The 144,179-nt window shown below is 43.0% G+C and overlaps 1 protein-coding gene across 2 annotated transcripts; it reads right to left on the minus strand.

Annotated features, from left to right (window-relative positions):
* Window positions 1-6,959: 6,959 nt before the first annotated feature.
* HPCAL1 (hippocalcin like 1) lies at window positions 6,960-87,099 on the minus strand. Of its 2 annotated transcripts, none has more exons than XM_008932699.3 (5): window positions 87,027-87,099; window positions 56,748-56,794; window positions 12,284-12,686; window positions 11,016-11,121; window positions 6,960-8,162 (listed from the first exon to the last, which is right to left on the minus strand). In XM_008932699.3, the coding sequence occupies exons 3-5, from the start codon at window positions 12,659-12,661 to the stop codon at window positions 8,065-8,067; spliced, it is 582 nt and encodes a 193-aa protein (XP_008930947.1). In that variant the 5' UTR covers window positions 12,662-12,686; window positions 56,748-56,794; window positions 87,027-87,099; the 3' UTR covers window positions 6,960-8,064. The 2 variants fall into 2 exon arrangements, with proteins under 2 accessions (XP_008930947.1, XP_029821689.1); XM_029965829.1 differs by lacking the exon at window positions 87,027-87,099 and adding an exon at window positions 71,642-71,686.
* Between the last annotated feature and the right edge of the window lie 57,080 nt (window positions 87,100-144,179).

Here is a 144,179-nt window from a genome sequence, read left to right on the forward strand (position 1 = left end):
TCACCCCTCCCTTGTTTCTAAATGCTGCTGCTGAACTTCGCATTTGTGCGAAAGGTTCTGGTTGCAAAATCTTCTTCAGGAAACCCAGGAGCAGGAGATCTTTCTGGAAAAACATGTGGCTGCCACCAGTTCCTGCTGCTTGCCCACAGGTTCAGCTGTGAGAAGACTTGCTGAGATTTGTGGGACACCCAAACCAAGCAAGCATGGGCTGCTGGAGGAGTCACCGTCAATTGGTGCTGGCTCAAGCGTGAAAAGGAAGTTTAAAAACACATACCACATAAAAGCACTGAAACTTGTAGCTGGGTGGAAGAAGTTTAACAAAAGCAGCTGGCACAGAAGAAATTAAAACTAGAAGAACGATGGTGAAAATGCAAGAAACAGCACACACCTTGCTGGCTGATGGAAGAATAATGGTCTGTGAGCCTTGAGAATCAGCTACCAGAATATGAAAATCCATTATAATTGTCCTTCACAGTCCCTTTTGTCCCTTTCCCTGTATTCTCAGTCAAACTCCACCAAAATTGCAGGGCAGTGCAAAGCACAAGTGCCTTGAGAAAAACTTATTGCTAGAACAGAGCAGAGAAAAAGAGGACTTTGGTCCCTTCCATTGCCTCCTCACTGGGCCATCCCATGTATGGTTTCACTCGTGCTGCTGGCAGGGATATTTTGTCCCATTCAAGCATCCTGTCCATCATGAATGCTGTGAACTGTGCAGAGAAGGTGAACATGGGGGGGCTGCAAAGTCACCCAAAATAGAAAGTGTTTTTCTTCAAGCAAGTTGCTTTGCTTTGAAAGAAAAAAAAAATTAAACTCCTGGCTCCTTTTTGTGTGTTGTCACAGTAACTGAGGTGTCCCTGACCTCTGCTGTCTGGAAAGCATCACCTTGAGTACCATGAGGTGGGCACAGGAAGGGCCACATGGAGGTGCAGTCAGGGTGGCCAGCATCTCCCTTCACAGGCATCACAGCAAAGCATCACACTGAAGGAAAAAAAGGAAAAAAAAAATCTCTTTTCCCTATTCTTTTTTTTTTTAAATAGTTTCCAGCAGCAGTGGTGGCAGTTATTAAAGGTCTGGGCAGATTTGGAGTTGGCAAGCTGTCCTCCAGGTTTCACCAATGTGGCCCTTGATGTCTTGGTCCCAAAGGACTTTGAGATCCTCACGGGAGAGCTTGAACCTCACAGGGGCCTGCCTGAATAGCTATGCTATTCAATGCAGCTGTCAGCAGGTCCCACAGAGGACTATTGGTGGCATGTCTGAAGGGTGGCTGATAGCACCAGCAGCTCAGTGAGAAGTGGATGTGGAATCCCCTGCCAAGTAGCTCAGAAGGGTTCAACAGCTGCTTTTAAGCTGACTTAAGCCATTCCTGCTTAAAAATGAAGTTCTTTTCTTACACATGATTATCTTTAGCCCACAAGGCTCCCCAGGTGGGGCACAGGGGGCTACCAAAGCCGGTTTCCCCAAAGACCACATTTCCCCAGTGTGGCCAGGGTGTCTGGCAGCAGGAGATCACTTGGGTGTCACCGCACATGATGCTGGTGAGATGGAGGATGGTACAGTGTGGGGGGACTCTGGCACCTGCAACCCATTTCTAGGCCATCAGTACTATCCACAACGTGCAGGCAGCCTTGCTCCTCGGTGTCACCAGACTCACACAGTGGTGACACCATCTCCTCCAGCAGACATCGAGCCTGCTTATCATGGACCTTCCAAGTATTAATAATTCATCAGGAAAGCAGCAAAGGAATAACAATGGTTGTGCAACACTAACATTGAAATTAGCTGACTTTATTTTATTTTCACCAAGGAAAAGTGTGTGCAATGTTCATGTTTTGTTCCTCATCATCAATGGCATATTAAGGCAGTCGTTGCACTCACCTCTTCCCTGAGGAACCAGCTGCCAGCATTGCACCTGCTGCCCATGGCATCTGCTCAGCAGTGAAATTTGCCCTGAAAATGGTCCAGAAAAATATTGAAAAAAAGAATAAAGAGGAAAAATATATGTGTTCAGTCATTGCTGCAGCCCCAGGAGTAGGGTGTTTACTCACACCAGCTGGGTCTGGTGGGAGGAGAGGGAATCTCTTCTCCTACCACTATTTTGCCACTGCACTTTTGCACTAGAGGGGAGAGCAATGGTCCCCACAGCAATCCTGGGGGAGCTGGAGATGGGAACCCTGCTGCTCCTGCTGGCTGCAGCAAATGAGGGCTCACAGTGTCCCTGAGAGGATGACACTCCCCAGCTCCATGCTGTGATGCTCAGAACATGGCATTTTCCCTCGCTGCTCCCAAAACACTTTAAAAACTCCTCAAAAAGACATCTTGTTCATGAAGAAACAGCCCAAATGGAAGACAAATTCCAACTTTGGGCAGAGGATTGTCTGTACCATTTTTGTTTCTCCATAAGAGGGGATGGGCCAATATCCTAATGATATGAGGTAGCTGACACTCTCCTCTGAGCCTGGGCACCTCAGCGTTTCTACAAACAAGCTCAACTTCTCTTGTTGGATGCTTGCCCGTTATTCAAATGTTTGGTTTAAGACCTGGGTGAGGAACATCCCAGCCCTGCTCCACAGATCCACAGCAGGGGATCTCATGGTCACATAGGGTGGCTGTCCCTGCAGGCATTGCCAAAGCAAAGATGCAGTAGAAAAGTTCTCGGAAGCAATGAGGGTCCTGCAGACATGACAAGGAGAGACTGCCTGCCAGATACCTCTTCTGGAGTTCTCAACCACGGGTGCAGGCTCAGCACAGGACTGGCTATAACCCAAACCCCACACAGGAAGAAGGTGTTTCTTCTTGCATGAACCCAAAATGAAGATACCAGAGAGACACGGCAGTTTGCATCTTTTTTGGCAAACAAGTCAAGGAAGGCATTAGAGGTACTTTAGTACCTAGAAAAAATACATGGCTGCTCTTGTCAGTGAGGACAGGCTAGAGCAGAACCATGCAAGGCCACAGGGCTGGGATTTCAGACTCACAGTATATCATGCAATCATCAGGTTAGAAAAGACTTCTAGGATCACAGAGTCCAACAATTAGCCCAACACTGCAAAGGCCACTATCTACACACCTTCTAAATATCTTACACCTCAATACCTGCAGAATGGCCTGGTGACAGGAGCAGGAATGCAGAGGCAAACAACCCGGGATGTAATTTGTCATATTTGCTATAATATATCTGAGATCGACTGTGTCAAGTTATGACTTGCCTTCTGCACCAAGTTCCATACTGCTGCTTGGAACATTTTAGGCAGAAGAAAAAAAAGTTAAGGCAAAAGAAGCTGCCAAGGTCCCAGGCAAAACAGTTGCACTGGTTGGAAAAGTAAAAATGTGATGGGGTGGGAGCCCTGGGAGCACAGCTGTGAGCTGACAGTGCCCAAAGATTTAGTGATGCAGCTCCCAGTGCCAGGTACAAGGCAGAGAAGACACCAAAGATGAGTTCAGAGCTACAGCCTTACAGGTAGGGTGGGTTTGAAGGAGCTGAGGATGATCCATGGTGTCAGTCTTGACCCACCCAAGCCCCAGCAGCAACAAACACCAAGGTGTAGGAAAGCGTGTGGAGAGGAGCAAGGAGGGGACCTTGCTTCTCACCTTCAGGTGAGGGGCAATTCCCTCTAGTGACAGCCCAACCAGTAAAGATCTTGTTTGGGATAAATTGTTCCTCCATCAGGAAGAGCCAGCCTGCTGTTTACCTCTTAAAATAACCTGCCCAACTGGTGGTTATGGCCTTGCCCCCCCATCCCTGAAGACACCAGGCTGCTACTGGGACAGCTCCATGCCACCTTCGGGCCAGTGGTTTCTGACTTGTGTGACATGGGATTAACACGACCCTCTGGTGACACAGTGGGTGCCCTTTAACCACAGTGATCATGGAAGAGTGTTCAGAAGTGTGTCTGCATCCAAACCATCACACTTGATACAGGTGGGCAACAGGTAAGGTCTGCTTGCAAGGGACACTGCTCCCAGTGACGGCAGTGTCTCCAAAGCTTCTACACAGAGAGACGCTCTGCTGTCTTTCTCCCACTCTATTCCTACTTTTCAATAAAGCATCTCTCCTCCCAAAAGAGATAACAGCAATTATCGGGTTCATCAGCAATGTATTTGCCACGGTGCAACCAAGGGAGCTCAAAATGCCAGTCTGCCCACTGGACCATTAAAGTCGATGGCTGTTCTTAACCTTCGAATATGAATAAAGGGTGCCCTGCATAATGGATCGGGGACTATCCATGGAGACCATCTGCCCTGTGGCTCCAGAAATGCTCACGTTGTTCTTCACAGGAAGAACAGGAGTTTATTACTCAGAGGCTTATGCTAAAAATACATTGCAAAGGGCCTTATTTAAAAACAAAGGGCCAATGAAAATTTGGCAAGGGAGAAACACAAGACAGAACCAAAGCACCTCCGTCACCCAGAGTTAGGGTGCAACCAGACACAGGATTTAACTTAATTTGAAAGGCAATGACATAATTCTGAATTAGCTTAACAAGACCTGCAATTCATACAGAAAAGCCTGAATTTATGTAGTAATTAGCCAGGGCTTTCAGAGTGCTAGATATCTCCATGGCAAGAAAATAATTACATAGCTTAATAAAGCAAGGTAAAAATGGACCCACTGGTGACGGTTTTTTGTGCCAAACTCTACTTATGCTAAGTTGACTCTATTTTTGATTAATCATACAATTTGCCAAAACACCAGAGTCTCTTAACAAGTTGAAGTTTTCTATTAATCACTTGGACTTTATTTCCCAAGTGATTAACCCCTCTACACACCAATCCCTCCACGAAAGACACCCCTGGGAGCTCAAGGAGCAGTAAAGCTCTCTTAGCTTTTCATTGATGTCTTTATTGGTTTTGAACCCTGCCTGTATCAACACTCAAACGACATCCTGGAGAAGGAGTCTGGAAATTGCTTTCCCCTCTGAGTCCTTGTTACCAGACAGGAACGCAGAGACATCCTCCAAGGACTGTTCAAGCACAGTCAAGATGATCAAAGTTACCCACTGACTGTGGATGCACAACTTCAGCCTCTGAAGCAGGTCTGAATTTAAGAGAGCTGCTTGGCAGCAGCAGATAAACCCCTTTCCAGTACTTGGCTAGTCTGCAATCAAAAGGTTCCCTATATCAGAAGCCACCTTTGAACGGCTCAGCCTGGTTAGGCTTCAGAGCATCACCCCAGGATGCCATGCATGACCACCTTTCCTGAGCATCTTCCCTTCACTTGCTTCCAGAAAGGCCAGCTGGGAGCACCTTACATGCTTTCTCTGTGTCTGAAATGGGGTTGACCCATTGCACTCTGAAAAGAAGAAACTCCTTAAAACCTGTGAAAGCAGTGAGGGACAACCAAAAAAAAAAAAAACAAACTTGGGACTGGAAAGTTTAAAGAGGCAAAGAGAAAGGCAGAAGAAATTGGGTCAGGTGAAGCAGGACAAAATCCCAGTGTCTGCATGCAACTGCACAGGGGCTTGTCAGACCACAGCCTGCAGAAAACTCCACTGTGGATATCTCGGCCCGTTTCAGAGCAAAAATTGTAACATCAAAGAAATGGGAAATTTTTGACCTCTAAAATTCAGACTCATTCACTTTCTCTCTGCAAAAACAAGGTCAAAATGAGCTACTGCAAGGAGATAATTTTTTTTTTCAAATGAGAAGAGTTTGGGCTTTGTTAAACAGCTGCTTAAACTTGCTATTCGCTACAGACAGCAGTGGAAACCAGAAGAGGTGAGATGTCAGGAAAATGTGGAAAAGGCAACAAAAGTCCCACTGCAAAACAGTTTTTACATCTTTGGTACCCAAGAAAAGGATATTGTGCAATGCCTGACTGAAAATATGCCTGATTCATTTTAAGATGGTACAAACAAGATTCAAATGCTGCAGTCCCTCTCAGAGGCACCACCCTGGGACAAGGGCAGAGATGTTTTTCCACTCTCTCCTGAATGCAGAGATGATAAAGTCCATGGTGGCAAACTCACATCTAAACAATTGCTACCCAGCCCATGCAAGAAGAGCCATTAGAATAAGAACATCTGCAGCATCTCTAACACCCCAGCACCTTCTAGCAAACAGCCAGCATGAACACAAAAAGGTTAGAGACAGACTATCGGCAACCATGGAATTACTTTTTTTCAATAGTTTCCTTTTTTTTTGCTGGGCTCACCCAGGGAAAGCAGGTAGGTTTCTGATTAACCTCCTTTTCAGGGTTGCCTCATCAGCAGACTGTTGTGGTTGAAAGCACTGTCAGTTTAACAGCTCAAATTTGAATTTCCAGTGAAGAAAATGAACACACTCTTCTGCTTGGCAGCACCGACACAAGTCTTTGTTCTAGACCAAGTCTGATTTAACAGTGTATTTCCATTTGGATATTGCAACCATTTCTCTCTCCTTCTTTTAATGTTAAAGTATTATCATCTAACTACTACTAGAACATTATACTCAGTAAAAATCCCTTAATTGCATACTCAACATTAAGCTCAGGCCAAATAATTTGTTGATCCTTTACTTTGCAGAGAGGACAGGCTTATGCAGCTAACTGCAGACCTGATGAACGTGGGGAAAACTGTCTTCCATGCTACCAGTGTCAAAAATTACTCCAACAGTACATACCTGGTATCTGAACAGAGTTTTATTTTGTAAAACCATGGTCACAGTAGCCCAGCCAGCAAGGTCAGCAGCTTTTCCTTCACTGACGTGAGCAGCTATGCATCCAGCAGAAATTGAGCTGTCACCTTCCTGCAGTCTTCACAGGGATTCAGCTGGAATGGAGCAGGATCCCACAGGCAGCACCTACAGGCACTAACACCACTGCATTAACCCAGCGACAACAGTTGGCTCCCCAAACCCCTATGTACTTACAAAGCAACGTGTCCCAGATAAGATGGGGACATGTCGGGCAGGGAACCAGCCTCGTCCTTCCCCAAATACCTAACTTTAGGAACTTGTTGCATGGGTTAGACCAAGACAGGCAGTGACAAGAAAAGTAGTCTTTTATTTCAATTAATATTTCTTGGCATTAGGCAGATATTAAATAACACTGGAATGCACAAGACTATTAACATATCAACAGCAAAAGGGAGGAGGTGTAGCCAAGTCGAGAACAGCAGTGCCAGTCACATCACCTCGGGGCACTCAAAAGCCATTTAACGCAGCAACCACCAGAAAGTAGGACTCCACTGAGAAATACAAAATGAGGATGAACTCCTTTCAGGTCTTTTGTTAATACAGTAACATTGGAATGACTGACAGTAAAAATGAACAAATAATTGCATTCAGGAATTAAACAGAGTGAAATATCCACAAACTGCTAGTCATGCATTTCTTTTGGAACAGCAATTTGCTAATGCATAAATATCACAAAAAAACAATCTCCAAGATTTGAATAAATCACAGACAACTAGAAGAAACAAAGCTCGAATTCTATTTTATGCCTTAAATAGATGACCTAAATATTTAAAATTTTACTTCACCATATATATATAATTTATATATATATTAAAAGAAAGTAAAGACCATTAGATAAGTGCAAGCAATTTTCCTCAAAAAGAAAATTGGAACCATGCCCAGGAAAGCTGCTTTTTTTTTCCTTTTTTCTTTTTCTTTTTTTTTTTTTTTAAACTTTCTACTCCATTTCAGTCCGCTGTCTTTTTTTTTTTTTTAAACATAGTAATTTCTGAAGCAAAATAAATTATCTACCATCTGCTATGTTGGGTAAAAGTCCTACCTAGCATCTTCTCGGGAACTACTAGAACATCACCTTTCTTACAGACTAAGTGAAATGGTATCTCACCAGTGATTGAACTCTCTCGTAGCTGCATGTAAACATACCTTTCGATTAATGTTTAAAATGTGTAGAGTGAATTGTAACATTACAGGGAAGCAGAAACGGAGCTGCCGAAGGAGAACTGCACTGGTGTTATTGGGGGGAGCGAGGGCTGGTTCGCTCGGACACACACACACGATCTGGCAACGGGATCTTATCCGCGAAGTGTGGAGGAATGGTTGAGAAGGCATCCGTTTGCGAGCAAAGCTTGAAGGACACAAGCCGAGGTTCTCTGAGCACACTGTCCGCTTTAATCAGAATTGACTCGCGCTACTGGGGTCACACTGTAACAACCGCACGATGGAGGGATCGCTCTTGGCACCTTTGATGAACTCTTCCAGGGACAGTTTACCTGAAAGGGAGAAAAACCCAAATGGAAATAATTCTTAAAACTTCAGTTGTTGCCACCACCATTACTGCAGCTTAATAGAATCCCTCCTCACCAGAGCAACATACATCTATCTAATCTATCACAAAGGCATCTAAGGGAATTTAGCGTAATGCACAGCAGCTAAATCCTACTCAAGCCTTTAAGTCCAAATACATTTTTCTTCTGCAAAACAATCCACAATAATAATTGTTATTTTTTTATTTAAAAAGACAGTCCCAAATAAAAAAACCAACTGTTCTAATATCATTTGGCAGCTTTTTGCTCAGAACCAGACCATACAAATAACATGACACATGAACCCAAGGTATGGTACCTGAACACATGTACCCTTCGAAATGATGCTTGTGTTACTACAACATTTTAAACCTAAATATTCCAAATATTCACACTTTGCCCCCTTGTTTGATGTGACATGTAGGGCTGAGCAGTGATGGCATCTCCAGAACCTACAAGGTCAGGTGGGGCAGGGCTCTGAGCAACCTGATCCAGCTGACGATGTCCCTGCTCATTGGAGTGGGGTTGGGCCAGGTGACTTTTAAAGGTTCCTTTCAACTCAAACTATTCTATGATTCTGTAAGCCACTTGCCGTGCCCTGCTGGGTGTACAGGAACAGGATGGGTTTCATGGGGCAGCAAGAAAAGCCAACCTTGAGGGAGCCACCTACTGCTATGTGTTGCTCCTGAGCACTTCTGGTTTATATATCTTCAGTTTAGGCCAGAGGCACTGAAGTGGATGGACCCTGTAACAATCTGAGGGTCTGAAAAGGTGATCTCTGGAGGAGCAATCATGAGAAGCAACTACAAGAAACAACCACCCTGACATCCCCTGGCTCCAACAATCCCATGCTATGGCACAGCACAGTATGGTACACCAAGGAGTAAAGATCTGGTTTTTCAGACCTCATCCTGGGGTTTTTCCTGATCTCAGGACTACTCCCCTGCACAGATACCATAAGGAGCCTGTGAGCAGCCTCTGCCTTGATTGTTATCACCAATACTCTCCTGCTTCAGCACTCTGAAAAGTGGCAGAAATAAGATGTAGCAATATTAATGAGAAATGAAACTAGGTTCCCTATGAACTGGAGGAGACAAGCATTTGTTGCATTCCTAACACCATGTCCAGTGATCTCTCATTTATCGCACGCACTCAGCACAATCTACCCCTACCCTCACACAACATCCCAGGGCCATCCTTACTTAACCCAAACTGCTAAGCTCAAGACAGGACCCACGCACAAACATCTTGTACTTGACAGTTGTCTGCTGTCACTTTTGGCCAAATGCACCCAAAGGGAGGGATGCACCAGCTCATTGTGCCAGTTTTCACCAGTCCCAGGATGCTGCCAGCCTGCCATGGGGATGGAAGAGGAATGACCTTGGTGGTCAGCACTCAAATCAGGCTGAATAGGGAGGAACTCTTCTCCCAAGTAACAAGCAATAGGACAAGAGGAAATGGCCTCAAGTTGCACCAGGGAAGGTTTCGATTGGATATTAGGAAAGTTTCTTCACCAAAAGGGTTGTCAACAATTGGAACAGACTGCGCAGGGATGTGGTAGAGTTACCATCCCTGAAGGTATTTAAAAGACATGTAGATGTGGCACTTAGAGACATGGTTCAATGGTGGGCTTGGTCCTTTTGGGTTAGTGATTGGACTTGACGATTTTAGAGGTCTTTTCCAACCTAAATGATCTTACGATTCCATTAATGAGCAAGCCTTCCTCTTGCAAAAATTACAAAAGTTCAAAAATCTGTGGCACACTTCTGTCCTAATTTCTGGCTAATGTTCCCAAACCAAGTGTTTTTATCAGCTTGAAAAAGAGTACTCCTAACTATTAAGACATTTATTAGTTTGCCCCTCTCCTTGTATTTCTTAAGTGAAGCACAAATCAAAACCTATTTGCAATGCCCAACAGTCAGAAGGGGAAAAAGAAACATTTCCAGCCACCAGAGCACACATGTGCAGATGTTATTGCTTGGCACTGCATGGCTTGCAGGGCTGGTATTTTACTGAGAATAGTATGATTTTATTTCAGCAACAACATGCAACAGATGGAGGATGTTTATATATAGCAGGTTTTGTGACCACTACTCTGTTGCACATCTGCACGCACTGCTACTTTCCACAGAATGAAAAGACTTTAATCATGTTATTTTAGGGCCCCCTGAATATCAAGTCAGGGGATGAAGTGCTAGTTTTGATGAAGTCAAAGGTAAAATACTTGAGGACTTCAGCAAGGCCATAAATTTGCCTTGGGGCTGCAGCAGCAGACACCAAAGTGCAGCCACAAAATTCTCTTAAATAAAAACCTCTCTACAAATAAGATGGTATTTTTTCACGTGTATACAGATGTATACATGCCATGAATATGCACAGAAAATAAATACTATAGACCCAGGGAATTTCTGATTTGAGGACATACATTACAGATTACAAGCCCTGGAGTGCAAACCTATCAAGGGCAACGGGAGCAAACGCTCATGCCTAGTTTGTGCTACACCCACAGAAAATAATCCAAAGACAACGGACTTGGGAATTTCAGAGGAGCCTTTACAGAAGGGGATTCAACCATGAAATATCAGGGAAGGACTGCTCTCTTCTCAGCCCCCCAGCAGGGAAAGTCTCTCACCTGCTTCTCACTGCCCACTTATTCGTCCTATTTGTCATGGACAGATAGGCTCACTGAGGCCAGTCAGAGAGCTGGCCAGAGACATCCCTGTCCTCTACCCCCTCTCCCCAAATACCATAATCTACCAAGGCTGGGCTAGAAAACCTCTATTTCTAGAGCCAAGGAACAGGTGCCAGTGGCGATCCTACCATCATTGTTTGTGTCCATTTGTCTGAAGATCTTGTCTGTTCGCTTCTCAGGAGTGGATTCATCCTCTGGCATTTTCATTACTGATGAAACCATTTTGTAAATTGCCTGAGTATTTAAAAGAAAAAAAAAGATATAGGAAAAACACGACCCAAATGATAAAACACCAGGATAGAGAAAAAGAATTTAAGCCTGTAGCAATAAAAAAAGGCAGCTGACCCTGGCAGGCAGCTGCAGGACTTTACTTTATAAACCAAAACAAATGGGAATATCTGACTGAAGCTTTTTTATTTTTCTTTCCTGTATTCATTAGCACTTCAAAAGAAACGCCGGATCAGTTTAACTGAAAGTCAGGGTCTAGATTAATGTGTGAGCAGAACTGAGCTAAAATACAGGAGGCAATGGTGTATAATTCTCTCTTCTGCAGCTGGGCTAAGCCATCATCTCTTTGGCTGGCCTCATCACACACTCAGTTACATGTATGCATGAGGGGTGCTATATGGATTATGGTGAATATGTATGTATCTATGGGAATAGGGGCTGTTTTTCTTTGTGGATGGGTAAGGAAATGCATTTTCAGACTTACAAGAATGTGAATAAAGATAGATAAAGATAAGACCTCTTTAGAGTGTCTGCAGTCCTAGCCTTCCACCTAAATTATCCCACCTCAGCCATGAGGACCAAATGTCACAGCACTTCCTGACGCATTACCTCCTTGCAGTACACAAGAAACACATTTCAGCTGCAGAGCAGATGCCAAGCAGCCCACTGCTGAGGCTGAGCCCTGGCAGGCACGTGGGGTAGGGCCACAGGGTGTTCTGCCTTGCACACCCCCCGCTAGAGCCTGTGGTCTACGTGTCCTCTGCCTTCTGGAGACAAAGACATGCCACAGCCTTTCATCCAGAGTTCACATTGACTCAGATTTGAAGTTTCAAAGTAATAATTTTGAGATTTATCAGGTCAGTAGAATTTGAATTTAGGTTTTTTTGATCCCATTAACACCCCACTAAGAAATCCCCAGGGAGAGCTACAGGATTTTGGTTGCGGGCCAGCTTCACAAGTGCCCTGTTCATGTCTCAAGCCCCTTCTCATCTGCATGTCATAGGTCCCTCCATGGACACCAGTGTCCCTTTGGGGACCACAGGCTCAGGAACCTCCTTGAGGCAGGACTGACCCAGCTCAGCACGTTCCTCGTCTCCGGGTCCAGATGTCTCAGGGTGAAGAGGTTACAGCAACACAAATAAGACACACAACAGCGATCGTGCCTCACCTGCACTATTTCTAGCATTTCCCCACGGCTGATGTACCCGTTGCCATCCAGGTCGTACATACTAAACGCCCACTTCAGTTTCTGTTCCAGCTTGCCCCGAGAGGTGACGCTCAGGGCAATGATGAATTCCCTAAAGTCAATCGTCCCGTCACCGTTGGTGTCAAAGGTGCGGAAGACATGTTCCGCAAACTTCGACGCGTCACCATAGGGAAAAAAATTTGCATATATTTTTTTGAACTCTTCTACAGTCAAATGTCCCGTTGGGCAATCTTTTAGGAAGCCCTTGTACCACTCCTGCAGCTCATGGTCCGTGAACTCGGTGTTCTCACGCAGGTCCTGGAGCACCTCAGGGCGCAGCTTGCTGTTCTGCTTCCCCATCCTCTTCTGGGTCTGGGTTCAGCAGCTGCAAAGCAAGAGAATATCTGCCTGAGGTCCAGCCCCACCAGGCAGAGAGGGGCCAGGGGCTGGTAGAACCCTGTGAGAAACAGACCCTGCCTGAGGCAAGAGGGAAAGAAGAGAAAAAGGGTACTATAAATCACCAGGAAAAGATCTCATTTCATTTAGCCTCCTTTCTTCTCTAGGGTCTCCCAGTTATTAATATGCTGTGGAAAAGAAGATAGTTTGGGAGCAAATATTTGGGAAATATCAGTCCTTATTATTACTCCTAATTATCTGGGAAATAATAATCCTCACTATTTTATTTCTCTGCTTCAATCCCACTCCTCCATCATATGGTTTGTGATGCCCAGCTCCAGATTCCTACACTTGACCCACTCCAATAGGCTGATCTCCTGCGATGATCGAGCGGGAGTGTACAGGGACAGCAGCAGTGATGAAAAGTAAAATCTGTCTATTCAAAAGTGAAAGTAAGTGGGGCTGAACAAGGAGAGGAAGGGCAGGTGGCTCTGTGCCAGTCATGTTTGCATTGTCCAGATGCTCTTTAAAAGCCCTTGGCTTACAGAGCCTCTTCTCCCTCCCTGCATCACTCACCCCACAGCAGCCCCCCAGTGCAGTGGTGCTTTGTTGGTGCTCCTTGTGGCACCCCGGGGGTCAGAGGAGGGTGCAGCAAGGATAACCTCAGCACAGCCTATACTCAACAGCAACACACTAGAAGCTTCCTCCCTCTTTCAACCGTGGAGGCAGCACGAGCAGATGGGTTGCTGTGACAGCATCACTGCCACAAAGGACTTCATCCTTTCCAGCCCTACCAGACAATCAGAGAAAAGGGCTTTTTAAAGCCTAATGTTTGGCAAAGCAACTCTTTTCAGGTTTACTAGGGTTTATACTTTTACATAACCTTATTCATTAGGTTCAATATTCCCCAACAGGGGCCAAAGCGCATTTAAATTCAGGATTTCATCAGGATGTCAGGAAAGGGCTGGGTCTGTCCTCTCCCTTGACAATGGCCATGTTTTGCCACACAGGTGAGACTCCCCAGCAACAGGAAAGCTCCTTCGGCAAAATGAAAGATGGTCAATCTGCACTTAAACAACAACAGGAAAAAAACAAAACCTTGTTAATTTTTTTGCTTTTATCCCTTGCAGCTTTTCATGGCTTCCCAGCAATATGAAACTGTATTGGCAGGTTAGAGATTGAGCAGCATCTCCTTCCCCAAACTCAAAAAGTTTATTCACAAGTTTGCACAAAGTCACACCCAAACCCTTGTGACTGGTCCCACATAAATGACAATTCTCTGTACAGTCTGTTATGCCTGTTAGGCTTGCTCACAGCCAATGCAGAAGACAGGTTAGTAACAGGCCAACATCGCATGACTACTTGGAAACCACAAGAGCTGAGCAGCAAAGCATACAGAGACCATGAAAAACAGGGGCTAAGCACTTCCCAGAGAATAAAAATCCCAGGCATACATAAGAACCCTAAAAAAATTAAAATATTAAAGGTCAGTAAAAAATAAGTTGCTCTACAGTACAGAGATTTTCAACAGGTGAATTTAAGCTTGTATTATCTGTATTCCATTTAGTCTCTGCATTGCCTCAGATATGTAAAAAATCCACATCCCACTCTGTGGCTTAAAGCTCAGAGACAAAACCCAGCCAGCCACTCATTAGTTCAATGCATCAGACTTAACCGAAAATGTGTTATCATTAGCACTTCTGTTTTCTAGAAAATCTGCCAATGTTTCAATGCCAAAGCTTTATTTTTGTCCATTATATTGCAGTTTTCTCAACACACCTGACATACCTCTGCTTTCCCCACATGCAGGGATGCTACAGCTCCCAGTCCCTACCCCTAGGCTGCCCTCCAGTTAAACTACTAGCTCTCAGCTGCTGCCACTGCCTTTCCATCTTTGAATCTCCAATGCTCCAGCTATTCATCCTTGTAGTGCCGAAAGCAGAAAACACAATATTCTACTCTGCTGCAGTCAATTTGCAGAAAACAGCGGCTTGGAGCAAATAATGGATCAGATGTGGTCCTTTTTCTTTAGGAGCAGAAATTGTAACATTATGTTCCTGTCCTTGGGTGAGGAGGTGCCTTCAGTTTCCACCCTTCAGCAAAGCTTCACTTAATGATTCCCAGATACTTTGTAAGAACTAGTATCCAGGTCAAAAAGCAGTACCTGCCTCACCAGCCACTGCCTTGGAATTTCCTGGGAGAGGGGCAGAAGGAACAGCAGAGCCCACTTAATGCAGGAGCTGGGCTTTAAGCAGAAATATCCACAGCTTTAATGACACACAGGGTTAAGGGCTGTAAAACTTCCAACTGGTAGCTACAAGAGGTTTGAAAAGGTTTAATGCCATTTCCCCCGGTTCCTATAATACCTTTATTATTCCTGTTCCCTTAAAAATAAAGACCCTCTAGACAAAAAAAGAGGTAAGATGATAATTCCATTTATTAGATTTCACTATTTCTACTAGTGGTAAGATATATCCCGTTATCTGAAGAGATGATAATTTAATATCAGCTTCAAAAGCTTTATATGCAAGCCATCTTTGCATTCAAAAGATTATAGGCTATTTCAACCATTCCTTGTCTTTTATATCATTTTATATCAGAAAATGTGCAATGCTCTGAACACAACCCTTTTTGCATACGAGCTTTCTGAAAGGCTTCGTAATGTGTTCATCCCAAATGCAACCCTGCAGTTGTAATGAATTTGTTGTGAATAATCAAATAACCAACATTAACATTAATTTATTAAAGCCTATCTGAAAAAAACAGCTTTGATGTAAATTGTGTTGCAGGTAGCTCCTTCAAAACGAAATGCCTAAATATCTCATTAATCATGACAGCAAACCCTGCTGCTGGCATCCAACTGACATTTCATTCGATTGCTATAAAATGCTTTCATTAAATCACTTTCCAGAGGCTCAGCAGCTGATTTAGCCACGAGACCACTCAGAGGATGGCTGCTAATGGAAATCACAGGGAGTGAGACTGGGATGCTCATGTCAGTCCTGTGATTAGGGCTATGGGGTTTTTTTGTTTGTTTGGTTTGTTTTGTTGGTTTTTTTGTTTTGGTTTGGTTTTTTGGGTTTTTTTAACAAGCCTTACCAGTGAAATCACTTTCTGCAGTGGGTGTAGAAGGTGAGACGGGAGAGACATCCTTTTACTCAATGTTGCCCTGGGCAGTCAGCAGAGATCTAACTCCAGCACAGCCTGCCCTTCCCTTATTTCCCATCACACCAGGGTGAAATCCAGGAAAGTGATGCCATGTATACTGCAGCAAAGTCTGTTTCTGCTTACCTTGATTAGCAAAAGCCCTCAGAGCATCTGGCACTATCATGGCAGTAAGAAAAACAATCACAAGAATGCCCTTGACATGATCAGACAAGGAAAAGCTTGGTAGTATAAATACAGACCAGAGGACTTCACGAGTCTATCACTAATCATGAAAGCAACGCTCAGCCGTATAAGGCTCAAACAGGAGGAAATGCAGAGGCCCTTTTGCTCCAGTTTCACACAAAAAGTTTTGTTAAAAATATGTGGTGCTGCTGCCTGGCTGCAATTCTAACCAGGCTCAAAACTGAGCTGCCAGAGAACTCCTACCTGAAGAATGTAATCTCTGTCCTTCCAGGGTCAGCAATAATCAAGTAATAATCTCATTGCAAAAGCCTAGCAATGAGTAAAGAGGTCTTTTACTGAGGCCGAGACACAATTGGTGTTGTGGTTTCAGCTGAGACAGTAGCTGGCACAGTGCTTTGTTTTGGATTTAATGAGAATAATATTGATAACACACTCAAGTTTTAGTTGTTGCTAGGTAGCGTTTACCCCAAGTCAAGGACTCTTCATTTTCTGATGCTCTGCCAGTGAGGAGGTGCACAAGAAGCTGGGAGAGAGCACAGCCAAAAGAGGTGACCCAAACTGACCAAAGTGATATTCCATGCCACAGAACATCATCATGGTCAGCATATAAACCTGGGGGAGTTGGCTGGGGAGGGGGGCTGATCACTGCTAAGTATGGGCTGGGTACTGGTCATTGGGTAGTGAGCAGTTGTACTGTGCATCACTTGTTTCTCTTGGGTGTTATTGCACTCTCTCTTTTTATCATCTCCCTTTTCATTACAATTATTGTAATCATTATTATAACAATATTTTACTTTATTTCAGTTATTAAACTTTTCTTATCTCAACCCACGGGTTTTACCTTTTTTTTCCCAATTCTCCTCCCTATCCCACTGGGGGCACACAGTGAGTGAGCAGCTGTGGGTACTCAGCTGTTGGCTGGGATTAAACCATGACACCCAGTTATGATGCACTACGGTAACTGTAGCAAACTATGAAACAGCTAAAGTAGCAATTCTGGGTTTTTACCAACAGGTGGACTGACTGTCAGCATCCAGGCACTGAAGTATTTGAAATACTCGTATTGGAAAGCTCAGTGCATCTCACTTTCACACAAACTCTCTGTCAACCACCAGTTACCACAGGTAGAATTGTGTTTAGAAAATGTAACCCAGAAAGCTGGAGACCAACACAGCTTTTTACGGCAAACCTTCTGAAGACAAAACCCCCTTGAACTGAGCCCCTGATGGGTTCCTCTTAGTGAATCAGTTATGGCTGCAAAAGCAGGAATGACTCCTTAGAGATGTATTTCCTTGTGCAAACCCCCTTGGATACTAATCTAGTGTTAATAAAAAGAGGAAAAATGATGAAATGCCTGTCTGTAGGATAGAGGTGCTCTCCAGCTGAGAAAGACAGTGTACAGAAAACAGAGCTATCTGCTTTGTGGGGGAAAGTGTGGCACCATTTCTCTCACAGTGCTCACTTATAAAGCAGAACAAGCATGTCAGATCTGTTACAATCAAGAGGCTGTAGCACAGTGCCTCCAGGACTGTAGGAGCACAAAGAAAACGAACAGCATAAGCTGGGCAGCAAACACAGCTCTGGGTTGGTCTGAAATGCTAGAACCATTTCAACAGGGGTGGAAGATTTTTTAATTAAAAGACCTAAAGCATTGGATCCATCACTGATGCCTTCTTCATTGGGGTGCAGAAGAAAAGACAAAAGGATTTAGCCCACAGTGACCCTCTGATTATCATGTTAAGAAAGGCTTTCCATGGAAGAACTATTTTACAGCAATGGTGGTCAAACACTGGTGTAGATTGCCCAGAGAAACTGTGAAGTCCCCACCCTTGGAGACACTGAAAACCCAACTGGACATGGTCCTGGGCAACCTGGGCCTGCTTGAGCAGGGAGGGCTGGACTGGATGATTTCAAGAGGTCCCTGCCAACCTCAATCATGCTGTGAAATAGCCCCAATATCCTTTTTCTATGGCCAGGTGAAGATGAGAGCCATAAGGAGGTCCTGCAATTCAGAAACCATGGTACTTTGTTCTGAGGCTCTATTTTTAAAAGCTTGATCCTTGTATTAAGAAATCCCCACAAAATAAAACAAACAAAAAAACCCCCACAACACTCCACCCTCTCCCCCTATCCCCCAAAAAAGGCCCCAAAAGGCCAAAAAAACCTCCGCAGGTAGCCCAAATGAAAGCCTCACTCACTAAAGATCTGTGCTGCCACACTTGAGGAACACACCCTCTGGGAAAATGTTTCATGCTCTGGTAGCACCAGAGCTCAACAACTCAGCTAATGCACAGATGTGTTTAAGAAGCCTCCAGTTCCTGTGGTCCAAGCTGCAAGAGGGAGACAGGTTCTTGGGCACCTCAGCTAGTGAAAATGTTTAGTGGTAAAAAAAGATCATGTAGCAACAGGACGCAAAACAGGATTATAATGACATCCTCTGGACCATGCTTTGCCCAGAGCTAGTCAGTGGTTCTGATCTGAACTGGGAGGGGAAATGCGCAGTTACATGGGCTGGGACAGATAATGAACTCCGGAGTAAAGAGCAGATTTTGTTACATGTTTTAATGCCAGTATCCTAAGCAACGAGCGTTGCAACAGAGAAGGCACAGGATATACAAATACGTTGCTATAGATATCTGGTCCTGCCTGGTAAACCCATGTGAACTTCTTTCCTGCCCTGCAGCAAATGCTGACACCCACATACCAGCCACTGCAGCACCTGTTTCGTCTTCCCAGGCTGCAGATGCGGGGCCAAAAGTAACACTTTTCGATAAAGTCTGAAGTGTGAAAAGGAGGATCTTCGCCCGTTGAAAAGCTAAATAATAGAAGCAGCAAGATGAAAGAGAAACCACAATCAGTAATGCCGCAAAAAAATTAAACCCTGCAGAAACACTGCAGGTTTGAGATGTGAAAGGCTAGTGTCAAGAGGGGCTGAAGCTGCTTCCGCTGCTGCCTTTGGGGAAACAGAAAAAGAAACAAAACCCATCAAGCAAAGAAGAGACCATACTAAATAAATAAATGGGCTTTTAAAATTTTTCACTTTCAATGACTTATCGTGCTTTTATTTGAATAAAGAACGTTGCTTATTTGCAAATTATTTTCAAGTTCAATCCTTTTCAGAAGTATAGTAAAAAGAGTGGTTGAAGAGGAAGGACCACACTGTGTATCACCCACATTTCAGTTCCAGAAAACTCAGTAACAGTTCAGGCATGTACACGGAATGTCCTTCCAAAAGGTGGAGTGAACTGGTAAGAGGCCTTGAGCCACCTTACAGGGTAAGTTTATCCATAAAACATATCCAGGAACTGTATGGTCTTGAAAACCTGATTCCATGTCTGGGATGAAAACTCATTATAAATAACCACCTACTACCCCCAGTTTGCCAAAGAAAGACAGAATTACGAAGACTCCAGCCCTCAGAATAGCTATGTGAGGGAACTATTTCCAGGCTGGCATGTTCATTTCACAGAGTCAGCTGCAAGGGCTGAGATACTCACTCACAGGTCTCTGGATTGCTCCCATCTACTGAAGTCACTTTATTCAGGATTATATTCGAGCATCAGTGCATTAACCTGAGAACCATTTTACATTCGAATCATCAGGGTGTGGTGAAGAGGCAGTTGCAGATCATAGTGGCAGGAGCTTCCCAGTTGCTGGAGTCACAGCAAGGTGCTGGGGCACACTGAAACCTGCACCTGCCAATACTGACCTCCATCACCAGGAGATGAGAGCTTGCCATTGAGGGCATGGTTACAAACTCACTGAAAAGAAACAAAAGAAAGACAAAGCACCCCCAAACATTAATGAATTGCTGCTAATGGGGAAAAAATGAGACCTGTACCGGGACCAGAAAAGTGGCAGTTCCTCGGGGAGCTCTCCATAAAGTTCTCCAGCTCAGGGAGGAGAGTTTATTACTATAAAGGGCAAATATTCCCAATGCAGTAAGAAAAGTACAGAAATATTTTGAGTAAATTAGGAAATTGGGTTAATTTGGGTGGGAGCAGATTGGGCAGCAATGCAGCTTGTGATTGCAGACAGGAAAAGAAAATCATGAGTGGATTTTCCTCATCTCCTCCCTTTGTCCTTTTTTTTTTAAACAAAACCAAGGGAGAAGCAGCCAGTCCTATTTTTTCAGACACTGTGCAAAGCTGGCAAGGCTCAAAAGAAAATTAGTTTGTTTACACAATATTGCAGTGCAAGGTAATAAACATGTCAGCTCAATGTCTTTCTTAGTGCACAAGGTCTTTTTCTGAGAAGGCTGGGTTGCATGAGGAAAAACCCACGTCATGTTCGCTGAATATACTATTGTGATACATAATTTTAAATAAAGCTCTGTGAATACTGGCCTGCAGGATAGGAGAAGGTGCCTGATGGAAACTAGGAAATAAGAGAGAACATTTTTAGAAAAAGGGAAGAAAAGTGACAAAAATTAGCACAGAGCACTATATTTTTAATATAATTAAAACCACAGAAGTAGTATGGTTGGGCTGTTTTTTCAATTTTAAAAATTTCATACGGTGAATTTATTTAATTGATGAAGGTAAATCACAGAAAAATTTTCTACAGAATAATCACAGCCCTGGGAGAAAAGAACCTGGATTAAATTTCATAAGAATTAGCAGCCAAACTCTGGCAAGTAACAAGAGCCAGCCTATGGCATCTGAGCAAATCCTGCAGCATCAGAGACATTCATGTGGAAAAGATGGAGAGTTTGGGACAATGACACTAGCTAACGAGACAGTGACAGATGATAACCAGCCCTCAGAGGGCAGGTCTGTGAGACCATCCTCACTGATAATGATGCCTAAATGAAAAACAAGAGATCTGAGAGCCTTCCCTTCCCCAGCTGCAGATACTGTGCTGATACAGGTCTTGGAGGAATCAAGGGCATTTCAGGGTAGCTAATCTGAAACAGAGCAGGTAAGAGGGTTGGGTTTGCTTTCAAAGAGTAAAAAGAAACCTTTTTTTTATAATTAAAAAAAGCATTATTTAGCAGGGGTATGCTTAGTGAAAAGACGCTCCAAAATGTGGCTTTGGAGATATGCCAGCTAGCTACCATCTTTAACAAAAATTCAACCAACACTTATTAACTGAAAGTACTGAAACACTGAGCAGAAAAAATATCAACCAAAAGAGAAAGATTCTTTGTCACTAACATTTTCAACCACCAAATGCACAGCTATTGCTAACAATTTCTACTACTACCTGGGGCTTTTTGTTCCAAAAATATTAAATATAAGATAAATGCATCCATTTATTTTGTTAATCTAGCTTTCTAAAGTACCTTTTTTTTTTTTTAACATCAGTTATCACTTTAAAATAGTACAAAAGTCACTGGTTGAATTCCTTGTAAAAACGCACTCCACTAAACCAAAATTCTTCTCAAAACAGTATTCTCTTTCCCCTTCAGTAGTAACCACTAATAACAGTAATCAAATTGTTTCACACCTTTATTTTCCTGTTTGCTGAATAAAAAAAAACCACTGACGTTTAAAATCTAATAGGAAACCTAGAGTTTAACTTTTTTGGTTTGGGTTTTTTTTTTCCTTGCAGAGATATAAACAGCCTGTGAAATAGAATCTCTGTAAAATAACTACATAAGAACATTATCCCACCTGAAAGGAAGGAACCTGGTTCTCCTGGCTGCAGCAGTTCAAGCAGAAGACCAAATCTTCTGGTCCAAGCTCTACATTACTCAAGTTGGTGCAGGTAACTGTACCAACCTCCCAGGGATTTTTTAAAATTCATTTTTAAAATCAAGGAGCCAAAAGTGCAGCAACTACTATCCTGAGCAGGAAAGCCATGTCCCCAGTACATATCCTGGACCAGAGCACCACATCAGGAACATAATGCAAGGTTTGTATGTAGGTTAGTCTCGGGAACCATAAGCCTTCGTGCCTTGAGAATACAACGGCAATCACCTTGCACTGAACTCCAGAAATATTTATGCTGGGATGTGGACACCCATCTGGGCAACGTCCTGCTGTCCTCCCCGGGTGGCAAGGTCTGCCCATGCCAAGGCACATCCAGGCTGGTGGCTCCCCACAGGCAACGTGTGTGAGGGCACACGTAGGTGTTTGCCCAAGGCAGTGCCTTGATGGTACGAACTCCAGCCCAGATGTTCATAGGGATGAGCAGAGTGTTGGTGTTCCTGTTAGGTGGACCCTCAACACAATGTGCCCTTCTGACCAGTAGCAATATGACAGACCATCTCTCTGGCCCTGCATGATGCTCAGTGACACAAGTAATACCTTCTCTCACCTCTTCAGTTTCCATCCTTAAAAATGGGAGAGTAGCTCTAGAAAACAGCAAACGGTATCATTTTGTGACTAGTTCTTAAAAAATCCATAAAAAATGGGCACCACCCCTTCACTGAGCTGTCAAGAGACTGTGTTGACTGGACTCTCCCAGCAGTCAAGACCAAGGCAAGAGGAGGCTGGTGCAGCAGCACAGCAGGACACCTCCAGTCCCAGCCCACACATTAAGTAGTTGCAACTTCCATTAATCCTGAACACTCAACAGTATGATTTCCTCTTAAGTGCGTTCACTATAAATTATGCAGAAGAGCAATATAACTGTCTCCAAGAAAGGGAGTGCTCCATTTCAGAGGAGACAGAGTAGACTGGTATTTTTAGGGGCACCAAGAGCAGCCCTATGAAAATACTTTCTCTCTTCTGGCATTTCTGTGTAGCATTTAACACTCCAATGAAAATCATCTTGGAAGCAAACCATGCAATCTGCACTCAAGACATCACTTTTCTCATTAACCTCCACCACAGGGCTCCATCCCCAGCAATATCCACACCAAATGTGCTTTTCCGAGCGCTGCGGGTGAAGGCTGCCTGGAGCTGAGCCTCTGTTACCAGGCTGGGTAAGACAGCAAATGGAAAATCAAATCATGTTGAATTTCATATTTATATCTAAGTGATGCCAACAGTGGCCGAATGGGTGTATTTTCTTCTCTAACTGGGTCCAGTAACAGGAAGAAGATCTGATGGTTTTGAAGCAGGAAGCATCCCAATAGGTGTGGGATGAGAAGAGCTGACCTCCACCTGAGACCACATATGGGGCACATCCTGTCCCATCACCTTGGTGCCGCATCAGTGAAGGTCCTGACTGGAAAAACAGGAAATGTGCCTTCTCTCAGTAGCAATGTCGAAGATGGACATTCATGTTCATGTGAGGAGAAGGAGATGAGGGAGAAAATCTACTCGTGATACCCCCTTAAGGTCTCTCTCTCAGATGGCACAATCTTCATGAACTTCATTTTAGCAAAGACAAAAAAAAAAGCACCTAATCCGTAAGGTTTTAACATATCAGGCCACGGACAGATAAGCCCTCCTGGGTATGGTCACACCAGGATACTGACCTCAGCCACTTTGTGACCTTTTAATTTATAACTCTGTCTCCAACAAGACACTAAGCTACAACTGTTATCAACTATTAGTCTGCTTGATTTCTAACAGTGCTAAAGAAAATCCTACTAAACCAAACACCTTGACCAAATTCTACATCTTTTGCTAACCAAGACCCACACTAGATCCAAAACATACTGGGTTTTGGAGAGGTTTTTGTCTTTTTTTTTTTTCAATTTCCCTTCCCCAAGGATGACATTAATCTATTTTCCTGGAATTTTTCAGCAACTTTTCTGCAGGAGCAGAAGGTATCCTGTGTGAGAAACCATGTCAACAAGACCTTTCCGTAAATGCAACATCTGTGTAAGATCAACACAATAATTTATCATTTATTTTTTCCTCTTGAAAGGAACAGGAAAAAAGTGTTTAAAGGCCACGGCAGTGGTTAAAAGGAGGGCTCCGATGTGGAGGATGGTGCACTAATTGAAAGTTTCTGAAGTGATGCCTTCTCCTGGGGTGTGCACACATCACATTGCAGCACACAACAGCGAGGTCACTTCCCTTTGCCTTGAAGCCTGCTAACAGCTTTGTGTTGGCAGTATGTATGTTGAAAAAGGAAGGCCTGCAAAGGTACCACCTTTAGGGTCAAAGGAGTCAATTCCACAACCGATACAGACATTTGGAGTCACATGGACATTGGAGAAGAGGTTCCTGCCAGAAGGTGAAGCTTTGTCTGCTCAGCTGAAGGCAGTTTGGACCATGGAAGCACTAGGTAGGTCCTCCAGCTGACACTGCTCTGACTGAGACTGTCATTCAGTCTCTTCTTTCTCCCCTCTGCAAACACAGGCATGATCCTGTTGCTGGACTTTCCTAAACCCAGCACAACAGAAATAATCCCGCATTTCCCCACCCCTGAAGAGTGTAGGCAGTACCTTAAAAGCATTAAAAGCATTAAAGCAGTACCTTAAAAGCATTTCAGACCCTTGCGTTCTTGTGGTTAGCACTATTTTTTTAGCTTCTTGACCCTCTATTGCAGAGATGACTTATCAGACCTACTGTGAGACCTCCTTCAAGCTTTACAACTAAAACTCAGCAGCAAGCATCAAATAGACTCCCAAAGAAAGGTTGACTCCTGTATTTTCTCTGCAACACCAACATTTCCAACTGCAGGAAGGATGGTGGGGCAGGGTGGACAGACAGGCATCTATACATCCCATAGCCCAGGGCAGAGCTCTTCTGTGTTTTGGTGCCAAAACTTTCCGTTTTGGAAAAGAAGAGGAGCTGCAGTTAAGGATGACCCTGTTGAACAATACTGCACAGCCCTGGCGTGCTGGTTTTTGGAGTGACTCCAAGCAGGGTGGGACTGTAAAAAAGTGGACAAAAGCTTTGGATAGTGATCTACGGGGAGGAAGCGCTTCCTACTTCCTATACTCCACAGAAAGGACCAGGGCTTTAAATAAACCTCCTCCCAAGCTCTGCTGAAGACCAAAAGGATTGCTGCTGAAACAAAGTCCTATCTGGCTGGGACCTGGCTGAAGGCTGATGGAGCTCTCCCAGGGAATGTGGCCACCCTGCTGCAGTTCCCAACATGGGAAGGGGAAGGCTGGGCTGCCCACAGTCCCATTTTGACTGGCACCATCTACACAAAAAAAGCCTGTAAAAGCCCAGGACAGGGCCCTCAGCTCTGCCACCAAAGGTGCAGAGCCAGATTTTGCTGAAAAAGGAAAATCAAAATGTACATGTAGACTTTGCAATATCACACTATTTCTCAGACCTATCTACCTTTTAGCCCTTTCTTCTATGGCCTATAGGGCTGCAACAGTGCCTTTATTTTGATGGACTGAGACATTCAACCTGATTCACCCATCCCTCCCATCTCCCTTCCTCCCTCCCCACCTCTGCAGCCACACCGGACCTTCCCCTCTTGCCTCCCTCCAGCCTCTTGCACAGTCCCACATGTAGACCATGAACACTGCAGCCAGGGTAACCCATAGGTTGGGCAACTGATAAGCAAGTAACTGGCACTGACAAAAAAACCCACCTCACTCCTAATGAATACCAACAGAATATTTACTTTGCTTGGTTGTAACAGAATCAGACCCTAAACACAGTAATATATATTTGCAAAACACGCAGATCTTACCTCTCTACATTACCATATCAATTACCTTATCTGTCCATTTTAGTGTACATATTCAGTTATAACAACCCTCACCTGGTCCGTTATCCACCCTGAGCATCAGCCCACAGCAGGAAGCCTGTTTGTCATTTTTCAACACATCCTTAGCCTGCTAGAGCACCCACTGCTTATTAACCCAATAGAAGAGGACTTGTTCTGTGTCAAAATTTCTTAAATCTACATCTCAGATATTTTTCATGGGCTGGAAGATTTAGTAAGAGAAAATAAGGGAGAGAATGAAAGAAACCACAGGTTTGGGAAATATAAGGCTAGACAGATTAGGAAGCAATGTGGAAAAAATATATTCCAAATTATATTCGCAAAACAAAAACAGAGCTATAGGCAAGTCAGAAAGAAATGAGTTGTGCACATATTTCTGCTACAGCAAGAAATGGCACTGCTCTGAAACGGGATTGAATAAACAAACTTCACATTCGTGGGGGAAAAATTATTTCATGATTGGCTTTGCACAAAGCAATTACCCACCAGTTTGGAACAGACATCTGTGATTTCGACCTGTTGAGACAGCCATCAAAACTGTACTTGGTCCAAATTTGGGAGAGAAAGTTATCAACTCCTGCCCCATTTTACAAAGGACTGAAAGAGTCAAAACTATTTCTTGTAGAAATTATCTGCCACATCACTGGACCCTGAGATTAGTTCTGCTGGCTAAAGCATGGTGCTAATAAAGCCAAGGTTGGGGGTTCAATTCCCAGATGGGTCATTCATTTAAGAGCTGGACTCAGTGATCCTTGTGGGTCCCTTCCAACTCAGACTATTCTGTGAACTCTTGTGACAGCAAACTGCCTTCAGTAAATGTACAGTTCTTATAAAACTCCTGGATTTTCTCTAGTAATTCACACCACGGCAATATGGTGAGCACTCAGCTGAGGAGGTGACTCTGTTGGTTTGAAATAAGGCAAAGCACAGTAAGAAACAGCCCATGACAACACTAAATTCATGGTCAAGAGTGAGGGGGCAGACCTGCTTGAGTGCCAGCCCTGGAGAGGTGGCATATCCACCGCAGGCATGCAGGAAGCAAAGACGCTGAGTGCCATTGTGCCTGCAAATTCAACTTAGCTATTACAGTTTATTTCCCTGTTTCTTGTTTCCAAGCTGTCTTAATGCCCTATAAGCTTCCGTTACTCAGCTTTGTCTTAATAGCTTTAGTGCAGAAGTGAATATGTCTCAATACACTTGTACTTTAATGCAGTCAATACTCATTATTTTCAATATTCCCAAAGATGAGTTGCTCCTCTTGGAAATATCATGTTCAGGCCTTGATGTGGCAGATGTACCATCCCTCATATTCCTGAGCTTTACCCCAAATGCTGGACAGGCTTTGCTCCCACCACCCCAATCATGGCCTCTCTCCTACCAGCTCAAAATCATCTTCTAACTTCCAGTCCAAATGTATTCAGTGCTGGGGACTGTACTTGCTCTGGTCCTAACATCAACTTCCCTAGAACTTCCCCTCTTCTACACACACCAATAGAGAGCCATCACTCCCACATCAGTCTTGGCTTTCCTGGTTTAACTAACCAGGCTCTTCTTACCTCCTCTCACACACTCATTTTCCTTTCCCCCGTCACAGAAATCCTCCCCAGCACTTGGTGCAGTGACAGCCTCCCAACTCCTGGCCACTGGCAGCACACGCACCATCTTGGACAAGGTCTCACCTCTACATCAAGTTTCCTTATGTGCACTGGGAACTCATCCAAGAAGGGGATTTGCCTTTTGACCTTAGTGTCTTGGGTCAATCTGTGTTCAGCTCTGCCTGGGCTCTTCTCTGTGCTTCCAGATGAGCAGCTTCTCTCCTGTTCAGAGATGGACTCCCCCTGCATTTCATGCCTTTTCTGTGCCTGCCATCCTCAGGGGTACCCTGCTCTCTCAGAATGATGTCCTGATCTTCTTTCATTTTGATGGCAAATGGCAGTGTCATGGCACCAGATACCTGGTCTGTGCACCCCCAAATGTGGAGCTTCAAAACCCATCTGCTGAGAAGGTCTAATGGAAAACACATAAAGCTCAGTGGGAAAATAATGTCAAGAAATAAGTGATCTGACATGTTTCTGGAACATCCCCACATGTAAAACCTAGTGGTGCAAGTCACACAAGGATATTCCAGTTTCTCCTCCAGCTCTTAATGTCTGGTGACCAAGAAGGACTGCTTCTACCACTCATCCAGTGCATGAACAGAGAATAACAGTGTAAACAGTGTATTTCTTTTATAAACAAAACAGGAAGGTTGTACAAAACCAACCAACCAATTCTAACTACACCCTCAACTAGGGGAAACCACAATAACTCTCTATTTGCTACTCAATAGGATCTGTGTACTAGAAAACATTTTCAGCAAGTGAAGCTTCTCACACACATATTTCTATTTATTCAAAATAAAGTTGGGGGTTTTTTCCTCCTAAAGGATGAGATTCAGATCTGACACATCAGAGGAACAGCTGTAACAAACAGAAAGGCCATCAGGTAGTTTGCTCTGAAAATACAATAAAAAAATCCCCCTTTCCTAGAGCAGTGAAAAAGGTGACTGAAAATACCTCTGAATGCTACAAGCAGGTTGTAGCCCCCTTGGTATGTGAGGAACCTCAGGATCCACCGCAGGGGCAGGGGAAGCAGTTCAGCAAATGTGTTCATGCACACTTATAGACACATTGTGCCTGTAGTCAATGAGAGATTTGCCACTGAGAAAAGCACTTTTTTCCCACTTTTTTAAAAATTTTACATCAAGAGAAGCGCATCCTTTGCTGCTCTAATCCATCAGTGGGACCACAGGGGTCTGACACAACTTCTCCCATAGCTCCAAGCAGCACTCGCACCAGAGCAACACAACATGACCTTCTGCAAACCAGAAAGGCTCTCTGGATTGGGTCGCTGTGCAACCAAACAGATGGGGAGAAACTGCGCAAAAATACCACAAGTCTTCCAAAACTTTGGGTTGGGCCATAGTGGCATTTGGATGTACACTGGGACATGCAGGTAGCTTTGGTCAGGCACAAGTCTGCTCAGTCAGGCGCTCGCTTCGATGGCCCATCACTGCTGACATGCGAGTCATGAAAAAGTGTCAAACCCCTACATGTGTTGGCACGCCACTGAATAAAATTTGTGTATGCATAAAACTCCCAAATCGACTTTTCCTAAGTGAAGTGACTGCTTCTCCATAGAAACTGCTCTTTCCAGCAGGGAGGGGAGCTGTGGCAGCACGTTCCTCCAGGCTGCACCACGAAGCTGCAGAGGCTGCTGGGAGCACCTGAGGCAGAGCTTACAGAGCTCCTCAAAAACAGAGCACCACTCTCTACCCACAAATAACCCCACTAAAACACATTTGATTTCTTGATGCTGCTGTTGCTGGCAGCATTTCCAAGCCTGCTGCTTTCCTGGAGAAATCCATGGCATGCCCACATTCCAGCCCATGCTACGTTTGATACGAGTAGCCTGGTTTCAAGCAGTTGGAGTTCCTATTTCTTTGCTAAGAGCACATCTTAGGCTGGTACAGGTTAAAGTTAACCAGTGGCAAAACCTGCTGCTCTGGCTCTGCAAGGGGGATCACACCTGCTGGTGGCTGCCCCAACACAAAAGCAGGATGCTGGAGCGCTCCTGCTGCGATGCAGAGAGGTAGCAGCCGAGATCTGGCTTCTGCTGTGCCAGGCACCATGCACCGGGCCAAAAAGAGCCTGTTGTTGTGCCAAAAAGAGGATAATTTAAGCTGTAAGGCAGCTGATGGGACTTCCCTGCTTTGCCAGGCAGCTGTCAGCAGAAACACATCTAGCAGCAGCAAACATCACCCTGCACTGATGAGGTGGAAAGTCCTTTTAAATCAGTCCTGAGTAGGTCCAAGGACAGGGGCTAGGGATAAAGAGAAGCTGCCTGATAAATGGTAACACTTGGCAAGCCTAAAAAAAAAATACATGCTTACTTTCCTTCAAAAGGTAACTCCCTTGCCTCCCAGTCCATAAAATATCATTAAATTTACCCTGACTGAACATACTAGAGGTCTCATGACTTAAACTTGAAGAACATTTTTTCCACTCAGACAGAGGAATTTTGCTTACCTTCACCAAGCAGTAGTGCCAACAGCTGTTAAAGTACAATATAAATATTAACCTTTGCCAGTAAACAAACGCAGATTTTGGTACCAGATCTCACTGGAATAATCACATAATCACAGAATGGTTGGAGCCAGAAGAGACCCTTTAAAGATCATCCAGTTCAATCCCCCTTCCATGGGCAGGGACACCTTACACCAGACCAGGTTGCTCAAAGATCCATCTAACCTGGCCTTGAACACTTCCAGGAATGGGGTATCCACAACTTCTTTGGGCAACCTATTCCTGGTTCTCATCACCCTCACAGTAAATTTCTTCCTTATGTCCAACCTAAACTTACCCTCTTTCAGTCTAAAATCATTGCCCATTGTCCTATCACTTCCAGCCCCCCAAAAAAGCCTTTCTCCACCTTTTTTATAAGCCCCTTTTATAATGAAAGGCTGCAATGAGGTCTCCTTGGAGCCTTCTCCAGGCTGACAAATCCATATCTCTCAGCCTGTCTTCACAGGAGAAGTGCTCCATCCCTCTGGTTGTCTTCATGGCCTGCTCTGGACTCACTTCAACAGGTCCATGTCCTTCCTGCGCTGAGGACCCCAGGGCTGGATGCCATACTCCCGGCGGGGCCTCACAAGAGCAGAGGGACAGGATCATTTCCTTCATACATGACAACACCTTGCAAGGAAAAGCCCAGTTGGGGAATACCAGCATGGATTGAGGAATCCTGCCTGTGGGACTGAAGAATGTATGCACAGATACGCTGGACCACAATAGCTAGAAACTCCACTTCCATGGTTTATTTATTTGTATTTAACAAACTAAAACCTTAAGTGCCAAACTGAAGGCTCAATGACAACTCATACTAAACAAATTAGCTTCTCAGATCATTAAAACACTTGAGAGCTGCTTTGTTTCCTTCTGTTTATGCTCTACTAATCTCTACACTTCTCTCAGTCTGACAAAGCAATTAAAAAAAAATTCATTCCACTTTCAGTTTCTGACCAGAGAAAGCACCGTGGGTTCACGAGCTACCAGAATTTTTTTTAATCAGAAATATTATTTTTCATATACTTTCAGTAAATAATCCCAGTGAGTTTAGGTATGAAACAGATCTGCAAAATTAAACAGGCAAGAATGTAAACTTGGTGCCTCTGCTTGGAAATACTTCCAGCCTCACCCAAGGAGTGACTTGGCTGAAAAGTTATTTATTGAAACAAAGAGGCCAAGTGATGCAGGAGTGCTGAAGGCAGGCAAGGAGAGCAGGGAGGATAATGCCTAAGTCACTTATGTAAGTGGGGAAGCACAGGGTGAAAGGACAGGAGGACTCTGTGGGATGCATGGCAGCCAGCCGCGGAAAGCTCATAAAGAGCTTTGGCAGGAACCGGCTGCCCTGCCGGTGACAGTGAATCCAGGTGACAGTGAATCCAGGCTCGGCACTATCGGCTGCAGGACCCCATGCCCGGCACCCTGAGCTGCAGCACAAAGCTCCCGGTGGTTTGCTGCCGAGCTTTGTGCTCGGGGGCACAAGCATGGAGCCTGCAGGATGCCAAGGAAAACAATAAAAGGGCTTTGGTGCTTTCTCTGCCATCTATTTGGGGGTTTAATAGTGGTTTGGTTTTTTTTTCCCCGGGTTTGCTGCTGAAGTGCCTAAAGACAATGAGACTATTGAGAATTTACTACAGCATGAGATTAGTTTGGGTTTCAGTTTCTGCTGAACCAGCTCATTTCCTTCCACATTCTTGCAGGAACAGATGCTAAAATATAAATGGGCAGTCAGCATCATAAAGGCAGAAAAAGGAAAATCCTTCATACAAACAGCATGCAGTTAAAAATACTTCTTCACAGCTTTAGCCAAAGCCATTCAATAGCTTGCTCCCCTGTCTAATTACATTACATTAAAGAGGCAAGGAGCTATTATTTTTTCTTTTCTTTAATAACAAAAAAGCCCCAAACACATACACATGTCAAATATCAAAACCCCAACCAACCAACCAAACTGGTTAAACTAGCCAGATTAAATGAAGTCTTCAAAGGAGTTAAATAGAAAAATTACTTTTGTCCCCTCCCATCATGCATGATTGCAGTGCTGTCTTCAGACACCAAATTCAACTGCTGCAAGTAAATTAGTCACAAAATTCAAGGTGAGTTGAAACTGTCAGATACACCAAAGGGAATCCCCATGCTATAACCAGTTCTTACCCCACAGAGGCAAACCAAGGAGATGAATGATCTGCAGTTAATAAAAAGCATCCCTTAGATATCCCTGGGCTGCAACAGCAGCAAGGACAAGATGACGGCAGCCCTCGTTAAACAAACACCCAGCCCTCGTGCCACCACTCCAGTCAGTGCAGGAGCATCTCTTCCCTGGATGCTTTGGTACTGAGTGGCCACAGCTCAGGGCATCCCCACAGGGCCATGCAGCAGAGACAAAGCCTCCAGGGCTGGGACTTTCTTTAGGGAAAAAATAGGTGGAAAGAAACCCAGATTGCCCTGTTCTACCACACCGGCCATGCTTCTCCTTCCACCCATGGTCACTCCCTTCACCATTACTCACACAAAACTAACTACAGTCTTCCAGAAACTAAATTGTATCCGCCAGCTTTATCCTTGCTCAGAAAAGTCCCAAGTATGGCAAGATGCTTCACCATGCAGCTCTGCCATTGAGATGCTTTGCCAGCTAGAAGTGCATCCTGAAACTCCTTCGGGCACTTTTTGAAGTACTTTTTACATACAGGTATAATATCCATCATCCTCTAATGCTTTTAAAATGTCAGATGTTTCTTACCAGCCACCCCAGATGTGCAACCCACTGCTTGGCAAGCCTGTACCTCCATGGTGCCATTCCAGCAGCCCACTGCTGAACCTGCAAGAACCATCTCCATCTGGCCGGGGGAAAAATACACTAATACAGGCCAGAAAGCTGAGATCACAATGGACCAAAGCCACTGAGTCCTCCATCAGGCTGCTTCAGTGCTCAGTGCAAATTTTTCCAGGAGGTTTCTAAACCTCTGAGAACTACCAAGCTATGAAGTATAAATATGCAATGTAAATACACAGATGATACATATGTCTGTGGGACTAATGACACAAAATCACTGAAAAAATTCAGGAGAATTTTCAGACAAATCTTTCCAAATCATCAGCTTCTGGATTTAAGACAAGGGAGGTGGGTTCATGGAGGTTCAAATAAAGTTCAAATTTAGCTCACATGGAGAACATAAAGATCCCTGTTGGCAGTTTGGGCCAGAACCAGCTCTGCAATGACTTACTGACACAAGCTGGAGGAGTTTCAATCCTGCCTGTAAAGAGCAGAGAAAACGATGCAACTTCCTATTGCTTTTGTCAACTTATTAATCAACACTTTAGTATTATGAACCTTTTAATCACCTGCACATTGCCTACACAGTATCGTTAGACGTTCTTAAAAAACAAACAAACAAAAAATGTTGTAGCATCCTTCATGAAAAAATAAACTCCAAGGGCAACTCTTGGTGAACACAGCTGCCCTGTCACTTCAGCATTTCTCGCTTCCCACCTGCAGCTCTCCCAGCAAACCACCCGAGCATCCTCTGCTCCTCTCGACCTGCAGAGCAAATCCCTCTGTGAGCCAGCATGGCTGCTGTCAGATGGTGTCCTGATGGCTCTCAGGCCAAGTTTTGGTGCCAGATACACCACCCTAACACTACACTGCTGCATCAGAACGAGAGGCTGAAATTAAAGGTTTTTGATGGCTTCACTCAATTTCACCCAGAGCTCTAAGCTACTTAAACTACTCTCTGGGATTTAGGGTTTAAAGCCAACCCCTTCCCTCACTACCAAAACATATACTCGGAGGACCTAAACGTTTACCCACAACAAGTATTTATGGGCATAGAGGGACTTCACGCAGCCACCCCACGCAGGACAGACACCCACAGGGTGCCTCCATACCAACTGACGCCAGCGTCTCCCCCGTGCCACCAGCCCCACTCCCCACTGGCTGCCTAAGAGGATGCTGGCTGCCCCCACTTTCCCCCTCACCTTGTCCCTCCAGATGCCCTGGGCTCAGACAGGAGGGTCTCTGGTCTGGGTTGGCCACCACATCCCTTCGGCTACTCCTCTGCAGCCCTGTGTGAACCAGGAAGTGGAGGCGAGCCAGCAGTTTATTTTTAGCTTTTTTCCCCCCCTTAAATAAAAAGCAAAACCACATGCATAAACCACACGCTCATTCTCACTCCACCCAGTGATGGTTTTTACATTTTACATCCTTCTAACAGTCAAACATTCCTGGACAATGATGGAGAGCAGATGTCACTGCATCACCCCACACATTTCCATTATGTCCCTCAGTGTCCCCCTTCCTACACTGGCAAAATAAGAGTCTCTGAAACACTGAATTGAGTCTCTCCACAAAGCAAGCAAAGCCTGAAGAGAGAGAAAGTGGCTCTGTTCTCAGCTTGTCTCCCCCTTTCCCTCCTCCCCAAAAACCATCCAGGACATCCAGGAGCACTGGCAAAAGTTGCAGTTCACACCTCCAAAGCTTTGTTGCAGACATTTCAGAGAAAGAAGAGCTAGTGTGGAATTATGTATCCCTCCCCATAAATTCAACCACAGGTTTGAATCTCTACTAACCAGGAGCTGGCTGTTGCTTTTCTTCTACACCTCCTCAGATGTCGTTACTTGCAATATCTTTGAGTGTTCACATAAGTTACAGGATCTCAAGCGACACTCCAAACTTCAGTTTCAGAGGTGCAGGCAGGTAGAAAGAGTTGAAGGGTTTCTGAGCAGCTGAGTTTTGCAGTCTACAGCTCCTCAGGTTGAATTTTTGGAGCTAGGAGGAGACCACCTGGCTGGTTGTCCATTCACCACAGCAACTTTTGGTACAGAACTCAGACTCCTCAAAAGTGAAAGTTGAAAAATCCTGCTTTTTCCAAAATGTGTCTATTGAAACTTCACAGTAGTTCTTTAAATAGAAGGGGAGTACTGGGTCAGCATACACATATCTATGGCTTGAGCAGCAAGGCTTTTGCATCAAAGAGACAAAAACTTTCAAGGAGCAAATACATTAACCAAGACCCAGTTTGTGCCCACAGCCTGATGTGGCTACACATTCAGTCTTTAATGGCAAAATTACCTGTTTTCAACTTCTGTTCAAAGAGAAACCTCATGCCAGCAGAGTGCCACTTAGACATGAACATTGTTAATATAGAAATGACTGCTTCAGAGCTCTGAAAACACTAATTAATCACAGCACTGGTTTTATAAGTGATCATTTGCAAACGCCACGCCAGCTCCACACCACCCTGACAATGCTGGCAATGCCTCATCCCAGGCAGAAAAATGCCTCGCTACTTGCTGGATACTATACTGCTTGGACAGCAAGTGTAAGCCATCATTTTGATGAAAGCAAACTTGAGAGACAAAACTTGAAATCATAAGAGGGCACCTGCCTCAACTTTAGTATCTCACCACTGACTTTTACCTCCAAGACAAGAAAAATTTGGTGGGTATACCTTTGCACAACAGCTCAAGGATGGACTGGACAGCTTCAAGCATTACAAGACTTGAAGACACAAGCTTTGTTCCACAACCTCAACAATAATAAGATGTTTGTGAATATGAAAAAGTGGAAGCTAAGACAGCTGAGTCACTCCAACCACTAAGTGTTCTTCTAAGCTAGGATAAAAACTAGATTCAATGTAGCCTTGCAGATAATTAATTCAAAAATCTTTTGGAAAAGCTGGCAAATATTTCTGTGCATTTTAGGAAGCAGAGCTGAAGTGGAACATCTTTTCCCAGTCCAACCCAACAAACACACGGTAAGCTACTGGTTTTAGGACAGCAGATTACATTAGCTAACTATCACCACTTGCTTCAGTCTCATTCAGCCTTCTTGGCCCACCTCAACCAGCCAAACTGGGTTTTCAAAACAGGTCAGTGTATTAGGACTCCCAGAAGGGACCAGGAGGCTACAGGCTGATACACCATTCAGACATAATGAAGCCCAGATTCACCTTGACCAAGCAGCTGAACTTGCCCTGTCAAAACAGTGTTAAAAATATATCTTTATCCTGTCCTGGATAAAGGCTTGGCCTTCTTCATGGATGCCAGGATGGAGATTTGAGCAGCACTGCTCTGTTGCTCCAAACCACCTCACCCTGTGTGATGCTGGTAGCCTCACCCTGAATGCCTCGCCACAGAGAGCAAAGCTTTCCACAGGCTCTGCTTCTCTTATTGCCAAAAGTTTTTCCTACACTGTTAACTAAAAATTAAGTCTTTTGTTGCAACTAAGATAAAAGAAGAGGATATTGCTGAGAAGAGCCCTAGGCTTTTGCTTCACTGGAGACATTTCACCAAAATACTGCAGCAAGGTTGCAGGTGTCATTAGCCACCTTGTCCATGCTTTATCCAATTGTGTACAGTGCCCATCCAACACCCTCCAGCAACGTCACAAGGTGCCTGGTGCCAAGTTTAAGTATCCTCTTGCTTAAGAACTGCAAGTTATTTTATGAAGAGCGATGGAGAGGTGTATTTGAAGTGTATTTACTGGGTGAAAGGAAAGCCTTATACTGTGTCCCAAATCCTGAAGGAGACTTGAATTTAAACCTACTTAACTAATGAAGACCATGCTCTGCAAGGAGCAGCATGCTTACTGCGAGGAGGCATTGCAGAAGCACCAGTCAGCTAAAATTTCCTATTGCCTTGCTCTGCAGAAGCAGCATCTTCCCTCTCCCACTGCCTGAGGCTTTGTCTCACCCCTTTGCCAACAGGGTGGATTTGAAACTGCAGTGACACCAGCCTCCTGCTCCCTTCCCACACAAGACCACCCATAACAAGAGGGGTTTGTTATGCTCCCTCTTGTCTCACCACAGGGGTGGACACAGACACCCTGCAGAGCAGCACACTGGGCTGAAACAGGCTGCCAGCCCCTCAAGGGACACTGGCACAGAACCCCTGTGGCAAACACCATCAAGTTCCCAAAAGAAAGGCATTTATGTGTCAAGACCTCTCCTTCATAATCTCTAAAGAAACCTACAGACTTCTCCAGCAGCCCAACTGACTGTGTTTATTGCTGCACCATTCGCTTTACAGGCCAACATATACCAGAAAGCCAGCAACTCTCAGCTAATCAGATTTTCATGTAGACTGACAAATGGCTCCCAATAAGAATACAAAAACCCAGTAAAATCAACAGTCTCTATAATCAACTTGCTTGATGCACTGCAGTAAGAACGCAGAAATCTCATGCTTTGTTAACACATTTGATCACACTTTGTGGCAGGATCTGGAGGGGCTGTCAGAGGTGGGGGGACCCCAGCCTGGACCAGCTGCTGGAAGGACCATGTCTTTGCTCTTTGTGTTCCACTAATGCTATGTTATTTTGAAACTAAATTCGTGGCAATTCCTTGACATATCATTAGTGTGCCTGCCAAAAGCCAAAGCTTAAAATCAGATCGTGAACACACACACAAAGGAGGTCCTCGCTCTGCCACTGGATTATCCCAGGATGGAGACTTCTTATAGGTGAGTCCTACCTATCTCCTCAGCCAGACCTGAAAAAAACATTAACTGACGTTGCTGATGGGGTGAGTAGATCTTTCCCACAAACACCAAGCACTTCATCTTGTTACCCTGACCCTGCGGCTCTGCCACACTCTGTCCCTCCAAACTCCAGATCCTATGCACTTTACCCCAAAAAGCTCACTCATCACTAAGAAGAGCTTCAGAAGTTTAATGACATCTCTGACATATACATGGTGTCCCTCCTCCTTCCCACAGCAAGGGTCATGGTGACAGCAGGGCACTGCATGCCCCAGGAGCCAAACAGCTGAACCCAGTGAGTCAGGAGAGGAGGAAATGATGTGCAGAGATGCAGGTGGGAAAATCATGACTTCCTTCTCCACAATGGTCCTCAGATGGCTTTAGAAGATGACCAGGATTTCCAACTAAAACACTGGTGCTCTCAGAGGTCTGGCACCTGAGCTGCTGAGCAGGTAAAGGGGACGGCGAATCTGTCAAGGTCCCTGATTAGGTGTGAAAGAAAAGTCCTGTGCACACAATACTCTTACTGCAGCTATAAATAGCCACCACTGCACCAAAGTTGTGCACACTGTATTGACACCCCTGACTTAATAGGATTTCCTAGGTAGCCCAAACCAGCTCGGGCTGCTGCAGGGCAGCCTTGCTGAGCTGTTCTCACAACACACGCACACCGGATGGTGCTGTGGCTGGGGGGAGCATAGGTATAATCCCATGTTTTCAGTGCCCTGGTCGCCCTAAGGCAGGAGGAGACTGTGAGAAACTCCTAAAGGGTTGTAATGAGTTTGCATGCACAGCATAACAGGGAGAAAACTTCCAGGCTGACCTTTTCAACACAACAAGCTTATCTCTTATTTCAGAAGCTTCTGTTCTTATTACAAATGCAGTTCCTTTCTCCTTTATATTCATCCTATTTCATAGTGGTAGAGTAAGATAAAAAACAATAATAAAAAATATATTATAATACCATTTTTACGTCAAATAATATAAAATATTATTTTCCTACTCACATTTATCATGTCATTTCACTTCCTGTAAGTTAATAAACCCTCCCAGTAATAACTTTTCTTTGTATTCAAACAAATATGTAAGATAAGAATTTACACATCTCTTATATTACTATATTTCTCCTAAAGAAATCCCACCCTGTTTGGGTTACTGTCTGTTAACCTGAGATGCTGACCTGAGAACTGTTAACCAAATAATCTTTTACTGTATCATTTCCATCACATCACCTTTGCCTTTGTGGTGCTTCACAGCCTGCCAGTGGTGCTAGGAATGTGCAAGTTTTGCCTTGACCCTTTGAGCACGTATCCCCTGCCCTCGCTCCTGAGGATGGGCTGCACTGCTGAGCCTGTGCCTGTCTTCCCAGACACAACCACAGTACCACTTCACCTGGCCCTGCCACATCACTTTCACCACCTGATAAAATACTCTAAAGCCTGTTCACCCATCTTCTAAGGATAAAACCAATATTGACACTTTCATGCCCAAAATGTGCAAGTAGCAAGGGCTGTTTACACCAGAAGGGAACAGCCAGTCTCCTGACTACTACCACACTAGCCAACTGCCCCACTTGGCCCCAGTGTTGCAAGGGTTGAGCACCACCTGGCTGAAAGCATCACCCCAGCACCTTGGGGCCAGAGCCCCAGATGAGGAGGCAACAAGACTTTATGTTGTACAGACGAAGAACAAAAAGATGTCTTCTGGTACCTTATCATGTCATTCCCATCATCACTGCCTCACAGGCACAATCCTGAGCAAGGAATGATGCAGGACAGTTTCCTATTGCACGTTCCTTACCAGCCCCAGTTTCTTCAACTGCTACATCACCACAAGCAACACAGGAACCATGCAAGGCACTTGTACACTGCCACCCATGGGCTCCGTATTTCTGGTGGCCGACCTGACTTGCCCAAGACGAGCTCTCAATTGTGCCTGTCACTCTGGGCATGCTCTGTCTCCAGGGCTTAGGGATGCAAATTCCCTGCGCAGCACTTCTGTGTTTTTCTGGAATGACGTCTGGTTATTTGGAGCACTGGGAACTCGTAACACAAGAAGTAGAAATAATAAAGTTGACCTCAAGCTGGTTCAATACACTCATTCTGAATATAAAGTAGCTAAAACACAGTGCATCATTTTTTCCTACCACAGTCTTAGCTGTTATGTAAACTGCAGCAATGAAGAAAAGAGCTGGCTCACGAGCTAACCTTACCTGTCTGCACCTCATCGGCTTCTTAAGTATGCACTGTACACCACAGCACGGATATACATAGTGTTTGCATGGCTATTTAAGAACCCCAGGCAGAAGCGATTGCAGAGAGATACGTAGTTTAAAATTTCATTAAAGAAATGGCTATAACACAATCACAAGCCACTCAATGCACTGGAGGCAGAATGTTGCCAAGGAAAATTATGAACCTCCTCCTGTAAATATCCTTATCTACCCACAACAGAGAAAGAGCCAACAGTTTAACAACATCTATATTCAGCACATGCACTAGACCAGAATAAGGTGATCATTAAATAGTTTAAAACAAAGAAGCTAGCAAAATGTAATGAGCCTCAACAAACCAAGTGAAACAGGGCTAAGAGGCTCTACCAGTTATGCCTTGAATTTAGTAATCTCTTAGGAAACGTTCTGTAGGAGATGGAAGGACAATCAGCTCCCCAAGAGCTTCCACACAAGATAGATGATGGACAGGTGGCTCCTTTTGCAAAACCCATTTTCTTTATTCTGCACAGTGGATAATTCAGCTCAAGGGTAAAGAAAAAAAAGAGCAGAAGGAGGTAAGGAAAATGCTTGAATGTCAGAATAGGCAAACTACTGAGCTAGAAAATCTAGATTAAATTAAGCATTCCTGCAAATTTGTAATAAAGAAATGAACGGTTCCCATCTGGAAGCTCAGCAAATTAACTTGGATCCTGGTTAAGATGACAGCACCAGAGCCTGTTTCCAGAAATGTAAATATCCAGTGTACATTTGCAATCCAATCACAGGCTAAAAATATAAGACAACTTGGAGTGGAAATCTGATTTTGTGTCTACTCTCTTAATGGGGAATAAAACAATAATTCTGTAGACACAGCAATCTGGACTGATTCTTCCTGCTTGCAGAGATGCTGCAAGTTGTCTTTGCACCAGGAAAGTCCTTCAGCTGTTTCTGATTGCAAGGCCACAGCTCACATGTTGGAGGCCTGACTCTTCTCCACTGTACTCTGCTTCCTTATCTCCTTCTCCATCCTGTGTCCCCAGCTGCTCCACTGTACTGTCCTCAGCTCCCTGTTTATTTACACCACTTTATTTGATTCTTATTACTAAGAGTATTCTAATTCCTTTTTCCCCCAGAGGTTTATCTCTGGCCTTTCAGTAAGAGATGAAGTGCTCTTGCTCTCAGTGTGCAGATGGAGAACTCAACCACAGGCATGAACAAGGCTCAGGACTAAATTTAGCCCAGAAGAGGACAGTCTCTCTGCTGGTAGACTAGGAAGGCAATTTGGAGCAGGAACCTATTTTAGATGCTCCCTGGTGGTGCCTACCTCCCTCTAGGCTACAGAGAGAGCCTGAGGAGACCAGGCTTAGACTCGGAGCCTCATCCCTGAGGACTTTCTTTCAATGCTATAAAAGGAAGGAAAAGCTATTACAAGTTAATGTCATCCATATGGCTTAAGAGCTGACACTGAAAGGAGAGTTTTAGGATGTTCCACCACCAGAAGGCATTCATGGAAAAAGGATTCTTCTCTGTGGATGAGAGATGTCCTTCTGTGATCACAGCAGGCACGAGTTTTAAACTAGAGAAAAAAACACCTCTAGAGACAGCATAATCAGGAAGATAAGTTAATTCCCACATCTGGTTTTAATAAACAGACGGGGGGATTGGTAAGCATGGACAAAAAAGCACAGAATATCCAAACATAGGAGAACAAAGACTATATTAACATCAACAGCAGCAGTCACATAGGACGGTAGACAATCAATCAGAAATTCACAGATGATGAGTAAGAAACAAGATCAAGGATTATCATACTGATACCGGGAGTAAGAGCAATGCAACAGAAAAGTCAGGTAGCAGAAAAAGAAATTCCAGAGGACTGCAGTGGTATGGGGTCAACACTGCCTGGGAGAAGGAGGGACAACAGCACAGATTATCCTACATCCTACAGAGTTTGCATGGCAGTGCAGTGTAGTTTGCAAAGTCCACAGCAAGATAAAAGTGCTAACAGGGTTTATCTTACTCTGGGACTGTAACTTCCCAAAATACTCAACTGAAGAACCCACTAGTAACGTAACGAGCTGACCACATATATTCCTGGAAGCAGCAGACAGCAATTGTAATCCTCCAGATGCTGAACTGGAAAAGGGCAATTCTAATTTAGACACTGTAAGTAGCTGTAAGTGCTCAATGAAAGTAACTCTGGAGGCGACCGTAATCATGGAGAGATGATTTAGGTAGAAGAATACTATAAAGGGAAGCACAAAAATTAATCTTTTCAATTTCCCATAAGCTTTGAGGAATCAAAGGAACTCAGAATGGAAGTCAACTGGACAATAGTATTCAAGAACACATTGTAAAAAGCTTAGAATATCTGTATAGTAGAAATGAAAAAAAAAAAAAAAAGGTGGTACTGATCAACCCCAAACAAAGTGGAGTTGAGAATCATCTAGGGAATGATTCTGAATCAAGTAGAGAAAAAAAAAATATCACCAAAAAAGGGATTTTTAGGACTAAGCAGAGTGAATGTGAGGAATGGAAAGGAAGGGCTGCTCAGCAAAGACAGCTGTGTCAGAGGTCAGGAAGCAAAAGGGTAAAGAGAAATTGCCAAAGTCAAGTTGAATTAGATCACGCAAATAAAAATAAAAAGCAAAGACCAAAATGTTCTTCAGTGATACAAATTAAAAACAAACAAAAAAAAGAGTAAGGAAAGTGGCAGACTAGCAGCACTTGACTTTGTATCTTAAAACAAAACATGAAGGGAGAGGAGCTTTTGCTGTAACCGCATCAGGATGGTGAACAGAAGATGGAAAAAAATAAACCCACAGCACTGGTAAAAAACCCATTCAAACTATTAAACAGCCCATTAGCAAGTTAAAACTGAAAACAGGGCAATTTCTAGTCAGGAAGGGAGGTGAACAGCCTGTCCACAGGGCAAGCACCTGAGAGGGGACCAATTTACTCAGGTTGGAAGCCTATTCCCTCCTTGCTGCAACAACCTGAGATTGGGCTTTGTAATCAACACGGCCTCGTGAAATCTGCTGTTTTGAAATATGCTCACCACAACCAGCTCACAGAGTAACCTCAAAAACAGGATGATGAGAGAGTCTCACGATGTGTGTAGAAAAATATTTTAAAAATAAGATTAAATGGGATTAATTGCCACCTGTATCCTCATCCCACAGCACCCAGAGGCAAGGATGCTCTTGGTGCTCTCCTCCAGCATCTTCACATCCCTTTTCTGACGTTAGCAAAGGTCTTCCACACTTGGAGGTTTACAGGAGGGGAAGGTGGTTATTTAGAAGCACTGGTCATTTGAGTCTTTTTTGAAGAGGAACCAAAGATACATCACCAAAACAATAATAATCTGTTGCTGGATGAAAGCAGTCTGTCTCATGTTTACCTATTAAAATTTGGTAGCAAATACATTGAGACAAAAACCAAGCTTTGCTCTGAATAACCTTAACATAACAGAGATATCCCTGGAGTTCACTCCCAAACTTCAGCATCCTGAGCAAATGCAAATTACATCATTCATAAGCACTGCAGGACTGTTTCTTCCACCACATGTAATTAAGAAAAGCTGAGAAAGCTGGGACTATAAAAGTGGGCAGTATGAGCTAGTGTTTAAGTTTTCTCATCCTCCAATAAAGCATTGCTGTCAGAGCACACAGTTGCCTTTAAGGGATGAGAAAATATTCCCAAGTGCAGAGAAAATAAGCTGTAGCTCCATCGAGTCATATTCAATCATGCACACAGCAGCTGGTTTTGTTCCTGCCGTTTATTGAGAGTTAAACTCAAAACCTCTGCCACAACAGAATTGTCATCACACAAGCCAGGGAAGCAAACCTATTATTGTCCAGAATTATTATTATGTTGTACTATTAACCAAGACAACCTAAGGAAAAAGTAAGAAGCTATGAGTAACTCCATGATTTATGCCCAGCTCCAGGGCTGGTCATCATCTCCAAGCCAACTCAACTGGATGTACAACCAAACATATCATTGCTATTCAGGGCAATGAGGAACAGCTTAGCCTCTAACCTCAGGTCAGATTTGAAGACATCACAGAAAGACAATTAAAACCAGAACTAGCACATAGGCAGGCCCATGGCGTCAACAGGTGTTGGAGGATTCTGAGTCAGTTGTCTTGATGCAACGTGGTACACAGTGTTATAACTTGTAGCTGTAGAAGTATAAAAATGTACAAGTTTACAGAATGAATGAGGAATCAAAGCAGAATCTTCTCTCCAGTCTTCCCTTTTCTCTCACATCATTGCATTTTACAGTGTTTAGTCACCTCCCCAAATTCAGCTGCAGGATCAGCTCCTTAACTAAGCACTGGGAAGTTCTCCCACTGCATAACATAGCAAAGGCAGAGATCTTCTGAGAAGAAAACCAGGATATAAGTAGGTATTCCCACTACAAGGACTGCTCCAGACAATGAGATGACCAATGAATATTTTCTCATGCTCTGTACCTGATGCCACCAACACAAAGAAAAATACTTGTAATCTCCCATCATCAAAATCTTTCAAGCATTGTTATACACCCAGATTAAGAATGCATCTAAGCCCATGAACAAATTCAGTGAGCCTCATGATAATTTAAGCATATGGCTCAAATGAAATACAAGACTGAATGTTCTGAATGAGGGCAGACTTTAAACCCTTTCATTACACACTTTTCAGTGCAAGACAGAAGCCCAACGCTCAAGCAGAGGAGACTGAAAGAGAACCAGGCTACATATCACAATTTATTTTATGGTCAGTGTCTTATCTTTCAACCAGGCTTGCAGGGAAAGAACAGCAGGGAAGAGGCTTAAAAATTCTTTCAAAGGCACTACTGCACCGGCTGTCTGCTAGTAGATTAATCATTTAGTGTCAATCTAGCAATAACTGTAATTGTTTTGGAAGACATCCATATTGCAAAATTGTAATAGCATATAGTAACAGTGAATTAAGTAGAATCCAACCTTTCTTCATTTAACATTTGCTTTAGATGTATTTTCTCCAACAAAGAACGAACGAACTTCAAGGAAAAAACCCATCATGTAGATTAAAATTTATTGATTACCCAGACACTAATTCCAGGCCAGCTATTTGAGATCTCTCCAAAGGGAAAGGAAGAGATAGTATTTACAGAAACTGCTTCTAATGAGAAAACTTTAAGGAAAGAAAGTGAACCAGAGAGCAATGAGCAGCAATTTTATAGAATATAAACAACTGTTTTCTCTTTTGCTCTTGTAATTGCATTTCCCTTTCTAACTACAGTCCCTATTCTTCTTCAGAAACATCCACTGCTAGGCAAGGGTGATCAAAGCTCGGTTACATCACTGTAACTACAGGTAAAGCATGTTACGCCTTGCTTAAGCTACTTTTTCTCAGAGACAGCCTTAAATGTATCAGTTTAAGAAAAACATGACAACAACCAGTGTCATGGAGGGACTGTTCCTTTTCCCCCAGTGATTTAAAAAGCATAGTTTTGCACAGAGTTCCATAATGAAGAACTACTTTATTTCTAAAACAAATTCCAATATCCCAAGCAGAAAAGTTCACTTCAGAGAGGGCACCAAGCCCAAGTTACTGTTCTTAAAAAAAAAAAACAAAACAAAAAGACCCCAAACCAAACCAAAAAAAAAAAGAAAAAAAGCTACTTTTTCCAAGTCTCCTCTTGACAAGTCAGTTTTGTTGAAGGTAATGATGAAGAAGTCACCCTTGTTGGCTAAGGACTTGGGGAATCAACATGGGTCTCCGCTCCTTCATGGAGCTTCACATGGTTTTCTGCAGGCAGAAGACACTGCTGCAAAGCTAATCCTCGATACACTCCCTGTGTTACAGCTACGGGATGCCAAGGGTGCTGAAGCTCCAACACTCGGGGTAAGTAAGGAAACCTGACCACACGGCTGTCGCAGCTCCTAACAGCCCTTGGCTCTGCAGGTACTGGATTTACCTTCATCAGATATGAAGTACATCAATATGTTCCCCCATCATCAGAGAAAGGGAGTCAAAAAAAGCTAAGAAGAGCAGAAAGCAACTATGGTTTAAAGAATGCTCTGAACTGAGCTACAGCTGAGCTTGCACGCAAAGAGATCTGGGTTTCACAGACAAGCAGCAAATGACAGGAGAGGAATTAAGTCAACAGCCATTTGCCAAATATAACTTTCAAAAACATTTTGTCAGAAAACCGCAGCTTTGGTGGAGTGAAGCAATAGGATGGAATGGACATTCTCACAGCATCATGTTTTTATTTAGAGAAGACAACCAAGAAAAAAATTAAATACAACTTGCAGATGGTCTGTCTCTGAGTGGCCTCCATAGAACCCTCTGTGCCCTGACTCCAGGTCAGCAATATTCCATCTTCTGCATAGCCTGCAGAAGTATTAGCAGTAATTAAGAAAAGCTAACTGTAGTGATAAGCCAGATCTCTATAAAAGACATACATGCAATACTGATATATATTTTTTTTCTTTCACTTTTTGGTGGACTAACATGGCACACTCCTTATAAAGACATTTTTCAAGCGCTTCACAGTTGTTCCTCCACCTCACTGAATCCCAGATGGGACACTTGGCAACACTCATCCCACTAGGTCTCCAGGACAGCACCAAAGACTTCACGTGTGGTCACCACGAAGATATTGCTCTTTCAAATCATAATGCAAATGTGTGAAGCACAGTTCCTGGGAATTTGCTGTGATCTCACTAAAAGCATTGAGAACCACTGACCTAGTCCAATACCTCTTTGCTCAAATAATTTCTCCAAGAATTTTGGCATCCAACCACCACCCATTTGGCCTATATCACCTGTTTTCAAGTGATGCACCCCCGACCTAAAAGCCTCCAAGAGGATGAGAACCCACCATAGCCAGTAAAAATTTACTTCAAACAGTGATGTTCTTCCACCATTAAGCAGGCAAACAGTGCACAGCTTTTTGCTGTGGTAGAGGTAGGAAAAGGGAAATTGATCACTTTTTGTGGTCTCTCTCTTTGTACCACATATAGCTCAGTGCTCACTTGTGCGGCTCACTGAAAGATTAGTTGGCTCGTTCAGACAGGCAAGGGTAGACTCTTAAGACGTTTAAGTGATTTGGGGCAGGATGATCATCTGTCTCCTCCCTGCCCATAATTAACTGTTCCATGGCCCTGGTCTGTGCAAAGGCTGAGCATGCTGGGGAAGCTACTGAAGCAGAGGAGCTGAGCTCCTTCCAGCATGATCAGCAGCATCCCTTCTCCCTCAGCTTTCAGTGGTTGAAAGGAAGTTGGCACAAAGGGAGCCGATCCCATTGATACTCCAGGATCCCACTTATTCCATCTAAAGCTCAGTGTTTCAAACAGCAGGAAAATTAAACAAAGCTTTGCAGTAAGTCAATAAATTGTGCTGTATATCTATGCTCGGATGGTTCTAAGGAGCATGACAAACCTGAAACAGCCTGCAAATTTCTAAAATTAAACAGTTCTTGGTGTTACAGAGGTCAGCCATCTGTTCAAGTTCATGTTATAGTTATAATTTAACCCTTCTTCTTCCACTCTTCTCTCCTGACTCAAGCATACTCCCTAGGAAGAAGAGAATATGGCTGAAGTCACCACAACTAGACAGCCTTCCTCTTCCACAAAGAACTGCCCACAAAAAACACGTTTATGGTTAGGACAGACTACGGAAGCAAACAAGAAAAGTGGTGGCAAGGTATGTTATCCAGGTCTCGCAGGATAGCCAAAGCCTGCAGAGAGCCAGGACTGCAGGTGACATTCAGAAGAGAATTTATCAGGTTCTGAAAGCTGCACTCAACACCTCCGACTTGGCAGGAGACCTCTGGACCTCCATCCCATCATTCCCAAACTCTGCTCAGTCTTGCAGGGCTCCTAGAAACACTACACAGTATTGCAACATCCAGCTTTAAACTGTCATGTCATGACATGGAGAAAGTGAAATATGGCTGCTCTCAACTGATTTCACATACATTTCTAATGTTGCTTGCTTTATAAAAAAAATCAGAGTTATCTGGAGTTATTCAGCAAGCAAGGCCAGCCCCAGGCTAAAACTGAGTTTATAGGGAGAGAAGTGGGCTTTAAGTTGTGTATGGTATGAAGAGAGATGATGCAAAACCACCGAATTCTGCTGTTTGGCATCTTTTCACAGTCTGGGTTGCCCTGTCCTCTCCTCTATTCCTGGCAACAAGAGACAGAACAAAATCCCTGATGAGTTCGGATAAAGATGAAGAATGAGGGGGACAGGGAGACAGAAACAAAACAAGCTATTTTCAGAAGAAATCAAGCCTGGGCAGGGGAAAAGTAAAAGTTAAAAAGATGTGAAAGTGGTTGACTGAGAATGGGGTGGTTTTTTGCAACCGTCAACCCTCTTGAAACATGTCTTCAAGGAAACCAACCAACACATTTTAAATCATTGTCCGCCAGGACCTCTGGCACAAGGGAAAAGGCAAAACATGCATCTTTACATCTTCAGCTTTAGGCTGGCAATAATGATTTCAAAGGAAACAAGGAAATACGTTGCTTTATTGTGTATCATTTTAAACGACCAGGAGTTGGAACAGGTTTTGATGAAGAACTTTGGATAAAATTCTGTATAACAGCGACATTGTACAGAACTACCTACTCAGTTAAACACAGCTGAGTTTACATGGAGAAAAGTGTCCCCATACTAACTTGGAAACCCATCTTGGAACACGTGTGAATCCTTGGTGTTGCACGTGGGTTATTTCAGGGGAATAACAGTGCATGAATTACTGGAAACATTGCCATTCATTATTTTCTAACACTTCCGGCTTAAAGCCTAGCAAACGCTTAGCAGCCTGACCTTTGGGAAGAATGTAAAGCAGTGCTACAGCACCAAAACAAAATATTTTCCTGGTTTTTCAAAGTTAATAGGACCTGTTTTATTTGAAGAATGGTAGCCTAAGGGAATCTGTTTCACTGCAAAACCATTTAGGCAGCTGTCATTAGTTTAAAAGCCCATTTTTGTTTAATGACTGCAGTTTCACATACTCCCAAAGCCATGCATCATAACTGTCATCCCTAAACCTCAGATTTATGAAAGCATACAGCAGCAGCATTGTACTCAGGGGTCTGCTGATATTCCCATTATTAAACCACTTCTTACAAATTTTGACTTGAATTTAAGCGCAACAAATCCTGTATTCTGCATGGGTGTTGTCATGGGAGGTGGATGCTGCTCCATTCCCCCAGGATGCCAGGATGTCCAGGCAGAGACATCATCACCTCAACCAGAGCATCCTGCAGAGCTGGAGGGATAAAGATGCTTGAGATGCAATGAGAAATAAAAAATAAGATTTACATTTGTTTAGGTGGACAACTCCCTTACCATCATGGGAAGGATTTGGGAGGGATGGAAAGCATGACAGGGCCCACTCTCCTACTAAGTCACACTTTATTCAGGGTGCAGAGAAAACATATGGCTGGAGGTGAACACTACCACAGAGTTGTTAAACATCTGGAAACAACCAAACAACCAGATAACCTGCAAAACCAAACCTCTTTCCTTAGACACCCAGCCTATGATCTTTAAAAGGTCACTAATTGAAGAGGACAACCTGAAGTAATTTCCCAGGTACTCCAAAAAATACGTCATTTAGTATCTGACTGCTCTGAAATGCCTTTTGCACGTGCTATCTTCTATCAGTCCTCCATTCAGCTGCCACTTTGCTGGTAAATTCATCTTTCACTATCTTTATAGTGATGAACAGGGATCATTCAATCCTCTTACCTCACTCTGTAACTGAGGAGTAGAGTCTGTCAAATATACTTGGTCAAACTCAAAACAAAAAAAACAACTAAAACCCAAGCAAAACAAAAGAAAAAAAAGCTCTTTTCTTCAGATTCAAAACATTTAGAAGACAAAGGAAAACTCAAGGAAGGTACTCCTAGTATATTCTGAAACCAATCAGCACAAGGTTTTACATCCCAAAGTTTCTATTTTGAGACACTCAAATTAACATATCTATTGTGCTCCTTGTTACAGTGTTAAAATATTTAATTATAATTCAGAGAGAAGGTACTTTAACCTAGAAAAAAAACTAAACAAAAAAATACTTAAAAACAACCTGCCTTAGTGATTTCAATACAAATGATCAGAACTAGATAACTAACCATCCTAACATATAGGTAGTAATGGTACATAACAAACAATGAGACACGATATATACCCATAAGGACACATGCCTTAATACTGACAGGCCACAAAATAATTTTTTGATGGTAAATCCTTAAAATGAAGTTTCCTCCCTAAATTACAAAAGACTAATATTTTTCCTAAATTATTTTTCCACTGGCATTTCATTGAATAAAATGTTAAATTACATTCCCTTTTAAATTCAATGAAGACCAAACATCATATTTTGTGGAATGAAAAATTCTGTAGCTGAGTCCATTTCATTTTTACTGTAGCAGATTTACTACATTTTGTGACCACACTCCATTTGCTGATGAAATCAATATGAAGACAATTAATTCTCAGGCTTTAGGGGGTAAGACAGCCAGTCAGCAAGCATTTAGCAGAGATCTCTCTCACTCCTCCTGCACCAAAGCAGTAACACAGGTACAGCTGGGATCTACAGCCCAGTCCTCTTCCAGTTCTCCAATCCTGCCTGCACTTGAACAGAACAGAGTAGTTCAGTTGGAAAGGACCTACAGTGATCATCTAGTTCAACTGCAGATCCTGATGCTTCATTCCAGACAACAGCAAAATCTAGACAAGGGACTGACAAACACGTCTGCTTTGCCCAGGAATGCATGTCAGCTCTCTGGAAGGGAGCAGTTGGGATTTTGGCTGCTAAGTGACCAGATTTGCTGGTAGCTCAAGGGTGATATTTATAAATACCAAACACATAAGGAGAAGGAAACAAAACTGCCTGGCTTAACTGAGACTCTCTTTGTTCACACAAAAATCAGTGTGCACCCCAACAATGCTCCCTGGAACTGCACCAGGTCACTGTGCAAGAGGAGGGCAATATCTGGATATAACAGCAGATGTACACGCAACACTTAGTGGTGCTGGGGGGAACTGCCCCCTCACAAAAAAAAGCCCCAAACCAAGCCCCCTGAACAAAACCATTACCAAAGCCATGGAGCCCAAGCCCCAGGCCCTAAAAGGGATGCAGCAAGACAGTTGCAGCAAAATGCTCAGACCTGTAAGTCTGCAAGGGGTTAGCCAGTTAAATGGTTAATTTTGCTATTGAAACACTTAAATATAGTTTAAAATAGATGTTAAGTATAAAAAGGATGAAGAACCAAACATATTAGATAGGTCAAAACCCTCAAAATAGAATGTGTTTTTCAGCCTTCACTTCAAAAAACCTTTTAATTAACATAAAGAAATTTTTCTCTGCCCTTCAGCCTGGCTATGCTCAAACCCAATGTGCATCCCACGTCAAAAATTATCCATGCATTTTATTATGGTAAAATTGACAGTTTACGTTCCTCTGCCCTAAATGGCATAACGGAGATCAGACATCATCAGCTGATTTCCACACCTAATGCAACAGCTCATGGTCAGCAAGACTGTGCAAGAAGCTGGCTGTGGAGCTGCACTGGTAAACCTACAGGATCTTCTCACCCCTTCAGTGGACATGCTGTGCTGCCCATACTGAACTGTGGAGCATCCTGCCACTGGCACTGGCTTTTTTTCTGTGAAAGTTAGTAGTCAACTACTTATTGAAAGTTTTTCTGAGTTCCTGGTAATTAAGGAGAAGGTTGTAAAAATTCCCATCATTAAATGTCTATTTCATTTCAAAGGAAGGTTTGATGGGAATTGAAATGCTCGTTCTGTCTCTCTGAATGTTCACAGTCACACAACTGCAGACCACACTCAAAACAACTGTGGCTGCTCGTGGCCACGTTCCCATCAGGATCCTGGCACCTTTGGGTGCCACAAGCCAATTACAGCAATTAAGTTGCTAGCCAGCCAGGCTGTCCTGGGATCCAGAGCCCAGGAGGATGTCCACATTCAGCCTCTCTCTCCATCACCACTCCTCCTGTCAACCATCACCTCTTGTTCCAAATGCCGATGAAGGCCAGAAAGATGCCCAGAAACTCTCCCTCAGGAGACAGTCTCCCATCCTAGCAAATCCTACAGGTGGGAAGTTTAGGGCTGGCAGTGTCTTTCCTGCTGAGCTCCCCAGGAAGGGAAGTTGCATCCCAGCCACTCCCTGGGCTACTGTAACTCTGTTAGGTGATTCATAAAGCACCAAAGCAATGTTGTGAAGTCATTTTTGCACCCACCATCTCTGCAAACCATGCTATTAGTGGTAACTCCTCTCAGACCCATTGGAATCTCATTTTGATCAACTTCATATTTGTCCCAATTGAGAAAAATCACACCTCTTCTCATTGCATTCCCTTTTGAAGAAAGGTCATGATTTTTTTTTTTCCTGTCCCTCTGGAAACACAATAGTTGGCAGCCTGTCCAAACTGCAGGGATCCAGACAGACAGACATGCTGTCTGTAGATATTTCTGACTGCATCCCTCAGCCAACCCCACATTTAGGATGCATGTTTATTTTTGCATTACCAGGGTACCAAGCTGCTACAGGGTAATGAGGCAGAGCAGAGCAAGATATGGATCAACTCCAAATTACCACCGTTTTTTGACTGAGAGGGGTGGGGCCTGATGTAAAAGCCAGCGAGGTGGAGGGACAGGAGTGCTGCTATGATGTCCAGGGAAGGTCTCATTTGCGTGAACTAGATGGCTCCACAAGGGCTCAAGCGGATGAAACCCACTGCACTCTCTTGGTGGCTGCTCAGATAACTGCACTGAGCATACCCAAACCTGCCTCCCTCTTACACCAAAGCCCCCTGCTTATGTCAAAGCTGTTCTAAGCAAGTACCAAGTCCCTGACACCATAAGCCAAGGCACCCTCTTATTTTATTCCAAGCCTGGTCAACATGATGGAGGTCACACGAAAATTAAAAGTGTAACAACTCACCACAGAGGAAAGGGGGAAAAAAAGTGATGAGTTCATGACTAATCTTTGCAGCTCTAGCCATGGACAGGATTTGTACAGCCATGTTGATTTTTTGTAAAAATAGTAAATCGTATTACACCACGCTGCAAGACCAAAGATTCGCAATGATACCTTAATACAGCTTAAATAAAAATAGCACTACCTGAGTCAATCTGAGCATGATAATGCTTTGTAATCCCACACTCTTAGGGGATGAACAGTTGTATAGCAGTGAATCAACACGAGATACTTGCATTAAGAGACACTCCTTTTTCCATGTTATATAGCAGCATCTCTACAAAATGTAGAAGGCAGGTGGTGTTTGTGGGAGGCACAGTACACAGTGGGGAAAACAGGGCAAACACAGAACCCCACTATCTTCCAGACTGGAAATGCTGGCTAATAATTTACTTTTCAATAAGGAAAGACAGCTTTTAAATTATCCCCATACCAGTAAAGAATTAATAAAAAGTCTGAATTTTAGAAGTTTTTGAGAAGTGAGCAAGCCTGTGTGCACTCATGCAGAACATTCATTCATAAAAACAAACACAGATGAACAGCAGTGCTGCATATTTATTCTGGGGTTTTTTTTTAATATCCTTGAATGAGCAAACAGTGTATATGGAAAGCAAATGTGCAATACAACACAAAAAGCCTCAACAGTGAAAATAATAGCAAATCTATTTATAATTAAAATGTAAAAGACAAAGACTCAAACAGCAATTTTTAAAGGTGGTTAAGAAGAAAAATGCAAGCTTTGATTAATGACACACTAAATCATAATACATTCTTCTCAACTACTTTGTTACATAAGCCACTCACACAAGGTACTTCGTTTGCTATTGTGCTCCCCATTTGTTCTTTTTTAAGACACATTTTCCAATTAATTGCACCTCCCCCTTCCACTCTGCTCCTGCAGCATAGTTTTATGTATAGCAGACATCTGGCCCTTACAGATCACTCCAGACAGCATGGAAAGGTAATAGGAAAAGTTAACAACACTGCAAGGTCTTCCTTTCCCCAACAGGACTTGAATTTGAATCCTGAGACAAGGGAGTTTTCCAAGGCTGTAGCATAGATGATGCTGAAGGGAAGGAGAAAACAGCCTCCAATTCCCATTTGTCTTGCCTGCTCCTGTCTCCTGCTCTGCCCTGGTGCTCAGCCCAGCACTGTTGCTGCTTTTTTCTTCCTGCAGAGCCTGAATGCTCACAGGAGGGGTGATCCCATGGGAGCCTGGATATGAGGACACGGGTGGGCTACAGAGAAGGCAGGGAGATGCTGGCAGGGGCAGCAGAGGAGGAGACATGCTAGAAGGCATCGGGACTCAGGGATGAGGATATCCTGGTGAGGGGAGATGTTCTAGTAATGGAGAAGGTTCCAGAGCCAAGTCATGGGGAGAAGCCCTGCTCTATGCACAGGACATAGAGCATATTTCCAAAAATCATCCCAGCACCAATGGCAAGAACATTCCTCGTTTTCCATGCCTTGGCACAGGTGGTACTGAGATACCTCCAGAAGCTCAACCCGCCAGTACTGCATGCAACCTCCCATTCAAGGGGACCCTCCTTTCCTCAAAAACAAACACCGCAGAGGTTTCAACTCAGCTTTCAGTTTAAAAATAGAGTGTTTCTCACAGCCAGTTTGGAAGGGCAGATCTGTCAGTCTTTGGCTGCAAAATGTTTCACTTTCATGTTCCACCAATGCACACCATCTCTGGACCAGAGAAGAGAGGAGCCCTGTTTCCATGTCCATGCAAGCAACAGGCAGTTTCTGCTGTGGATCACACCATTTCATGCCCCACCCTCTGCCTTCCCTGGCCATGGGTCACAGGCACTCATGCTCCTCCAAAACAGCACAGAGGCCAGAGCAATGTCACTGCTGTGGTCCCACTGCATCGCACCTGGGATGGAGACAACCCTCATGCCCACATCACATCTCCAAATCTGCAGCACAGTCACCCTGGCAGCAGCCTGAAACAAGACCTCCCAACACAGCTGTCGATTTGGCCATCCTGCCCAGGGTGGCCCTGACACGGGTGCAACTCTCATCATGTGTCTGGCTCCCTGGTCTTCCCTGCCCAGAGCTGCTTATGCGCTTACAGGCAAAAATGCAGGTAAGCAGCTTGTTCACTCAGAGTCTGTGGTATCCCAACAGGAGAGCACCCGCGTGCCTATTCCCCCCTTCCCTGGCCAGCACCCTCACCTCCAGATGTGCTCAGCTGGGGCAAAATTCAAGCTACTTTCAGGCACTTCCATACACATTTTGTTTCTGTGATGCTACACGTTGCTCTGAAGCCACACATGTGCCACTGGCCACACATTACATTTTGGAAAATGCCCACCTGGCTCAGCACTGGCCTGTCTTCAAGGCTGTCTCTTACTACGCGTTAAATATGAACTGACACAGCCAGACCACTGTAAGGTTCCATACAAGAATTGTTATGCTCTGTAGATGTACCTTCATACCGCTATGGATTATGTAAATTCCAAGACTGAAATCATGGACATACCTGAATTTGAAATGGCAAGGAGGAATACAGACCATTAAAGCAGCAAAAAATGTGATGTATAAACACTCAACACCTCTAAACTGTTCGCAAAAGTGCATCAGGAGCCCAAGCTGCCCCAAAAGACCACAGAGCTTCATGCTTTTGAAAGCCCTACCCAAAGGGTCTGCCCAGGAGAAAGAAACATGAACTATGGCAAGCACAGTCTGGAGTATCAACAAGTGGGTTTTTACTTATACCCTGTTTGGGTGTTACCTGAAACAAGAAGAAAAGAAAGTCCAATTTTAAGTACAATTTAAACAGACAGTTTAAAACTGCCTGGGCTTTACACACGTGGTTTTACAGTCACCAATCTCATATTCTCTGCTGTCCTCAGAAGAGAGTTTATTTCATTTTTCAACATCTCAAAAAAGATCCACTGAATATTCAGGTCCCAATTCAGCAGTTAGCAGTACAAACCATGCAGGTCTACAATACAGATCCCATCATAGTTGTGGGGACAGGGAAGAGGAGGGGTTCATAAGCTATTGTTCACAAGAGCATTTTGACAAAAGGCACATGGAATTCATGATTTGGCCTTGTAAGACATAAGCCTCAGTCAGAAAAACCATTTAAGGGTTAAATTAGCTTTCCCTTACACAGAAAATAAGGAAAATTCAGCTTACTAAGTAAGGGATGCTTTCACTGATGAAAGATGTAATGTATAACAAATACATTTATGGGGTATTAAGTAACCCCCTTATAAATAAAAACAATTTTCTGGCCAAAATGAACACGTATTTAGGGTGGACAGAAGCATCGCACAACACACCAAACTCCATCATCCTCCCCTGCCCTGAGAAGTAACCAGCGCAGACAGCTACATTTCAGCTGCACAAACAATTCAAATCAAACTGGGACCATATGTATCAAAAGGCATCTGATCTATGGGAAATACAGAGATTTGGAAGATGGAGAAGTCGATTAGAGGTTTGGGGCATTCCGACATAGTTCATTAGTCAGTCTGAACACAAGAGCTCTAATAGCTTGTATCCTGTGCACTAGGGAAATGCAATGCAAGGATGAACTTCCTGAGGAATTAATGGGTAATGATATAATTTGGTTAATCTCATTGGAAAGAAATCTAGAAGTGAAAGAGGAAACAGAGTATGTATTTCTCTAGAAAAAAACAAAAACAAATTACCAAGCAGAGTACTGGCTAGCACCTGTCAAAGAGATCAGCTCCACCAGAGGAAAAGAAATTGCACTGATTAAAATCAATGTAAGAGGTGACTTTGCACCTGCAATGCCACCACAGTGGCAGTTTTCAGCAATCTCGTTCTCCTGTAGCTCTTGACTGATTTAATGTTTCACTTACTTACAAATAAGAACCTAATGAAGTGCATACAGATGAAATATATGGAAGTCTTCGGTGCAGGCAGGACAAAATCAGTCACATGTGGCAGAGATTAGCATGGGTTATGCAGCTCATTTAACCTTCTGGAAGTTGCATTCCTTTAGATTAACACAGACAGAACAGAAGGGGAAAAAAAACCCCTAAGGTTGCTTTCTGACAAAGAAAACACTGTCCCACTGGAATGTGAAGGCTTTTAGCAAAAAATACAGTGTAATTTATACAGGTTTTCCCTAAATTCAAATATTTTTGAAAATGTAATGTTTTAGTTGACTTTTCAAGTCTCAAGAAATTCTTTTTGGTGCAAAGGTTTTGATGTCAAACTCCTGCTCAAAGATTAGCCCTGAGAGCTTTAAAATTAAAGCATGACATTACCTCAGCAAATGCAAACTTCTGCACCCAATGCAGAAAAAAAAACCTTTGTGTTTTCTATTCCTCATTTATTTTATCAATTACTAAATTAAAGAGTTCCTTGAAAGGAGCAGGATCTGAAAAGTACTCACCACCTATCTTGGAATCTCTTCAGAGAAAGTCCACAGAGCTCAAGTACCTGGAAAAGAAGACACAAACCAAACATGCTTTACATTACAGTTTTCTTAAAAGTGACAATCTTCACACTCTCAGCCTCCCCCTAAAAGCAAAAGAAATCAGAATAGTCTAAACGTGCAAAACCCCTGCTCCAGTTCTTACCCTACACTGAGAAACAACTTTGTTGTGAATTTGTATTTTATTATTTGTCCTGAAATAGAAAACATTTCCATGTTGAAAAATGCACAGATTTGTCTTGAATTCAAACAGCAAATTTTTCTGACACTCAATAATCTGTTGAAAACACTCTTCTTGCTTTAAATCTTTTTCTGTAAAACTCATCTTTCGAAATAAGCAAGTATCAAGTTCAGAGTCAGGTTTGCTTGACTCATACTACACAATATTGCCCTACTAAGACCTAAAAACTAGAGAAAAATAAAAGAAAAATATGAAAGAGCCAGTTTCAAGTTTTCTTGAAGCCATTAAGCATTGCTCTGAAAGGTTAGAAATCACCTTCTTTCAGTTGAGCATGTTTCTCAAGGAAGCAGAGTATAATAATTTGCATTCCTTCAGCATTTGTCATCTGTGAATGCCGAGGGTTCATCAGCCCTTAAGGAGTCACAGATAAGAGCACCAGGATCAAGCTCACCTGCCGCTGCAATTCCTAATCTCTCAAAATCTGTGGATTAGAAAATTGAAAACAAGTTACTTGCTCTGATTTCCACTCTCTCACAGAGCTGATCATGATTTTCCTCCACCACCTATGCCAGGCACAGCTGGGAAGCACTCATCTCCTCCAGCCCAACACACCAACTTCTTTCCTGCCAGATCCCTGTCTGACCCAGTAATCCTCTAACTTCTGCGAACAAAATCCCACCGGGTTTAGCTTCCAAGTGCCTCCAGCCCCTCCCAACACACACATTTGGTCTGCCCAGTGCCAAACCCCAGCCACAGACATTCCAGACATTACCAAAGCCTCCCAAGAATCTTCTTCAACACTTCACCATCCCTGCTTTGGGGCAGGATGATCCTGGCAAAGCAGTGTACGACCCACCACAATCCCAAGACGTTTTTCAGTGGAGCCCTCCAACCACCCCTGAGTAGTCTGTACAGTCAACCCATTCACCAGGGAGAACTGGAAGCCCACATTAAAGCCTTTGGGTGCAAATGACGGACCCTCCAAAATCATTATCTGATTCTGTCCAAAGCTATTTGAAAATCCAATGACTTTCCCAAGCGCTTGTAACATCCCCTAGTTCGGTGCTACCTATTGAGTCTGAACCAGCATTTTCTCAAATGCATCAATTACAATGACCCAAGCTACAGGGTCTACCTTTGGAAATCTTCACCCAATACTTCTGAGCTTGATGACACATGGAAGCTAGCTCTGGATCATGGTCAGCACACTCACCTTGTACCATCCATAACGCAAAAGTTTCACCAAAATTTCTTTTCCTTAGTTTTCTTCTATGAATATCAAAACAGTGCCAAAAACCTAACTAGGATTGAAGTACATTATATCATCTGCTCTTTTTCTATCCACCTGTTACTCTGCTCCAGAAGATGCTTAAGTGGGAAATAATTTATTAACTTCCAGAAAAACACTGTAATAAGTCAGAGTGACTGTACTGCAATTTCATCTCCTCCTTTTAAAAAATTTAGCACTACGTCATCTTTTGCTTTTTGATTGTTATGGTAACATCACAAATTCTCCACCGCTTGCTTTTCTGAAGTAAACACCATGAAGAAATTGAAAAGAAGTCAAGCAGCCAGCTGAAATGCAGCTCCCTCTACAAATCACAAGAACAAGACAAGTGTCACAGAAGTGAGGTCACGGTATCCTGCCCTGATGTGGAGTCCCCAGTCAACCCCTGAAGGTGCCCTCTCCCCTGATCACTGGTGATGCTCGTTGAACAGCTTTTACTGAAGACCAACCTTCCCATATGCAGCTTCCCAGCATCTGAGGGGTTGTTTTAAACAAACCCTTCCCTAAGGCCCAGAGAGCCTGGAAGAAAAAATAAAGAAAAAAAGAAAACCCTTAAAGTGTGTGCTCTCTAAATGACTGCGTTCTTATTTTATCCTGGTATCTTCCCTCATCAGTGCAGATTTCAACTACATCAGTCTTCTGCTCACAGAAAGGAAGTTCCAAGACTCCATGAAATTTTTCTATTACTCTTGAGATGCCTGGATAGGCACTCACAGATGTGGCAACCTGGCAGCAACACAACCTTTTAAGCAAATCATTTTAGATTCAATACCTTTTTATGAAGAAAACTTAGGATCCTCATCTCATACAGGGATGGATATTATCTCTCCAAGCTGCAAACCAAATAAAACCCAATGGAAAGGCAAGGTAAGGACTGAACTTGGTCACTGGCAAAATAGGAAACACAACCCCCAAACTCTTTTGATTTCTCTTCTGTGTCGCTGCTACAAAATTGTTGTGCCTTCCCCGTCCAACAAACCTTACAGAATAGTGTAAGATTTTTTGACCATATTTATATACTCACAAAAAATGTAATTTCACGGTCCAGATGCTAGATTTTGGCATCTCAAAAGACTTTCAGCAAGAAAAATGGCTACATAAATTCTTATAATCATACAAAACCTTTGTTCCAACCTGAAGGAGTAGAGGGTAACTGGACAGCATAGGTTAATTTCTATGTTTACAGTCCGTGCAGTATTTAAATTCACTGCCAATTAAAAGGTCAGTATAATTGAATTAGCAGAAGCAACTTATGAGAGAAATTCAATTACAAAGCAGAATTAAAGGAAGAGATGTCAGAAACTTTTGGAGGCTGGACAGGAAGAGGTGCATCAATCTACTATTTTCAGAGCAGCTAGCAAAAAGCTTAAGGAGGAGACTGCTCCAAATAATAATTTGTAAATATCCTCCTTATAAAAAAGCTTCATTAACAGATTTTTCTTTCAGACCATGCTTTGACCTATCTGGTAGGGGTAAAACTCCCTCTCAATGGTCAGACATCACCCACCTCTACCTTCTCTGAATGCACTGCAGCTCTGCCATGTCCTGTACAGTCCTCAGACCTGCCTTGGCTTGCACTAAAACCATTGCAGACGCCTTTATTTTTCTTTTGTTTTTCAAGGTGTTTTTAACCCCATTCATTTTCTTTGAGTCATAGATATTATATTTTAAGTAGATTTCTATCTACTTGATGAAGAAGCCTCAAGTGTTTTGGGCACTTTTCTTCCTTTAATGGTCACCATTTCACCCTGCCCTATTCTAGCCTCCATTTGCCCCCCTTTGGTTGATACTATCCTTGATCAATCTTGATGCTAATTACCAATAGGGCCCTCCCACACCTCCGAGGTTCATCTTTAATAACTGCATTAAGACAAATCAATACTGTTATTAACCTGGCCACATGTGGGGATGGTGTTACTTGCCTGCAAATGCCATATGCAGCAGGGGAGATATTCCCAGCACTATATGAAGTCTTTGCACTCCCTTATTTGCAATTTCTTTTTCAACTAGACTCTGCTATTTTATAAAAATGAGATGGGTTTTTTTTTCTCTTTTTCTTGCAAATGCAAACTGATGAAGGCTTGTTGGATATTTTCCAGTCCTCTTCACATGTGAGTAGCAACAGTCCACGCACAGCCACAAAACTAATTGTCCTGTCACTTGGTTTGCAGTTGGGCTCAATGTTCATTGTAGGACCCTTCCAACTGAACTATTCTATTCTACTCTAACTTTACTCCAGTCACCCCTAGCCAGCCCACTCATCACCAACCACAGTACCTGAACTTTGGCTGTTCACTTCTACATACACTGTGGATGCATCCAGACAGCACGTGCAGCCATGCCAGCACTCAGACTGGCTGTCCACCTGCTCTGGAGTGTGTCCACCCAACCCCTTCCTCCAATGCACAATCTCTTCCCACTCACATCTCACTCCCTTCTCATCTTTCCCACCAGGCCCATAAGCCACCATGCTCTGAGCCCACCTGGACACAGAATTCAGCCCACAATGCAAGGAAAGTCCTAGAGGGCTCTAGGCCCTTACTTTCCAGAAAGGGCATCAGTCAGTTCACCCTGGTAATCAAAGGACAATCACTACTCAAGCACACTGCCAACCTCACCAGGGATCACCCTACTCAGTGGGACTCAAGAGAGCCTAGAGGCCACTGCAGCCCAGCACAAGCTCCTGGACAGGTTTTCCACCCCATACCGAGCTCCACAGTGCTATAACTAGAGAATTAGACACTGGCTAATGTAAATGCTAATTCAAGTCTTCTTCTAAATGTCCTGCTGTGGCTGCAGTGCAAATACATCTCAGACTGTGCGTCCACTGAGAGGCTGGTACCGCTGAGAGAGATTTTTGTTGTGTCCTCAGCATAAACTGCTGCCCCTCCTTTCTTTGCCTCCGATACCTCTAGTGCCACCTCTTCCATTATCATTTTGCCTAAGCAATATGCTTGCAACACCCCCAGTAATTATAATAATAGTAATAATGCCAGAGCATGAAGGAAACACCGAGCACTGACAGTAGCAGGAAATGGCAACAGGGAGGAGTTCAAAACATTGCTCAGAGGCTGTGTATGCTTATTTGGAGCATCTCCTGCACCTATTGACTGAACAGACTGAACAGGCTCCCAGGCTACTTTAATTTCACATGCTGTAAAGCAGCCTGCATTTTCAGAAGCTATCCAACTCCTGCCAGCTCTCTGCCTTCAGGGTTTCCCTTCTGCAGTTTATTTAGACAACATTCCAACATAAATTTTTGCAACCTAAAGCCTGTTGCAGTAACACTGGTACTTACATCTGCTCACAAATCAACCCTGACACCGCTTGGTGAATTTAACCTGTAATACTGAGGTGCTAAATGCAAAGCCAGGTCCAGCTCTCAGCAGAGAAGAAGAAAAAAAGAATGGTGGATATAGAATCATGTAGTTTATCATATATATCATATGGATATAGTTTGGGTTGGAAAGGGACTTTTAAAGGTGATACAGTCCAACACCTCTGCAATAAGCAGGGATATCTTCAACTACATCAGGTTGTTCAGAGCCCGGTCCAATCTGACCTTGAATGTTTCCAGGGACAGGGCATCTACCACCTCTCTGGGCAACCTCTGCCAGTGTTTCACCACTCTCACTGTAAAAAACTTCTTCCTTATATCTAATCTAAATTAACCCTCCTTCAGTTTAAAACAATTACTCCGTATTGTACCATTAAAAACAAAACAAAAAAGCAAAATTTACAAAAAAACAGCCAAAACCCAAGAAGAGTGGGGTTGCTGGGTGTTGCAGGGATGGAGGTATAATCCCTGCCCTGTTTTCTTTCAGTTTCCCTTGGCACTCAGGTCTATCACGTAAGTCAACAAGTCCTGAGAGCACAAGATATTCACCTGGGTGCTTAAAAGTAAACTCGTCAAGTGAGTAACAGAACCAGTGTTTCTGTCTATAAGGCTGTGACTTATGGTCCTGCCCAAGCAGGAACATCCCACCTTAGCTGTGGGACGTCAGAGTTGGGCTCACAGAAACCACAGAAACCCTACCAAATGAACACATCTATCCCCTTGATTTTTCCTGTGGGCTTTTAGAAAATGCTCCATGCTGCCCTGTACATGTTCACTGCACATCTGCCATGTTGGAGCTCTCCTTACAGCACAGAAACACTTGGAGTACAATCCAAAAAGGTAAGATCTACTTTAGTAGGTTAGGTCTACAGTAACTGTTGTTCTACACCTTCAAAAACCCCATTCTGAGTATTCCCAAAGGTTCATTCACTGAACACAGATGCAATTTAGCGGTTAAACCATTGACAAAAGAACAGCCTGAAGTCTTCAGAACAAGAATCTTATCTCTGACTGATGCTATTGTAACAAGCAGTCATCCCTGCCAGATTCAGGGAAACAAGAGGGAAATCAACAGAAGCCAAAAGAAGCAATGCAAAGGAGAAACCTGCATGCCAACAAGGCCTCTCATGAAATACATCATGGGCTACACAGCCACAGATGCATGGTGGAGGCAGAAGCAATTCCCCTGGCTTTGGAGGAGTTTTGCTCACTTCAATCCAAAGTTCCAGATTGCATTTCTGCATTATATGTCAGTTTTGGCTTCCATTCCCTCCTGACTTCCCTTACTGAATTGCAGCCTTGTTTAGATGCTGGGTTTTTTTCCAAAAAAGACTACTGACAAATGCCACATACTGCCTGGTCTGACTTCCACACAAGCAATCAGCCTACAGTTACACAGTTGGGGATAGAACAGTGCCAGTTACTTACTCTATTTCCTCTTAAAACTTTTTTCCAATACAATTAACTAAATTGTGGCATTACACAGTCATTGTCCAGGAAGTTTCTCTCTTCCCCTTTTTAGCCTCCTTTTCAGTTGCATTTCCCTGCTTCACAGGATGCTCTAAACTAAACATTACATTCAAGTTATACAATAAAGATTTGGGAGGGATGGAGTGAACGAGGAAGGTCACAGGAAGGGAGGTATCTGCTAAAATAAAATTTGCTAAGCAGCTACGTCGGACCTAGTGTCAACTGCCTTTTATTAAAGAAGACTGTTGTTTGTATTAGCTAATCTACCAGGTGGAGGGACATAACAGAGCAATAGTTGAAATAGTTCAAAAGCTTTCCAAGGACTGAATAAAGCCTGAATTAATTCAAAAACGAAATTACTGTGATAAATGCTGTTATGGCACAGCCAAGGTGCCTCCTATAACCTTAACCCTCTCTGTATATTGAGGCTTTTATGCTACATAAAACCACACTCCAGCTACAGAACATGCAGATGCATTTAAATTAAGTTTATCACAAACTAGTGCTCCTGGGCAGATCACTTATACATTTAAAAAAATCTACACATTGTCATCTTTATAATTATAAGGGGAAAATCACCTTGAAAGCAAAGCAAAAAACAGATGCACCGGTGTCTTCTTAACCTCCAGAGAGCAGGAAAAGCAATGTTAAGTGCAAAACTTCCTGCACACATCAATCATAGCTTCCAAGGCTGTAAAATATAAAGCTCAGGTGACAGAGATTTTTCCAAGCTGATAGGTCTTTCCTGCTCCACCAGGACAGGCTGCTGCTTCCTCACAGGCAGCCCTCCTGCAGCCCGCAGCTTACCTTGGCACAGGCTGTCCCAGCACAACCAGGGGATGTGCAGATGGGTTCAGCTAGCAGCAGGGCTGTCTGGAACACAGCTGGGCAAACCCCTCCTCAGGAGCCACAGGGACATTGGGTGACAACGCTGGAAGACACCCACTCTTTGTAGTTGGTGGGAGCCACAACCCATGTGAAGCCAAGCACCTGGAGAAGACTGATGGGTGACCACCGCGAAGTCTACGCCTTGTCACTGTTACTGCTCCAGTTAGGCATTGTTCTCTCTCCTTCCACCCACTTCTGACTAACAATTAAGAAACGGGTTTAAATGGAGGCTGACATTGGGAAGCAAGAGCCTGGCATTTCCACGGCTTGATGTGGACAAGAGGATGAGCTGAGGGAGGAGAGGAGACAACCAGTGGCAAATTGGCATCTTGCAAACCGCACGTCACAACAGCCACAGGCTGCAGCCAGAGAGGCAGAACCTGGCATGGGGATGTCACACAATCACAGACATGGAAAGCAGAAGGCACAACATTATACCCCTCATGATACTTAAAAGCCAAAGTCAGTTCATCTTTCCGTCTAAGGACTGCTCCACCAGAAGGCATCCTTGCTACAAGTCCCCGGGCAGCCATGCAATAGTCAGTCCGGCCTTTTGCACGCATACAGCTCAAGAATATCAAAACTTTACCCCAAAATGTTTTTGCAATGTTTTCCTGAAACTGAGCAAGCAATGCAGAGTATTTCTGTTAGAAACATGCCTCCCTACAAAGTGTAAAAAGCCATCAAACCCACTAATGATGCAGACAAGACCTCAGCACCAGCAACAGGCATCAAACATCTGAAAACAAAGGTTGGGACCAAGATGCAACTAATTCAAAATGTCCCAACACAAATGGGACTAGCCAACACCTGGCTGTCAAGGCCCTGGTGCTCAGAAGACAATGGTTCAGCCAACTTCTGAGGAAGATCATCCTTGAATGTGTCCTGTAACAAGTCAGAGCTCTGGAAATGGCCAGCAAGTGCACCTTCACTTCCAAACTCTGGCTTCTGAATTACACCCATAAAAATGAGCACTCAGTAAATTCAGCTGTTTCTGGTGCTATCAGTTCAGAACAGCTTGCCTCACTTAAGGGACAGGACTTCTGGAAAGCTGCAGCACACACCTCGTGAACAGCCTGCCAACAGCCCCTAGCAGGGGTGATGAAAGACAGGAGGTTTCCCATGGGGACAAGCCTGGCTAGGCAAGTCAGCCTGCAGATTAAGGGAATTCTTAAGGAGATGGGAGAGGAGGCTAGAGGATGAATTAAAAATGGTGATCTTCCCTCACTTTGTCTATCTCCTGAGAAAAACACAGCTCTTTGTAACAGCGCTTTAGGGCCAGATTTAGGAATGAATGCCATTTTAAGTAGCGTGACACGAGCAGAACAGAAAGTTGTGGCTGCAGTCTACAGAGCTGAATCTCATTTGCTTTCAGACCATTACCAAGCTTCAATTATTCTCAGCTGGAATGAAATCTAATTTCCATTAAAAAAATTTATCTTTTGATACATCTTCTGACAACCTTGGAGGAAACCCTAACTGGTCCTGGCAGAGTTGCTGCTCCTCAGATGAGCCTGGCACAGAGGGGCACAGCACCCCCAGGCTCACACTGTGCTCCCCAGGGAGGGCAGGCACATGTGACCAAACCCTTGTCCCGACAGAGAAGGGGCCTCAGCCATCACTGAGGATGCACTGAGGATGCAGCGAACCACCACCAGCTGATGCGGAAGGGAACCAACTGAACTGAAAAGGTCTCCCACAACTGATTTCAGTCAGTTTGCTCCACATCAAACCTAAGCCAAAGGAAAACACTTGCCATAGGCTTTGGGGGAATCAGGCTGCTTACACCAGGGACAGGCTTGGTTTGCCACCATCCACCGGATGCGACCATCCAGGCTTCATTGCACAAAGCCACAAGAGAGGCTGGACACAGGCATATGCTCATTCCCACTTAAATGGTTCTGGCTTTCAGAGACAAATATGATTCCATGACTGTCAAATGTCTGCATTTCCAACCCCTGTTTTATTTTATTAAAGTGCCTCCTTTACACAGGAGTACCCACTTTCCAGAAAGCCCCCCAGAATCTCTCTGAAGCAAAGCTGACATGCTTGAGCTCGAGAGCAATAAAACTCAGCCTGGCAAAAGTCATGATGTCTAACCACAGAGGGCCTTTTATGCTGAGCCTGCTTTTTTCTCCCCCCTCCTCTGTACAGCAACTCCAGCTCTCTCGGTACCAAGAGCTTTAGGAGGGTGGACACCAGGGAGAGGAGATGAGAGAGGTGACTCAAGACACAGGTGTACTGATGGTTGAAGAAGAAACTTGAATTGGAAACCAGAAGGAAGAGCAGAAACCCTGGCTTGTTCCAGGACGGTGCTTTGATCACTCTGCAGAGGATGACAACAGGCAGCTGCCTGCAATACCCACCTGCCAGGCAGCTCCTGCCAGGCCCATGGTGCCAAGCCTAAGTTTCAAGCTGCTGCCTTCCCTTCAGCTCTGGTGAAGGGGATACAGGGCTTTCAAGCGCCTTCTACTTAACAGATGTTGTTCTTAGGCCCTTTCCTGAGTACTGCAAAGTACACTTGCTTTTTTTTTTCGAACACACATTTCATAATTGAAGTTGGTGCTAAAGGTTATGCATCCACAATGTCCTCCCTTGTAACTCCCACTCTCCTCTCACGCATAAGCAGCTCTCAGCAACAAGCACCAAACTGCTCTTCAGAGGAAAATCTGTTTCTCTCCAGGTAAGTTTTAAGAAAGAGAAAGTGATATGTTTGGAGAAACAAAATTTACCTACTAAAAAAAAAGCTTCATTAAAGAGAAAATGGAAAGGATGCCCTGCAAATGCTAACTGGCTTTGACAGTGGCTATCTGCATCGTGACCAAAATCAGCCAGCTTTCTCCCTTTACATGGTGGGCAAGCTGCCAAGAATAGAGCATCCTGAGCACAATGCCCTTTAGAAAGAAGAAAAGAAACATGAAAAAATTCCTGCTACCTCCAAACAAGGAAAAGCTTCCTTCTGCAGAGACAGGCTATTCTGTGCGGAGCAGAGGTGAATGAGAAGCACGGCATGGAAGGCTGGTGAGGAAGACTTGCAGCACGCCCACACGCTGGCTCCCAGCCCCCTGAAGGCATTTCTTTTCCTCCCTCCTCCCACCACCGCCCCTGACTATTCTAAAACGAGCCACGTGCCAATTTCCTAGCACCAGCACCATGTATTTCCTTACCCTGTGCCCAAGCTATACCATCTATCACGTTGGTATTTTCAAGAGATTACAAGAAACTGGGGCTTGCACACTAAAGGACACACAAGCATACACGGTCCCATTCCCCACGGCACTCAGTGTGAAATGCTCTTACACTTCCATTGCCCAGAAGTTCCCGATCCTGGTGTGCTGCATGGTTGGGAAATCAAAAACAAACCCCTTTGCCACTCTGACTAGTCCACCGGTTAATTCATTACGATAAACCCATTGTCCAAAACAAAAACATAATTTAATCGCTAAACCAGCTGCCCAAGTTTAACTGTTGCTCTTGGCAAACCTGTCAGGATCTCAGGACGCCTGGTTTTCAGCAAACATCTCTGTAGGTGCAAGGCATGCCTTCTGCCTTTCAAGTCTCCAAGTGTCCCTGTCACCCAAATCCAGTGTTTTCCAACCCAAGCGGATATTTAAAGGGATATCATCAGCTCAAACACCTCCCTGAATACATTAAGATTACAGTAACTGAAATACTAGCAAGCATCTTTTTTTCCCCCAGCTGTCAAATGTGCATTTATCCAGCATTTATCCTTTCCCATTTAGGCAGCCTGCTTTCCTTTGAAAACAGAGGGCAGAAAAAGAAAATAAGGTTAAACACATTTGAAGAAGTCACCAAAAACATTGGCACAAAGTCTCAAAGGCTGATGCATGAACTGTATGTAACCACAGCTATGTCTAAGTTTTCTTGCTGTTTTTTCTCCCCAGCCAGATTTCAAGTACATTGTGCCACTTGAGACAGGCAGCTTGATCACTGGGGAATATGCTGCGCGTAAGAGAAGAAAGAAGCTGGCCAGGTTGTAGCTGGCATCTTTTGAACAGAATGCTGCTGGCATGAGTTTCCAAATATCCTGACTAACATAGATCATCGAGGAGAATTCCTTAAACTACTTGCTGCTTTCTTTGATTTTAAAAAGATACACACCTATGGAACAAGAAACGCTGAAATAGCAAAAGCACCATTGCCATGTCTTTCACACTGGTTACAGACAGGTATCTACAAACCCACTGTGCAAATGATAAGCAGCATTTTTTAATAATAATAAAGGTATATTTGAAGCAGTGCAATCCAGAAGAACCATAGTGTTTCTTACATTACAAGACTGATCTGCTCCCCACCCCCCCCCAGCTCCTGCCTACTAATTCCAGCACAATCAGAGCAGGAGAATGCATAATTCGTCCTGCAATCGACCCTGCAGGTCTTAGTCATTAAGCAACATAACACCAAACTTCCAGAAAGGTCACATTTCCAGAAGGTTCAGCTAAAGGTTCTCCCCTATCCACTGAAAGACTGAGAGGTTAAGTAAGAAGCTCCTCATGGAGTATTTGTCTGCATCGTTCATGGATTCACATTTACTTTGCTATCAGAGCATGACAAGAGACAGAGGATATTTATCTGGGGAAGTCGAGAAATGCAGAAATCAATGGGTTAATTTGCAGATTAGCAAAACACAACTGACTTGTGAAAGCTTTTATACAGCAAAAGGCTGATGAAGTGAAGATAATTGTTTGCATTCTTTACACTCTCAGGATGGTAGAGGATTATTGGAACAATGGAAATTTCAGGCATTGACTCAAAACATTTTCTGATACTAAAGTCCAAAAATTTTGCAAGAGCAAATTCTTCTACTATCCATGGGTAGGATCCCACACAACACAATAATACACTTAACACAATCTAAGATAAACCCCTTGCCAAAAAAAAAATTAACTTTGGTCTGAGTTAAGCTCAATGAACATGCAGAATTTGGACATAAACAATTTTCTAATACAGTCAATGAGCAAAGAAACTGATCCAACATATAGACATTATGGAAAACGTCCTAGGAACATGAAGAAAAACACATCAAAAAAAAAAGGTCTGTTTTTCTTCCATTAACTGGTAAACATATTGCATTTGTTCCTGAATCTGACCTAAAAGTCACGCTTGAAGGAAATACCACCAGTTCTTCGGAAAAGTGTGAGATCCTCTTCCCATGAGTATCAGTGCATCTTGCACAAGCATACAGTGCAACCTTATTGCTCACAGTTTCACACCACCAAAAGCAAGAGAAAAACCCAATGATAAAAAATTTTAATTCACATTGCCCCCTTAGTCTACCAGCATTCTTGTCTCACCCATGTCAAAGCGATCAACACTCAAAAGAATGTTGTCTTGTTTGTAAAAAAAAATAAAATCATGTTGCATGAGTATTTTTAATTGCAACGATTTCTAAACCCAGATCACATGCTTTTTTTTTTCCCTTTTTTTTTTTTTGTGGAGTCATAATCCAACTTTAATGTTGCTTAGGCTACAGATTAATCTCTATCCCCAGCTCCCAACAACTGGCCCATGTTACTGCCATGCCCATGAGCTGGGGTGGTAGAATGGGGGCACCACAGTGCCAGCTGCAACACACAACTAGCAAAGCACCGCCTGCACCAACACAGTGACAGACTCATCTGAGAACTCAAGAGGTTTGTCTGCACAAGTTCCTGCCGGTGCAAGCAGCCAGCAGCAAGAGCAAACCCCACTCCAGCAGCTGGCAGAACTCTTCTCACCGTTGCAATTCCCTGAACGGACTAAGCTATGCCAACAAAAGCACTTTTTCTGCTAGCAGAGCTGACTCCTCAGCAGAGCTGCTGCCAGCGTTGAGACAGCCACTCTGTAGCGGCACACGCTTTTTTCCCTCCCAGTTTCCTATACTTCCAACTCTACACAGAGAAACCCTAAATATAAGGCAAGAAACAAAGAAAAGCAGAAAATAGGTGTCAGGATGAGGTGATGCTTGTCCTGCTGGCTGTCTGGCATCTCCACACCTAAACTAAGGGACATGTGAGGAGATAATGTGAGTTCTTATCTGAGCCCCACCAAACTAGATGAAATCAAACACACATAGTTGCAAGATCCTGTTGCCTGAATCAAAGGGTTCCCAATCCAAGCACCTGAAAAGAGCTGAGGAATTAGCAGACCTTATCTACTGAGGTAGATATTCGGCCCTGGAACAGGCAGTGCCCTGCACAGGCTCCCCCTGGCTCTGCTCTCTAGCCAGTACTCAGTGATGCTGGTGGACCCCATGCAGGACAGCATATCATGCCAGTGATATCGGCGGCTGCTGCAATAGTCCCCCAGTCTTTGCTCAAATTTCATCTCAGGCAAGAAGAGCTTTTGAATCTGAAGCCATGACAAATGGCTCCCATTGGGAAAAACGTGGAATATTTTGGGGAGGGAGCAATTGTTTCCTCCTTTCTTCCTCCCACAGAGAAAATCTGATCTTCCAAGCAGACTTTCACTTGTAAATGGAATTACAGGACAACACTCAGCTCCAGTGCCTGCCTACAAGTATTCCCGTGAAAAAGCTCAGGATTTTGTCACAAAGGTATAAATCACCCATCTGTGAACAGGAGACACAAACCTACTGAACACCGAGCTGTTTTTCTCAGCAAACCTTTCATTCCCGATGATGCACTACATGACCTTTTTTCAAACTAAGCAGAAACTTATTTGCATGGAAACTTACGTGTAAACACACTTGCCTTGTTTTATTCCCTATTTCTTGCAATTCCCTGTACTCCAGCAGCTACTGCATGCTGGAGCCCTGTGCTCCAGCAGGTCCCCCAGCAGCCTGATGCAAACCCCGGCTGGCAGATGCCTTTGCTGCCACAACCTCCCAGGAGCAGGGTGTCCCCCCTTGCCCCGGGTTCAGGGAACAGGGGTGACCTTGGCGGCAGCCATCCTGCCTCCAGCACAGCCTCATATATCTCCCGGGGAGGCAGACAGCCGAAAAATCCAACTGACCAGAGGCAAACGTCAGCATTTTTTAGAGGCAGTTTAGGAAGGTGGCAATAGGAAGTCTGGGTCTGTAGGAGTTGACTCAAAGGTCCCTGCAACATTCATGCGGCGGGAACTTCTCCGGGTAAACCATTAACCACCATAAAGCAGAGCTGCGAAACGCCCCTCGCCATAAGGGAGGTTCACACACACCCGAACACACACGCGGGCTGCATGTGTATATGCACATACATATGCAGAGATATCCATACATGCACAAACATATACAGGAAGACACACAGACACACACATATGTTTCGGGTTTTCTGAGGGCAGGGGGAACGCCGGCAGTCCCCTCTGCTCGGGGCGAGGCGGGCGCTGACACCACAGCCCCGCGGCGGCAGAGCGAGGGGATCTGCTCCACATCTCCCGGACGCGAAAAGGGCACTCGGATCCGCTCCGCATCCCCTGGCGGCGAAGGGAGCACCCGCCCCGCTCCGCACCCCGCGGGGCTGCAAGAGATGCGCGAAGCGCCCCGCGCCCGCAATCCAGACGGGACATTTCCAACCCTCGCTCCTCAAAAATACCCCCCAAAAAGCGAGGAAGGTCCCCCCTCCCTCCAGCTCCGCTCTCCGACAGTCCCCGCGGCAGGAGGGGGTGCCGCGGATCTCCCGCAGCCCTGCCGAAGTTTCCGCGCCGGCTTCCGCGGGCGGGCGCCGGGGCAGCCCCCGCTCCTTAACCCGGCTGTGGGAGCGGGTCGCGACGGCTGGGAGCGGCCGGCGGCGGCGGCTGCAGCGACGGGCGCGGCGGCTTCCTGGGAGCTACAACTCCGCGGCGGCGGCCGGCGGAGCGCGCGCCTGCGGAGCGGCGGCGAGCGGGGTAGGGCAAAAGAGGAAAATGAGCGGGAGGCCAGCATTGGAGGGGAGGGAGGGGGAGGAAGGAGCCTGTCGCCGAGGGACCGGGGAAAGTCGATGGGACGGACGCAACTTCCCCGGCGGGGCAGCGGGCGCGGCGGGGGGCGGGCGTTTCCCCGCCCCGCTTCCGCGCCGCCCCGCGGCGTTCGCAAGCGCCGAGCCCCGCGCAGGGGCCTGCCGCCCAGGCCAGCCGCTCCCACCGCGCCCTGACACTTGGGTATCGCCCTGCCGGCCTTTCTTCTTCTCGGGCCGCCGCCGCCGACCGGCCGCGGGCAGGAAGTGCCGGCTGGCGGGGGCAGCGCGCAGAGGCGGCTCCGCGGGGCCTGCGCGCCCGCGGGGGCTGCGCCCGCCCCCGCCGGCACGGTGGGCATGGCAAAGGGCAAGAAAAGTTCCGATTTTTGATCTTGCCGGTGGTTTTTTCTTTTTGTTTTTTTTTTACCCAAAACAAAGACAGAACCGCGGGGCAGAACACCCTTCCGCGCATCCAGTTCGCCCGGCTCTGCGCGCAGCCGCCGGCGCGGCTGGGGGTGCCCAGGTCCGGGTGCGCGGGTGGAAGGGGGACGGCGGCAGCGGGGAATCGAGCTTGGACCGCCGCTGGAAGCGAGCGCAGCCGCCTCCCGGCACCTCCACCCCGCGCTTCCCTCTCAGCAGGGCGGTGGGACAAGACCCCTGCCACCCACAGTGCCCCCATCCTCCGCCGAAAGTCGCGGTACAGGTGCCGTCGGCTGAGTTTGTGGACGGGTGCCGTCCCACTGGCTGGAGACAGGTTCTCACCGTTCGCTCACCGTTCTGTCCAAGACGTGAACTTGCAGAGCCTCTCCGCATACCCCACCACAAAATGGAGGGTATTTAGGGATTGATGTTAATCTGCTTCCTGAGGGAGGTAATTGTAAGCATTGCTCAGAAATTTGGCCTGCAGCATAAAGAAGTGAATCTTCCTCTTAGGGTATTCCTCCCCATCCCCCAGCTTCTGCCCAGAACATTTTGAAGTGAAAAATATATGGAGAATTCAATGTAGTTGCCACTGTGCCTTATCGGTAGCTTTCACTCTGCCTCCCCTTATAGCACATTCAGTGCTGTCGTGAGATAAGAACTGAATAGAGCTGAAATCAAGGACACACCAGGAAAAAGATACTAAAAGATTTTAGCGACAAAACTCGGGAAGCAAGGGAGTGTGGTGGTAGGGGTGAACAAACGGAAAAAGTCCACCACCACCAAAGCAGCAGTTTTTCAAAGCTTATCTCTAAACTAACTCGAACAGATTTTCATATGGACAGGGAAAAAAAACCCACACAAACCCCCCCCAAAGCAAACAAACCCAAAACAACAAACAAAAAAACAAACCAAAACTAAATAAAAAAAGAAAAAAAAACACCCAAACCTTGAATACATGTACTCCAAAGCTTGAATACATTGAAACTGGATACAGAGATTAAAATGTTTCTCAACAATAGCCACTTTCTCCAAGACCTTTCAAAAATAGGTGAACAGTTTTGCCACCTTAAAAAGAAAATAATAGAAGCATTAGCCCAAGGCAAAGAACAACCTTGGAAAATAAAGAACCTGAACAGTTAAAACTAGAAGCAACTTGACCAGAAATATATAATGGGAAACTCTATGCAACCACCATTGCTGCCAACTTCACCTGCTTGAAGTTGAGTTTTCCTCGCACGACATGATTACATGTGAGTAATCCTCTTGATTTCCGGGCGAACCCTTCCCTGTGCAAGCATTTTGCAAACGTAAGCATGGCTGGATGCAAGGATGGGGCTGTGGCTCCTGCCACACCTCTCCTGCTGCTCTGCCAGGGAGGGCAGTGGTATACACCACTCTGCCCAGGAATATGTGGCAACAGAGCAAGTACCTATTTGAGGCCTCCTCCAAGATTTACAACCCTCAGGGCTGATGTCTGATGAGAGAAAACAGTTTATGGCACTCAACCCCACTTTCATTTTTGACACGGTTGTCACTCCATAGCCCTAACAGCTGCAGGTTTTCCTCTGCATGGCGCTGCCCCACGTCCTGTGATGGGCAGGCTGTGAGATGAGACCTGCAGCCATCTCTGAGGCTGCAGTGGCTCCTCTCCAGGATGCCCTGGTTTGATGGGGATTGGCAGCTGCGAGTGCCCTGCTTGGCTTGGGGTGATCCTCTGGCGGGTGTCTTTGTGCTGCTCTGCACCCTGCTCAGCATAGCACTCAAACATGTCCGTCAGGAGCTGCCTATTTTGGGAGAGTCAGGGACATTTTATGTCAGTGGGTACTTCCCTGAGAAGTGCCCATGGCTGCTGCATTCTTTGATCCCTCTAGTATTCTGTGTATTGTCCCATAAAAAATTGAATAAATACTGAAAATAATTCTGGATTCAGAATTATTGGGAACACACAACAAGAACCAAATGAAGTGTTGCTATCATTTATACCCAACTTCTTTTGTCGAGAATTGCACCCTTCCAGCTGCAACTACATACAGGATGGTGCAATCCAGGTAGCCAACCAGAGAAATGCCACCAAGATTTCAGATGATTTAGAGTCCTAATGCTTGATAACAAACAATTCTTGAGTTACAGAAATCCCTTGGGAAATGAGGAAGAACGGCTTTAGAAAGTTGTCAACTGCTCACAAAAAATCTGAGATGAACAGAAGCTGCAGATTCATTCCTGCAATGAGTTTGTAAGGACTGCTGCTCCCCTCCCAGAAGGGCAATGGAACTGGGAAACAATCTGGAAAATATGGCTTATGAGGAGCAGTTGAAGGAGGTGATGTTGTTTAGCCTGGAGAAAAGGAGGCTTGCAGGGGACCTTTTTGCTTTCTACAACTACCTGAAAGGACGTTGTAGCTAGGTGGGGCTCAGTCTCTTCGCGCAGGTAACAAGTGGGCAAGAGGAAATGGCTTCGAGTTGTGCTAGGGAAGGTTTAGATTGGATATTAGGAAAAATTTCTTCACAAAAAGCTTTGTCAAGCATTGGAACAGGCTGCCGTGGGAAGTGGTGGAGTCACTGTCCCTGGAGGTATTAAAAGACATGTAAATGTGGCACTTAGGGACATGAATTAGTGGTGGACTTGGCACTGTTAGGTTAATTGTTTGATTCAATGATCTTAGAGGTCTTTTCCAACCTAAATGATTCTATGATTCTATGAAGGCATTTGCAAAACTGGTCCCTCTGGGTGTGTCTGGCTTTTTTGAAGTTCTTCTTTTGATGACGTGTTTGTTAAGTCCATCTGTAATAATCCCATGATGACCTAGTGTGGACTTTCACAAACTTAAATCCGTAGCTGCTCTGGCATCTCACCTTTTGTTTGATTTTTCTTTGTGCCTTTCATTGTGTTTCCACAGTCAGGAGTGAGAAACAAAGATGGATTAAATTAGATTCATCTGCATCATTCCAACTATGCTGAATTTGAAGATAATGTGTGAAATTCCTTTGGCTGTCTGAGGTTTAATCATCAAGGGATTAGACAGAAACTAAAGTGTTTGAGGTATGTGGCATGCTGCTAGTTTTAAAATTTCTTCCATAATAAGGTAAACTTCATAAGGCTATTGCTAATCTTGAATTATTATCTACCTTCCTGTGGTTTGCCATGATTAACTTGAGGAAGAGATTAAAGCAATATTTACCTTTTTTGAGAAGCTTATCAACTTGACCTGGGCAGCCCAGCACCAAAAAGCAAAGGAAGATACTGCTGGCAAGGATTAAGGATTCAGCCCAATTTTTCCCTGTTGGTCTTCTGATGTCTGTCATGATTGTTGAGATGGAAATGCTGGTGGTGTCCTTGATGGCAGCCAATTGCTCCAGATGTGTTCAGACTGGGAGTCTGGCAGAAAGACTGTGTGGGTCAGACAGGTACCGATCTGCCTCTCCCAGAAGAGCCAGGACTTGCCTCCACTGCAACCAGTGACAGCAAAAGCATGTCTTCTGGCTTTGAGCTGGGGACATGGTCATCCTGGTCACACTGTCATCCTGGAGGTGGAAGGCACACACTTCCCCAGGGGAAGCTGCTGGTCAGCAGTTTAACCTGGAAAAGAGCTCTGGCCTGGCTGGGCCATTTGCAGAACAACCTTGAAGGAGGAGTTGGAAGAACACCCCTGTCACTCCCTCCACCATTGAGCTTCCTCACAATGTACATTTGACAGAAGAAAGCAATTTTTTGAAAGACAATGTAATTATACTTTTTAAATCCTCTTTTAATCTTGCTTTTGGAAATCCTTCAAGTGTCAGGAACCACTTTAGAGCAATTCGAATGAGAACAGTAATGGAGAAATGAGCCAGTGTTATTTACCTGTGATAAAACTGGTTGGCAGGTGCTTGGGGAAATAAGAGGGAAAATTGTTTCTATTTTCTTTGATAAATTTTGTATTCCAGTAATAAGCCTCTAGATGCTCATCTATAAAGCCTCCTATTTTTTGCTACCAGTTGCTGGGCCTTGAATCTTTGCCTGCATCAGTTTAACCCCTCTTTGTGCTCCTTTGCATTTCCAAGTTGCACTTAACAGGCAGACATAACTTGGGAAATGCCAGCTACACACATGGCTCTTGTGCTCTGCAGTGTGGGCAAGCAGCATGGCCTGAACAGACAGACCTAGTATGTAATGTAGTACCAAAACAAATGTACCAAGTAGCTTTGCCAGTCATCTGGATCACAGAGACTGGAAGTGGAAAAGAGCAGGTAAGTTTTTACAATGCATTTTCCTGCCAAAGCAGGATTGTTCCCTGCAGTATTTTCTAGTGTACTTCCCTGGCCTGTTTTAAATGACCTTGTAGGATGGGGAGAAATGAGAGGGGGGAAATCTGCTAGTTACCTCCGAAGTATCTTTGTCTAATTTGAATAATATAATGTGGAGCAAGGGCAAATGAGTGCTCAGAGAATTTAGCTACAACACAATAATAATGTAATTTTTTGCATGCTTTTTCATCTCCGACCTACTTGCTATGCCTGCTACTGTGCCAGTAACATCAGATAGATTAAAAAAAAAGTAACAAAAATTGTGTCAATAATCCATCTTTGCATGATTGCTCTTCTTTCTCTTACCAGGAGATTGTCTTGGGTGCTTTCTTCCCCTGAGAGGAAAAATAAATGGTAAGAGCTGTGATGATTGGCAGCAAGCCTGAGAATAGCAGATGTGAGCCTGCACAGCTGGACAAATAAAAAATGCACTTTCTACCTACATTTTTATTAAGGTTGCCCCAGGGACACCCCAGTGCCTAGGGGGCCTTAGCATATGAACAGTCAAAGCCATCAGGCATATTTACATATATGAGAACACTTGGTGTTCTTTTCAAAGTCAAAGAGAGCAACAATTAGAGTAACATAAAGGAAAATTGGCTGCGTGGTTTTTCTCTCCTGTAATAGAAAGACTGAGGGTGGAAATATTAAAAAAATTAGGTTTGACAGAGGTGAAGAATTTATGAATTAAACTGGCACATTTTCATTTCATTTACTGTTGAGTACCAGTTTATTACATGGAAATTTAAAAAGGACCTCCCAGGCTGCAGTTGCTGTATCAGATGCTAAAGTTAGATGGTTTAGATAAGATTTTTATATGAAAGTTTCCTACACAAAAAGGGAAAAATCTTGCCAAATAGGGAAAATTTAAAAGCCTCATTTCTCTCTATGGTGCTTTACTGCAGTTTTTCACTCTGAGATTTGCCACAGTGTTTGCTGGGATTTATTATCAAACAAAGTTTGGTGCCAGGGACATTTTAGCTGTATCTAGTAACAAAAAAAAAAAATGGAATTTCCTACACTCCATAGCCTGCACATGCTTATTTCCATTTGCATTTACCAACAATCCTGTTCTCCCACAGGGTCTCCACACAGGGATACCCACCTTCAGGGTAGAGCAGCAGGGCCTTGAGTGTCTGCCAGTGATCCTGTGGCATTCCCACCTGGGCTTGGCATTCCCACTCAGGCTATTTCCTCATGCTGGCAGCCTCAGCAATTTCAAAACAGAAAATGACATGTTTAATTTGTCTGAGCAGAAAATAACGGGGAGCTCTTGAAATGGATGAGGTCCTACAGAGTAAAGTAGCCATTGAAAAACTGTCATGTCTATGAGATCTAACAGAGTGAACTCTGGTTTTGTGGTCCAACATGGCAAATTTATTCAAGAGCTGGAATAGAGTGAGAAAACTCAAGTGTTTCTATGGAGCAGAAAATATCAATGCTGTTACTTGTCGCTATTCTGAACCACGACAGGAGAATGGAAAAGTCAGAAATTAAGTATGAAAACATACTGGTGTGTCTAAATGAAAATCAATGTTTGAGCTTGGTATTACAAAAGCTTTAAAAGGCAAAACAAAACAAAGTATTTTTGTTCAATCAGGGTAATGAAAAATAATACACTAAACCTGGTATTTCTCCACAGCAACTTTCAGTTTTGCTGAGACTGCTTTTTTTCATATGGCTAAACAAAAGAGGAAAAGAAAGAAACTTGACAATGCTTTCTGGGATGTTGGAGCCAACAAGATGCTAATGTAGTGCTCCTCTAGCCTGCATGCTCTGGGATGCCTTCCAGAGCCCTGCAAAAGCCAGGGCATTCCACACAGGGGCATCAGGATGCCACTGCCCCAGCACACTGGGGTTAATGGTCCTTGCATCATGTTTGCACTTCTCATCCAGGGCTCAAACCTTCCTGCTGGGACATCCATGTCTTCATGCTGCTCCCATCTGCATAAATCCACCCTGAAATACTTAATACTGAAATTCATTTCCATACTTAAAGTGAACTTATAGAAAGATGGGGACAGACTTTTTAGCAGAGCCTGTTGTGATAGGACACGGGGTAATGATTTTAAAGTAAAAGAGGGCATATCCAGACTAGATATAAGGAAGAAATGTTTTATAGTGAGGGTGGTGAGACACTGGAACAGGTTTCTCAGAGAGGTGGTGGATGCCCCATCCCTGGAAACTTTCAAGATCAGGTTGAATGGGGCTCTGAGCAACCTGATCTAGTTGAAGATGTCCCTGCTCATTGCAGGGGGTTTGACTACGTGACTTTTAAAGGTCCCTTCAAATCCAAACCATTCTGTGCTTCTGTGAAAACAGAGGGCCTCATAAATCAGCATTTCTTGCGGGATCAAGGTCTCCCTCTCAGTACCTGAAGGCACAGCCATGCGGATCATTCAGTGCAATTTGGAGAAAGTCAGTTTTATTTTGGCACTGGTGGTGGAGCACTCTTGTATTGCTCCTGTTAGTAATTAAGAGAAAGCAAATCTCGGGGGAGGACACTGAAAGTATTAATTAAAAACACTTTAAATGAGAAAAAAATTAGTAATTTTGAAAATGTTGGGTTATGCCTGAAGAAAATACTTAAATAGGGTAATCACATTGTTGAGCATTTGACAGATGCACACTAATAAGTAAATGGGGATATTGATTACACATTTAAATAATCACCAGATCATCCATGCTGTTGCAGGAATGTCCCAATTCTCCTGCCTCAAGCTTTGATTTCAAGTAGTGAAAACCACACTTAATTCCAAGCATTCAGACAACTACATTTCACTCACTGGCCTGGAAAATCCATGTGTATTTCCCATCAGCTGAAATGGCACAACTTATTCTGTGGGCAGGCTACTTTCTAGCTTTGCTAAGCGTCCTGTGCTATCTTTCCTACAGCACTATCAAAACATGCATTTTTTTATAAAATCAACGGAGAGAGGGGCAGCAACTCTGCAACTAAAAAGACTCACAGTTTTCATGGATGTTGGATCACCTTTAATCACAACACAAACCATGAGGCATTTTGCTTCAAACAGAGGATTTTTCCCTCCAAACAGACAGTAGTCCAATAAAAGAGCCCACTAGCAGGATCCTGGACAACATGTGACACTGTGTTCTCATCAGCATCCCGTGGGTGTTCTGGCGAGGTACCTGGTGCTGGAAGCACCCGCCGGTGTGGCTGCGCCCAGCTCTTCTGCCTGACAGCATCCAAAGGCACAGCTTAGTGAAGCCACAGCAGCTCCTCTGAGCTCAGATTGCCATGCAAATACCACCAGATTCTTCGTATTATCATGATACCAAGTATCCTGTTCTATACAAAATGATATCCAGGCGAGTAAGAGAAACTGAGTTATTTACTTCAAGCTGAGGGTATCTGAACAACATTTATTGTACCTGACAGAGACTTTAGAGACATCCCTTCACAGTGACAGAGACTGAGAAATAATAAAGGGCACACGATGATTCCCTAAACCAGATGAATTCCTAAAAAACACTGGATTGGGTCACCTTTTATATTAGAGTTTTCAGCACTTAATAATTAATGTACAGGTTGGCTTCAACCATGCGAAGAGCATGTTTCTGCCCTTGCACACATGAACTCCCCAAAGTGACACAACTGCTGCTTTGCTTTGGGTTTCTGTCAGGAGCAACCACCCTTTATTGGCACATAGAATTTAATTTTTGGTAACAAAAAGGTAGGTAAACAAGTTACAGTAGCAGGCATAGAAAGCAAAAGTAGGGACTCTGGAGCATTTGGGATCTTCCAATGTCTTTATCTCCTGGCTCCTCTGCATTATGTTTTTCTTTCATATCAGCAATGCATTTTTCCACTGGAAAAAAGGCTGTTTCTTTTGAGTCATCTCTGCAGGGAATCTCCTGTAGTGGGGCTCTATCTACCAGGCAGCAGTGGCCACTGGCAGCCATGCCTTCCCCAAGGCAGGTCCTATCTCCTGGTGGTGGCATTGAAATAAAAACACAGACATCCTATTAATAGCCAAACTGTAGACAATTCCAGATGTGGAATTTGGTTTCTAAAATTACAGACTCGCCCAAGCCAGAGCTGAACCAGTAAAATTCAGCTGTGTTTCCTCTGACTCATAACTGGTTTTTCAGAGAGGTTTTTAGCAAAAATTTTTCAGCAATTCCTCTGTTGTTGCCTGACTCATACTGAAACACCAAAATCATTATTAAAGTGGAATCATAGCAAAGGGGGTGTGAATACATGTTATTTATCAGTTCAAAATGCTTTAAAAAACATATTTTGCTATGAAGCATGCTTTGTCCAATAATTAAATACAGTATTATTTACAAAAGCAAACCAAAAATCTGTCATATAGGGCATAGAGGAAGTTAAGCACTTAAGAAACAGCAAATTTTAAATATAAGGTTAATTTATTCTTCAATAAACCTTCATTTATCCTTCTGACACATGTAATATTTGTGTGCAGCATCCCACCCACTTTCGGTCTGAAGACCCTGTCCAGGCCAGCAGGAAGGAGGATGCTCATTGTGAAGTATGAGTTGTTCAGATGTCCCAGGATGGGCAGTGGTGCAAAGTACACAGCTACGAGCTTTGATTCCAGATCATGGGAGCAGAAATGTATGCAGGGGTGGGGGCAGAGGTGCCCCCACAGTCCCCCAACAGTGCAACATGATGGGAGAGAGGCTGGCTAGCAGGTCACTGAAGCCTCTGCTCTTGAGGAAAGATTCCAAACCTGTTGTAGTTTCTATTGTGGGTGATCCACTGCAGGAGGGTCATGCAGGCATCAGTCCACCACTCTCTCCGTGGGTTTTCAGCTAGGAAGCAATAGCCCTTTGCCTGTCGAAATACCATGCTTGGGAAGGACCTGGGCCCCAGCTGTAATGGGAGCCCAACTAACCCACCCTGGTCTTTGCAGTGTCATAAAGCTCAGAGGCCTGTGAAAGTGGACCTCAAAGGTGGGTTTTGTGAAAAAAAAAAAAAAAAAAAAAAAAAAAAACCAAAACACCTGCAACAATGATTTCTTTGCTTTTTAAATTAAATCTCAAACTGTTGCTGCAGAAGAAGGGACTGAAAAAAAACCCTGAAGTCTGGGAGCTCATATTTACCTTCTCACCAGCTCTGCAGATACTTAATTTGAATGTTGCTTCATCTCCTGTCTCCCTCATGTATCATCACTAATTAAAGTACACACTCTGCACTTACCCAAAGGAGGATGTGGGAGGCAGAAGAGGCTCAATCTCATTTTCTGCTGCTGTATTGCCTCTGCAGAGCCAAACGCAGGGGAGCGGGGGTCCTGCTCAGAGCCTGGTGGCTGCAGCACAGACCTTTTCCTCCTTTGTGGTGAAGGAAAATCCCCAGTATGTGAATGGCAGCCTCCACGGGAAAGGGTTCAGAGAAAGAAGGGGCTGTGACTCCCTGGGCAGATGGGCTGAGCATAGTGAGGGCAGGAGTGACACCCCAATGTGAGTGCTTCTCCCCACACACCTGCTCTGGAGACTGCTCAGGCTCCAGCTGAGGAAGCCAGAGGAGCTGTGCCAGCAGCAGCCTCACAGGTCTGTGTTTTGGTGCCTCCATGCCCTCCACATATGCCTCCTAACTTCCAACTTAAGTGAAATTCAAACAAAGCCTTACAGCTTTATTTGAACACATCTTCCCCAGCCTACATCCCAGAGAGACACCCCTCTCACGTGTCCCACAGAGCCCGGCCATTCCCAAATGCACATCCACTTGCTCTCAGCAACAAAATGAGATTGCTGACTTCTCCTCAGCTTCTGATTCCAGGCTAGAAGTCTGTCCTTTTCAGTCTCCCCACTGCACACTTTCTGTGCTTCACCCCCACTCCAGCCAAAACGTGGGGGTGTTTTTGGCAGTGCTCAGCTCTGCAGCCACACTGGTCCCTGTGCTCACAGCAGCCCCAGCTGCTCTGCAATGTTGCAGGTGGCATCAACCTGTAAAGGGAGACTTTAAAGCCTATGAATGCCATGGAGGGAATAGAGACACTATTAGTCTCAGAAATTCTCTATGTCTCAAAAGATTCAAGATGGTGTCAGAGGAGGACACGCTGAACTCAGCGTGTTTAACATTTAGACAAAGTCTTTCCCTTGTCCCCGTCTGGAGTTCTAGTGCACGCTCTGCCCTACATGAGCGAAATGCATCCGTGTCCATAAAAGCTGTGGAAAAGCACTGCTGAGAACTTCCACAGCTCTGAATAATTAATTCACAGAACTATAAAAAGCTACAAGGGAATGAAATTTAGAAAAATCTAGTTTTAGGATAATTATAGGTCAAATCAGGAGAACACTTGGACCCAAGACAGATGCATTAGTAGGACAATTGAGCATAGTGGATCAAATTCAGACTCCACAGAACTGCATAGTCTTCTAAAGAGCTCCTCTCAGGGTGGATTCAGCCCAGGGAGAGAAAGCAGCCCGTGCAGATAATTTGATGAAGTGAGTAGAAATCTAAAATAGCACCTCTTAGTAGAAAAAGCATAAAGGAAAGAAGTAAAATTGTTTCAGGTTAGCATTCATGCCCCAGGTGTAAATAGAGAGTGATATTTTCTGAAATGTTTTGTTATAATGCTAGTTTAACGTGCTTTCCTCTCACCCTGCCTCCACTGCCATGTCTACTGTGTTACCACTGGTTCGATAAAATTCCAGTTTGTTTGCAGACCTTATCACATGCAGGCTTTTTTCAAAGCTCCAGATGCTGGAATTCATGTGTTGGTTGCAGAGAGAGACCTTCATTTTCCTAATCAGTTATATTTCTAGTCCATATTTTTCATAGCAGGTTTGAAAACATTTACCCTGAGCCCTGAGTCACCAGCAAGCAAACAGAGAAGTTTTATTCCATTTTTCCAAGTTTTAAGCCAGTCATTACTGTGTCCAGTAAGATGTTGAATCCTTGGGACTGCCCATTTAACTTGCCACTCTCAGATAGGGAGGTGTGAGATTTTTATAGTTTACCTATTAACACATGTAGTCAGGCTGTATTCTGGGCATGTTTTAATTGAGTATTAGAGGAGCCAGTGTTGTGTGACTGGTTTATGGAAAACATCAGGCAACCCTAGTGCCCTTGGCATCTCAGTGGGCTCCACAACGCTCAGCACAGGACTCCCACACACAAACTCTGCCTCTATTTGTGTCTTTCTGGTGAAAGAACATACCCATGGAGAGGCAGAAGTTCATTACCTTTTTTTAGTAACAATAACAGATCACCTGAGAATTCAGTTTTATGCAAGTCACAAGTGGCAGGTTACTCACAGACCAATAGGGAAATTATCACTACTTCAGAGGAGCTGTTTTAATGTCCAATATCCCGTTTCAGTGTGACTCTCAGTGGCATGGGACCAGGCACTTCCAGACATTTCTGCTGCCCAAAAGCACATGTGAAATGGCAGAGGGACCTGTCTTGTATCAGCTTATGTTTGCACAAGCTCCCTGTTATGGAATCATTCGTTACCAATATGAAGTTACTGGGTACAACCATAGCGTGCTATCAAACAAGTGCTCTTTTTATAAGAGTGAGCTATGATTTTCTACAGACTTCATTTATTAAGAGCATTGGCATCCTTCAAAGCAAAAGGCTCTCCTATATGCAATTGCCATTCCCTGGACTTAAAATGTGTGTGAAAGGAAGTATGTGTTATAAGCAGATATCCTCTCCTTCATTTGCGAGTGCAGGAGCTGTTTGACATGAAAGGAAGCAATTGGAGAGAGGAAGCAATCATTACTGTATCAGTTGAAAATGCATCCAGCCTGCTGGGAGGGTTCTTGCTGCAAGGGGAACAAGAGCTCTTAAGTGGGTGGCAAGTAAAGGATCACATATTTCTCTTGTGTCCAGAAATATTAGGGTAAATTGAAGAGAAGAGCATCTGGTGAGAGTGCAGGTGATGGAGAAATAGAGTGTATGCATATTAGCTTACAGACAAGGCAAAGCAAGTGGGAGTGGGAGCTGCAGGCTGGACCAGGGCAGGATGATAATTCAAAGCAATGATGACAAGCTGGGGAAAAGGCCTGGGAAAAGGATGTGGTTCAGTAGAGACACGTGTGAGGTAGGCAGGAACAATCAGCTGTGCAAACAGACTGGGTTCAGCTGCAGCAGCTCTGCCAAAAAAAGAGCTGAGAGGGTGGTTGTGGATTGCAGAGTGAACATGAATCTACAATGTCGTGTTGTTGTGGAGAAGATAGATGTTTTTAGTCTGGATATAGGAGGAACAGGGTCCATACAATGGGAAATTACCCTTCCACACTAGCCAGAGTAATGTGCTGTGGCTCAAGGAGCGGAGCTTGCAGGGAGCCTAGCTGCCAAGCAGGGGTGGAAAACATCCTGAGAGCAGAGGCTGACTGAATTGGGGTTTAGCCTAAATATGTACAGCCTGAAGAGAAACATAATCCTCCATCTATGTAAAATGTTGTCATAAATGGATGGGGATGTCCACAGTAAACAGGAGCAATGAGCTTAAATTAAAGCAAGTGAAAGTCAGAGTATGAATGGGAGAAAAAAGTCCTGCAGGTAAGGGTAGCAGTTAGGGGGATTGAAATTTCTGTCAAAACAGATCAGACAGGTTAGAGATGATAAAGTGGTAAAACCTGCCTTGAGGCTGGAGAAAAAATTAAATGAGCCGTTGTGAATCTTTCTAGCCCTGGTTTTCTGTGATTTATCAGAGGATTCACAGCTGCAGTTTCCCACATTTTCAGTGTTTAAAAATGTAGCTCTACTGGCTAACACTGCAGAGGAGATGATGGGAGAAAGTGGAAGCCCTCTTGTCTAAGCCCAGTGACACCTCACCAATTTTGGAGCAAAGCACCTGTGAAGTCTCCAGCAAGCTGTGCTCTGGTCTCCTCTGGAGCTGAGAAAGTACTGCTCATAGCTTTCCCCTCTGTTTTTGTGGAGCTAAAACATCAGCAACAAATTACAGATGGGTCAAAATAACAGCAGTGTTTCAGTCCAGCTTCCAGGTTGTTTAACTCTTTTCTCTCCCATCATCCCTTGTCAATCTAATGCCAAGCTGTTGGCTTTTCTCAATTCCTTCTGCTTTTGTAGCAGAAATTATTCACAAATTGAAATTCACGTGGCCTTTCAGGCACCCAGAGGCTACTATGAAAGTGTTGGCTCAGTTCTGGTTTCTTCATTTGCTGTTTTTGAGGGAATCAGTAATGCTGCCCCCTGACTAATAGAATGGTGAGTTACAGAGAGGACAAAGCCTGACTCTTCACCAATAGACACCAGAAAAGAACAAGGGACAGTGTTCAGAGATGCAGCAAGGGAATTATGGAAGACATTTCCATTGTGAGGGTAGACAGTCAAGCAGAGGAAAAGTTGCCCAAGGAAGCGTTGGTTTCTCCATCCTAGAGTTTCAAAACTCAGTGGAATGAGGCCACAGACAATCTCATCTAATTTTGAAGTTGACCATACTGTGATCAGAAGTGGGACTAAGATCCCAGAGGGCTGTCCCATGATGCCCACAGAGGTAAACCAGAAATTTCATAAGTGACAGCAGAATTTCCCATTCTTCTTCATACCTAGAACACACTTTTCACCTATTTTTGTCAGTGATGAAGAAGTGTGTCCACGCTGCTCCAGTCATGCCTAGTGCCACCAACCAGCTGACCCAGGACTTGCTACTGAGTCTGTTCCGCACCACATCTCATCTCTCATCTCTCCTTGGATCATTTCTCCTGCTGGACTCTGTCTGGAGACTGGTTGATAAGGACAAACACCTCATTTGCTTGCTTTGTTTCATTATAACAGAATAGGTAAATACACCAACATGGTCTTTAAAATAAAATTAAAAAAAAAAGAAAAATGAACACCCTTTCTTTCATTGCTGTGCCACAGCAACATCGGAAACAACAATTTATGCTAACTCTTCTCCCTTTCTCATGGCATTTGTTAGGTTTTTAGGGCCTTAGTAAATCCACTAAATGTCAGCCAGAGAAGACACACGATAGCAGTAATGGCTATAATCAGCACAATCTCAAAATACACTTTACAAATACTGTGAAGCATTCTCTCTATCTGGAGAAAAAAAAAAAGTGAAAATCATCAAGACTAATGTGTTACTCAGATCACAATGAATATCTTAAAGACCTGAAGGTAGCTGCTCTTCCCAAGTCTCACACATATTTTTGCATAGTCTTTGCTCACAACTGCACCAAACAGTATTTGTCTTCTCTGTATCTGCTGGATGTCTAGCTGTGATTACAGGTCACCAGGAAGGACAGAAGCCGTTTTGACTTTCAGAGCCAGGGTGATTTGGCAAAATAGGGCTATTGGGAGATGACTGTCTTGTAACCAAGCCAATTTTAGCACAGCTCTGGAAGCTCTATGCTGATGCAACCATGACAGTATACATAAGGAAACTATCCTGTATTCTTGCAACAATTCTCCACTTATTAGCTAGAAAATAAATTTTCAGGAGTGTTCTATTTCAGATATCTAAAGCCAAGACAATGTTTAAAATCAGCACAGAAACTTCTTGGTTAAAATATTAAAAATCTGAACGTACCTTTACATCCACCATTATAAAGGGATATGCAAGGCTAACAGGGCTTCCATCCCTTCCATAGTGTGGCTTTCCTGATAAGAGGGGTACTTAGTTGTAGGTGGTGCTAAAAGAGCCTTTCCGGGTGCTTGCACAGGGAAAGGATAGACGAGACAATCGATCTGCTTGGATTTAAAAAGACAGATTTATGAAGAATAATTGCCTTCTTACTTGGCAAAGAATGTGTATTGCCTCTAAGGGACTCACAGCTGTGTTCTGTTCTCATGGAGTTAACAGGGTTTAGGAAAAACATTTGATCTATTCGTCCCTCCTTAATTCAACATAGCTGAGAATCTCCCAGGATATTTCTATTTGAATTGTAGCTGGCTTTCCATTTCAACGTGTTGGCAGTGAATATCTGTCACACTAATGGCATTTTCTACATGGAAAGTATCATCAACACTTACAGTAGAAAGCAGCATATACATCACCCAAATGGCTGACTGTGTGTTGTAGGAAAAGCAAGATGGGCTACCTTTATCTTTGACTGTGAATGCAGGTTGCCTTGAGCAACATGAGCTTTGCAGACAGATTCCCAGATTTTGTACCATTTCTGAGCTAGATTGACAGCTCTGGCATTAAGCTTCATTTAAAGCTAAGCCACAATTAAGTACAAAACAAATAGATCAGGCAGCAACACCACTCATGTTCATAACAAGCTTTCAAACTTCATCCATCATTTCCTGCAACTCTGTGCAGAGATGTTGGGCTCTTACCTTTTAAAAAGACAAGATTTTTAATTTTTAAAGTTCATATTTGCTCAGTGCTTGAACACAGCTGGAAAATCCCTGTATAACCTTCTTCCCAGGGAAGAGGAGGAGGCAAAATCCCCTGCAGGAGCTCCTGAAAAATGACCACAGAATTAAATGGGTAATACAAAAACCATGAGCCTAAGAGAGAAAAGTAAATTTCAACTCCAAGCTGAGGTGGTTTTTTTTCTTCTTTTTTTTTTTCCTTCCGGAGACACAATGCTGCTTCAATAGGCCTATGCTGATGCTATTAGCACTGAAACCAGCATTTATAGAAATATGATGCAGCCACCAACAGAAACAGTTTGCAAACCCTCTCAAGTGTTACCTATCCACCCTAACTCAGACTCTGAAGCTCATAATTTATGTTCTTTCACTTATATGAAGAACCTGAGCTGAGTTATAGAATCATATTTCCAAGGTAGATCATTAATACTTGCAGAAAAGTCTGTCCCATGGAAACTATGTCTTCAGGAAAGTGTTACTTAGGCATGAATTCTAAGTTCCCTGGCTATGTTAAGCACTGAAAGTATGTTTCAAAGCTAATTTCTCTTGTGTAGACCTTTGCAAGACAAGAAAAAGCCTGCTGTGCTACACACAATATCTGTTAGGCTCTGCTGGATGTCGGGGGACCAAGACATTGCCCAAGTTCATGTTAGGACCCGGGTACAAGCCAGCTCTTTCATTTACTCCGCAGGAAGGAAACCCTTAGCTTGGTCCCAGCCTGGGGATTGAGGCTGCAGGGAACAGGGCCAAAGACATGTGCCTCATTTTAGTATCAGTCCAAGTGCAGGTGAAGCAGCACTCAATATGAAATTTACAATTATATATTGTTAACATTAGATTGTTATATTACATGTTTCTGCTAAATCCAGTATTTGAGAGTTTTGAAACCTACCCAGTTCTAAAAGTAAGACCCTAACACATTTCTTTTTGTTGATGTTGTGATCAAAAAGGGCATCTTAGGCCATCTCTGCCAGAAAACCATTGCCCTAGAGCAGCACTTTTTGGTCTTGTTTGAAATATTCCTGCATTTCCCTGAGAGGCCACCCAAAGGTCTGGTTCATGACCTGCATATTGAATTTTTCCTGGCACTTACAGGATATACATATGCTAAAGGGATGCAGATCTCAAACAAAGCTTCAGGAAAAATTTCCAAATGAGTAAATTCAATTAATTGAGTTTGCTCTTGCAAATTCATTAATTTTTTTCTAGCAGCTCTACAAACAAGCATTCAGTGACCATGGGATGGTTCATATTGGATCCCATCAAGGTGTTCAGACTTGGGATGTAATAGGAAGCACAGAGAAAGGTCCCTTCCCTGTACTAATGTCATGACTGCACTCAAGAGATCTCTGGGAGCCAGCAGCCCCCTGCTCAGGGGGCCTATTGAGACTGCTGAGTGGTCTCCTGGCCCCTGTCCCCCAACGAGGGTGCACCTGATCTCCCTGCAAGACAAATCATCTTTCACAACAGCCTCCTCAGTTGGATCCAAGAGCACTGATCTCATGTTGGTAATGTATTCTTCTTGCAAACATTACCTCCAACAAATATTTTGTTGAAATTCAAGGCTTCTTGTTCAAACCAAGCCTGCATCAGTCATTCACAACTGAAATACTGCTGCTCACATCTCCCTGGCACTGAATGGAAGCTCAAGGCAACATACACACACACACACACACACACACTCACAGAGAGAGAGCCTCCTTCCTTCATGACTTGGCTGCATCCCTCACTTTTCAACAGCCTTTCCCTTTTTCTGCTCCCAGCCAAGGTATCACACTCAATCTGTGCTCCAGCTGCAGGATTGCCACTTTGCTGTGATCAGTGCCCTTGGCTACCTGCTAAGTTTGTTACCTGCTTGGTCCTTTCATTGCATCTCTACCTCGACCCTGCTCAAATGCTGTCAACCCTTCGCAGTCCTTTCCTTGAGGAGATTAGCAGACCCTTAACCCAGATGTCAATAAATGCAAGGGTTCACCATACAAAGGTGAATGAATCACTCCAGGTTTGGCATAGAAACACATAGAGCTCTATTTTCTGCTGTTGATGTTAATACAAAACGTATTAAGCTCAGTATCTCCTGTCTCTTGTACTTCTGTCCCTTGAAGTGTCATGCATCCTGCGGTATGATGTGCTCTGCCAGTCTGTCCCAGCTTTCTTGATGAAGCTTGGCAAAGCAATTCAATCCTTGGCTGATATTATATAAGATATTAAAGTGTTCTGAAACATGTCTGCCAGCATTTTGAGAGTATTGTTCAAACATTATCAGTAGAGACTTGTCTGCTTAATGTTGCAGCAGTGTTCCTCAGGGGTGGCTTGTCCCACACAGTGATTGAGGAGGCTTTCCACTGAAATGGAAAAGCACTTTTCTGCTTCCCTGTGATGCACTGCCCCGTTGTCTCTTGTGTGTATGGGGGACCTCAGTTGCCTCTATGCTCCACCCCAAAACAGTCCTTACCCCAACTAGGCTGCTTCGATCTATTAATCCCTTCAAACTCAGCTAGTGGAGCAGAGAGCAAACCCTTAGGAAGGATAGGAAGACTTACATTTTACTTGACATTATTTCTAGCCCATTTGCTGGGAAAGATGCTAAAGAAAGTCATCCATCCTGAATTTGATCTTAGAAGATCATATGTTCTGTTCATTACAGACCCACCTTCCTCCCCACCATCTTCTCTTGCTGCATATCTCAGCTTTTACTCTGCTTTTTACCCTTTTCCTATTCCTACTATCCAGATAACCCTGTCTATCTTTACATCTGTTCCTCACTCACTAGTCTGCAGCATCTTCACCTGTTTTTCACAGCTTTGCCTTATGCATCCATATGCTTAAACTGCAACTGTAGCATTTCTTCATCCTTGGCTCCAATGCCCAATTACAAAGCAAGAGCTCCTGAGACTATGCTGGGCTGGAGCCTTAGGTCTGGAGATGAAATCATCCAAGAACTTACCCTCAGCACCATAAGTCTAAAGAGTATGTGAAATAGTGTGGGGTTTTTTTTTCAGAGGTTTATGTCTTGGCTAGATTTAGGTGAGAGGGAAAACTGAAAACTGACCCAGTGGCAAATCAAACCCTCTAACTGAGCTTCATTTCCTGCTCCAAACTGAGGCACTGCAGTTCAGGTTAAAGAGCTCCAAGAATCCTGACATAAGGAAGTTGAACTGCTTTGTGTCAGACTTTTTCCAAATTTGCCAGATCAGATTTGCTGAAGCTTGCAAAGACACCAGCCCTGGGAAACGCAGTATAATATGTAATCCACTTGTATCCAATCTTGCTTGACAAGGCAGAATCAACTGAGAACAGGACTTGAGATTGGAAATTGTTTAGTAATTCTGTCTACGATGCTGTGCAACTTTAAATGTTCTGCTCCTCCAAGAGTCTGGAAACACAGAGAAAAGGTAACAAAATCCAAGTTACCAGTAATAATCTTCATATTTAGTAGCATAAAAAATTAGAAACAAAACAAGGTTTATCTCATTAAGTGCCAGAAAAAAGTCAAGTTTTGTTGCCAGCAGTCATTTTGAGCCCCCCCTAAACACCCAGTTTAAGCTTCTGAAAGACAGAAAATACAAGATTGAATTAGAAGCTGATGGAAGACCTTTCATGGTTATGTATTATAGCTCCAAAATCCTATGCTCAGTTACCCCAAAAAAGTAGTTCTCTGTGTTATCTTGCACCATGCTTCAAAACATGACATTTCTAAGTAATTTGGGCCTGTCATGTCTTTAGTTTACCCTCAATTAGAAGAGGGTTCTCACCTCAAATCGAAGCCAAATTTTGTTCTCATTTGTTGATGGCAATTACATGTTTACCCAGCACTCAACGCAGCAGATACCCAAAATTTGCCCTCTGAGTGTTACAACAATATGAATCAACAGTATTACTGCTCTTTTACCCAGCTCTTTCTTTCAATCTCCACAGTTCACAGAAGCAGGTGCCATTAGTCTCACTTCAGTAGCAGCAGTAGCTGCAGTCTCTGGCTCCGTTCCCATCCCAACCCCAATGCCACAGGCTGCCCTTCCACACCAGTCCTCTTTCTGTTTGAACAGAGGTACTGGTCTATGGACAAGAATGGGAGCTCTGTCTTCCACTTAGTGAGTACCTGCAGCTCCTTTTCAGAGGGGCCTGGGACACTAGTTTTTCTGTATTTGGGAATCTACCCACCCATCTATGGTAAAATGAGAAAAAAAACAATGCCTCTGGGTTAGGGATCTATTAGACTTTGTTTCAGCTTTTCATGCAAACCTTTCTCCTTGCAGATCACAAGTTGCATCCCTAAATGCATGTGCCTAAGCTAGCTCTGAACCTTTCTGCACAACACAGCCCCTAGGCAAGGCAACTTTATCCTACCCCCCACATCTTGAGCCACGTGCACTTTCTCCAGATACTGTCACAGCCTTAGGAGAGGACTCCAGCACTGCAGAGACCCCTTTGCCACTCCACCTCCAAGACTTCATCTTTACCAACCTCACTGTGGCAAGTCAGGGTGTTACTCTCTGAGAATAAACCCCTGCAAACACCCGTCTTCAAACAGCCAAGCAGGCTCAGCTACAGATTGCCTCTTGCAGACCCTCATAGAGTTATAAAACTCGCACAGCGTGACTGTAATAACTATATGGCAGATTAGACAGACCTTCCACTGCACAAAATTTTAACACAGTGAGCCAAAAAACATCTTCAGTCATTTACCACAAAGAATGACACAAACTTCAAAAAGAAAATACAACTGCTAGTCTCAGTAACTCAGAAGAAGATATGCCCTTTCAAGACTCCAAAAATATATCTTCTCGCATTATGTAAAATTAATTTCCGTATCAGACAAAGCCAAAGAATTATTAGGATGAAAGGTCACTTAAAATGATCTGTGTTACTGATTTTATCAGTCAGTACTTACAGCTTTAAAAAAGTCAATGCCATCTAATAGTGTCCATATTTCATCTGTTGAGAAATCTAATACTGTCAGAAAGGAAGCAATATCAGACTGCATGGTCAGTCTTACTTGAAGAGAAAATACAATTCTGAGAAATTTAATCTTGAACAATAAAGAAAGAAAATGGTGGAGTCTTGGTAATATGTTGCATATACACACAGAAGGAGAGAAGAAGTAGAATTATTGTGATGAATAGGCAGAACATCTTACAAATAATGCAGATACCAGCATAAGAAATTCTTTATTTCTGGAGCTGTTATTGAAAGGGATGAAGATTGCTGCAATGTCACTCCAATACTATGAGTGCATTGTCAGTTCAGTCAATAATCCTAATTACAGAGTGGTTTGTGTATGCAGAAGGTATCAGTTTCTGAAATTCAGGAGTGAAATGGTAAATGTCTCATAATCATGTGAGCATCTCTTTTTCCCAAATTTCATGTAATGCACCTCCACTCATAAGCTGCTGTTGACCCTACAGTAGCATCCAGATGCCCTGACTTGGGGTCTTGTTGTGTGGGAAGCTGCAGTTTCAGCTGGCAAAGGCTGTGGCTGCTCCCGCTGTGGGTGAAGGGCAGGGAGAGGCACCCAGTTCCCAGGCAGCAAGTGAATCCTGAAAAAGGAGCAGATCTTTTCTTCATTCAAACATACTCATAAATGCAGGCATGAGGAAGCCTAACCAGATTTATCTAGTGGCAATGAAAATCTGTCTCTGAGGGATAGTCTTACTCTCAATGCGCAACAGTTTTGTCAGAGCTTGCTTACTCCCTTGCCTAATCCAAGGCAAAACCACGCACACTTCCATGAACTGTATCGAGTGGCAATAAAAGCATAGTAAAAGAGGAGTTACTGTCTTCTTTCAAAATGAGTGCAACTATGGCACATCAAGGCATTGTACATGGAAAGACAGAGCATGTTTTTGCACCAAGACAGGTGAGTTCAGTACTGGGCACCAAGTTGCCTTAGTTACTGGCTCCCAGCTGCTGTGGCAGATTGTCTTCTTTGGTGTGGACAGGGACACCTGAGGGCTTTATCCACCCTTGTGAAGCACTTCACCTTGTCATCACCAAGGACCAAGTGCAACCTGGCCAGCCCAGCCCCTGTGCTGGCAGTCATCCCCTTCCTGCCACCAGCTGGCAGGGCTGGGGGAGCTGGGCATGGGAGGTGTTTCCAGCAGTCCCCCCACTGCAGCTGGGATTCCATCCATCCTCACCTACATTTACATGCCCTCATGCATCTGCAATTATCCCCTCCTAGTCTCTGGTGGGGGTTGTTTCCCAGGGAAGGGTATGGTCCTTTCTGAACTGTTCCAAGTCACCCCAGGCTGGTAGAACTTAGGCAGAAGTCTAGTCTTTTCCTCTTATTTTACCCCATGCCATTACTTGTTCCTGCTCTAAATTAAGAGATATTTTTTTTTCTCTTCCTCATTTTGAGTTTTAAAGAATCAGCTTTGTCAATGTTCTAGCTGCCTGAGCTGTGCCAGGAGCCCTACATTAGCTCAGGGGGCAAACTTACCAATATGAGCCTTATTTTGAAGCTGATAACCCCATTACAGGTATTTTGCTTAGGCAAGTTTAGTACATGAGATTTCAGCATTTAATGACCTCCCTTCCCATTATAGTTCTATTCATATTTTCTTTGCTAAAAAGTGTTTTTTTTCCTCTTTATACATTTTTAATCTGCTTTTTAAGAGAAGCTGCATCTCCTTAATCTGGTCCATCCACAAAAATACCACAGTCAAAAGAAATCTGCCTGATCATACTAGAATACTAATTTGGAGTGAGAGTATCCATGCTCCATTTCTGGCTCAAATTAGAGATACTGCCTCAAAACTGAGATACTATCTCCCCAATCAGGCGGGCTGTTACAATTTGCTTTCAAAAGCTACATGTGATAAAAACAAGTCAGCTGACTCCCCAAAACTTTTAAATGTCGTTATCTATATGTGCGTCCTATGATCAAATCTAATATGTCTTATCCAAAGATAAGTGCCTTTCTGTGCCATAGTGCCTTGTTATCCTAACAAATCTAGTTAGGAATGTTATTCACAATTGTTATTTTAATAGGAACCCACCCCTGAATTACTGGTGTGAACAGGACTCCTGTTCAGTGCGTGAATTTCATGGTCTTGCAGAATTAGGCCTTACATTATCACGATTATGTGCAGAAATTACATGACCTTGTTTTGTATTTCCCTGACAAGAAATTGTGTGTTTCTATTAGTTCCAGATTTTTATCTGATAGCACAGTGATAATTTCTTCCTGAATACCAAGTATAATGTACTTGGCAATTACAGCCTCAGAAAAGAAGCAATTTATTTTGCTTACAATGCTTTATGAATTAAGTTCACGAAGGTCGAGACAGAGGTATCAGCTATTCTCCATACAATCTGATATTTGCATGTTAATTGAAACCTCCTCTGAGAAGGCCACCCTGTTTAGCTCATCAGAGAAGAAGCAAGAGAGCTAATTCATACCTCAGGGTGGGTAGATGAAGAAGGGCAGTCATTACCAAACAATTACCATATTTCTTTTATATTAGATGTAATACACATGCGTTTGCATATACCTGGCTCAGTCCATGGTTTCTGTCAATGGGCCTCCTTTTCAGTCAATGGGGCTACATGGATTTGTGCTGATTGGGATTCAGGTCAGTGCTGAAAGAATCCAGGAGCAGCCTATGGAAATTAAGGAAGCTCTTAGTGCCAGATCTCACCCAGAGGAAGCTGCAGCATTCTATGGCCACTCATGTGTCACTACCAAGGTCTCTGAAAATAAAAACTCACCCAAGTTCAGAGTGTCAGAGGTATTACCAAGAGGGAATACCTGGTTTGTTCCAAATCAGGAGGCCTCTGTTATGAATGCCAAGCTGAAATACCACTAAATTGCATTAAGATTAAGCCAGAATACGTTACTCAGGTCATCCAGACATTCGCCTTTATTTTAACCTATTACCATACCTCAATATCATGTGTGGCTCTTTAGCTCTAGTGGTATCTTGCTTACAGACTTGGAAACAAGATTACAAGGTCATTTTTGTGCCATTGTTCGCTGAGGTGATCAGAGGATGCTGAAGGACATATAGAGTAGCAGCTCTCGCCAGAAAGTTGACTCTGACCACTTGTAATTTTCACCAGTTTCAGCAAGTTCTGCCAACTGCAGATAAAAGCAAATCAATTTTATTCATACCTTGTATACTTTACTTTAACTAAAAAAAAATCATTCTTATTTCCTGGCGTCCACAAGGATGCAACATTTTAAAACTTAAAAGATTGAGAGACATGAAGTACTATATGAGGATGGGGGGATAAACGGTATCTGTACATCTGGCTCATAAATTTTTGTTGTAGTTTATAATTTCCTATTTTAAAATAAATGTTAAAGATTTGTTATTTGTGTGTGACTTTTTTCACTAGTTAATTGGTGTCAAGATTTGTTTGTCTAAAACTACAGGTACAAAGCACAATAGCAACTTTAAAAAACCAGAAACAATTACTTTGGTTGTATAGTTTTTAAATTCTTAACAAAATATGGTTGCTATTGAAAAAGTTTCTTATTTATTAACACACATTTTCTATGGCAAATGAATTGAACTGGCCACTAGTGACCACAAGGTCCTTCAAGACATTTAAAACATTAGAACTGGTCTCCTCACATCCCACTTCTTCTTCTATGATAGTGCAGAAAAATCACACTTGACTTTTCCTATTTTGAAACAGTTTTCAGCATTCAATTAACTTATGTCTAAGGTGAACTAGATAAATATGCTGAAACAAAAACCCCACTGAATTCCTGCTGAGATGAAATAGCTGTAAAACTGTCTTATTATTTTGACAAAAACCCCCTTGTTTAAGATGTTTGTATGGTGACTTTTATGAGTTTTATGCTCTTTCTTTTTCTAGCTTTAGAAATAAGTAATGTCATTCTTAAATAGTCTATTTCATTTATATTGGCTTAGATTCTCAGATATTGTAGAATACACTTGTCACAAGTTCATGTCTAAAAACAGATCATCTGTTTCATTATTTGCTTCTTACTGAAATCTGGTTTAAATAAATATCTTCTGGTTTTTAAAGCAACATAATTTTCTATAATGGCAAATTAAATTCACTCTGGATAAATAAACAAGAGAAAAACAGTTCTTGCTTTACTTCCATTATAGTAGTTTCTGAATAATCCCTTACCACTCAGGAAAAGGATGCTGAAGTTATAATAGATGTAATGAGCCGTAAAGAGCTTGAATAATGATACCAAAAAATGTTGCTGATGATACAGAGTTATTTAGAACAAAAAAATCCCAAAGAATTTCAGAAGGACCTCACTGGGTAACACTTGGGCAGCAAGCTGGTAGGTAATTTATGGATAAATACCAAGTGACACACATGGTAAAAAATTCTAATCCTGCCAAAGATGAATTTTGAATTAATTTTTTCCATATGGTTAATGGATAGGATAGCTTTTGAAAAATTCAACACAGACACTGTTAGAAGCAGGGAGCATAAAAATAAGGAGAGAAGCAAAGAACAGAAAAGAAATTGTCTTAGTGAGACTGGGACCATGCAGGAAACATCTCCATCTAGCACATGGTGTGTGAATTGGATGCCCTCTGCCTCTAGCAGCATTGACTGGAGCTGGGAGAGACACAGGGAAGGGCAACGAAGGCTCAACACACCAGGTGTCTTCAGGTCAGTAGAGATAATAGATCAGAGGCACCACAGAGAGCTCCAAAGTCCAAGTGAGGGCAAGCAGGACACTAATTACTCAATCTGGCTCCTATCAGGTTTTTTAATGCTTTCCAACTGGACAAAATTGAGACCATTTGGAAAATACCTGATTATGAAATATCTCTAGAGTTACAAAAAGCTTGGGGGTGCAAAATGGAGCTACACAAATCTGAAGAGTATCAACCCGGAGAAATACCACCTGTGCCTCTCAACAGATGGGAGATGCAGGTGGAAAGAAAGTGTGAACATGTTGCCACATGCTCACTCTGTTCCTTCGCTCTTCTGCAACTTTGAAAATCACCATGTTTCTGGGAAGGACTGGATCACCATCACCATCTAGACAGGATTATGCACTTGAGCAATTCCTTGTGCCTAAAACCATACCTAAAATGTGCTGATAGTTGTCATGCTTTACCAGATAAATTCATTCTCTGAGTATGATACCATGCAGATACTATTAACATCTCAGAAATTAAACAGGAAATACTTCCAATGGAGAAGGAAACAATGTTTACTTTCATTTCTATTTAATACATTTAATTCTGGTATTGCAGGTAACAAAACTTATGAAGGTGCTTGAGCATTCGGAATTGCTGAATGATATCAGAAAGCAATCAGAAAACTCAATCTGTTAGACTGATTGCTGCAATAGGAAAAAAGGATTCAGTTGTCAAACAAATCATAAAAGATTCAAGTGTTCTTGACCACTACCTGCTTCCACTGCACAAAACACATTTTAACATCTGTACGAATCAGAACATAATTGTGACGCTCAGCATCCAAATGTGACCTCTACAGCTTGACTGGAACTCTACTCACATATGTTATTTAAGTTTCCAAATTGACAGCAACTTAGAAGGAACATAAAACAGCAGAAACCCAAGACTGCCTTTCACCTACCCAGGCATTCATAGAAACTGAATGGGCAACAGTGCATAAGAAGAGTGTTCAGACATGGGAGTATAACCAAGCAAGATTATCACTGGTTTGCATCTTCAAATTAGTGAGGTACTTCTACACCTTACCACAGCAAGCACTGGGACACTTTGCTGCTTAAGGATTTGTAGGGATATAAGTGCAGCTGGAGACATAATAAGATCTTTGCAAAATCCCATTATTCTCAAAGATTGTTATAACCTTGTCCTTGATTGATGAAAGTGTCTTCACTCAGCCTCTTGGGATAGTGTGGCTGGCAGCAGAACTTGCTGTCTCCAGCTGTGGTGGCCGGATCGTGGAGGAGGGTTGGGAAACCTGCTAAAGCCTGCAGCTGATTGCTGCCTGTGAGATGAAGGCATGATGAGCAGAGGCAAGCTAAAGATGGCAAACAGAGAGGATAAGGGACAAAAAGCAATGCCTTGGTCTCTCCATTTTTCTGGCTTAGAATCTCATTCATAACTTTAACATCACCAAGCTCATATTTAGCCCTTCATTTCAGCAATTCTCAAGCACTTGGTGAAGAGAGGCAGAGCCACCTCTCTTCCAGCCCATTTTTTGCCAGTGTACTGCACCACCCAGCACCACCCAAGCATCTGGAAGCCCAACTTCACATCTCACTTTCTTCAAGAGTTGTGCTAATTACATCTGCCAGAAACAAAACCAGAGTTTATCCATCAGGTTTCCAGAGCCAAAATGTTCCTGATTTAAATCTGCCCAAGTGTACCCCTCCCCAAAAAATTAGTGTTTTGCCATCATGGAAATACCTTGGTCTGAAAATTAAGAAGCACTTGCCTGAAACCAATTCAGATTAACTAGACTGTTCACCACTAGACACAGTTCAGCTGTTAGCAATGTGGCAGTTGATAGACAGGAGACATAACAAAATAAAGCATTTCCTCCTCCTGCTTTGCCGTGACCTTGCTTTCCTGGTGGTTTGGGAATTCCTGGATACCATAAAACCATTTTTCTGATTTTTTTTTCTCCTGCTTCTCATTTCCTATCCTATCTACCAAAGGCACAAAGAACTTACTTCTGCTTTCCTCTCTGTCTCACCCAGTAGCCCCATGCAGGGGTCACCATGAGCTTGCCACTTCTGTCATCCCTCCCACAGAGAGGGTCTGCCACCCACCCTCATCTTCTCTTTCTTTCCCCCAACATGTCAGCACCTTGTGTTTGCTATCACTGGCTCACCTCCTACATTTCTTTAAGGTTATTTTGAGTTCTCCCTCTGCCCACCAGTGCACTTGCAGATGCTCCTGGTTGCATGTTGTTTGCAGATTAACATGCTTAGACTGCCTTCGTCCATCATCCAGGTAATCCTTGACAAACACAGGGCAAAAGTGCATCCAGGACAGATGCAACAATGCCCAAGGGCAACCAAATTTTGTTTGAAATTAACCATTCCACATTTCATACACAGTTATCAACTAATCATCCGCATATCTTGCAGTAGGTTCAGTCAGACTATGTTCCCCTTTCTTGTCAGATGGGCCATTCACATGTAACCTCCAAAGTCTGAGGACACAATTTCTGATACCTGTTTCTCCCTTGAGCACATCGGCTTTTATCTAACTTGAAAGAGAAAATAAGTGGGAATTTAAGAGACTGGTTTGTATTTGCTGATACCTGTCTTACTTGGTTGTTCTAGGTGCTTTCCAACAGCCCATTGTTTCACCTACTTTCATGTAGGAAGGTGGTACCTTCAGCTGACTCATTTGTGTGTCTTTTCTCTCACTTTCTCTCCAGTACACCTGCATGCTCCTGGACCTCCAAATACCTCATCTATTCATCATGGTCCTCACATTGCTTTATCTTAAAAGTGAAAGTAAGGATAAGCTCTTAACTGTAGAGCTACCTTCTAACCTGTTCTTTTCCTCTTCTGGGTTGAAATTTCAGTTGTTGATAGGAATTGCATTTGCAATGAAGCACAGGCTGAAAGGGGGCCTGGAACAGTTGGGATGTGAGTGAGCTGGAGTATGTGGCCCCCCAAGGAAGGCAGGGAAGGGATGTTCATGGCATGCCCAGTCCCAGAGCAGAAGTCAAGCAGCTGAAGGATACCCCTGAAAGTGGCAGAGTAGCCAAAATGAGGGGGGATTTCCCATGTAGCCCAGGAAAGAGTCATTTAGAGAAACATTCACATGAAACTGGATGGCCCTAGAGAGAGCTGCCAGGAGAGCTGATCCAAACACACAGACAGATAACCCCAGCCCAGGGAAACTGCTTCCTGGCTCCAGACCAAGACAATACCCCCTATAATTTCTTAGTTAAATGAAAGCTGAGTTGGATGGAAGAATACATCAAACCAAACCCCTAATCAGATAAAAGTCACTTGTCTCCCAAGGGTGCCATGCACATACTACTAGTGAAAACAGATGCTGTTTACATCATTATTAAAAACTATCAACAAACTTGATGAGCAAAAAACCCCAAGCGACTAAAATATTACAGGTAGAGGCAACGTTTTTCTGGGGATCTTTTTGATGAAAACGCTGATGCTGTAGTAACAACACCCTGGTCCATGAGCCTTCAGCATCTTTAGTGTTGCCAGTGAAACATTCCCACCTTTGAAAGAATTTCAAGCAGCCAAGATCAACCTTATCAGCAGCCATGGATGAGAATGGATGTTTAGTGATCCATCTTCAAACCTGGCTGAAAAGCAGTGTGGAGTGTTGCAGAGCCAGTGGATTTGACTGTTCTTCATCTTGCAGAATCGGGCTCCCACTGACAACATATTTGATAGATTGACAACAGAAGTGGAGTCAGCCCAGAAAACGATGCTCTCTGCATCTCATTTGAATTCCAAAAGGCCTGCTTCTTCCTGGTAATGAGAGTCAGCAATAGCAGGGTAGCTCTGAAGTATTGAATGATTACAAATAACATTCACAAAATATCTTTCATCCAAAAGGGCCATTATAATTAAAATTACCATGAAGTGACAGTCTAACCTATAGCACTGCAGTCTTGTTTTGCTCCCCACTTTAAAGCTCCAATGAAGTTGTTGAAACAGATAGTGATTCTCAACTCTCATTTACTACTTCTGTGCCAAAATTTCACTAGCAATTAATAGTACTACTGTAGCAGTGTCCTATTGTACAAACTATTTCACATTCATGGAGGAACAGACTTACCAGCTTCAGCAAATGAGAAGCAAGGGATCCACATCTCTTAAGTAGAGAAAATCTAGATCCAACTGCTTAAGTCACACTGAAGTTAACCAGAAATAAATAACATTCCAAGTGGAGTCAGGCTTATAAAGTTATCTTCAGTGACCTGACTAAGAAAAAAAAAAAGCCTATGGCAAAGGTCCAAACTGATTCCTCTGATTTCAGTCCAAGGTTGTAAGGACCCGACAGCACAAATCTGCAGTGCAAGAGGCACTTAATTCTTATTAGATCAGACAAGCTCACCCTTTTGTTTCTGGGGTAGAAGCCTCAGTGTTAGTCCCTGATGGTCCCACCTGCTGCTAGAGCAGCCAAGCCCAGGAGCTTTAACCACATCATAGAAGAAGATGGGATGTCCAGGAGCCAGCCCAGCTTGGCCATTCACTCCAAAGGCAGTGCTAAGGATCAAGCCAACATAGCCTGACTTTCTAAATAACACAAGGAAGCTGTTGCTTATCCAGAGAATAAGGATATGGGAAAAGTCTGATTTACTTGCACTGAGATTATTCTTGTATGCCAGGTCCAACCTAAAGAGAAACCCTGTCACTTTGAAGGGATGGAGAATAAATAGCAACAGAGAGAGGAACAGAGAGGAATGCCTCTCCATACCCCAGCATGGACAAGCTGGGGTAGGAAGTAAAAACACCTCCAGGGAGGCCCAAGGGCTGGAGAACTTTGAGAAGGTCAGTGAGAGTTTTAGTGGGGATCATCACAGGACCACCACTGAAGGACTCCTACAGGGCACGGGAAAAGCCATTGAAGTTGCTATGATGACCGACAGTGCTTTAGTGGAAGTGCTGCACATATGAATGGCAGTGTATATATGAATAGATATGCCCAGCATTTAGCTGTATTGGGAAGAACTGAGGTTGAATCTGGATAATTTTCATTAGATTAAGGATATTCTATCTCTTGTTATACAAATGCACATAGTAGTAAACCATTAATTCTGAATAAAACTTATTTAATTCAAATGAAAAATAAAAATAAAATCTTGAAAACCTTTCATAGTTTGCTATATGGGAACTTGCTTATTTTATGATCCAGGCTTTATTTTGGCAAGTGCTGAATTCAACAGTTATGCTGATGTAGAAACCATAACCAATTTCATCTTTCTGTCAGTCTGGGGATCTTTTGATAGAGCATGTCTGTGTTAAAAAGACTTATTATATTTTGCCTCTCAACTTAATTAAAGTCTCTTTTATGAGATGCTGTATTTGTAACTACTTTCCCCTTTCTGAAATGAGCCATCTTGTCTGGTACTGTAATTACAACAACATCATTGAATCTGTACTCTCAGCCTGTTTTTAAAATAGTTCCTACTTCTGAGTAAATGTTGGTGGATAGAAATGCTAATAAGATGGGTCTCTGACTACATTCAGCCAGCAATGTATGGATGGCACAGCACACCCCATAACAGGAAAATGACTGTAAGCCACCAAAGGATGACACCCCCGAACTTTTGCATTAGAATGACACTGCCCTCAGCCCCGCCAAGCTGCCACCATCCTCAGAAGCAGAACACAATATAACAAACCACTTTCTTCCAGCTCAAAGTTATAGTTAAAATCCATCAATTCAAGCTGGGAGCAGGACTGAGCTGCATTGGTGAGACCCTCCAGAGGCGAGAACTCATCCCAGCCCTGCAACTGACTGATAGCACAACCACAAGTGACTCACTTCATCTCCTTGTGCAAGAGTTCCCTCTCCAATATTTGCCTCACATTTCATTACATGAGTAAAATAAAGACATTTTTTTGTGGAAGAGAGGGAGCTACTTTTCCAAAAACTGTGAGCTACACCCACAAACAACTGTTGACATTAAGACAGCATTATGCATTTAAAATGTCATTCTGAAAGTCTGAAGATTTCCATTCTAAATTGTTTTAGACAATTTAACAAAGGGAAAATGAGCTAAAAAAATGAGCAGCACATTTTAGGCCAAAACTTTTGACCCCATTCTTCTCTAAGAAAATTTAAATTTGTTGTCTTCATCAGTTCTTCAAGTTTAGGCTGGTCACAAAAAACCTCGGAATATCCAAGAGACCAATAGAACACGTTACAAGAACTTCGGTGTAAGGAAGCAAGAAATTGCCTTACACAAATAAATCTGCAGATTCAACTGATATGGATGGAAAAAAATGATCAATGCTTTAAAGAGTTGTTTTGAAAATGATTTAAAATTCCCCGACAACTCCAAATAGTTGAGGAAGAAAATTTATTCATTTTCTGTAAAAACAGTTTTCAGCCTGCAGTTACTGAATCAGAACCTAAGTATCCTGAATTATCTTTAATTGGCTTAGCATTATCAGGCCTTTAGTGGAATGCTAACTGCTCACCCCGCAGTCACAGCTATATATACATATTCAGAAGACTTTTCATCATCTTTGATGCAATATTGCATATAGGGAGAGTAGAAATGGGTGGCATTTCAACCCTGCTAGCTTGGATCATCACCAGACTGTAACATCATACCAATGTGGAAGAAAAAACGAACATTTATAACAGAATCGAACTGTCAAAATCGGAACAGGAGTCACCTCAAGCCATGAACTGGGCTAGTATGATTTCCAATTACCATTTTAATTATTCTTCTATATCTCTTTTCCATATTTCCAAGGCTTCAGTTGCTCTGTTCTTTAAGAGCAATGTTTTCAAGAGGAGCCCAGATGACCACAGTAACCATTCATATGCAGGAATGTCAGCTCAGATTTGTACAGGAATGCCAACTTATATTAAGTGAAGTACATTTAAGGGCTGAAATCCTGCTGAAGATGTTGGAAAGAGGAGGTTTATTGAGCAGGATGTGGTCCCAGAAGGTTTTAGTAACTGCATGGAAATGCATATTCAGCAAAAGCAGTGGAGAAAGCCTAAAATGTGGTGTTCCATTCGGAGATTTTTCCTGGGTTTTGTTTCCCACTTTCCTCATTATCAAATAGCTCAGGGAAGACCCTCCACAGGTTTTTCAGAAAATACCTTTCTTGCAGACACAGATAGAGTCTTGTCCACTGAGTTGACGACCTGCACCTTCAACAGATAATTGTTGTCGCTCTGCTTAGTGACCCAGCACATGCATCTGGTCAGGAGTCCAAAGGACACCCCTAGGGTGAAGGAGAAGTTGAGATGCTTGAGGGTGTATTGTGCTTGGCATGGAGAAATAATGTGGGAGGATCTGGGGGGAAAAGTTTCTCCATAATGCCACTGCATGCTGCCTTGTACAACATGATAACTTGGACACTGCAGTATAATTTTCTGCAAAAACACATTGAAGATATATGTGAGTTTGGCCAAAATTTTAGAAACCTTGTTCATTCTGGCCAACTTCTACCTGATGTCACTCAATAAACTGGGAAAAAAGTCCCCAGATTCCCAGTGACATGGCATAATGACTACAGGACACCCATGCAAAATATGTATACTAGGAACAGAGAATCTTTGTCACCCAGGCACAGCGAAACCATTCCCTCTCTCAGCTCAAAGCCACTGTGGTCTGCTACTGTGCATCTTTATGCTTCAGCAAAGCAACATAAAACTCCACAGTGAAACTCCGCAATGGCAAACCACTGAGCCTGTGACAACCGGTTCACCACAAACCAGCGCAACCCAAAAGGTGGATCTAACACGAACCACCAAGTTACTCAAAATCAACAAGAGAGTCTCAACTCTAAGGCTTTGTTTTACTTGCAAAATATGATTTTATGTAGCAGAAGTCCACTACGTCAGATAAGATGTAATCCAGTGTCTTCCTTGCCATCCATGACCTTGCAGGGCAGATGATTAGAGGGATGGAGCACCTCTCCTATAAGGAAAGGCTGAAAGAGATTGTTCAGCCTGAAGAAGGGAAGGTCCTGGCATGACCTTATTGTGGCCTTTCAGTACTTGAAGAGAGCCTAAAAGGAAGATGGAGGGACTTTTTACAAGAGCATGTAGTGACAGGACAAGGAAGAATGACTTTCAACTGAAAGAGGGTAGGTTTAGGTTGGATATTGGGAAGAAATTCTTCACTACGAGGGTGATGAGGCACAAGCACACGTTGCACAGAGAAGTTGTGGATGCCCTATTCCTGGAAGTGTTCAAGGCTAAGTTGGTTGGGGCTGTGAGCAACCTGGTCTAGTGGAAGGCGTCCCTGCCCATGGCAGGGAGTTGGAACTAGATAGTCTTTAAAGTCCCTTCCTAACCCAAGTCATTCTATGATTCTGTCCTGGCCTCTGAGCTAAATTTTAGTCAGCTTGGTGAGGCTCCTAGTTTGCAGCAAGTCCTGTTGCAGTCCCTCTGAGCCCTAAAGAAAAGTCTTTCTTCTCTGAATCCAGTTGGAAGCATGCTTGTCTCAGTAGTTTCATGGCCTCTGCCCACTGTCTGACTTCCTGGGAGGCTGTGCTGAAAACACACCTTCCTTACCTGGGTGCAGGTATGCAGTCCCTTTTTCAAAATAGGGTCTCCACCTCACCCAGGATCAGCAGCCAGAAGAAGGCGACCGGGGGAGTCTTCCTGGTACCTGGCTGACAGCACACAGAAATGAGCATATGAAGATGAAAATCAGACAACTGCATGTCCCCCTGTCCCCGGCCGAGCTCTCAGGAACAGTGAGCTGGCTCTCCCTTCCTGCCATCTGACAATGAATACACTTTTTAGACAGGTTTCTATGGGAACGAGGCTTAACGCTTCCACACTTTCCTCTTGTCTCCTCCTGATAACTTCTGAACCCTTCGGCACATCCCAGCCGGAAGTTGACAGAGGAAGAGAAAAAATTCAGAGACTATTTCTTCAAGTATCATGAGCACAAGGGCTGAGCAAGTAGTGAAGAGAGAAAACACTCTCTAAGTGCCTTGACAAATGGAAAAGCTGTCATCCAAGCCCACGCCTCAATGCCAGCTACGTGAGTCTTTTTATGAGGTCCCTATGTTCTGTAGGAGTAAAACATCCACTGGGCCAGCACTCAGCCTGCAAACAACTCCACTGGAAAGTAGGCTGCATCAGTACCTGTGCACACAAAATTGCCTGCTCTTTCTTATCATCCACTAGGTAGAAATATAAGTAGTACTTGATTCTGGAAATCCTGAGGGATGAAAAATCAGGCTGATTTTTGCTGGACGGAGTTTCTTCTCTGCTTTGAACCCCTTCTCCTGAAGATTTTTATTTGAATTTTTTCGTTCTATTTTCTATATCAGTATAAATATTTGCAAGCAAACTTGCATATGCACATGCTTTCTTTTGCTCTAGTGATATGATCAGACAGTTGAAACTGGGAATGTCAGGATGAAAACCTATATGTTGCTCCTGTTCTCATGTTGCAACCCTAGCTCCAGCTGTTCCCCAGGGAAGGGGTCACAGCACCAAGCCTGAGAGAGTTCAAGAAGCATTTAGACAATGCTCTCAGGCACATGGTGTGACTCTTGGGGGTGGCCCTGTGCAGGGCTAAAAGTTGGACTCAATGATCCTTGTGGGCCCCTTCCAACTCAGCATATTATGTGATTCTGTGATTTGGGAGTTTCAATGTAGCTTGTAATGGGCTCAAAATTGCCCATTCTACTGCATAAGGTTCAGCAGTATTCACAGTTACCACTTCAGAAATTGCAAATTTCTGAATCTCAAATAAAATAAGTATAGTTACAAAATGCTATAGAAATAAGTTGAACTTCAATAAAAACAAAGGTTTCTAATTTTACCAACAGACAAGATCTTATTTTCAGGTAAGTGAGCCATGTCATAAAGAAGATAGAAGGTCATACTGAGGGCTTTTTTAAACTGTGTAGTTCACCTGGGAATGCTATGAAGGAATAAGGACAGGGCATAAGTGGTGTTTTCCCCTATGGCAAGTTCTCAGCTGACAGAACAACTGGAGCATAACTGAACAAAGGCATAGAAGCTGCTCTAGGACCACTGGATATTCTGCCTGTCAGTAATTTAGCATGTTTAAAATGGAGGATCCTTTCTATATCAAGAAAAGAGACTTGTAAGATTTGAGGCTCGACTGTACTGTGAACTCCTCTTGGAATGGTTGAATGAGAGGAGATATGCTCAGAGCCATGGAAACTGCAGCAGGGACTGACTGCAGCCTCCTCCATTAGCAGCCTCAGGCAAATGGCTTGTCTTTGGCTAGCAAAAGCCAAAGCTGATGGCTTGCATTTTGCAGTGCTTCACTTTCTGATTTTTGACTGCTATTTGCACCGTGTGAGCTTCTATATCCAGACACTGCTGCCGAAGCCACAGGTACAGTGCTCATGGCAGCCTTAGCCCACATGCCACAATTCATGTTCCTCATTTCTCTTGTACCATGATTCACTCCTGTCCTTCACCCTCCCAAGAAACTGTGTTTAGTCCTGCTGTGTATCTTGCTTAACTGTGGCATTCCAGTCAGGTCAGGTTTTATTTTTGCACGTTGACTGCAACAATAACAGTTTAGCAGGGGTACACGCTGTGCACAATGAAAGCAAAGACCCCTATATCTAATCATGAAAAAACCCCCCATTCTTTCTCATAAATTTTGCTATAACATTGTGATACTCTATCACAGCTGTTAGCCTCCTCCTGGCATCTTCTCTTCCCAGACTTCAGATATGAATGATTCACTGAGGTCTTAAGAAATCAGCACAATCTGAAACAGTATATATGAAACATGATTTTTTTCCCTTGGATTTACTCATTTCTACAATATTATCAGAGGAATGTCTCACAATAGTCCCAGATCTGTTTTTCCTTACTAGCTCATTTAAATTGTCTCTTGGGTACCCTAACCTACTTTTTGAGACTATACAACTGCCTTTCCTTGTAGCATGCTTGCTTTGCAAGTTTCCTCCATAATAAGCTTGAGTATTTTGCTCTCAGCTACTTTGGCTTTTGTTATCCCCTTAAATAGTACTACAGTCTTTGAAATACACAAACTGTATCCTGCCTTATGTCACAACCTAAATAAGAGAAGCAGTAGGCTGGGATAGAAACAGAGGTGTATTACAGTGCAAAACTGTCATTAGAGGGAGAGAAACTCAGTTCTCCTGCAGTAATAAGGAAATGTTTTCTACTTCATAACCTTCCACAATGTCTCCATTGAGGGAAAAATAAAACAGTACATTTTAAATTGAGAGTATGAAAGAGTTTTTACATTATTCTTACTTGGGAGACAGATGCAAGCATTTAAATAGCTCTAATTCAGATACAACCATCCTGTAACAGTGTTTTGCTGGGCTAATCTTCTTCCCCAAACTTTCATGACCTACTGCTCAAGCTTTTCTTCTGTTTACCCTCTAAGAATGCCTCTTCATTAGGCTAAAGTTGTCTTTCCCCTTAACTGTCTTTTGCACGGATCTTTCATTCTTGGCCACTTTCTACTTTGCTTCCTCTGGAAAACAAAATCAAGTGTTACACACCTATTAACAAAGATCAGGTAGAGAAATTTTCCCCTTCTGCAAGTCTCATTCCCTATGAGCTAGACAATCAGCACATTTTTAATTCTGTGGCATATGACATAACTAGAAAGAATCTTTTGTTGAAGTTTAGTTATTAGTTGCTTTACTCAAACAAGTCACTACACTACAGGAATGAGACAGTGTTGAGTAGCCAATGTCATGCAAACGACATAGCCTTTTTAGCAACTATACTTCAGTAACTTGTGCATTAAGGATACAACCACCAGTAGAGTTTGTAGATGTTTTTTGCATTCTACACACACTGAAAGCATTCCCTAACAGTGAACAAACCAAGGTCAAGATTTGCCTTACCCAAATTAAACTAGGTAACTAAAACTAGGTTATTGAGAAGGAGCTAAAATTTACTATTTAGGATCCACTCATTGTTTGAAAGGTTTTGCCAAGATTGGGAAAGCAAATTGAGCATCTGAGTGATATGGCACAAATGCATGTCCAAGCTACCCCTGCAGCTGCAGAAAAGAAAAAAAAATAATAATTGGAGTGAGGATCAAGCAGAAAAGGGCAAGGAGGAGAAAGGGGACATGTCACCCAGGACCCTACTAAGAGGTGAGTAGTGTGATGGGTTGTGAGGCAATCAGCATTCAGATAGCAGGGATGAGCCCTCTCATGTTGCAGGGGCACCTGACACATGAAGGATTTCAGGATTTACAAAGCAAAACTTAATGGGAGAATTTTGTTGTCCAGAATTTAATGAAAGTGAACCAGGGACTCTAGGGCTTGGAACACCAGTTTTTAAGTAAGCATGGATGTGGAAGGCCACGACTCTCACTGTGAGAGGATCTGAGAACAGGGCTGTAATGGGGAAAAGTTAATTTTTAAACTGTGCCAACTCTTTCAGACCTTGCCTGAAGCACTCCCTGGCTGAAGTACCACATGTGGTTTTCAGCTGCCTGTTTCACAGTGAAGTTGTGTATTTTTGCATAGATACAACATATCTGTACCTGCACCCTTGCAGGACTCTTCCATGTATGAGGAGGCTTCAGCATGGGGACTGGGGTAGTGTCCGACCTGTGTTTATGTGGATGCCTAATCCAAACCCTACAGGATCTACTCTGAGGAACTGGGAAAGAACCTACTTCAACTGGATGGTTGGAACTAGAACTTCTGCAAGAAAGCCCGCTTCCCCCTCATAATTTTATCTCCAGTAAATGACAATATGATTTCTCTGCTCAGGGACTGGACAGCTCATTGGTTTTCAGCACCTCAGAGGAGCCCATTCTCCCTCTGTAGCCTCTCAAATCCCTTGAGATTTTATCTGACCTTTTCGTGTAGCAGCTACCCAAGCAATAGACTTTTCCCCGTACTGTCATCTATAAGGAAATCTCACTTCAAATCTACCAGCCAGAGGATCCAGGAAGCAGGACATAGAAACAAGCACCAAAGGAAGGGAAGCCAATACCATCTTTGAGAACAGTTCAAAAAGATGGACTAGTGTGCATGCACTAAAGGAAAGGCAACTCAAGGAGGAGGCATCAGGATCCCAAAATCTTCAGAACCTACTGCCAGAAAGAGGGCTGACTGCTCAGCAGAGCAATGCAAACCATGCCTTGATAGGACATGGATAGCCTGCTCCAGGGGGAGCATTCACAAGTCTCAGACATCTTTACAAGTCTGATGAGCCATGGTTCATTCTCCAGACTCACAACAAACACAGGCAGGTATGAGGACTAAGAGCTAACATATGGAGCTGATACAGTAGATGCCAAATCCCTGGAGGTGTTCAATATCAGGAATGGTGCACAGGTGGCTGGCAAGGACTGAACATTTACCAGTCCCTAATTAGAGCTTGTGGTAGAGACAAAACCAGGATTTTGTCTAGAGCACCCTGGATGGTGCTCTGAGCAACCTGGTCTAGTGGAATGTGTCCCTGCCCATGACAGATGGGTTGGAACTGTTTGATATTTAAGGTCCCTCACAACCCAAACTATTCTGTTATTCTATGATATCATGCACCCACAAGGCTTGCAGTCCCAGCTTCTGGTTTGTCTCCATCTGTAACTTGTAGTAGTACATTGGTTTGGGGTTTTTTTGCAGGCTGCCTCAACCAGCAGACAGAGATGGAGACTCCTTCTCTCATGGCAAAAGGGTCTCTCCTAGTTGGTGACCAACTAAACTCTTTTTCTCCAACTTTAAGTACCAGTTTAATCTCTAATACTGACTGGAAACCTACTCCAATACTTCAACAAATTTAAAAATCACATCAAAAAATACAGGCCTTCATTATCATGAAGTGGAGAGTTAATCAAAGGATGTTTTACATTTTCCAGGGAAGGAAACTGAAGCATTTCCACTTAACTTGCTGGAATTTAAGGAGCAAACTAATTAATTGTGGCTTGTGGAAGAACTCAAGGGCTTACTGTAAATTCTTAAAGACCTTTTAAAATTATTTAAATGTTGCAAAAAGTACTGAGGGACCATCTTTGGAGACTCTTTTCTGCAGAAGGGCTCAAGCTTACTCATGTTTCTTAGCCTCACTAAACCAGGTAATCTGGGATGGGAAGTCAAGTGTTCACCCTACACTGGTTTGTGACTGAACAGACACTTAAATGGACCCTTTCTCACACACATATATTTGTCCTGGGGCTCGTCAAACCTTGTTGGAAGACAAACTTTACACTAAATTGCTATGTTGAGTTAGGTCCTTGTACTTGGCTTCTCTGTGGAGAAGAGTAAAAGTCAGTAGTTACAGCTGTGATTCTCTGCCTGGTTAATTGGAATGAGACTGGAATTAAACCAGAATGTCATTTGCAAGAGATAGTAGAAAGGAAATAAAAACTTTGTCCCTCACCTGCAGAACAGATGTAACCACTGAATTTTTTGAATAGCAGCTGAGGTCACTTGGTCTATTCAACCCGGAGGAGAGTGTCAGGAGACCTCATGGCAGTCTACAACTTCCTCGTGAGGGGAAGAGGAAGGGCAGGCACTCTTGTGACCTACTGGTCACAGGACCCAAGGGAATGGCCTGAAGTTGTGTCAGGGGAGGTTTAGGTTGGCTATTAGGAAAAGGTTCTTCAACCAGAGAGTGGTTGGGCACTGGAAGAGGCTCCCCAGGGAAATGGTCACAGCACCAAGCCTGACAGTTCAAGAAGTGTTTGGACAATACACTCAGGCACTTGATGTGATTCTTGGGGCTGTCCTGTGCAGTGTTAAGAGTTGGACTCAATGATCCTTGTGGGTTTCCTCTCACTCAGAATACTCTCAGAATATTCTGTGATTCTCTGAACTACCACTGAGCAGTATTTGCTATGAAGGCTGTAAGTCTGAGAGTTGGGAATTCAGTGATAACACAATTGCTTAACTGTGTTTGAATACATTGCCTCATATCTTGTTTTCCTCCTCATGTGACCTGCTGTCTCCTTCACCAGCCATCAAGCGTTAAATATTCAGGTCCCTGGTCTTGGAGGGATTCATCACAGCCTGAAAATGGCTGGCTCTTCTGATCAAGTTGAAGGATGTCTCTTTGCTCTTTAGCAAGAGTAAGCAAAGGTAAGTGACTATAATACCAAAATCTGAAGCAATTCCTACTGTGTCTGGGATTCTATTTCATCCTTCACATCCTGTAGAATTTCTAAACCAGTTTCCTTGGAATTCTTATGGAAGAACCCTAGTTTTGTCTCTACCACAAGCTCTAATTAGGGACTGGTAAATGTTCAGTCCTTGCCAGCCACCTGTGCACCATTCCTGATATTGTCTCTTCTAGACATCTGGCTATACTATAGGAGATCTATTTCCCTACCTGGAATTTCCTTCAAACCTGGACTCCAGGGATGTGATGTCCACTCACCACAGCTGTCCCCATCTATACTGTGAGCAGCAGACTTAATTTTTTTCTGCTCCCAAAGCAAAGTCCCTGCTTCCAAAGCTTGGGAAAGAAGCAAAGACAGCTTTAGGAAGAATGAACATGTCTCTTTGAGGGTCCTTCTCCCTGTCTGGAGCAGTCAAATGGGAGTTAAACACAGAGTTCCCAAAGACCATCTCCAAAAGTCAAGAACCTAAATGGTCCTTAAAGTGCTCAGTAGGCACTTTAGTGCATGCAATGCGCTACTTCCAGCCTTGAATGCAGCATTTTATTGCCAATTAGTGCATATTATATGCAGCATTGAATACCAGGAGGAACAACAAGATGCTTTTATGAGAGAAAGGCTGGCAGCAGAACTTCTAACTGCTACTACACTTCAGAGCTCTGAGCTTACTCACTTGCGTGAGCAAATCTGAACCACACTAAATAATTTATTTTTTCCCCTTTATTTCACTCCAGTATTGACTCAGAGGGTCACCTAACATACCATGAACTTGGTATTGTTACAACATATTGTATGTGAAGGAGTCAGAAGAATATTATTTGTCCTGATAATAGAGTTTCCATAAGAAAATTCCAGTGGAGTGTCAAAAGGAAAGGAACTAATCTGAGATAGCACTCCATTAAATCTTTGTGTTTACTTAAGGAACAGTGTTGCAGTGGATAGATAGAAAAACACACATCGGCTGGAGATGAGGGTTAGAAATGGGAGAATCTATTTTAGTAAAAAAGAAGTGAAAACTAGAAAATGTTTAACCCAAAAAAAAAGAGGTGTATTTTTGTTAAGATTTCCATATAATCTAAATCCATGCCCTCTACTCCATGTTGACATGACATTCTATATCAGCACATTGGTTCAGACCAGAGCATCACTGTCAGACCACTTTACCAGAGTAACCAGTGGCCTAATATCCCAGCAGCTCTGTACAAGGCAGAAAAGCCAGTGGCTATACACCAGCAGCAGAAACATATTGCAGCCCTTCTTCTCCTGACTTACCAAGGCAGCTGACAAGATAAGTCAGGGGAACATTTGACATTTGTTGCCACTTGGGAAAGACTCACACAAGAACTTTAAAGAGCACAAAGATCTTAGTGTCAGAGGAACCATAGTACACATGTACGTCATGATCTTAAAGAGGAACAGCTCTTCAGAAAGACAATGATAGTAAGAGGACTTAGCCCCATCAGCTTCAATAAATGTTCTTCACACAGCATTCATGCTTTTGCCTTGCACTGTGCTTTATTACAGAGCTACCAAGAAGATAATTCAGACTCCTCCTGTCCTTGGCTATACCTACGCTTTCCTCCTGCAATATCACTCGCTAAGAATTGTCAGGTCTCTTGTGCAGAGCACAGGAGGAGTATTAGGGTCTGTCCTGCACAGCTGGTGTAGGGCCAGCCAGAGCCAGGACCTGCTGAGACCTGCCCGCTGATACAGTCCCCATGACACTAGTGCTACACCATCTGTGCCAGCTGGGGAAATACTGACCCTTGGGCAGTTCTAGTCAGTTTTACCCACTGATGCAGACAAGTGCCAGCACGTGCAAACAGCGTGCTTTCAAGTGTGTCACACATAGCCTTGCACTGGAGAGCAAAGCCTAACTGCCCTCCCAAAAGGTGCCAGCCATGCTCTCCAGCTCAGCTCTGCCATAAGGTGCATCCCAGAGATTCTGGGGTGCTGGAGCAGCCAGCTCCAGCAGTTCACATCCAGGACTGACTGGGTATACACCAGCCCAGCTACCCAAGGTATTTTTACCCAGCTGTTCATCAAAATGTAGATTTTTACATCAAAAATTGAAATTGTGGCAGATACGGAAGTGTTCCTTATTGTTTTATAGAAAGGACCCTGTCTTTCAAAGGAGTCCAACTCTCTACAGCAGTGAGGATTTAATGGATAGGGGCCAGGGCAGAGGCAGGGAGAGCTGAGTGAGTATTTGAGATTCCTAACCCTCTCCAGTCCAAAATGTTACATGGATCAATCATCTGTAACATCTTTAAATCTCTAGAGTGCAAATGAGGAAAACCTCTTAAAATTAAAGGCTGAACCAATGCTCTTAACAGAGTGTGCATTTTTATAGCCATGCATACTTTTCTACCACTATAAAATATGAAGGACTGTTAATATAAATAATTGTACAAAGCTTCCATTTATTATTTAAATGATATTTAGTATATTTAATCAGTGCCTAAGCTCTTTAAAGGGATAATTCAAATTAATTTGACACTCTTCACTTGCAAAATCAATATTTAGCAGATTTGTAGAGTCTGTCCAAGACTGTTAACATACACACACAAACATCTCTCATTGTCGAATAACAAGTAGAAATTAAAGCAACAACTTTCATTACTTCTAAGAAGTGGGGACAGCCAGGAGTTGAAGATAAAAATACCAAATTACTTCTAACTCAAAGATTCCTGAAACATATGAACACTGTTGAAAAGAAAATGTGAAGTCAGAATTGGAGAGCTAATATATGCCTCATTAAATGAATATTTGTCTAATTTTTTTTTAATTCAGCATTATTTTCGTGTCAAATTTAAACACATACTTTCAGGTTTTTTTCTAAATTTAACACAATAACAGGAAAGCACTCAGGATATTGTGAAAAAGCTAATAGTACTCAGTAATAAAGTACCTGTCCATCATCCCTATTGTTTTGTATGTGCTAGAGAAGGAAGAAAATCTTTGAAGAATTTATTATTGTGGTAAGCGCCACCTAAAACCATGTCTGATAGAAAACATTTAACAGCCTTTCAGCTGGACATACCTTAACATTTCCACAAGTTCAAGTACTGACAAAAGGAATTTCCTTCTGTAATTCCGAGAGTTTTGTCCTTGGACAAAAAGTTAAGATGTGGGACTTGACCTGTGGTGAATATAGGAAGCCCAATTTTAAATTTGCTGCCACAATCAAGTGATACATATATAAAAAAGCAGAAAAATCTGTAACATCCTTTCATTTTTTCTGCAAGTTATTATCTTTTGTATCATCGTAACATTTATATCTCTTGTATCATTGCTTGGCAAAAAGATTCAAGCGTTTAGGTCTTAGATGATAACACAATTATCATCTGTCTGTTTGGTGTACTCTTACACTTGACAGTCCATAATGAGAAAATTAGTAGGTAAAATTTGTATAAATTATATTATTCCTGTTTTTAAAGGTCTGTACAAGATTTCTCAACTTCCTGAAAAGTGTAAATCTCATCTCTTTTCAGGAGGTGTATCTTCAAATGCTGAGACAGCTACCAGTGTCACAGTCATCATTTAGGTGGAGCTAGGAATATATAAATAACACTAAACTTTGAACCTAGATTATGACTGCTCTCTCAGTTCAGCACCTTCATCATTCTAGGCCAGAAGTTTCTGAAGACTGTCCCCTGTAGAGCCAATATCCAGGATGTGGTACTGGGGTATGAAACAATAACGCCTTCAGCTAACAAATGTCAATAATATTGTCATGGGCATCCTGCTGCAGCCTTATAGGTGGTTGACTCAGCCTGTAAAAACATTTAAGGTGTACCTCTTTCCCTTTTGGTGCTGTTAAAATAATTTCTGCTTAAAGCTGATTTTAAATGTACTGCATAAATGCAAACTTGTTTAAGGAAACAGAGTAGCCATGGGCAACAATACTACAGACTGAGTCATTCAGAAATTAATATTTTCTCTCCCAGAGGTGTATCAGTCATCTCAGATCTTTACCTCAGTCTCATCACATTCCTCATCTTTCTAGCAGCAGCCTTGGTGGACATTTGCCAGAACCTCTTCCCTAGTGTGTGTTGGTTTTCATTAAATGCCAGAGACTTTTACCTCCCTTCTCCTCTAGTCCTTGCCTCAGGCTTATGGGGAACTGTGTCACCAACCTGTTACAATCCCCTTTGCTGTGATGAGGCATTGGTGGCTCAGCCATCTCCATGTCCATGTCCATGCTCAGCTGGGATGAAAGTTATTGCAGCTCTATTAGTGCCTTCAACAAAAGGCCTGGCCCTGCCAGGAGGACCTGGCTGCCTACCATTACTCAAAGTCCTGTCCAGTGCAGCCCCACTAAATCTTTGCAATGAAAACACAAGCACCTTCTGGTAGCAAGATTTTGCTGTTTGCACAGCCACGAATGGACCTCTTTAGGTCCTTCCTTCTGATGCAGGTAAAAAAGCCACATGCATACACCAGAAAAGAGCTCCCCCACCAGTCATATTTACCACCTGAAACTATACCCTGACATTTTTGTGGATGTGCAGTGAGGGACAATCTGAGGTAAGGTCTAAATGAGAATATATTTTTATACTCTCTTTTTCAAGCTCTCCTGTCCTTTATTAAAGGCCTAGGTTTGCTCAGGATGACATTGGAGTGTGAATCAAATTTCATCAAATTGCATAGCTTAGTCATAGGTTGCAGAAGGTAGTTTGATTGATCCTGCGCTCCTGAGAATGGCTTAAAATATGGATTGGATACCACCTTACAGGCAAATATTAGCAAGCAGGAATACTCTCCCAGAAAGGGAGTATTTTAAAGACAGGAAATGTGAGAGACCTAAGTAACTCATTAGTGAAGGTAATGCTGAAATGCATGAATGGGTAAGCATGGAAAAAGCAGTGGTTTACATCACAGGGTCTTCCATCTCCTTGAGGATAATCAGATGCTTCCTGTCCACTGCAGGTACAATGAAGCCACTTGCTGGTGATACTGGAGTGACAGATCTTGGTCCAGACCAGGGGCTCTGTGTGGAAATGGGCTATTGTGCCTGCTCAGAGCCCCACAGGAACCCGTGGAGACCAGCCAGACACAGATCACATAGCAAGGACATAGTGTTCCATTTCCTCAGAGCAAAAGAGCTACTAATGGGACCATGAGAAAAAACTATTGTAGAACATACTGGACAGCACATACAACTTGGTAGCAGTCTGAGACTCCTGTTTAAAGTTTCCAGTTACCTTAAATACTCTGTTTGTGTAGTTAAACATCCATAATAGCTCTATGCTCTGCTATTTTCCATTAATATTTCCATAGCTCATACGTCATGATCATGACCTTTTTAGGAGTCCTGTTTCATCCATTCACCTTATTTATTCTGAAGATCTGTCCCTCAGTGGTGTTCCATTTTTATTTATTGGTGACACCAAAAAACAGTTCATTAGCACACTGCGTTTTATGAAAAGGCCATTATTGAGAACATTGCAGAGAGATTTCCCACAGGGACAGATCTAGGGAAACTCCTTTAGCAAATTCCTGCTGCCAAAGCTTTCATCCTCACTGCATCTCTCTGCCTGTAAGCCAGTTCCTTGCAGACCGTGCAGTCCTTGAAGCAGTAGTAGTCTTCTCTATTTGCCTGACATTCCTCCCTGCAGTACCACTTCATGTATGCACAGTAGAGTGGCACTTTTCCTCATTTACCAGGGATAGGTTGGATTAATCTAACATAATCCACTCTTACTTTATATCTGATCCTATTAATTTAATTCTCCTTTTCTTCAAAACTTGCCTTCAAGTCTTTTGTGTTATTGAAGTCAGACTAATGAAACCTGTCCCACTTGCACTCACCAACCTCAACAAATTGTCTAATGAATGCTTAGGAAGCCATCAGACATTTCCAGCAAGGATGAGGAAGCTGTATTAACAGAAAATTAGGCTAATCTGCAACTATGTGCTTTGTTCTGCCTAGTACACACAAGAGAGGGGTTAAAAACTGGGCAGTTGTGGAGGAAGGTTAACTAGTAAAAGCAGGAGATTACAACTTGTCATGAAGAGTGAAAAAGGATGGCTTGTTTTGCTCACCCTGTGCTGAGGAGGAATATGATTGAACTTTCTAGATAAATACATCACAGGACATGTCATAAATAGAAGAATAGTATTTCACAACCTAAGGCTGGCACAAAAGCAAATGATTACCAGCCCTGGAGACATGATAGTGCAGCTAAGGAGTATCCATCTCCATTTAAAGACTTCAGTGTATTTAGCAATGAGACGTGATTGCCTGCTGTTGAAGGAAACCAAACTCAGTGCTACTGCAGTTGCAAACAAGCTTTCAGAAAGCGTAAACCCAAACTTATAAAATGGAATTGCTGCTTGCCCACCTCCCAAGGAGCACTCTGACTACCTTTCTGTGAACTCTCCAAGTCCCTCCATTGGAACATGGAACACTGGGAAGTCAGGAAACAGCAGCATTACATTCCACGTCCAATGCTGCCTACTCTGCTGCAAGCACCTTGGTGTTTCCACTTAGTCAGTAAAGCAAGTTCAGCCCACAGACAACTGCAATGGGCACATACACAGAGGAATCATCCTATTCCTGGGCTGTCCAGCTCCCCCCATTCACCTCCCTTGGTTGTCCTTTCTAATCAATACCTCCTCTCTTCCCTCCCTCTGAGAACCCTGCCTCTTTCCCTCACTGTTCTTCTTCCCACAGCCTCTGCAGTTTACCTCTGTCTACACCCCTGTGATGTGCTGATTTGGGGGGACAGGACACCCCCTCTTCCCTGAGCCATCCTGCGTTTCTGCTCCCTCACTACACTGTGTCTTCTTGCAGCTTCAGTCCACCAGCAAAAGCAGAGAAGTTCCCCTGCAAAGAGAGTCTCTGCTGCAAATACATCCTCACAGACCAGAAATCGAGGCTGCATGAGCTCACTGTTAAAGCCTGTGCTGTGGTTTGCCTGGGAAAATCATTCAAACATCACAGACAACAAAGAGACCTCCTGGATACAGTGCCATTTTTGTAGTCACCTTTTGAGTGCAGCTGCACACAGAGTCCATCATTCCTTGTTCTGTCCTCACTCATTAATGGCGATACTCCATCCCTGACCTCTTCACTGTTTCCTGTTGTGTAGCTGTAACCATCACATCTCTGCTCAAACAATCTTATTTAAGCTCAGGCTGTTGTGATCAATCCTGGATTCTTGGCCCTTCTACCCAGGTTTAATTTTAAGACAATTTTGTGGGCTTGCTGCATGCTGAATTCCCTCCAACTTTGTTGGAGACAGCAGTATTGTTTATCCAGGTGTGCAGGAGTACTGTGCTTTCATGCATGATAAACTCCTACCTCCCCTTAAAACAAACAATTTGGCAGTGTGTGTGGCATAGGTTTACCATGAACCATCCCTCTCTCCCAGTCTCTTGGGCTCTGATGCCCTGATTTCCCCATCTCTTTCTTAATTTCTCCTTATTAGTAGTCCTCATGCATCAGATTTCCTCAAAATAATTATTCGCACAAGTTGTCTGAAGATGTTGTTTGAAGGTTTGTTTTGATGGCCTGTCAGATGTATCAAGGTTCAGATGATCTCTAATGAGGTCAAAAGTCTGAAAATGCAGAAATTACCACTGCAATGGGGTGTGGGGGTTAGTGCTCCCGCTAGCTCAGCAACAAAATCTAACAGCCGAGGCCCACCCGAGATGTGGGTACCCCTCTCTTGCACTGCCCGCCAGGAGCAGTACTTCCCCGCCTTAAGAAAATGCACCAGACACAGTGGCTTAGCTGGGGCAAAGAAAGATGAGTTCTACAAGTAAAGGCAGCAGGGTTCCCTAAACATTTTCAAGTCATCTTCTGCATCACAGGTCTGCTTTCCACATCCTCCAACCCCACTGTTGTACAAGCAACATCTGGCCTGCAAACAGTCCTGTGAGGCTGCTGAACACAGCAGTGCCCCAGATCAGAGCAGCAAGTGAGAACCCACAAAGAAAGCAACAGCAAGTGCTGTTTCTGTAGCCTTCATTTTTCTTTCAGATTGATTAAACTTTATCCCATCACCTGTAAAACCATAATAAAGCCTGTAACAAAGGTATAGCAAGGCACTTCAAAACAAAGTGTCTCCACATACATACATCAACTTACCTTCCCTAAAAGACAGAGTAACTACCAAAAGAGCACTTCAATGAGCTGATATCTTTCATACAAGATTTCACAGAATGCACTTGCACTACATCTCAGCAGCTGGATCACAAAGAACATTCAAAGGAATGTAGTCCTGATGCAATAAATTAGCTGCCTCTGTAAACCCAAAGGTACCAAGTTGTCACACAAGGGATGTCAATCCATAATTCTAATATAACGTCTGTAGGTTCTCTCAACAGCTTTAGTTTTTACAGATTAAGGGTTTGACCTGGTAATTTGTAACAGGAAGAGGCTTCCCTCAGCTTTCATTGATTACTGCAGGAGACAGTAACTCACAATAAAGCTTTGCAGCCCAGCAAGATTTCCCCCATCCCTCCCTGCTTTTATATTTGTGCATTCAGACATGAGCTCTGCAACTGTTAAGGTCTATATAGTGCGTATTCCAAAGGAAATAAGTTTTCATGGACATGGGAAAGGAGACTCACAGATAGACTTCTCTTTAGGGATACTGAAATGCACCATCCCTTTCAATATGTTGAGGCATCTGCAACGTACGTGCAGCCCCTGGAGCCAGTGGGAAATTTCAGACTCACAAAATTGATGAGGCTGGAAGGGTCCTCAACCCCTTATAACTGGGTTTCCTCTGGAGGCCATTTCATTCAACCTCACCTTTTCAGAGCAGATTGCCCAGGACCATATCCAGTCAAGTTTTGATCTTCCACCAATGGAGACTCCACAGCCCCTGTGGACAACCTGTGCCACAGTTTGACCATCCTCACAAGAAAAAAAAGTGTTTTCAGATGGAATTCTGTATGGTTTAACTTGTGCCCAATGTCTCTTGCACTGTCAGTGGACACTTCGGAGAAATGTCTGGCTCCCTCTTTCTTATTCCCCTCTGCCTTCCTTCCCAGCAGGTATTTATACACATGAAAGTCCAACAGAAACACCAGCAATTTTATTCCCCTAATTAAAGATCAGGCAACTGTTTTCTCCACTGAGAGTGCTTGAGGGCATGAAAGGCTCACAGAGGATTTCATGGTGAGTGACAATGTCACGAACCCTTTGGTCTGGAAGCCTGGAGAAGATTCACTTCTGAGTTTCTGAAGACATATAACTTGGCAATAGTGGTAGTGTGTAATATCAGTCTCAAACATTTCTTTGGGAACATCTGAAAAGGACATATCTGAAAATGAATTTAACTCTGGCTTCTAACCTGTGCTTATTTTTAGCAAAGAGTAGGTGTGACAATAATAAAGATAGCAGTGTCTCGAAAGAAATTATGAAGCATGACATTTATTTTCACCCTTCTTCAAAATCCTTTTTTATTGATCTGACTTGTACAATTTATAACCATGGCTCCATAAAGATAAGAAGGACTGGGCATGCTTAGAACTGAACTGTGAAAATTCTTTAAATGCTGCAGAACCGAAAGGTAGCTTTAACCACTGAAGTGATCTAAGAAGGTGATATATTATCTGCTGAACTATTTCCAGCTAATCTCATACTAATAATATTTGTTGATCATCTGTGAGCCAGAGATACAGTTCAGGACAGAAGTCTTCAAGCAAGAAAATTAGAAATTTCTGTATGATGTTATTCACTGCAGTAGATTCACAATAATGCAGACAAAATCAATATAACAAGATACAAGTGCTTTACTGCAGTCAACTGTGGGTTAAATAGTTTGAATATTTGACTGAAAGGAAAAACATTGTCTCGTTCAGACTGTGAACAAGGTGGGCTCTAAGACATACAGATTATGTTTCCAATGTGAGGTTTACCTTATTTTACATTTGCTTTGTGATGATGGGATCTGTGTCTGCACAGAAAGGAAGCAAAAATCCTACAGTTTGGAGTCAACTTTAAATTTGCAATGTTCAACAAAGATTCAATGGTAAGAAATGCCTTTACCTAGAATAATTATAGTTCTAGCATGGAGCCATATTATGACCATGCTTATTGTCAAGCCAAATGACTTGTTACCACCTACACAGCTTTCCTTTTCTACCCAAGAAAAATTCAGATTAGACTAAGCTTGTTCTAACTATACTACTAATATCTTGTTCTCTCTCCCCAGTACAGTGCTTCACAATATTTGTCGTTGGTGCAAGGCAAGTTCTTCATAAACACCTTTCCTCGTCTATTTTCATGAAAATGCTGTCAATTTATTCATGACACTATCATCCCAGACATTCCATGGTGTAACAGTTTATATGGGTATATGCAACAGCATAGGAAAGCTGCAAGATCATAAAGAGTTGAGACAACCCAAAAAAAGAGGAATGACGCTGAAGGATCACAACAAATCTCATTCTGATGCTCTCAGTACCTCAGTAGATAAACTGGATAGGTTTATTCAGGTCAAGGAAGGCTTTCAACAGTGTCTACAGCACAGTTCATTTTTGCAGTAGCCACAACTGAGACAGAATTTCATTCTGCAATATTTTCTGGATGGAAAACAAACCAACCAAACAAACAAACACCAAACCCTAACCACTCATGCTGCAGGTACTTCAGAGCATCTGAGCAGCCTCCTGTAAGGCTCTGGGCTGCAGACCACTATTAGCCTTCTTCCTTCAACCCAGAGATCTTTCAGCCAGGGCAGCTTCATTGGTGACAGCCTCATTTCTTGGAGAAAAGGAAATTTCTGGGACTAGTTTAGGACAAAATGACACCTTTATCAAACCATCAGCTCCACAGCCTGTACTGCCTGTGAAAGGCCTTCCAACAGCCTCATGCTATGTATGCAACACACGTATGCAAAATCTCCTCCTCTCAGAGTATCTTGCCGCAGAAAAGAACAGAAGAACCACTGATGTGTGATCTGTATAAGTCACATCACTTAACAGAATCCCAAATAGCACAGTTATTATAAGAAGCTTCAGCATATGAACATGTCTAGAGCAGAATGAAAATGTGTGCAATGGCTAGTGATGTATACAGCATAAATGTTTTTAGAAAGGACCATCTGGATGGCACAGCGGCACCACCACCACATTTCTTTTGAAAATTTGGGGGTCTTGATAGTGTTTGGGAGGGATGGGAGGAGATTTTCTAGTTTTCTACCATGCAGCAATTGTACAAGTCAGATCAACAGAATTTTCAGAAAACTTAATGGTAATAAAAATAATTTTCATGCAATGTATTGCTGCATTTTTCTAATCGTTTACTAACGCTCACTATGGCTACTTTCAGTATAGAAAAATAACTCAAATAAAACCAAACCAATAAACAAAACCCCACATCTTGTTTCTTCCTACCTTTAGACATTTACAGCCAAATTTTCACAAGCTTGGAAAACTCTGACCCCACACTTGCACTGCATTTTCCTGGTATCCTCATCAACTTCCTTAAACACTTTCTTCCCTTTCCCCTCTTCTGTGTCTCTCTATTGATTAGGTCATGTTTAATTAAGAAAGTTATTTTTTCCTCTTTGCAATTTCCTGGAAAGAAAAACAAAGAAGTTTTAGCATTTCACAAGAAAGAAGATTTTCAGAAAATTATTTGTTTGAAGGGGAATTTCTTCATTCCTGACATTACCTGGACTACTCCATTTTCAGCTTTCCCTTTATATTCCAAATGACAAGGGTGCACTTTTTCAGAGTTCATGGTCCTTGCTTATTGATTGTTCAGATTTCTGAGAACATAACAAGAAAATTTGCAGTTAATGGGGTCATGCTAACAGTAGTGTCTTAAAACAAACAGCAGGGTTAATTAATGTTTGAAGAGCAATCAAGTTCACTGAAGCACAAATATTTCTTTACTTCTGCTTTCTGACACTTGTTGCAGCCTCTCGGAGTGAAACACAAGAGGCACCGAACAGTGCACCAAAGAGACACCAAAGAGTGCAACAACCTATGCTGCAGAGGTGGTAAAAAATTCTAGCCAATATATGAAGCAGAACTGAGCAGACAAGAATCTAGACGTAGTTTGTATAATACCTCTGGGGAAAAAAATTGTAAAATACCCACTGCATTTTAATCTAATTAATATGAAGAGAAATCAATAATCCTACATTTTAAATACACTTCATAGAAAAAAAATTAAAAGGGGCAGCAGGAGAGGTTTTAATTAGCCTTGTATCTTTTGTCTACCTAGGCACAGTTTTGTTTGGAGAGCACTTCATCAGGTGCTAGAGCTCACACAAACAAGTAGTGCACCATAGCTGCTGTTTTTTGAGTCATAGGTCAAAGAGCTAAAGGGAATGGAAGGGTAATTTTTCAACAAGAAGGAAATATTGGCCCAAAATAAAGTCACAATGAGTTACAGCTGGTGGGAGGGATTTGGAGACAAGCCAGATCGATTTTTGTCACTCTTTGTTAATTTACTGTTAGCTTTAGCTCTTGGAAAACAAGATGGATTGTGACAGAAACAAATAATCTGCAGTAGCGGCACCCACGCAGCCCCAGTGCGCGCTCGCCCATATCGTACCTCACCGACCCGTGAGCAGGCACTGGAAACAGCAGAAGGCAAGCGTTTGGATGTGTAGGTCAAAGCAAATTTTATTGCTTAATACAGTTTGATCTCCCAGCACAAACTTCAATTTCACCTCTGTTTACTTGGAAGCTCCTAGGGAATTATCCTTCTCAAAATCTGTCAGTCAAAGAGCACATCCCACCTCTGTGCAACTCCCCTTTGATTGAAACATCTACACCCAGCATACTGCAGGTTCAGTTTCTTCTCTTGACAACAGCAATACTGGAGTTATTACTCCAGTGGCAACCCAACATTTCCCCTCCTTTGCCTTATTTTTCATGCCTGTCAGCTCTGGTGGTCTGCAACATCACACAATTAATTTATACTAGTCCCTCCTTATGCACCAAAGAAAGTCAATTGAGATTTTTGTTTTAATTTCTATATCATTAAACCACATTCCTGATTTTTGATAACTTGCTTTGCACAAGTCCAGTGATCCCAGACAGTAGATATACCTGCTCTGTTTTAATAATCTGGAGTCAACCAGCATGGTAGCTTGACATTTTAGTACTTTGACTTCAGTCTTAAGTTCCTGAGAACCCCAATGTTGTGTAGAGGTAGATGGCGATACTGGGGTAGTCTGATACTGTCACAGTTTTAATAGATGTGAGGAGAAGACGCTTGTGCCTCGTGGGCTCAAGACCTTCCCTTCAGCTGGAGGCAAACCACATCTTAGCTCTCCCCCTTGTTCAGCTTGCCCTGCACATCTCTCTCTACTTCCCCATGAAAATTAACAGGGAAGGGAACACAACCCCGCTTCCTACCAGGGTCAGTTTGTCACTACTTTGTGATACAGAAGAGTGTTCTTCTGTCGGCATAGGGTAAGGTGTTATTGCTTCCTAAGCATGTCTTTTACCTGCTTGTTCTTATTATTAGTATTATTACTCATTATTCAGTTTCTCAAGAATTACTTTCTGCAAAGGAAACATGACAAGTTTGCCGTTCCCTTGACTTTGCCAGATGTCCCATGAGGGAAACTCCATTCTTGGACAGGAATGCTCCTCTCTGCATGTCTGTGTCCTGTCTTCAGGTGGTAGTGGTGGCAGAACAGAATGCAATCGTCCATGGAGGGGTAGGACCCTCTCCCCATGGACATGCCCTGGTGGGACAGCTATGATTTCAGTGGGCAGAGCAAGTAGCTGATGGGTATATCATGAGCTGAGTTTGTACAGGTTTTACAGACTTTGGGAGTGGGGGGGGGGGCTAAAGTTCTCAGCATAGGTGGAGACTTGCTGGGGCAACCAACCAGAGAAAGCTGTCACTGCCATCACAACAGTCAGACACAGATTATTTCTATGTACCATCAAAGTCAGGCCTTGCTTAACTGGTTCAGCTACAGCTACATATAAGTTGTAATTTAGGAGATTGAAACTGGGTATCAGACAAAAATTGTCACCTATGTTCAGGAGCTCAGAATTCCCTCCCTTATTGCCAGTATCACGTCACAGAGCTATTTCCAAAAGCTCAGTATTTTCTAAAGTTGACTTCAGCTCAACTTGCAGAATCAGCTCTGAGGCCAACATTTATAACACAGAGCCATATCCATGTTCACAGGTATCGGTATTTAGTTGACTCGGTTTACTGTCAACAATTCCAATTCCTCCTGGCTGGTAGTTACAGCACATGTGATACAATCCTGGGTGTGCTGTAGTGTGCTGATTAGCAGTTAGACTCACTTTGGCCTCATCCACACCAAGCTTACCCTGTTTACAGTGACTAACACACCGAGACTACTCTGTAATTGCAGCTGCGAGAGCTGTAGCAAATCTGTTAGAGCTCAGCATGTTGTCTCCATCTTGTGCAGTGTCACCACTGACCACATTCAAAGTTAACTCAAGCAATCTCTAAGAAAATCTTCCAGCCAGCTATCTGTGGTCAGAAAAACAACCATAAATATGTCTTGAAAAAAAAATGCACAGCTCCTTATCTGTACATAAACAACTCAAAAATGAATGTCAATGGATGCAACCCAGATTGCAACTTCAAGAGAAGTCAGCTAAATAACGTGCACTCTAAAATGATCTGGAAGTAGGGACCCTCACAGAGAAGTTGGGTGCAGCACAAAACCATATGCACATTGACAGAAGGGCTCACTGCTCATCCTTACTAGAAAGAACAAAAATAAACACAAGAAGAACCAGAAGGGGAAAAAAAAGTGGCACAAGTATAAAATTTCTGTGGTACAATCCAAACAAATGAGTGAAGACAAGAATGTCTTACAGTTCATGAAATAAAAGCCAACATTAGCTGCTTGTCCTCACGGTTTCTTACCTGAAAGTCATAATACAATAAGGCATTATGAAAAGGGAAAGGAGTCACTGCTGTGAAGTCAGGCAAAGAATACTTTTTAATGAGAGGTAGGGCAGGCAAGAGAAGGAGCAAAGTGAAATCACATCTGCCTCCTTGGACTGCCTGGACAGCATATGATAAGTTGAGCTAGGATCCAAGATGTATCAATATGGCATCAACAAGGATCTATGAGGATATTTTCAGAGGACACTGGCCCACAAAATGAGCATCTGGGAATTCCGGAATAGCAGACTCCCACCAGCCCTAGTGCTGGCACTTGCTCTATTTCACGCTTTATTTCACAATGACCTACAGACCATCCTTTCCAAATGGCTCATATATGCTAGCCACACCCGCCTGAATCCAGAACTCCAAGTGTCCAACATTATGGGTACAGTTTTAGCAGCAACTTGACTATCATGTGTCTTTATGTGAAGAAACAGGACTGAAGCCAAATGTGGGGAATTTGTCAATATGCTCCCATTCATATCACACACACAGCTAATCTGATCTTCCCATCTTTTTGGTAAGTCACACCAACACAAGCAATTATACTTACATGTCACACTGTTCCCTATACCAGTTAGTTCAGAAGATGCAGAGACAATCTTTTAAACTGGACTAGTAAAATCAATTGAGTAAATGTGAGCCTGTTTGCAACTTGCTTTTTAATTCCTGGGAGATGTACTATTTAACACATGGTAAGGTTGACCACACCCTGAAGTGCAGGCTCCTTAACTGGGAGAAGACCAGCAGCTTGCTGACAGGGGAACAGAAGAGATCCCCTGCCACAGTCAGGGGTTTTAACACACTACCACTAGACCAAACAAAAATCTAGCTGGATTGCCATGACCATCAGCTTGTTACCATAGGAAAACCTGGAACGTCCCTCAGAGCAGATCTGCTGGTATCAAGAGAGATGGTGTATGCTTTCTGGATTGGCTTATCCTACTATTACAGACTCCCTGCAGGTTTTCTAAAGCTGAACACAATAAATACAAGGCTCTTGGCAAGATCAGAGTCATTAATTTACGCTTCTATGCTTGTCTTGCTTATTTTTATGGATGGTATTTAGTTTTCATTTCTCCCATACCATCTTAACAAGAGTTGCAAAATTTTTCCCATTCTCTTCATTCTTCCAGTAGAAAGATGGTGCCATTTGTTTCCCTCTTCCCTGCCATTATTTCCTGGTTTTGCATGATCTGTAGATCTTCACAGAATCTCTGGAGCAGGTCCTTATGGAGATAATTTTGTGGAGTAGAAGTCCTGCAATTACCAAAAGATGGTAGGCAAGGCTACTTTCCTTTCAAGAAAGAGAAAAACTATAGCTTAGTTTTGATTGTTCCTGCTTATCTTCAGTCAAACACTGTTACCTGATGAGAAAACAGCCTCTCTTCCCTCTGGCCAGCTTGATTTGGAGTGACGGCAGATTGGGGAAGCAATCAATCCTTCCCTCAGAGTAATTGCCAATAAGTCCCAGCTGGCCCTGCTCTGGCTAATTCAAAGGGTCTTAGGGAAAGCATAAACTAGGCAACAGTGACAGAAGCAGGAAGTTCCATATCGGTCTTTTAAAAAATCTGCAGCAGTAGCTTAACACTCATTCAAGGGAAGAGCAGCAGAAAAAGTGGGTTGGAGCAGGGGGAGGAGGGAGCCCTCTGAAAGCCCAGGGAGCTGATACAAACACACCCAACCACAAGCCACTGCTTTATATTAAAGGATTGATTTCTTGGGTATATCTCTCCCCCATCTTCCTCTGAATCATTTTTATAAGCCTACTTGAAAAAAGAAGCAAGTAGTGTAACATGAAGTGAGATACATGGTCAGCTTCCAGAGAGTTGCTTATCCATGCTGCGATCTGTCCATTGCACCCGCAGGAGTTTTGGCAGAAGTGGATTTCTGCAGCAGGATTTCCCTGCTTAAAGTCACTTTCATGTGGTTATCCTGAGGACTGGAGACAAGCAGGGCAAGTTGTCATCCTTATCTGACTGACAGATTTTGTTTATTGTTTTGTTTGTTTGTTTTTTGTTATTTAACTATGATGTAGGATACCTTCAGGAAGAAAATTCTTCATATTTAAAAGAGTATAAATAAAATTAACTTATTCAAACTCAGTTTTGTCCCTTCCAGCTCAGCATATTCTGTGATTCTGTAATTCTTTTTTTACTCTTCTTGTTCATTCTTCATTTGCTTTTTTTTTTTTCTGCATTTGATTGTGCTATCCATCTCTACTCTTTCCTGTACTCATGGCCTTACTCAGGGTTATTTACCAGCTCTTTCCTGTTTTCAAAAGGCAATCTTTTTCTCATTCTAGCATTCACACCCACACTTTCACTTCCACCCCCTAACTACCACCCATGTCTCTTCATTGTTTTGTTAGCTCTCTTCCTTTTCTTATTTGAATTGATTTCTATAACTCTACTGAAAAAAAAAAAAGGGGGGGCCAGAAACTGCTGACCAGTCCAGCTGGGTAGGGAGGTCTGGTGGCATGCTGACAACCCAGGATGAGAAGTTAAAGACAAATGTCTCTTAAACTCACCCTTCTGCATTAGACTATGTGGCCTCAGATGTTCAGAAGTCTTGTTCTAACACACATGTGTGTAGATCTCAGGTGTCCCTGTTGGGGCTGGGCACAATGTTTGATCCTTAGACTTCAACCCAGCTGAACGCAGGCAAAGCCATTGAGATGGAGCTTGTGCTCATGATCACCAAAGAGATCCAACCACAGAGCCTTTCTTGACTGAAACTCAGCAATGGACCAGATGTATGCTGTAATCTGTGATGCACCTGAGATTCTCTTCATCAATATGCTAAATCTGTGTAACAGATTCATCAGTGGGTTATTTAATTTACATTTTTAAGAGACTACAATACATCTGCAGCTGTAGCAGAGAAAGTGATTAGATACATGGTGATAAATGTACTTGGAAGGGATATTGTTACACATACTAATTGTACATATTTTGCTACTCTGTTTCTCACAAAATAGTGGGAATGTAGAGCTCCATTTCCCAAAAAAGAGTTCCTCTAAAGAACAGTAAAGAATTCCTTTTACAGTCCCGGAACACTTGAAAATCAAGTCAGAGGCAAAGAGGGATTGTTTTCCACAAAAGCTATGAGGAAGTCTTAAATGGCTTTAATAGGTGTCCACCTATACAGAACATGATCATTTTTAAAGCCATCAAATGCCATCCTCCCTGGCAGAAGTGCTTCTTTTATCATATTTCTGTGATATTAAGGAAAGAAAGCCAACCCGGTGGCCCCACCAGAGGCAGCTTTGAAGCTGCCTTCTCAGTACAGCCTTTAGCTGAGCATTCAGCAAGTGCATGCTTCTTGCTCAAACCACACGTGTAGCTCTGAAACAGCCAGGGTACACGCTGCCTCCACCCCCGGCACAGCAGGGGTAGGCTCTGCCCCTGGCCTGACCAGTGGCTGGGGCCGAGGAAGGGAGAAAACATCACTGTGGAGAGAAATTAGTGTTTCTTTAGCAGTAAGAGGAGGGATAGTGAGGATTTGGGGAGGGGAGGGAGCATTTTGGAAAAAGGTAGATGTATAGGCTTCAAATCTGTATGGATCTAGGCTTCATTAACTGCACAGCTCTCAGAACGACCCATTTGTCTTTATTCTGGCAGCTCGTGGGCCAGTGATGGTCTCCTAGTAGCTGTATGAAGAGAACATAACAGAGCGAAGCCCTTCAGCTCTGTGAACCTGAAGGCACTATTACAACACAAATAGCCATTTTGGCTGTATGCTCAGGGACAGATCAGAGCAGCAGCGATAATTACCTTTCAATTTAAGCAAACCTGCTCAGGCAGCTCTGTCATACTCCAGCAGCCCACTCCATTGGCCCAGGACTGATACCAGAGCTGCAGCTGGAGGCTGTCCTGATCAACTTGTGCCATAGGGCAAAGCCTTGCTGAGAGGCTTGCTGTTGATAAAATTATCCTGATGGCTCTGGTGGGGATCTTCCCAAGAGCCAGCGAGCATGAGCTAATACTGTGTTTTCATCACCTCTGTCCCAGGTGCTTTTAGGTAACATGGGTGAAATCATCCACCTGTGCAAGAAAAGCTCCATTATAACAAGCAGAGCTGATTTGGCTGATACCACCTGATCTCCTGTTGCAGAAGTACTTTGTTCATCTACTACTGAAACTCAGACACCTCAGGAAAGAGCTACCAGTATGAAAAAGTCTATACAACAAATTTTGAGATGGAAGAGAGGAAAACTTATTTTTTTGAAAGCACCAAGATGTTGCTTTGTGTTGTAATTTGGCCAAGAAACCAGAGACAGTACAACCTGTTCATGAGGAGAGTGTCTGCTAAGGATGAGCAAAGGTAGCAGCCAGATTTACAGTGGTGTCTGAACAGGCAGCAATACCCAGAGTGCAGGAGTGGCCGAGGGACAAGCTGAGCATGGACATGCAGAGCTGTCTACTCAGCTGTGCTAGTTGTTTGTGTGCCACGCCATAGATCACTCCCTGGGCAGCAGCTAAAAGCCCTACCAGTCTCCTGATCAAACCTTCACCTGCCAGGTGTCAGGTGAGCTGAAGTCCCACACTTGGAAATGTACACATGTAATCTGAGCAGAAATAGCCCATTAAACCAGCACTAGTATTGCATTTTTGCAGCTAACTGTTCTCCTTTCCAGTTCTTTGCTACAGACCATATATTCACAGAAAAGTACTGGGAGACAATGTGGCAGTTTGAACCACATTAGAAATCCAAAATCTAATTTCCAGGCTTCCCCCACCCCTTCCCACAATTTATCCCAACACTGAAGAGAAAACTTTCAGGCAAGAGGCTTCTATAGGGGAAAGAGGAAGTATTTACATTTATTTACACAAATAAATATACTGTACAAACTAAAAACAACTATATATATATATATGTATATAGCACTTCTATCAGTCCCTTCAAAGCTCCTCCCTCAATTAGTCCAGGAAAAGCCTTTTCAGGCTGATAGGTAATGCAGTCTCTCTCTCATGGGAGTGTTTCTGGAAACCGAAACACTCCCCCACTGACTTCCAGTTGTTTGCTGCAGTCTTTTCTTCTTCATGAAGTCCAAGATAGCTCCAAGTCCTTTCTCTTTGGTTCTGTGCCATCTCTGTTGCGTGGTTCTCTCTTTCGCTTTCAAACCTTGGTTTGCTGCTGCTGTAGTGTAGTCAGCTTATCAAGTGTCCTCCAAGTCAGTTTTCAGCTGCCCCCAGTCAAACCTTGGCAGGGCAACTCTCGAGCCTCTCTCTCTCTGGCCCATCTCCAATTTCGCCTGAGATTCTTCTCCCTGGCACTGAGTTGCTTCGTTATCAGCCCATCTCTTGGCTCAGCTTCAATACTAAGCCTTGCATCCACTCCCACTTAACAGTGAGAGGGGAAAAAAGCCCCCTAGTCTTGGCCACAGGCAGCTCGGTCCAGTTATACACTGTTCCAAGCACCCCGCAGCCCAAGTGCAGGGGGGGGAAGAGGGCCTGGCCTCCTCCCTCTTACCTCAGGTGTTGTGAGTCGTCCCTCACAAACACTCACTCCAAATGCTGCCTCTAACCCTGCTGTGGGCCGCAGGGCCTCCCCTCCCCCTCGGAGGGGGAAGAAGGAGGAGGCCCTGCCACCCCTTCGGCCTTCTACACCTACACGCCGCAGACACCAACAGAATTGCCAACAGGTTCCCGTGGCCGTGTATATGTGATTTTTCAGCAGCAGCGAACAAGACGAGTGGTGATTGGCCCTCCAGGGAACACTGCCTGGCACCCCATCACCTCTGGGCCCCTCGGCTCTCAGGGGGACCAATCTCAACCCATGACACCTTTCATGAAAAATTTGGTTCAGCCCTCAGACTGCCTGTTTTGCATATGCTGAGCAGATGGGAATGGGCTGTCCTTGCTGTCCAAGATGTTACTGGGGATTCTTCTTCCAGGGCTGTGAGACAGATCATGAGGTCATGAACCTTGTTCTAGAGCAGAAGGAAGGTGAGGAGTAGGATCAAAATCCTGAAAACTAATAGATCCCTTAAATCACACCGAGTGCCCACAAAATCCTCTGATGCCTCTTTGAGCCCACCACCCCCAAATTACATCAATATTCTTAATTTTTATTCTAGATACTAAGTTAAATGCTACCACAAATTTCATTCTTACCACTCCATCCGTCTCTGAGTTCTGCTACCGTGACTGAGGCAGCCTAAGCTCTGTGGGCTGCTTCCACTCCCACCCTGCCAGGCAACGGGAGAGTTGTGATTCCTGTCCAGGCTCCATACTGCACCGATGACAACTTCAGTAAAGTGGGAAGACACAAGAAAAGATGCTCATCTTTTCCGAATTAAACAATCAGGAAAGAGAAAGGGTTTTGGACTGATATATGTGACATTAACACAGCACCCATTTCAATATTTCTCAGCTACAAAAATCCCACATGACATTTCAAAAAAACCTCACCACATTTGTTTGCCACAATTTTCTATACTAGTATCGCAATGTAGAAAAAAAGTCTACCACTAACCAAAAAAAAAAAAAAGAAAAAAAAAAGAAAGGAAGTGGGGGAAGGTAGGAGATGGTCTTTAGGGATTAGCTTTGTTTTGAAGATCTGGCCCCAGCTGGTGAAAACAGGACTCTTCTCATCACCTACTATTCCACCATTAGGTGCCCAGTCTGAGCTGCAGCTCCATGGGACCTTCAGTCCACACTGCAAAGAGACAGCTAAGGCCAGTTCTGGGGAGATCACCTGGACCAGGCAGCAGTCTTTTGGACCACTAATGTTAGGGAAGATGCCAATTCAGCATCAAGATGAAGCCATTGGGAGTATACTCATTTCCTCCTCTACTTCCCCTAGAGTTTTTCAAGTACTTCTTACTGACATTCTTCCAGAAAAATGGGGAAAACACAAATGTTGCAAATACAGTCTCATTGATCAAAAATGATGGCACATTTTGCTTTGCTTTGAACATTCAGGTCGTACATGGTAATATTCAGAGGACTTGCAAACCTTCAAAACTAGGATCTACCAGTTTCCCCCACAGGTCCTTCCAGAGCTATCTTTCCTCTCCAGCACATCCAGGTGAATGCAAATCCAAACACGTTTACTGTCCCACAAGGTTGACCTCTGAACACCTAACTTGAATGCCATTAATAATGTCTAAAAAACTCTACAGAGTTGGCCTAATGCTACTCCTTATTATTCAAACAAACCTTTTCCTTGTGCTTGATAATTGAAAGTCTCCATTATATTGTCAGACATAGGATGAGGCCAAGTTACATTCTGGGACCCATGAAATCAGCAACATTAACTGATTTGTCATTAACCCAGCAATATACATGGATGCATTTGAATCTTTCACTGAGCTAAGAAAATATCTCCACTGCTAACTTTTTTTTTTTTAAAAATGGAGGTAAATCGTATTACTCCATTTTTTCTGAATTATTTCTCTCTGAATAGATACTGGACTATTTCTCATACTGCTTTTCCTTTAGAGAAGCATCTCGAGGAAATAAATAGACATCCTTTGTCCCACACTGCTCTGTGCTGAAGTTCTCTGAAGGTTTCCCACGTCTCTCTTCTTGCTTGTTATTGTCATGATGCTGGTGCTCCTTCTCACTTTCAGTTGCAAAATGTCATAAAGAAGCAACAAAAAATATTAATGGTTCTTGGTGTGGCCTTTCCACATCAGCAATTGCAGTGACCAGTCAGAAAAAACTTACCTGTGTTAGAAGGTGGTGAACAGATGAGCTGTGTGACAAAGTGATGGTAGTTGTAAGCCACTTAATGAGGACAATTTTGAGACCTGAGCTCTTGGAAAAGAGAAGTAGAGAAGTGTCATGCAGACTCTACCTAGGAACTGATCATTTTGTTACCTGCATGACCAGTGAAGATTCACAGAAGAAACATTTTTCTCCAGAGGGCTAAAAAATTCCCATCTCAGTGAACGGCCAAAGCTAAGGCCACATGAAACACATCAGAGATCTATTTGCACTGCAGGTTGGAACTGCCCATGAAGCAGGCCAGGAAAATAAATTTGCTTAAACACCCAAGTCCTTTGATATAATCTGGTCACCTGGTGTTTATGGGCACAAAATTCACAAACACAAAATCATATAATGATAAAAGCTGTGATTCTATGATTTGTCCACTGCTGTGACCCACAGGGAAGAAGGTATTGCAAGCCATTATTTCATACAGCAGATAATGTCCTAATTAGTCACAGCAAGAGGACTCAGCAGTGAACAGGAGAGAGATGGATGGGATCTGGAGTAATTTCTAGTGCATCAAGCAGCTGAAGCAGCTAAGTAGCTCATGACACAGATCTCTGATGAAGGGATGAGTGAGAAGAAGGGATAATGAAAAACCTGTAGAGGCATGGAGAGGTGATAGACTAAGCCCAAGGCAGGAGCACCAGAAACAGGAATTAGGAGTGGGGGAAATATAAGACTTAGAGCTAAGGTTTAGAACTTGTGAGAAGTCTGTACATCATATGGACCCACTGTAATGAGGATGTGGAGGCAGACAGTAAACTGATGGAGAACTGAAGTGCGAGGCACAGAGCAAATATAGTTCTCTCTTAATAAAATCCAAGTCAGGTCTTATTTTTGTTGACAGAACACAGTGATTTCAAGCAAGTTTTTCCTATTTATGGTATTATCAGTAAGATCAAAACCCAGACCCAGAAGGAGCCAGGATACCATATAATCAACTCTTTGAAGTTCAGGGAACAAAACATGGGCTGATTGCAAACAAGAGAAGGAGCACTCTAATCAGTGTACCTGTTCAGATTAAGATGTATTTAAAGATTTCCAAAGAAGTGGAGTCAACATGTGAGTAGAAAAGAACACATTCAGACCTGGAGAAAAATAAAATCCTGGTTTTCCTTCTCCTTGGTTAGAAAAATCTTAATTTAGCTTAAGGAAGAAAGGTCAAGTGACAACAGAGACACAGGATAGGAAGGAATTTTTTGTTTTATTGTTTGGAGTGTTTATTTAATGTTTTTTCTTTCAGAAAGAAACAGCAGGCTTTGAAGATTTCACTATACATGTAAGCATGACAATCTATCATAAAAACATAAGTAGAACTTGAAACAGCTCAGAGTAAAGAATTTGCTGGAATCTATTTGCCAATATAACTCATCCTTAAAATTAGGAGATATGAAGGAAATTATTTGGAAAGAGCAATTATAATTTACTATGAAAAGAAGAGATTAATAGGCAGTAACTAGAACAAGTGAAATAGGGGAGAAGTATTGACACTTTCTTTAAATTGTACAATTGGAAATTACATTTTTTAATTCATTTTCTATCAAACTATGGAAGCAGTCAGAATAACAATAATCATGTAATTTTAGGTCAGGTTCTGACCCAAGCACAATCTTGCACAGTAAAAGAAGGGATGATTGCCTAATATCTTTCCAGCAAATAAACTTTAAATCCACTCCCATGCCTGCTATAGAAGTTCCCTGCAATAGACCTTGGCTTGCATTTACATGAATTGAGTGAAAGTCCCTGAATACTACATTAATCAGTCTCCACACGCTGTATAGAGATGAGCATTCAGACAGCAATTAATAATAACTTTTGGCATCAAGTGGAAGAGATAATATCTAGGGCTGACACTGGTATGGAAATTAAATGTTATATTTGGCAAGAAGTTTCTAAATAGACCATAAGGGCTCAGGTGTTTTAATGCACATTTGCTTAAATGCCTGTTCCTTTTTCCCCCTCTGTTTTGTTGTAGTCCTTGTAGTTTGTGGGTTTGTTTCATTCAAAATGTCATGGCGTGGTTTTTTTCCCTGGAAACACCTCTCGGGGTAGCTTCCATTGCACATCTTTTCTCCTCCCAACCAGATGACAATGAGTTGCTATGTTTTCTTGCTTTGGAGGACGTTTGGAAATCAGGGAAGGGAGGAGGTCATTTTTGCTTAAGAAAAAAGGAAAAGGGGAAGACAATTATGGCAGCGTATCTCACTGAGGTTCCTAAGGGACTAAGAAGCATGCAAGTAAGGCAAAACATTAATCATCACATTAGCTTATACAAAGATGGTATTAATAAAATCCATTGTCTAAATGCAATTTGCTTTTAGAGTTTTTGCTAAGCACTAGAGTATGGGGAAGTTAACTTTCCAAATAGTCTGCTTTTTAGTTTGTCAATTTGAATTTCTCTTATACATCTATTTTGTAACAAAAAAATAATAACTGAAAATTAAATCCCTGAGAAATTCCCTCTGGGATTTTGCTATTATTATCCATTTACCTCTCATAAATTTCACTGTCCTTCCTTTCACTCTCTCTTACATCCCTGGACTTGTTTTCTTCTCATGACAAATCCCAGCGAAATTCTGGGACCAGTGAAGTCACCAGGATGTTTTGCCATTATTTTCCCTCATCATATTTCTACCCCTATCAGTGTATTGAGCTGCATTGTTTTAGTTTGGATTATGAGTGAGCTTTTGAAAGGAGTCTCACAGTCACCTCCACTTACTCTGCTGTAAGAGGCATTAAGTGCACAGGACCAGGACAGGGTAAGACTCATAAGCACCCACCAAAATGCATTTAATGTGGACCCAGGGTCGTCACCATGACTTACAGTACAACCCACTCCTGTCAGCTCAAATCGCTTCCGAAGATCAATATAACCTGCATGAAGTCAGGGCACACCAGCACTGAAAGAGTCAGTGGAATCCCAGCCTGATGGGTACAATGTGGGGCACATTGGCAGTACAAAGTCCTGGGGTGTCAAAGATCAGTGAATATCTGGGCTTGAATAGGAGAGCTGGAAGCCATCACAGCCTGCAGGGCGGAGGAACAGGAGTGATCAGTGGTGTCTTTCCTTCTGAGAGCTCCTACTCCATCCCTGCCAGCCTGATTAGCCTTCAGTTTGGAAAACAATGTCTGGCATGCCACTTTTGGAGACTACTCAGAGAACCATTGGCATATCAAGCTTAATAGAAGCCTCATTGTAAAAATCAACTACTTTTTCCTTATTTAATTGGATGAAAACATTTGTTTCTTGATTGAAATTTGGTATAGAAGACAGGAATATCAGAATAAGTCTAACTACAGAGCTTTGGGAAGTCACTATCTCTGGTGAAAAGCAGTATGGAAAAAAACCCTTCCATGTAGATCCAGCAGCATTTAGCACACTTTTCATACAGGTTTAAAGGGTTAAATTAAAAAGCATGGGAGGAAGAGCTCTGTCTTTTCCTCTTTTAAAAAGCACTTAAAAATATTTAGATCTATCTTTTAAATAACCAAAATGTGGGCTTATAGAAGGTTTTAAAATGCTCTTAGAGGCTCATCTCTGTAAAAATGTAGAGAATCTTTTGTCTGTTTTCTTTAATAAGCAGGACTCTGATTATCAGTTCATGTGTAGCATACGTATTTTGATGAATCAATAGAATTTCTACCAAAGCTTCCTTGACTGAAGGCATCTGATTATCAAACTTGTATCAGCCATGGTGGTGCCAGTGAAGCCTATGAAGGTATTTCTGTCTGTAGCACCTGAGGACAATGACCCAAGTATTTTCATGCTCTATTCAATGCAGTGACACATGTATGAATTTTGAATGAAATCATGTCACAAATGTGTAACCTCCCTAATCCTATGCAAACTGAATAAATAAATAAAACCTTAAAAACAAGTAGAAAAAATATCAACCTAATCACAACATAGGTTGGAGGTACTCTAGAGAAAATATCTTTTTCTGCTTTCAAATCTTGCTACTAAATGCAAGAATGCTCTATTTTTTACTAAATGGGTTCAAAAGCAGTACTCTATTACTAAATAACACAGCTGTTATATAATAAGAATATACTTAAATAACAAAAATATTTGCTTTTATTTTTATTGTGAAGCAATTATTCAGTCATGATGAATATTTTCCAAGAATGACTGCGGCCCAAAATTAATCTTTCTGCAGCATTGTTTTATTGATCAGTTTAGTGAATTTAAATAAAAACACTATATTTTCAGAGTAATAAGTCACATAGAGCTTCACAGAATGCTCAGGACAGTGTCTTCTGTCCTGTCCACAGTTCTGCTGGGTGACTGTGGGCAATTCAATCCTTCACCCACTGCCTGTAACAACCTTCATGTGAAGTAAAGTGAACATAAGAAAGAGCTATCCTGCTTTTAAATAGAGCACATTTAGGTAGGAAAGTGTATAAAAGTTATTAAATGTCAGGCTGGCAGTGTTCAGAATAAGCTGCTCTAGATTTCTATACTCAAAAGATTTGAGAACTATGAGTCTGACGAACGAAAAAAACAGTAAGGCTACTTTTGCGTAAGTATTACAGTGTCTTAAATTGGAGACAGGCAATTGAGCCAGCAAGACCATGTTACTGGGGCAAACCAGCAATACTCATGGCAGAAACCAGTCAGGATAGGGTCAGTGTAGTAGTCCAGTACAGATATTGGTTGCTGTAGATATTATGACACTCGGTGTAACAAACAATTGAACCTTAAATGAGCCATTTGGCATCATAAGAGAGCCTGTGCAGGACCACCAAGGTCACGCTCAGTACCTTCACCAAAAGGCCACACTTTTCTTCAGTGATGTGCTGAACCTTAGAGCATTTCACACAGCACCTGTTTCATCCTTCCAACACTGAGAGATTAATTTCTTACAAATTCTGATTTTTATTTTAGAATGATAAAACTGGAATAGCATGACACAGACAGAAAAACCCTATTTTATCTTTGCAGACCCAACACTGAGATGTCTAATTTTTTGTTATTATTTTCCTTCAACCTAGACATCTGAGGTAGTTGAGGGAGTGTGGCAAGAAGGGCCAAAAGCTGATTCTTCCAGGGAACAACATTATGTCCATAATCCATCGAGGAATTAATACAAGTTGACAGAAGATGCTTGCTATACTGCATAGGCAGGACATACTGATAAAAATTGTCCCAGGATACATGCTTAAATAAACATAGTGTGAACTGAGCACACAGTGCTTTTCATGGCTGTGTGCTTCAGCTGTTCAGTACTTTGTAAATTAAAAATGCCTCTGAGATGATAATCACTCCTTTACATATGGCTCCTCCTTTCTCTTACTGGTGCATGGGCCACGTGTAGACCTTTAGCTCTGTCCGTTCAAGTCCCAGAGCATATCAAGCACTGCTCACTATAGTGACTTGTGCTGCTGAGATGGGCTGACCTCAAACTTTACCTATGGCTGAGAGAGATAAGAGGTCTGAGGAGTATCCTGGCAGGGAGTGGTCAGAGCCCATCCAGGCTGGGGTTCCCCAGAGGAAAGAAATGCTCCATCATCTGCACATCTGAGAAGCACAGTAGGATTAAGGGTTTCTGGACCTGCAGCCTAAACCTCTCCTGAATGTTCAGTGCTACCAAGAGATTCTTCATCTGCCTCTGTCTCACTGTAACTGAGCTACCTGGTAAAGACATTAGGTGTTGACAAATGTGCTGCAGATCAGGTCCCACTGAGCATCATAGCACAGATAACATTTGCTCGCTGCAGCTGCAGCAATGAGCACCACTGGGCACAGGTGTTGCAACACAGGGACAGCCTCATGTCCTGCAGCAGGGTCCAGGGAGGTAAAGATCTCTTCCTCCTCACACCCTCAGCATTTCATGGGACTCCCAGTCCCCAAGAGTTACTGACACATTTGCACATGGAGAATTTTATCACAGTGGTTGTATTTGGTCTGAAGCAAACAGCTGCTGTAGTTCCCTAGGCAGAGGTCAAATACATTCTAAAAGAGACTCCCTGCCCATGAACTCTGAAACACGAGGTCAGCCAGCGGTCCCTTTATTTTCAGAGTAAGATGAGCCATTGTAGGGGTGAATAAACCTGACTAGTTGATATGAAGCTCATTATGATGTCCATACCCATTTTCGTTCAGGAAAGTAAACCTGATCTGTTGGAAACAATATCTCAGGCTTTTATACAGTAATTATAGAGAACTAAGATCAGTATTTTTAAATGAAAGTGATGACAATGCTTTATGGAATGAGAAGCAACAGAGCTGATTTAGATCCTTTATACTGCTAATGAAATGTGAATAAGTAGGAGTCTCATTATCTGTACTTTAATGTGTGCCTTAGATTGTTCATTATCCTACCATGTTGTGAATTGGTACTTGTGCATGTATGTGATCCTAACGGTTTTTACATACAAAGTTTCAAGCTTTGTTTAGAAAGTGGTGTTTTAATTATTATATTTTGATTATAATCCTAATATCTGTATACCATCTATACAGAGTGCCTGGTGGTTTGCGGCTTCAAAGAAAAAGAAAGATGATTTCAACAAAAGGTAGATATTTTCTGAGAGGAAAAAAATTACATAATTGATACAAACTCTTTTTATTATGCAATAATTAGAATTTTACAAGCATTCCCAGTGTGGGTCTTGGAAAATGAGACTTTTAAACAATCTGAATTTCTTGCATTTGTATTACAGAGAAAGGAGAACAGAGACAGTAACCTCTTGACCGCATATGGTTGCAGAAAAAGGAAAGAAAAAAAGGAAGAAAATAATCAGAGGATGAAGTCTAAACCATGGGCTATTGCAGAAGGTATCCTCCTATTCTGTATGCCACAGTTTGGTATCTTCCTTCTCCTTTGTCCTGTACTCTTCACTTTGATTCCAGCTGCTACTCATAGGACTTCCCATTCTGAGGAGGAGATAGCACAGATGAGTGTTTATTGGAGTGGATAACCCACTTGCCAACACACTTAATTAAAATAAATAATAATAACACATAATTTTTTCCCAAAGCTCCCAGAGCAACCCTGACAGAACTTCTTCCAAATGTGACAGGGATGGACTTAAGTACATTTCCTTTGTAGTTAATGTGATGCCTCATGATTTAATTAGATCTGCTGGATGTCTCTCTGACCATCTGCTACATTCAAAAGCCAGCACCTGTCAGCATAAGCTCCAAAACTGACTCTCCAATGACTGGCAGAATACATTTCCTCCTTTCTAAGGGGACATATATTGTTGTTTCCTAAGAAATCATCACCTGGGGGTGTCTTCCACAGCAGAAAATAGAGCACCCTAACTTTGATATTTTAGTTGTATTCTTCTTTCTGTACAGTATCAGACAAGTCTCACAGCAGAAATGGGGGGAAAGGATAGGAGAGAGTAAAGACAAATATTTTAAGGCTCAAGGAATATGTTAAAAATAAAAAGAAAAGAAACACTCCTAGGAATAAAGCACCCCCCTATTTGTATTTAATAGGGCTTGGTATCTTCAAGTGCTTTGGTAACAAGCTAGACATGCAGCCGAAAGAACCATCATGCACTGTCACTTTATCTCCTGAGTGACTCTTCCAGTTGGAGAGACACTCCTTGGTCACCTTTCTCTCATGATTAGGATGTGGATGGCAGTGCTGCTGGGGCAGGTATCTGGAGTCTGGCACTGTGGGCTCTTTCCATATCAGATTACAAGACACAGATCCCTGTTGAGGGTCCTTCCTACCATTAATCCCATTAAAGCCCGAGGGCATTTCTCCATTTCACATCTGCTGGCAAACAGATCTATCCTGCTGGGCCTTACAACACCGTGGTCCCTAGGTAAGCTGGGGCCACACGTGCATTTCTATTAGACCTCACACAGGACAGCAGTCATTCACCTTCTGCTAAGCCAGCAATGCAATGCACTATCAAAATCATACATGGCACACTAGCTGACAGTCAGTCAGCTGCCATACATATGCATCCATAAACAGGAGACTTTTCCTTTCCTTTTCCCTTTTTTTTTTTTTTACCATAGTTTCTGTGTCTCACATATATATCTCTCCAAGCTTCCAGGTGTTGGGAAGGCTCATTGTCTGAAGTATTGCAGTAAGGGAGGATGTTTTCCTAATACCAAAAGCTAATTTGGAACCAAGAGGTAATAAGGCTCATTTTAAGAGGACAGATGACTTCCACTTTGAATTTGTTAACTGGAAACAAACCGTTAATCTAAAATGCACTGGGACCAGAACTTCTTGGGTGAAATCCTGGCCCCACCAAAGTCAGTGGGCATTTTGCCACTGCCTGCACATCCACTACATCATTTATTATGTATTTATTGAAAACTACCAATGTTTTCACACACAACACAGAGAAGAAAAGCTCTAACAAAGGAGAAAGCAAATGCAAGTTCTACCGAAAGATGCTTCATCTATAGAAGAAACTTAGGAAAGGTTTAGCCAGCATTTGGACATCATGGTGATAGCTGCTGTTCTAATTAAATATCACCTCAGAGATTATCCCTCACAGTCAAAAAGAGTCAATAGATACCAATTTCTCAGACGCCTGGTACCTAGATTAAAATCTGCACAAAATTTGAGGGTTAAATAACATAACCTAGGAATTTGATCCATGATTGCTGGTACCTCAAGAGAATTTGCTATTCCTTCCTCATATAGCATGAAACCACTTCCCCTTTTGTTCCTTTGAAAAAAGAGCATTATTTTGCCTCTATTTTTTTGTATCAGTTGAGCTTTATGCTACTTTTGCTCTTTCTTTAACATTTCTCTCTTTTTGCTAAACATTTGTTTAACCCACATTTTTTAATTTTATAGCAAGAGCATACTGATCAACCATTTCATCTCTGTTCATCTGGCAGATCACTGCTATGTGAGGGGGCTGCAAGCTAAAAAGTTAAACTTTCTAAATTTTCTAAAAATGAAAGAAATGATACCAAATAGAAGATTGTTTTTCCAAATCTGTGCCTTCTTGGAAAAGTCAGTAAAACCACACAGCTATATCTTGGTGCATGTATTTGCATTATCAAGTAACAGAGCTGAATTCAGGTGTTGCTATGTGTCATTGCATTGTTGGGCACTTATCCATCCTTAGAGGTATATTGGAACCAAACCAAAAC

This window comes from Manacus vitellinus, unplaced genomic scaffold, assembly GCF_001715985.3.
Source record: "Manacus vitellinus isolate BGI_N305 unplaced genomic scaffold, ASM171598v3 scaffold_11_pilon, whole genome shotgun sequence".
NCBI classification, from domain to species: domain Eukaryota; kingdom Metazoa; phylum Chordata; class Aves; order Passeriformes; family Pipridae; genus Manacus; species Manacus vitellinus.

Excerpts from the sequence above, each read along its gene's own strand:
- HPCAL1 (XM_008932699.3), bottom strand. The coding sequence starts at position 12,661 with ATGGGGAAGCAGAACAGCAAGCTGCGCCCTGAGGTGCTCCAGGACCTG. Across the intron at positions 11,122-12,283 it reads AAATGCTAGAAATAGTGCAG|GCAATTTACAAAATGGTTTC; the intron begins GTGAGGCACGAT and ends TTAAATACTCAG. Across the intron at positions 8,163-11,015 it reads AATGGACACAAACAATGATG|GTAAACTGTCCCTGGAAGAG; the intron begins GTAGGATCGCCA and ends TCTCCCTTTCAG.